The sequence below is a fragment of the Cricetulus griseus genome, assembly GCF_003668045.3.
Source record: "Cricetulus griseus strain 17A/GY chromosome 1 unlocalized genomic scaffold, alternate assembly CriGri-PICRH-1.0 chr1_0, whole genome shotgun sequence".
In the NCBI taxonomy this organism is placed as follows: Eukaryota; Metazoa; Chordata; class Mammalia; order Rodentia; family Cricetidae; genus Cricetulus; species Cricetulus griseus.
The window spans coordinates 202874775-203018953 of NW_023276806.1; the positions used below are offsets into that span (position 1 = coordinate 202874775).

Here is a 144179-nt window from a genome sequence, read left to right on the forward strand (position 1 = left end):
CAAGATACTGTCCTAATCTACCCTTTCACACTTGTTACCATTCTTTTTTTTTCCCCTTGGGATATATATATATATATATATATATATATATATATATATATATATATATATATATTTGAATTACAAACAAGATTGAATTACATGATGATCCCAGTTCCCTTCTCCCTTCCCCTACCACCTCCCCCCCCACCTAAAATCCTGCCTATCATATGTCCTCCTAATCTACACCTGACTCAAGCTTTCTGCTCCCTCATGACCTCTGCATCCTTCTTTTTCTTCCCTTCTCATTCTCGTAGCTCCCTCCCCGCTCTTCCCATGTTCTCAGTTTGCTCAGGGGGTGGTGACCATTTCCCCTTCTTCAGGGGACAAAGTTTGTCTCTTTTAGGGTCCTCCTTGTTTACTAGTTTCTCTGGCAGTGTGGATTGTAGGATGGTAATCCCTTACTCTATGTCTAAAATCCACATATCATGTTTGGTGAACACATATCATGTTTGTCTTTTTGTGATTGGGTTACCTCGCTCAGAATGGTTCCTTGAGTTCCATCCATTTTCCTGCAGATTTCAAGATTCCATTGTTTTTTCTGCTGAGTAGTACTCCATTGTGTAAATGGACCACATTTTCTCTATCCATTCTTCGGTTGATGGGAATCTAGGCTGCTTTGAGTTTCTGGCTATTACAAATAGTGCTGCTATGAACATCATTGAACAGATGTCCTTGTTGTATGAATGTGCTTATTTTGGGTATATGCCTAGGAGTGGAATTGCTGGATCTTGTGGTAGACTGATTCCCATTTTCTTGAGGAGTCGCCATACTGATTTCCAAAGTGGCTGTACAAGTTGGCACTCCCACCAGTAGTGGAGGAGTATTCCTCTTTCTCCACATCCTCTCCAGCATAAACTGTCATTGGTGTTTTTGATTTTAGCTATTCTGACAGGAGTAAGATGGTATCTCAAGAGTTATTTTGATTTGCATTTCCCTGATGGCTAAGGATGTTGAACACTTTCTTAGGTGTCTTTCAGCCATTTTAGATTCCTCTATTGAGAATTGTCTATTTAGTTCTGTACCCCATGTTTTAATTGGATTGTTTGGTGTTTTGGAGACTAGCTTCTTGAGTTCTTTGTATATTTTGGAGATCAGCCCTCTGTCAGATGTGGGATTGATGAATATCTTTTCCCAGTCTGTGGGCTGCCGTTTTGTCTTGCTGACTATGTCCTTTGCCTTACAGAAGCTTCTCAGTTTCAGGAAGTCCCATTTATTAATTGTCCATTTCAGTGTCTGTGCTACTGGTGTTATGTTCAGGAAGTGGTCTCCAGTATCAATTAATTCAAGGGTATTTCCCACTTTATCTTTTAATAGGTTCAGTTTGGCTAGATTCCTCTTAGCCCTGCTTTCAAAGTATCCTCTAGGTTTGGGTATGTTGTGTCCGAATTCTCATCGAATTCTAGGAAATCTTTAATTTCTTTTTTTATTTTTTCCTGGACCCATGAATTGTGCAATTGGGTTTTACTTAATTTCCATGAGTTTGTAGGTTTTCTGTAATTCATGTTGTTGAATTCTAATTTTAAACCGTGGTGGTCTGATAAGACGCAGGGGATTATTTCAAGTTTTTTTTACCTGTTGAGGTGTGCTATGTTGCCAAGTATGTGGTCGATTTTAGAGAAGGTTCCATGTGGTGCTGAGAAGAAGGTAAATTGTTTTGTATTTGGGTGGAATATTTTATAGATATCTGTTAAGTCAAATTGCGCCATAACTTCTATTAGATCTTTTGTTTCTTTGTTAAGTTTCTGTTCAGTGGTGAGAGTGGGGTGTTGAAATCTGCCACTATAAGTGTGTGCAGTTTTATGTGTGATTTGAGTTTTAGTAATGTTTCTTTTACAAACGTGGATGCCTTTTTATTTGGGGCATAAAAGTTCAGAATTGAGACTTCATCCTGATGGATTTCTCCTGTGATGAGTAGGAAGTGACCTTCTTCATCTCTTGACTGATTTTAGTTTAAAGTCCAATTTGTTGGATATTAGGATTGCTACCCCTGCTTGTTTCTTGGGTCCATTTGATTGGAAGATCTTTCCCCAACCTTTAATTCTTAGGTACCATCTGTCTTTAAAGTTGAGGTGTGTTTCTTGTATGTCTTGTTGTTGAATTCTAATTTTAAAGCATGGTGGTCTGATAAGACACGGGGTTATTTTAACTTTTTTGTACCTGTTGAGGTTTGCTATGTTGCCAAGTGTGTGGTCGATTTTAGAGAAGGTTCCATGTGGCGCTGAAAAAAAGGTAAATTGTTTTGTATTTGGATGGAATGTTTTATAGATATCTCTTAAGTCCAATTGCGCCATAACTTCTATTAGTTCTTTTGTTTCTTTGTTAAGTTTCTGTCTGGTGTTCCTGTCCAACGAGAATCCAATCAGATTTAGCTGTGCAGACAAGAAAATGGTCTTCAGTTTTGGTGCCTCCTGCCCTCGCTGCACTTACTGCCAAATATTCCCATTAATGGATAGTCTTTGTTTTGAAATGAAAGTGGCTTGACCTAGCATAACCAAAGATGTATATAGCTTAGAATGATTGTGAATGGGTGTAGAATGATTTCATAATGATAACAGCTATATAGTGGACTACCCTGGATGACTTTTGTATGTCACCCTACTAGACTAAGGCTTTGGGGGCTGCCACTTACTGGAGGCCACAATCTGTTGAGTGTGATGCCACCAAGATGCAGTTTTCATTGTGCCCTTTTAGTCTCATTTTCCTGTCACCTTTCACTAGATTTGCAGGTTGGAAGAAAAAGCTTGTCTTTTGACCCCTCCCTTTTCAAGGCGCCCAGAGAGTATGGGTATCTCTTCAAAATGACAAAATCTGTGGGACAATTCCACAATTCCACATCAGCTTCTTTTTCTTGGAGTCTCTGTGGTTACACAAGTTATGTCCCTATATAAGCATGTGCTGGGCCATAATGACAAATGCCAAATTGCTAAATACATGTTTTTGCTTATGTTCAATACATTCAATTTTCCATAAAAACTTGTTCAGTGAGATCCTAAATTGTACATTCAAATTGATAAGGGGCTTGAGCTAATTGCTAGGGACTACAGAAATGTATTTAAAAGTCTCTTTAGAGGTAGTCAACCTAAAGTAGTTAGTGAAATGAAGTAGTACAAAGAACTGACTTAGCACAGTCTCTGTGTGTGTGTGTGTGTGTATGTGTGTGTGTGTGTGCGCGTGCGCGCGTGCGCGCGCGCACGCGCGCGCATGCATGCTTACATGTGCTTGGGAGCCATATGACAACTTGAAGTGCGTTGTTCCCCAGTATCATTCAATATATATATTTTTAATTTTATTTCACTGATTTTTTGGGACAGATATCTCACTGACTTGGGAATGTTCCCCAGCAATGGGATTACAACAATGTGCCATCAGCCCTGACTTTTGTTTTGTAAACAAGGGTTCTGGGAATCTAATTTAAGTTCTTAAAAATCAAGCATTCTACAGACTGCTTTTCTCCCAGGTACCTAGTGCGAAGTCCTTGTTTATTCATAGTACATGTGTAAGGAGACTTGACAAAGGTTGCTCCAAAGAGTTCTACCAGGAAGCGACACAGGCTAAACTGCTGTTTCCAGAACATTCTTCCATGAACATGGCTGTGAGGAATTGGAACATAAAGTCTGTTTTGAAAGTGCCACCGAACTCACAAATTATGTTTGCACATTGCTAGTTAGTTTTCAAAGCAGTCTTTGTAGTTTTACAGTAGCATATAATCTTTTGGTGGCATACCTAAATGTAATTGATATATTAATTTCTGTATATGACTGTAAATTGCAAGATATGTTACTGGGTTTATTGATTCTCAGTTTTGTGTGTGTGTGTGTGTGTGTGTGTGTGTGTGTGTGTGTGTGTGTCTATCTTGTAGCTTTCTTAGAGATAAACACCACTACCTCTTACAGATATCATATTTTATTCTCTGAGCATGGATTCCTTTTCTTCGGGGTAAAACAGGCCCACAAATCTTTTAAGTTTTAAAATTCAATGGAATAGAATGTTTTCCCATAGCTCGTTTATAAGTAAACCAAACCTAAGTTGATACAAGACTGTTTTTGGTCCATATCCCATTTTAACTTGAATAAGCATTTTTTTGTCACAAAAATGCCAATGTATTTGATTCGGGATTGGAGATGTGACACTCAATACACACTATGTACCCACATTACCTCCCCAAATTCAGTGAAATCTTGAATATCAAACATATCTGACATACTTCAAACATTTCAGGAAAGTGATGATGGGTCTTCACAAGTTCACAAATGATGTAAATATCCAGAGATAATTTACCAAGCAATTTCCATGTCCTTAGTATTGTAAATACTTATTCTACTGTTTTTCCTACTTAGCCATTTTTATCAAGATGCACTTCCATATAGTAACTTTGAAATGTTGGATTTCATAAGGCCACTAGGTGGCATCTGTGTAAAAGTGGGAGCACATTAAAAGAAATAACTTATAAATGACTGAAGGTAAAGAAGTCATTTGAACAACAAAACCAAAGCAAGTGCACAGATTTAGGATGAAAAGTAAAAACCAAAAGTTTTAGTATGGCACTATTTTCATTTTGTAATTAATAGTATTTTCCTATCACTATTTTCATTCAGTGTGAGAGAGAAAGAGTATTCAAGCTACATAGACCACATAAGAAAAGAACACTAAGAAAGGCTGTTGTAAAGTTGAGCATATAGCGTTATGCTCATAATACTTATCAATACCCTATTGAGATGGATAGCGGATACCAGTGGAAAGAGCACGAACCTTTCTGCTGCTTGTTGTCTGCCCCATTTCCGACCTCTATTCCTAACCACAGTGTTTTCATACTGCCCCTAATGGGAGGACAATGAGTGATAAACCTGTGAAGTGAAGGGTGGGAAAGTGAATGTCAGTGGAATTGTAGCAACGAGGTGTAAAGCCTTGAAGGCAATGACTAGTGTGGATGAGGGGATGGACTGTATAACAAGTTTTTAGTCTTCTTAATCTCTTTAAACATCAAAGGATGTTAAACACAGTAGTACATATTATAATTTTGAAAAAATGGCGCCTGAAAGATGCCATGCAACAGCTTGGGAGGAGTGTTTTTTTATTGGGGGGAAAGTGAATGGGAAAAAGGGGGGGCAGGGAGAGGGGAGACCGGCCTCTGGGAACCTGAGCAGCAGAAGAGAAGAGGGAAGGGAGAGACAGAGCGATAGCAGAGAAACAGAGAGAGAGAGAGAGAGGAAGATGGGAGGTGGGCAGGGCCCTTTTAAAAGGGAACATAATGAATGTGCACAGGTGGTGTTCTTAGTGTCTGCAGCCGAGGCCATATTCTGTCAGAAACCCAAGGATAGGCCAGGATAGATGCCTGAGTATTAACATTAATAGGGGTTTAAAATCTGGACTGGGTTTAATCCTATCTCTCTCATTAAATCTTTGGGCATTTCATTTTCCCCAACAGTACAATAGTGCTAATAGCAGTCCTTCAATAGAATCATTGCATTGACTATTCAAAATACAGATACGACGCTTAATGACAGTACTTACTAAATGTTAACTGCTGTCATGAGATAACCACATGAAATTGGTGCAGTGAGCATAGTTGATCTTTTCTCCAAAATTGTGATTTTTTTAAAACTTTAAAGAATTTGAGGACAGAAAAGCAAAGCTTCTCCTGACTTATAAAGAGGAGTATTTAATAGTTCTCCTGTTCTCTCTGGCTGCCAGGAAGCTACATCAAGGGTTGAAATTGGACAACAGAAAGTAGACACTGTTGTAAACTTGTGTTCTTTTATCATCCCTGTCTCTCTGTGTTCATATTTGCATTTTTAAAGAAATTAATCTGTAAGTGTAAGAGCTCCCGGAGGAGAGAGGTTAGCTTTGAATCATGTTAAGGTCTAGGTTTCCTGGCATCTAACAATCTCCCCTTTTGTCTTCTCCGCTTTTGCTCTTGCTGGCTAGTTCCTTAGCAACTGCGTGGGGGCGGTGCCCTGGAGGAGGAAGCTGCTAGTTGCTAGGATACGGCCAGCAACAGACCATGTAAGCAGGAAGGGGCTGCTTCCCAGGACTGGAGAAACCTTTTGGTCTGTAATAGCTGTGTTTCTTGAGCAGGTAAGGGGACATATTCGGCGTCCCTCTTCTAGATGGCTGCTGCTTCTAAGTGGGGGTGACTCTGGTGTATGGACCTTACAGGGGTGCCAATCTTTCTTGGGCCCTAGGACCGTTTGGTCAGGAGATAATGCTCCTTAACTTTAGACCACAAACCTTACAAAGCATCACACCTCTTTTTGCCCTTCTCTAGCTACTCTCCACCTCCCCTTCCTGATTTGATACCGTCAATCAACAAGGTTAAGATGGGAGGTGTACAGCACCCTACCTCCCGGGTACTGATAATGGCAATGCTGGAAAAGGAAAGGACGGTGCCTGCATCTGGCTGTCTATGGAGACCGCTTCCAGTCTGCAAGGAATTCAGGGCCTTCAGACTTTCCTCACCAGGCACACTGCTTGCCTGCGCTCGTCCTTTCATCATCTCACCTACTAACAAAAACTTAAGTCGGCCTAAAACTTAAGGCAGGATCTCTGCCTTACTAGTATTCCAGATGCAGCAGGCTTTAAATGGGAAGACATGAAATCCTGCACTAGAGGTGAAAAAGGCACCTTAATAGCTATCGCGTTTTATTTTTAAACCATAAAACTAAAACCTTTTGAATAGATAATATATAAGAATGAGGAAAATTATTCACCCTTGGGGATGCATACCTCTTAGCACTGTAGAGCTGAGGCAGGAGGATGGCAAGTTGAAGACCAGCCTTGATTACACAGTGCTATGTTGTGTCAAGAGATGGGCACCTCCACCAAATAGCATGACAGTCTGTCTGTCTTATTCACTGTTCTATTGCTGTGAAGAGATAACACGACCAAGGTAACTCTTATAAAAGAAAGCATTTAACTGGGGGCTCACTTACAGTGTCTGATGTTAGTCTGTTCGCATGGTGGCAGGGAACATGGTGGCATACAGGCAGTTGCTGGAGCAGTAGCTGAGAGTCACCTCCTGATCCACACTCAGGGAGCCGGCAGGTCTGGATTGGGCTTTTGAAACCTCAAAGCCCACCTATCGTGACACACTTCTTCTAACAAGGCCACACTTCCAAATCCTTCTAATCCCACCAGAGTTCCACTCTCTGATGACCAAGCATTCAAATCTATGAGTCTATAGGGGCCATTCTTATTCAAACCACCACATGCTCTAACGATGAAACATTGACTGTGAAACATCTTTCGCCTGCCCACTGCCCTCCTCCCCACCCAGTCATCGTCAGAGGTGTTCAGAGTGTACACGTTGCGTAGGTGGAGTTGACACCAGTACTCACCGTTCTGTGTTAACACTGTATAGTCTATCTCAGAGTAGCTTCCTATAGGCATTTCCTGTCGCCTTATTTTTCATACATTTGTGTGGATACATGTAGGTAGTAAGGCTACATGGGAGGCAGTGTTTGTAAGGACACCGTGAAACTTGGAAACCCATAAGCAAAAAGATTCATAAATTTCACTACCAAAAAAATCCAAAACTACAGTCTAGTAAAAGACAATATAGCATCAAGTGTACAATTGGTTGACACATGTATAACACACAACAAAGGGTTATTTAAATGAAGATACTTAATGTCCCAGCACAAAGATGAAAAGAAATGTCAAGGGGCAGCAATATGATGTGGAATTTTAAGAAAACCATTTGATGGAATTTAATGGAGATCTGCATTGACATTTTCACCTAACTATAGAAAGTCTTTCATAGTGCGTTTTAACTTGTAAATAAAGACGATGTACATTGTTGCAGCCCTGCTTTTTACTTGTATGACATTGAAGACAGTTGAAATGTTCTTCACTAGAATGTAATGTAATGTGGCTTTCTCAGCTCTACAATGAAGATATTACACACTTGTTGAGAAAAATAAGGTAGAAATAAATGTTTAAAAATGTGAAGTATAGGTTGGGCAGTGGTGTTACATGCCTTTAATACCAGCACTTGGGAGGCAGAGGCAGTCAGATCTCTATGAGTTCAAGGCCAGCCTGGTCTATCTACAAAGAGAGTTTCAGGACAGCTAGGGCTGTTACACAGAGAAACCTTGTCTGAAAAAAAACAAAAAACAACCCCCCCAAAACCAAAATAAACTAGCCAAACAAATAAATGTTAAATAAAAACCAAGTAAAACTGCATCAATGTTTAAAATATGCAGAAAAGTTTATATAGTTAAAGACATATGGCTCCAATTATAAATTTATCCATGAACAATTTGTAGAACTATATTGCTCAAGACTGAGAAATAAAGAGGGTTCTTTTACTGTTTATTTCATCCCTTTCTGTTCTAGTAGCTTTATTTTTTTCTTTTAAGAATATCATGGCCTCTTGAAAATGAAATTCATTAATAGCATTGTTTAACATTAATTTAAAAACTTGCCAATAAATAAAAAAATCAGAAGCCCAATTAACCAGACCCAGAGTCTGTACAACTCAATGAACTTTTATACGGTTAGAACAGGCATTTGAAGTGAAAGATGTGGAACTTTACATTCAATTTACACTTTAAATATTAAATATATTTTATGTATTTATTCACCACCAAACCCCAAATTGTCCATGACAAAAATTAGAATTAGAAGACAGTTATCTTTATATCCTCTTTCATTGGTGGTGTTAGAAAATTATAACAACATTTAAAAGTTAAAAATTAATTTAAAATTCTTTCCAAATTGTGGCTGGGATGCCATAGGTACCTATTCAGGCTGGAGCTTCACAGCCCTTTCCAGCTCATCCTACAGTGTGCATGCCTGGTCATTTGCAAGTGAAACATGCTGCAGGGAGTGCTTATTTGTGTACATATTTGTGTACGAAGTGGAGTGTCTTAATAGACATATGGAGAGTGTTAGGGATAGATATTAGTTAGCAGCTTATCCTAGCTGAATTAGAGTAAAAATCGGCTGCATGTACTCTCTACTCCATTTTAAATCACTGGCATGTTTTGACTTGCAAATATAGGATAGTCTCTGATTGTGAAATTCCTGTTTAACCCCTGCAGCTGGTCAGTAACATACACTGGAGTGTTCCCCAAATCTTAGCTCGTTCCTATGGGAATTGGCAGTCCCAAGATCTTTCCTTCTACCCCGGTGCCGTCTGACATGAGGTGGTATGGCCAGAGGTTCCCTCGCCAGATTGGCGCCATGTTGCTTAGACTTTCATTCTTCAGGACTGTGAGTTAAATAACCCACTTTTCTTTCCAAAAATATGAATCTTGGGATCCCAAGATAACCACCCCATTGCCTTCTGAAGGGAGACCCTTTTGACCTCCCACTAGGTTCTGTCACATAAACTGAATCATGCAAGGCCAACCTTGCAACACAGGAACCCCTGGGGGATTACAAGCCCAAACTCTCGGTTACTGTAACTTTGACTCCATTTACCTTGTACCATGTCCTACATTTGATATGTATTGGTGGGTAAGAGGTCATTGGGGTCTCTGCTTCTGTTTGTGAGAGTAGAGATAATGCAGGTTGTGTGTGTGTGTGTGTGTGTGTTTGTCCAGTGTACATTATCTGGTTGGTTGGTTGAAAATTTTAATCCTTTCTATTGCCAGAAGCTGCCATACCACATTAGTTTTATATTAAAAAACAAAACAAAACAAAAAACCCAAACCTAAAAACAACCAGGTCTTGTTTTAAAGAGGTAAACTTTACTGAATAAAAATGAAATAAGGCCCGGTGTTAGTGGCACACACCTTTAATCCCAGCACTCGGGAGGCAGAGGCAGGCAGATCTCTGTGAGTTTGAGACCAGCCTCGTCTACAAGAGCTAGTTCCAGGACAGCCTCCAAAGCCACAGAAAAACCCTGTCTAGAAAAACAAAGCAACAACAACAAAAAATCATATTCCAAATTCTATTTTAAGGTTGTTATTTTTAATTTTCAGTATTTTTTTAAAAGTTAAAACTCCACCTGTGCTTTAACCTGATGCCTGTCACTAGTAAGAAAATAAACCTTAAAAAATAAAGAAGGGGGTGGGGTGGGGGTTGGTGGGGGGCATGGGAGGGTGGGAGGGAGAGGGAACTGGGTTTGATATGTAAAATAAGATTGTCTCTAAATAAAAAAAATCTAGGAAAGAAGAAAAAAAATAAGGATCAGTATATCAGGTGTCTGAGAGCTTTTTCTGCATGTATGTGTGTGAGCCACATGTGTGGCTGGTATTCCCGCATGCCAGAAGAAGGCCTCTGATCCCCGGAACTGAAGTTTCAGACCCTTGTGAGCCACCCCGTGGTGCTGGGGAACCAATGCCAGGTCGTGTGCAGCAAGGAGCTCTCACATGTGTTGTAACTCTATTTGTCTTAATTCAGAAAAATGTCCGACGCGGAGGAGCCTGTTGACCCTCAGACGACAACTGATTCCACAGCAGACGTGGACTCCACGTCAGTCAGCGAAGCGGCTGCGGATGTCATCAGTATCCCTCGGCCTTCAGAAGAAGCAGAAGGGTCAGATGTGACCCGCGGGCGAGAATCTGAAACGGGGGAATTCATCACCGAGAGCGAGGAAATGGCCGAGGCACCCAGTGAACGCAGCATTTCCTCAGCAAAATCGTATGATACCAAACACAGGGACGAGGGCGGCTCCACTGAGAAGTCTTCCCTGACTCAGGAAGACGAGCAAAAGGATGCCACCTATCAGAGACCAGAAGATGACTTGCGATTTCTGACTCAAATACAAGAAATAAAGGAGATTGTGCAGAGGACAATAAAAGAATCTTCAGCAACAGGTAGTAGCTGTAGGAGACCAGACATTGTATTTCTCTGTTTCAAAGGGTAATTTTTTTAGTCTAATTTAAAATGCAATGGAAATGTTTAAAAGTTCGTGTGTGTGTGTGTGTGTGTGTGTGTGTGTGTGTGTGTGTGTGTGTGTGTGTGCGCTTGCTTGCTTGCTTGCTTGTGTATTTCAAATAGATAGGGATTGAATGTGTTTAGGAACCTTGAAAATTGGCAACAGGTTCTGACTGAATTTATTTTATCTTTTTGGCTTGGAGATTTGGAGTTACTGTTTTGTTTTTTTTTTTTTTTTTTGCAAAATATTTATTTACTATGTTTACAATGTTCTGCCTACATGACAGAAGAGGGCACCAGATCTCATTATAGATGGTTTTGAGCCACCATGTCGTTGCTGGGAATTGAGCTCAGGACCTCTGGAAGAACAGTCTTAACCTCTGAACCATCTCTGTAGCCCTTGGAGTTAATTATTGCACATAGCTAGCAAGATATACTGTGTCAGTGGAATACAGATCCTCATTTGCATTGGGTATTGCCTTATATACCATGATGCTTTTACATGTTTGCTTGTTTGTTTTTGTCTGGCTGGTACAAACCTTATATACAGCTCTGGAGAATGCATTTTGGCTTTCATTGTAGGTCAGTTTTAATGACTTGTGTATAACAATGTGGATACCATGTAGGTGTTGTCAATACTTGATAACAGCAGCAACACAATGATTACATCACTGCTGACTGCTCAGTGCTCAGTGAATTTTGAGAATTTCCACCCATTCAAAAAGAACTTGGGATATGATCTAACAGCAGTGATAGTATCAGCAATGAGGGGATAGAGACAGCTCCCACTGTCACCGAAGAGCTCTTGTAATCCTTCAGGGGCCTCATTCAAACTAAGCCAAACCAGCATTCGTAACTCCAACACAGAAGGGAATCTCAGACAAGCCAAGATGGTGCAGAGTTGGAGAATTTTTTAAAGACATTTTACTATAGGCTTTAAGCATGACATTAGAAGAAAAAGAGGCTCCCAGGGGGAAAGTAAACTACACCCAAGAGCATGGGCATGGACTCTGCAAGAGTCCTAATTAACTGTCTTACCATTTACCATATATACTCTTGGTGGCTTTCGAGTTACCCTTCAAAAGGTTGCTAAGAAACTTTTCCTTTTCTCTCTCTTTTTAAGTGACATTATAGGATGGTTTCAGAGATAAATTGGATGGAATTATAATATGATAAAGCAGAACAAGGGACCAGTAGGAGTGCATAAAGGGGTTCATTCAGTATGTGCTCTTCCTCTATTTATGGGTTTTCTGGTGAGGTTCCCTGAGGTCTGCAGGCTTAGAGCTGGGCTAGGAGAAAGGCTATGAGCAGTTTCAACTGTGCTGGAATCCCTGCTTGTCACCCACCCAGTGGCAGCAATCTGATAGGCAAGGGGGTTCCTTTTCCTTCTCATGGCACTATAGCTTCCCTGTCTTTCTATCCTACCTGGAGAGCAGCAAGTGACTTTGGTGAAATGCAGCTCTAGAGCACAGAGGGGCAGCTCAGATGCTGGGGCACGCTGTGCCAAGAACGACAAGGAGCAGACTGAGAAGATAATCTCACCAGAGAGAACCCAGCAGCTCTCAAATCAGTTACTCCATGTGAAGTTTTTTTATGTCATTTTGGATATTCCAGTAATCCCTGTTAATGTAATTTATACCACACGCATAGTGATTAAAAACAAACAAATGGAAAAAAAAAAAAACCTGTGTCCTACTTTCCCGTTCTTTAGATACACGTTGCTGCTCCTTGCTGTATTTGCTGATGATCTTTCTTTCTCTCTTTCTTTCTTGTTTACAGTAAAAATTGTACTTATTCCTATAGCCCAGGAAATCATAATGCCTTTTAGAGTTGATGCTCCTTTTCGATTACTCAAGGAGCACTTTGCACGCCTATTACGCCTCCCGCATTATGTACTGCAGATATCACATTCAGGTAAGTTTGAAGGCTAAGAAATTTATCAAGACTGTCCTGGTTTTAACACGGAAATTACCAAAGACCTTAGTAGTTACTACTTCAGCATTGCACTGTCATACATCAGCTCATGTAACACACTTCTATAAACACATAGTTTGGTCTAGATCCTTTGGATGTAACTGAACATTCTCTGTAGGAGAACTATTCCTGCCCTCAGGCCATTTACAGACCAGCAGGGAAGGATTGCTTGGGGGGGAGGGTAGGTATCACATACTATGGAGGTGCTTTCATGGCAATGTGCACTCAAACTCGAATATTCCAGAGGAAGGAACCTAGGTGGCTATAGGACATTTCAGTCAATGAAAGCGATAATTCTGGGGCTAAATTCCAATGGGATGGAGAAACTTGATGTCTAAAGTGAGTGGAGGGGAAATGAAACTGAACAAAAATGGGTGCTGACAAAGACATAGAGCACCAAGAGAGTTCCCGAGTTGTCTAGACATTAAGGCAATGTTCACAATGTAAAATTTACTTACGTTTTGTGGACGTTGTTGAGAATCTCTGCTTAAGTTATTCAGCTTCGTGTGGTAATTAGATAAATTCTTTGTAACTTTGGTAGTATGCTAGGTTAGTATGGCTGATATGTTTATCTTGAACGTAAATGAACAAATCCTAATGTTTTCATTAAAATGGTTTTCTGTATTGATTTATAAATATGTTACAAGTAGTTTTCAGGGAATAAATTTAGTTCTAAATTAAATTTTAAAAGCCTAGGCATGGCATGAAAGCAGAGCAGGTCAAAGTACTTGATGCAAGCCTTAAAACCTGAGTTTCTATCCCAAATGGTGGATGGAGAGAACTGACTCCTTCAACTTGTCCTCTGACTGTCACTCCTGTGCCATGACATGCACACACATACATGCATGCAAACACACACACACACACACACACACACACACACACACACACACACACACAATGAATAAATAAGGGAATAAAATGCAATAAAAGTTTTAAGCCCTACAAGAGTGAATGAACGCCAAATGTTAAGATGTATTGATAACCAATTAAAGGTTGATTGGGAAGACCAAGATGAAGCATGGAGTGATTGTCAAAAAATGATAATGATAATCACAATGGTAGAATCATCAGCATGTGTTAATATTTCTATAAGATATTCTGCTTATTTAATCATTTAATTCACACAACACCCCTTTAAGGGAGATATATATCATTGTTAACTATTTGGAGAGTAAACTAAGGAAACTCCTTAAAGTCAATGTGCTGATAAGTGGCTGAGTTTGAAATGGATATCATTACAGAGGGAAGTTTAAATTGCAGGTTATTAACTCAAATGTGAAGTTTAGAATCGGAGGCTACAGAGAGCTTAGAGATCGTTTAAAGGTATCGACACTGGGGAGTTCTGTCCTTGGTGTTTTATGACTGACCATTCTTCTTTATAGTTACTGGTACAACGTCTGGGTGACAAGTTCATGTCAGCACCGAAGGGAGAAATGTGAGATTCCATGCCAATCAACCATCCTGCAAAACAGGTGCTTTCTCCCAGCACAAGAACTTTAGCTCAAGCTTAATGGGTCCGTGCTCACTCTAGAAAAGAACATAGGAACAAAGAGAGCTCAGGGAATGTGTATTAGTTTTCTATGGCTGCTATAATGACTAATACAGCTTAGAGGCACAAAGTAAACTTCCTTTTCAGTTCTGGAGGGTAGAGTTCCCATGCCATTTTCAGTGGGATCAAGGTAAGGTGTGAGTGGGGTAGCTAGAGGGAAAGCCACCTGCTTGCCATTCCTGCTTCTAGAGTTGCAGGTCTGGCATCCAGTGCTTCCTTGGTCATTTATCCATTCCCAGAGGCACACACATTTAGACATGTCTGACTTTTCTTCTGTCACATTGCCCTTTCCTCCAAGTCAAGTCTCTCTTTTTCCTTCTCTAACAAGGGCATGTGTAATGCAGGGTACAGCTAGATAATGAGGATTAGCTCTCCATTTCAAGTCCTTAACCAAATCTGCAGTCATGGTTGCTCTGTAAGATGAGGTCCTAAGGATCACGATGTGGGCTACTCTTGGTGCTGCTGTTCTGTCTGTCACAAGCAATTCACTCAACCAGATTCATTCAAACCTACTGATTTGACTAGATCAGCTACAGAAAAAGACCCAGAATCCTCCTCCCCATGGCTGGGCTTACAGATGTGTATTCTGGGGATCTGAATTCAAGTCCCCGTGCTTGTGAAGCAAGCACATTACCAATTTGGCCATTCTTAGCCCTTTATTATATTTGTATATCCCACAAAGCAGGAAAGTATTAGCTGCTTAGCTGAATGCAGTAGCAGTAGTGCAGAGCAGGAAGGAATGAATAGAAATTGAAGCAATGTAACAGAAACATGAGGTAATGTATCATGAATCCTGGCTCCACCTGTCATTCACCGTGTAAGACTCTGTTGGAAGAGAAAGGGGATGAGTGATTCCTTGGAATTCTGAATCAATGTTTTTCTACACTGGAGAGTGCAATGTCTAGTTGGGAGGTCTGCTTGCTTGCTATTCCAGCTTCTAGAGTGGCAGTCCATGCTTCGCCCATTTGGACATGGCCTGTGTTGTCTTTTGTATAAACGTTTAGTACATGATTCTGCTCATATCATAGAATGGTTTTATTTTCAAGTGTTTATAGAGTTTCATGGTTATTAGATATTTATATTCCTGAAGGACTGGTGCATAACTCTATACTGCTACATTGCTACATTATTAAACCCACTCACTAACTATTCCTATTATGGAGTTTTACTTCTTTTTATTTTATTTAGACCTATTTGTGGGACATAGGAAGATTATGTGATGAATCTACACTATGCAGAGTTAATCATATACCCAGCATGTCCATCTCCTTAGACGGAATCTCCCACTGTAACCCAGCCAAGAAGTCACTATATAGCTTAGGTTGTACTTGAACTCTTAGGTTGGTGAACATTCTGCCTCAGCCTCTCCTTTGCTAGCATTACAGCCATGAGCCACCATGACTGGATTTATTTACTTTTATTGATATGTAATCACATGCATATTTATGATGTATGGCATGCTTCAACAAGATTTAAAATATGAACCAATAAAGCAAGATAACCAAACTTTTCATCTCTTTATCTCTTTTCTAGCTATCTATACAATATATTAAATCATTTTGAATTATAGTTACTGTCTTGTGGACTTTTCTGTACTAACATCATAACATGAGGTAGAAATTACTAATACCACATCTAGTAATTTGCTGACATGTGTTCCTACAAGCATCTTTGATATTTTCCATTTCCTTAAAATAGGAATGCTTGGTTGATCATTGCATATAACTGTGATTGTACTTAACAGCATGTACTATATACTTGAAAACTACCAAGACAGTGAAATTTAAGTGTTCTCACCATAGAATTTTGTGTGAGGTATAGGATTTGTTAGCTTGATTTAACCATTTCACAGCCTGGGCATGTGCTGATTGTAACATCATTTGGTACAACTTAAACACACAATTTTCTCAATTTAAAGTAAGAATGAACAGAAACAGCCATTTCTTTGCCATAAACCATTTTAACACTTTCATTTTCTCAGGAATTATTGTTGGGAATAATGAGACTCTAATACAATATGGAGTTAAACCACATGAAATTGTCCAAGTGGAGATATTTTCCACACATCCCCAACAATATCCAGTCAGAAGAATAGAAGGCTTAAGTGAGGGCTCCCAGATCATAACAGCCACCATACAGACTGGTGAGTCCTATGACGTTTTTAAGATGGTGCTTCACAGTGCCCTTGTGTTGAACTTTCCTTCAGTCTTGGTTTTCATCATCTTAGACGCCGAGCACTTCGAGGAGGTAGCTGTTGAGATAATAAAATCTGACTTCCACAAGCCATTTCTCGGTGGATTTAAACATAAAATAACAGGAGTAGAATATCACAATGCTGGAACACAAACCGTACCGAAGAAGGCTCCTGAAAAACCCCATCAGTTTTGTAGGAACACCCAGGTAATTCTTTTATTGTCCTATTTATGTGTGTGGCGTTATAGGATCAGTAATTGCATACTCTATGACTCCCTTAAAATTTGCCACAAGCCAAGTAGCTTTGGGGTTGACCTTACTGCGGTGACAGGTAATGAAGGAAAGACAGACAGATAAGTGAGGATCTGGTGATGAGTGGTGTGCTCTGATGGAGATGCACCAGCTGCCTGGAAACTTGGTGCATTTATTATAAACCACTGAGTGTGGACTCTGCTGTGGAGGGAGGAGGTTTCTTTCTTTGTTTGTTTTTTTTAACACTGTATGCAGCTGAGAAGGAGTCAGTTAATCTTGTAGGGTCCCTTGGGAGCAGTGTCAGGCTGCAGTCATCTGGGAGGAGGAAGCTATGGTTGGTGTTTTCCACACACACTGTCCACATCATTACTTTGACCAAGGGAACGCCTTGCTATTGCCCTGGATCTGATCTGGGGAAGGCTTTGTCATTTCCATGGGTCTGAGGCTCTGGGTCCTTGACATGGCTATGCTCATGTCAATGATTCATACTCACTCAGCCTCTCCCCACATAATTAATGGTGTGATAAGAAATATAACAAAAGAAAGATGAATGTAAATATGAAGAAAAACAATTTTCACTTGCAGATGTTTTGTAAGATTGTCTTTGCAATAGGAATTATGTAAAAGATGCTTATTTTTAATGTTTTTATTTTAGACAGTTTCTCAGAGGAAAAAGATGCAACAAACTACAAACACAACATCTACTCAGATGACTAAAATTGGTGTGTATGTATCAAACATAACTGATAAGTTGCTCAAACCAGGAAGGTACTTTACAGCAGCAGAGTTCCACGCTAAAAGGTTGGAAGCGGTAAGATAGTGTTCGCTGGGGTTGAACACTGAAAATCAGATGTATTCTTCCCTGAATTTCCCTAACATGGCAGCTTGAGAAAGAATGATATGAAGAGCATTCGATTGCTACTAAAGGCAATCATCCTGAGTATCCCTCCATTTAAATAACCAGACTCCATATAAATAACAGAATTAAAAACATTTGCTAATTTTCTGTGTTCCCCAAGGAGTCTCCTCAGGTGTTTTTCTGTAGCCTTTGGCCATTACTAGAGTTCTCAACATTTCTGTCCCTTACTCATAACTTTTATGTCAGTACAGACAAATGGGGACCTCACCAACTAACTGAAGTCAAACACAACATGGCAGTTTGACTTCTCTGATACTTATGTAATTTCTCCATTATTTTAGTGTTTGGATGATTTATCTTTTTTTCACCATTTTATTTCCAACCTAATTGCTCTCTTATAGACAACTTACAATAGTATCTGTCATCTATTATCATTTGGGAGTGAATATATGAATATATATCCTGTAGCCTGAACTTCTCTCTTTCCATCTCTCTCTGTCTTCTCTCTCTCTCTCTCTCTCTCTCTCTCTATATATATATATATATATATATGTATATATATATATATATGTACACACACACACACACACACACACACACACACACACACACAAGTCAGGCTCTTTTTCTAGCTTAGCCTGACCAAGATCTTGAGCAATGAACATGTAATAAAAAATAAATAAATAAATAGATAGATAGATAAAGCCTATTAACTGTTTGCCCTTATGGAAACTCTACCAGGGCCATTTCTGGGCTAGCTTGTAACCTGGCTGTATCATCAAACTGATGAGTTTTTTACTTTTAGACTAAACCAGGGAAAGGATGGAATTACACAGAATATTGAGAAACTTAAGTTGTCCTGATATTGTTAATGCATACGAAGGCTGTATCTAAATGGCTCAGCACCAGCTGTGTCATGGACCAGGGTGCAGCTTCCTCCAGAGCAAAGTGACTACAGTTGTGAATCTGTCTACTCTGAAGCTCTCTGAAGACTAGCATCTCAGTTATAAATCAAGACTGTGTCTCTCTGTCAAAGAAACTTAGATCGTCTAGGCAGAGACAGATGGTTCATTCTCACTCATCTCCTGACAGTTTATGATTTTAGAGACCAAAGTTGCTGAGTGGGTAAGAGAACAGTCAGCATTCAAAGAAAGCGATTGCTATGACATCTTAGAGTTGCAGAGAGTCCTCAGAAGAAGCCCTGTTTCTGTCTACTCTGGAGCTGACTTCATTAGCACTGTTAGCTAGCCTGGCTTCTTTCTTTTTCAGTTTTATTTTATCTTTGAGATTACGATATAATTACATTTTCCCCTTCTTTTCATCCCTCCAAACCTTCTCATGTATCTCTCCCTACTCTCCTTCAAATCCATGGCCTCTTTTTTTCACTGTTACTGCAAAATCTGTATCTCTCTATATAGGCATAACAGATATACTGCAATAACCCTATACATACATATTTCCTGTGGAGTCCATGTAATGTTACTGGTATGTATATTTTCAAGGCTGACAATTTGGCACCAGACAATCAATTGGTGTGCTCTTTCCTGGGGAAGACAAGCTCTCTTGTTCCCAGCTTTCTTCAGTTGCCTATAGCTCTTTACATAGGACTGGGGCCTCTTGGACTTTCCCCTGTCTGTATAAACTGTGTGACTACTCCATGGTATGGTTATGGGAAAGGAAAGGTTTTTGTTGTAGATATAAGGAAGCAAACAACAGAGGCATCTGGAAGAGTCCAGAGCAGAGAGAGAAAGTAGTAGACTGAACCTGTCTTGTAGACAGGGCCTGGCCAAGAGATAAGCAGGAGCAGAGGTAGATGAGGTGGGGTGGGTGAGAGATGAAGACAGAGAGAGGATCAAAAGAGCTCATAGTCAAAATAGAGGTATTGTAAGAATGGGTAGCTGTGGGGAGGGAAGCCCATGAGCTGAAGAAATTTAGGGAAGTGAGGAGTTGAGAAGAGCTGAGGAGAGCCAGGATGCCAGCAAGGACTTGGAAATGTGTAATAAGTCCTTGTGACACTGAGGAGTCTGGAGGCCAGCACGTGCTTTGGTGTGCTAATAGGCACCACAGACAGCCATTTGTCCCTTTTGCCAATGATAATGGGAAAGGCTTCTTTTAGTAGAGGGGAACTGGCTTCACAAGTTTCTGAGAAATGCTGGTTTTTATCTAACCACCAGAATTTGGGGAAATGAGGTTCCTTCTGTATCTGATACCACCCCATTTGAATGTCACCTCACATTGGGGCAGTCATGTTGATGAGACTTTATGGGTCTTTCTGACATTACTAGGAGAGATAATCCCACACCAAGCTCCCCAATTCTCTGGCTGTTGCAATGTTTGTCCCATTTTCTGCAATGTTCCACAAGACTTAGGTAAAGGAGGGTTTTGGAGATGTAGATGTAGCTATTGGGACTGGGCTCCACAACTCTGCATTCTGATTGGTTGTGGTTTTCTGTAGTGGTCTCTGTTGCAAAGGGAAGTTTCCTTGATGAGGGATGAAGACTACACTTATCCATTGGTACAAAGACAAATGTTTATAGATAGTTGTTAGGGATTGTGCTGGTTTAGTAACTTAGTGGTTGAAGATTTTCCTCTAGTAACCATGATTTTAGTAGCACTGAGTAGTTGGCTAGGTTCCAGTACAAGGCATGGTCTCCCTCTTGCAAGTCTTACGTCCAATTAGAAGGGGATTGTTAACCACCAATTTATGTGTGCCATGGTTGCACCCTTGGGTTATCATTCCATGTTTCTCACTGATGTGCTTCATAGGCATCATATCTGGGTAGCTTCCCTCCTTTGGGAGCTTGTAGGATGCCTTCTGGTACCATAAAAGCTAGGCCGCAGGAAGGGGGCATTCATGTCAGTTCCGTCTCAGGGGTCTTTGGATCCCAATTCTGAAGTGTATAGTGTCTTCGGCAATCGGGACTTACTGTCCACCTCTGGGTGATAACCAAGGGCAACAGCAACTAGAAGAGATCATATTGAGTGAGGTGACTTAGACCCAGAAAGACAAACGTTATGTTCTCTTTCATTGGTGGCTCCTAGCTCCAAATCTTCAGGTGTGAGTACAGAGCTTGCCATATCTACAGAAACCAAGAGAGTAAAATGGGGCTGTTGCCAGGACCGTGGGAACGGAGAACAGTGGCGTGGGAAAATGCAGGGTACAGTTGATCTGATCAGGGAAATGGGAGGGGGTGGGAGATAAATACTGAAAGAAGCAGGAGGAGGCTAAAGAGGAATAAACAGATGCAAGTGATCTGATCTGATAGCGGAAGAGGGGAAAGAGGAGGCTCTCTAGGGAAGGTGGAGGGAGGTAACACAGGAGGAGGAAGGAGACGGCTGACATCGCATTATGAATGTCTGAAAAAGCCACAAGGGATCATCTTATTAACTGTTTGCCTTTAAAAAACCATAATGCATGCCATTTTGTGTATAAATATGCATATATGGTTTTAATGATTTTCTTCTCATTTGGACAGACAGTGCTCCCTCCAAGAGCCAAGATCCCTAAACTAAAACCCCAATAGCAGACACGAGAGGCCCTCTTTTGATTTGCTGTAGGCCAAGGCTATTCAAGACATTCCCAAAACATACAGCCTATTGATGTTGCCCTGATTTCTTATGTAAGAATAGAAACGTTTTTAATTACTTAAAAAGCCTTTTTTTAAAAATAAAAGAGCCTTAATAAATTAAACAAGTTCAAACCACCCCTTGTTAATGCATATACTACGTATTTACTTATTTTTAATTTTAAAATGTATTTTCTTTTAATATTGACTGTTTTATACTGGAAGTTTTCCCTTTACTCTAAAAACATCAACTGTGTCTAGTGTAGTCTTATTGTTGTTGTGTTTCACGTTGGTGAAAAGGTCCAGAAACTTTAGCTTATCATCCAGTGAAGGGCATGTTGCTAGGTTGGACCTCTGTTCCTCACCAGCTCAGGGGTGGCATGCTGGTGGAAATTTCCAGATACCATGAATGTTATTAGTTTGACCACCAATCTGTTAACTGCTTTTTACAAGTGATTCTCTCCACAAAGTACCTTGTTCTTGTTGCTCCACAAGGGGCCTTTTGTTTTGTTGGCTTTTTAAAAATGATCAATTTTTCTTTGATATAGACTCAAAGGTGATTCTGATGTGGCCAGAGGAATTAACAGAGAATAAGAGACTATTACCCTGCTTGCCCTCCAAGGTTAATTATCCCAGGGGATCCTGGGGCATCTTTCACAATGTCCTGTTAACCGTGGGGAATCACCTGTTCTCAAGTTCAAGGAGGCCACTGAGATTCCATTGGGTAGATTTTATCTAGTGTACATTGACACAGATGAAGATCTACACAGACAAAAATTTTTTTCTTCCATGCTTCCAAATACAATAATGGTCTAACCTTCCTAATGGTGTGACCTTTTAATACAGTTCCTCATGTTGTGGTGAAACCCCCCTGCCCCACACACATAAAATTATTTCATTGCCACTTCATACTGCAATTTTGATACTGTTATGAGTCATAATGTAAATATCTGGTATGTGACCCAAGGGCTCCCGATCCACAGGTTGAGAACCACTGGCTTTAACTTGTTTTTCATTATATGCATAAGCACCTCCTTGCCACATGTTTGAAAACACCATTTTGTTGTAAATGCCTGTTTAAACTGGTAGCCACTCTATAAGCTAGAGGCAGTAAGGGTTTATAACTGCTGTAATGTTTACTGAACTAGTCTTCAGCTAAGCACTTTCTATGCCTACTGCTATTGTATAGAGAATGGTTAGCTTACTTAAAGCCAGGTGGTGTGGAAATAGCAGAAGGAAGATTTACACCACTTCTTTTTTATTAATTATTATTCTATTCTTCTATTTTATTAATTAAGTAATTAATTAACTAATTGATTATACATCCTAACTGTAGCCTCCCCTTCCCCCCTTTCCTTCCTCTCTCTCCCATGGGCATCAGCAAAGCATGCCATATCAAGCTGCCACAAGACCAAGCAAAACTCCCCACCACACCCCCACCCCCGTATTTAGGTTGGGCAAGGCAATCCAGTGTGAAGAATAGGTTCCCAAGGTCAGGCAAAACACCAAGGACAGCCTTGCTCCCATTACCGAGAGTCCCACAAGTAAACCAAACTACACAACAGTCACATATATGCAGAGGGCCTACCTAGGTGGCTCCATTCAGGCTCTCTGGTTGTTGGTTCAGACTCTTGAGTTCCCATGAGTGAGGCTAGCCGTTTCTGTGGATTGTCCTCCATTGTCCCTGATGCCCCTGGATCCTATGATCCCTCCTCCCTATTCTCAGCAGGACTCCCTGTGCTCAACCCACTGTTGAGGGCTGGATCTCTGAATCTGCCACCATCAGTCACTGGATGAAGGCTCTCCAATGATGATTGGGGTAGTCACCAATCTGATCACAGGGGATGCCCAGTTCAGGGTATGGTTCCACTGTTGCTTAGCTTAGCTGGGGCCATCATTGTGGACTCTTGGAAGTTTCCCTTCCATCTGGCTTCTACCTGACTCCATAAATAAAGCCCCCCTTTCCAGGCATCTTTCTTAGCATTCTTCCTCTCCACCCACCCCCAACCTGATCCCGAAAGTTCCCATGCCCACCCATTCCCAATCCAACCAAGAGATCTCCTTTATTCCCCCTTCCTTGGGAGATCCATGCAACCCCTCCCCCACTACCACTTCCTTGGGCCTTCCTTGTTACCTAGCATCTTGGGATCTCTGGATTGTAGCCTGTTACTACCTACTTATGAGAGAGTACATACCATGTTTGTCTTTTGGGGGCTGGGTTGCCTCACTCAGGATGATTTTTTTTTAGTTCCATCCATTTGACTTCAAATTTCCTGATGCCATTGTTTTTAACAGATGAGTAATACTCCATCGTGTAAATGAACCACATTTTCTTTCTTCCTTACTCTTTTGAGGGACCTTTAGGTTGTTTCCAGGTTCTGGCTATTACAAATCAAGCTGCTGTGAATGCAGATGAGCAATTATCCTGGTGGTAAGGTTGAGCATTCTTCAAGTATATGCCCAGGAATGGCATACCTGGGTCTTGAGGTAGATGAATTCTCAATTTTCTGAGAAACTGTTATATCGCTTTCCAAAGTAGCTGTACAAGTTTGCAAAGCACAACCTCTTGTTCCACATCCTTGCCAGCAAGAGCTGTCACTTGTGGTTTTGATCTTAGCCATTCTGACAAGTCTAAGATGAAATCCCAGAGTATTTGATTTGCATTTTCCTGAGGGCTAAGAATGTTGAACATCTCTTTAAGTGTTTCTTGGCCATGAGATTCTTCTTTTGAGAATTCTCTGCTTAGGTCAGTATCCCATTTTTAAATTAGACTATTTGGTATTTTGATGTCTAGTTTTTTTGAGTTCTTTATATATTTTGTAGATCAGCTTTCTGTTAGATGTGGAGTTGGTGAAGGTATTTTCCCATTTTTGTAGGCTGCTGTTTTGTCCTATTGACAGTGTCCTTTGCTTTACAGAAGTATTTCAGTTTCATGAGATCCCGTTATTAATTTTCTATCTTAGTGTCTGTGATATTGGTGGAAGTTGTCTCCTGTGCCAATGTGTTCGAGGCTATTCCTTGCTTTCTCTTCTATTAGGTTCAGTGTAACCGGATTTATGTTGCAGTTTTGATCCACTTGGACTTGAGTTTTGTGAAGGGAATAGATATGTATCTATTTGCATTCTTCTACACGACTATATCCAGTTACGCCAGCACCATTTGTTGAAGATGTTTTCTTTTCTCCATTGTATAGTTTTGGCTTCTTTGCCAAAATAAAGTGTCCGTAGGAGTGTGGATTTATACCTGAGTCTTTGATTTAATTCCATTGGTCCATGTGTCTTATGCTAACATCATGCAGTTTTTATTACTATGGCTCTGTAGTAGAGTTTGAGATCCAGGATGGTGGTACTTCTAGAAGATCTTTTATTGTACAAGATTGTTTAATCTACCCTGGGTTTTTTGTTCTTCCATATGAAGTTGAAGTTCTTTCAAGGTCTGTAAAGGATTTTGTTGGAAATTTGATGGGGGTTGCATTGAATCTATAGATTGCTTTTGGTAAAATGGTCATTTTTACTATGTTAATCCTACTGAACCATGTGCACAAGATCTTTCCATTCTCTGGTATCTTCTCCAGTTTCTTTCTTCAAAGACTTGAAGTTCTTGTCTTACAGGTATTTCACTTGCTTGGTTAGAGTTACCTAAAGATATTTTATACTGTTTGTGGATATTGTGAAGGGTGCTGTTTCTCTGACTTCTTTCTCAGCCCTTTTATCATATGTATAAAATCGGGCTACTGATTTTTTTGAGCTAACCTTTTATCCAGCCACTTCACTAAAAGTGTTTATCAGCTATAGGACTTCCCTGGTAGAATTTTTGGAGTTGCTTATATATACTATCATGTCATCTACAAAAATGATACTTTGACTTCTTTTCCAATTTGTTTCCCTTGATCTCCTTTTGTTGTAATTGCTCTAGCTAGAACTTCTAGTACTGTATTGAATAGATATGGGGAGAGAGGAAAGCCTTGTCTTGCTCCTGATTTTAGTGGAATTGATTTGAGTTTCTCGCCATTTAATTTGATGTTGGCTGTCGGTTCGCCATATATTGTGTTTATTACATTAAGGTATGTTCCTTGCATCCCTGATCTCTCCAAGTCATTTATCATGAAGCCATGTTGGATTTTGTCAAAGGCTTTATCAGCATCTAATGATATGATCATGTGTTTTCTTCCTATCAGTTTGTTTATATGGTGGATTGCATTGACAGACTTTCATATATTGAACCATCCCTGCGTCTCTGGGATGAAGCCCACTTGATCATGGTGGATGATCTTTTTTAATGCATTCTTGGATTCAGTTTGCCAGCATTTTATCAAGTATTTTTGCATTAATGTTTGTGAGGGAAATTGGACTATAATTTTTGCATCAGTGTTCGTGAGGGAAATTGGTCTGTAATTTTCTTTCTTTGTTGAGGCTTTTTATGGTTTGGGTATCAGGGTAACTATATCCTCATAGAACAAATTTGGCAATGTTCCTTCTGTTTCTATTTTGTGGAGTACTTTGGACTAATTTGAAGAATAATTTGAGGTATTAGCTCTTATTTGAAAGTCTAATGGAATTCTGCACTGAAATCATCTAGGCTGTTTTTGGTTGGGGGTATTTTAATGACTGCTTCTGTTTCCTTCGTGGTTATAGGACTGTTAAATTGTTCATCTGATCTTGGTTTAATTTTGTTATGTGACATCTATCAAGAAATTTGTCCATTTCTTTTAAATTTTCCAATTTTGTGGAGTACAGGTTTTTGAAGTATGATCTAATGATTGTCTGGATTTCCTTAAAGTCTGTTGTTATGGCCCCCTTTTTATTTCTGCTTTTGTTAATTTGGATAATCTCTTTCTGTCTTTTAGTTTATTTGGATGAGGGTTTGTCTGTCTTGTTGAATTTCTCAAAGAACCAATTCTTTGTTTCACTGATTCTTTGTATTATTCCCTTTGTTTCTATTTTATTGATTTCAGCCTTCAGTTGGATTATTTCCTGACACCTACTCCTCTTGGCTGTGTTGGCTTATTTTTGTTCTGGAGCTTTTAAGTGTTCTGTTAAGTCACTAGTATGAAGTTTTTCCAAATTCTTTATGAAGACACTTAGTGTTATAAACTTTCCACTTAGTGCTGCTTTCATTGTGTCCCATAAGTTTGGGTGTGTTGTGCATTCATTTTCATTGAATTTCAGGAAGTCTTTATTTCTTCCTTGATCCAGTGGTAGCTCAGTTGAGAGCTGTTCAGTTCCCTTGAGTTTGTAGGCTTTCTGTAGTTTGTGTTGTTGTTGAACTCCAACTTTAATCCATTGCAGTCTGATAAGATACAGGGGGTTATTTCACTTTTTTGGTATCTGTTAAGACTTGCTTTGTGACCAAGTATATGGTCAATTTTGGAGAAGGTTCCATGAGGTGCAGAGAAGAAGGAATATTCTTTGGTATTTGGGTGAAATGTTCTGTAAATATCTATTAGGTCCGTTTGAGTTATAATTGTTAGTTCTATTATTTCTCTGTTTAGTTTAGATCTGGATGACCTGTCTGTTGATGTGAATAGGGTTTGAAGTCTCCCACAATTAATGTGTGGGTTTGATATGTGATTTTAGCTTTACAAATGCAGGTGCCCTTGTGTTTGGGTCCTAGATGTTCAGAACTGAGACATCATCTTGGTGGATTTTTCCTTTGATGAATATGAAATGTCCTTCTCCATTTCTTTTGATTAATTTTGGCTTGAAATCTATTTTGTTAGATGTTAGAATAGCTGCACTAGTTTGCTTCTTAGTTCTGTTTGATTGGAAAATCTTTTTTCAACCTTTTATTCTGAGGTAATGTCTGTGTTTGATGTTGAGATGTGTTTCTTTTATACAGCAGAGGGGTGGACCCTGATTTCATAAACATTCTGTTAGTCTGTGTCTTTTTATTGGCAAATTGAGTCCATTGATATTGAGAGATATTAATGCCTGGTAATTGTTAATTCCTGTTATTTTTGTTGTTGTTGTGTGTGTTTCCTTCTTGTGTGGGATTATCTATCTGTGTTTTGGTGGGTGCAGCTAACTTCTTTCTGTTGGAGTGTTTCCTTTTAGTACCTTCTGTAGAGCTGGGTTTGTGGATAGATATTACTTAAATTTGACTTGGTCACAAAATAACTTGTTTTCTCTGTCATTGGTGATTGAAGGTTTTGCTGGATATAGTAGTCTGGGCTGGCATCCAGGGTCTCTTAGAGTCTGCAAGACATCTGTCCAGGCTCTTCTAGACTTTAGAGTTTCCACTGGGAAGTCAGGTGTAATTCTGATAAGTATGTCTTTATATGTTATTTGGCCATTTTCCTTTGTAGCTTTTAATATTATTTCTTTGTTCTGTATGTTTAGTGTTTTGAGTCTTATGTGGTGAGGGGACTTTTTATTTCTGGTGCATCTATTTGGTGTTCTGTATGTTTCTTGTACCTTTATAGGTATGTCCTTCTTTAGGTTGGAAAAATTTTCTTCTATGATTTTGTTGAATATATTTTCTGACCTTTGAGCTGGACTTATTCTTCTTCATCTATTCCTATTATTCTTAGCTTTGATCTTTTCATGGTGTCCCAGATTTCCTGGATGTTTTGTTTTAGGATTTTTTTTTAGATTTAACATTTTTTTGACCAATGAATCTATTTCCTCTACTGTATCTTCAATACAATTATTTGGTGGTGTCTGCATCTGTAGCTCCTGTTTGCTTACTCAGGTTTTCCATTTCCAGAATTCTTTCAGTGTGTGTGTATGTGCATATTTTAACAGCGTCAATTTCCATTTCCAGGTCATAAATGGTTTTGTTTCTGTCAACTGTTTCTTCTTGGGTTTCTTTAAGAGATTTATTGATTTCCTCCAATTTTTTAGTTGTCTTTTTTTATTTCCTCTTTAAGGACCTCTATCATTTTCATGGAGTTATTTTTAAGGCCATTTTCTTGTGTTTCAGCTGCTTTGGAAAGTTCAGGTCTTCCTGTTGTAGGTTACCTGGGTTCTGATGGCGACATATTGCCCTTTCTGTTATCCACTGTATTCTTTCACTGGCATTTAGGCATCTAGATTTTGGGTGGTTATCAATCTATGTGTTGATTCCTGTGTTTGTCATTGTTGAATAGGTGTTCTGTTCCCTCTCTGGTCTTCTGAACGAAGTGGTCAAAGGTTTTGTTGACTGATGAGTCCTCAAGTCAAGTAGTGTGTCTCCACTGGGGTCTTGGGGGTCTTGGGTCTCTTGATCTCATCTGGCCTCTGTAAAGCCAAAGTCTTCTTGGGTCTCTAGATTCAGTCTGGTTTCTAGTAGAGCCTGAGTCTTCTTCTGGGGTAACCAGGACCAGCCTGGCTACCAGTAGAGCCTGAGTCTTATTCTCAGCTATGTAGGACCAGCCTGGCCTGGCCATTCTTTTGAATGGCAGGGACTGTATGTAGGCCTGTGGTGTCTGTTTTTCCGACTGGCATGGATTGTGTCTGGGCCTATGGAGTCTGCTGGAGATCTAGGGAAGGGCTGCTTGTGGATTGGTGAGGGAATTTGTGGTTGCTGTGGTCTCTGCCTCAGTGGCAGAAGTCCACTGAGGTTGGAGACAGCAGCAGTAGCAGGGCCAGGGATGAGCTGGGATGGCTTTGGCCTGGGGAAGGGTCATGGTGGATAGAATACAGGGAGAGGTACAGGTCTGCTGCTAGGTCGGTCACACAGACATTCTGGTTTGTGTAGCCAGGGCCTGCTTGTGGGAAATCTTCTGGCCTGGTTTGGGGCTTGGGAAATGGTCACAGTGGAAAAATCCAGGTGGGGGTTAATTCCACTGGTGGGTGGGTCACTCACCCTTTCTGACTGGTGTGTTCTGTGCCTCAGTGGTAGAGTCCAGGTGGGATTGGGGAGTGGGGACCCAGCAGTAGCAGGGCCAGGGACAAGCTGGGATGGTTGTGCCTGAGGAAGGGTTAGGGTGCACAGATTGGGGAGGAGCTGCAGTTCTGCTGCTAGGTGGGTCCCTTTAAGTCTGTGCTCTTCAGCATTTTACAAATGGCCTCTTGTAGGAAGTGTATTCCTAGATTTCAAAGCCAAAGTGGCACATAGTATAAATAGTGGCCCATTATTCATAGCTTTTACGTTATTGTGCATAATAATGTCTCAGAAAGATTAAAACTAGACCACCAGTATTGTTTTGTTGTCGAATTTGAATCCAAACACTCACTGTTGCCTTTTTCTTTACATTCTGATCAACCAGTCAGTGACACTATGTTCCTTTTGATGTAAATACAGGTGATTGTGATACAGACTTACTACAGGCAATGGCACGCTAAATGCTTTGTGGAGAGCTTAAGACAACAGAAGAAAAGGAGGCTGGAGTGGGAGAAAGAGCAAGAGCTCAAGAAGATGAGAGAAAAGGAAGAATGGCTGAAAATGGACTACTACCGGAGGCACAACCCTAAGACTCGTGAAGACTTTGAGCTCCTTTACAATGCTCTGGAGCGTAAGTGCACAAGGGCTTTGCAGGACACATAGGCTTGATAAGGAAAAAAGAAAGACACCCTGGTTGTAGGGGGTTGTCTTAGGAATCTAGGATAGGGTCTATATCTATATCTATATCTATATCTATATCTATATCTATATCTATATCATCTATATCTACCGCTGTGTGTGTATGCATGTGTGTATGCGCGCGCATGTGTGTGTGTGTGTGTGTGTGTGTGTGTGTGTGTGTACACACAAACATCCCTGGCTGCCTTATAACTCACTATGTGGACCAGACTGACTGGCCTCTGAGATCTGTCTGTCTCCCTGCTGGGATTAAATACACTCTCTTTTCTACTACACCCAGCAAATGTGTGATATTTGCAACAGGAATTAAGAATGACATAAAATTGCAAGTGTTTTAAATAACAACAAATGTGCAACAGGGCTGTGAGAACTATGGAGTTTTAGAATATCGTTGCACTGATGTTCAGCCACGTTAAGTTCAAATGATTGCTTACCTGACTGTGTGATGCTTTGAACGGCTTGTGGCTTGTGGCTTGTGGATTCATCGTTGCGCCAGGCCGTTCTTACATCCCACATCCCATCTGATTACACTCTAGCAATTCCCCTTTAGCCCCCAACAACAACAACAATTTTACCTTATGTCCTCTACAGGATGTGTGTTACTTAGAGATAAAGGCAAAGATTTCATTACTTCCAGTGTTGGGGTCCATGTCACCTACTCAAAGGCTTTTGTGACAGACAACATGATGGAAGATAGGGAATAAAGAAGGGGTTCCAAGGAGATAAATGTTGTATCTATTGCCCCAAGTAAAGAGTTCATGGCCTTTTCAAGTAATGAAATACATAAAACTTGAAAAGAAGGAAGACAAAGTCAATAGACAAGCCCAGTTGCTCCAGGCCCTTCTTAGAATATGGGTAATCAAACCAATGTTCTTCAGCTGTTGGCATTCATGGAAACCCAGGTTAATGAAGATCAGCTGTATCACACTGCTATTGTAATCTGATGGTCCTCACTGCTCCACCAAATTTTCATTGTCATCAGCATCGTGTATTTAGCATTTATTTTTATCAATGGAATATAAACACTGTGAGTGAATGATTTATTTATATTTGGGCAATGTTTATTTTTCTGTATTTAGCTCATATGCCTACCAGTAGCCACTAAAATGAATTAATGAAGGAAGGAAGGAAGAAACCCAGGAACAGGTAAATACAATGGTCTGAAGACAGGAGCCCTTTCTTACACTGCATATCTGAGAATGGAGAGATTGGGTTCTTGTAAGGATACAGATATTTTAACAATTAAAAGTATCCCCAGTTTCATTGTAGTTGAACAATGTCCTTCAAGCCAAGGGAATAAGTCTTTGTCTTCTCTTATTATTTATAACATTAAGCATTGTTATCTGTTTTTGTGGTCACCCCATGTGGTATAAGGATCATTTCTTAAATTGGTGGTTCATAGAAGGCATTGCTAGCCATGTTTCCTGGAAAAAAAAATCCTAGGATCAAAAAACTAACATTCTATGAGAATGATGTTTTAAATCATACATGATTTAGCCAAGGATGTCACTGTTAATTTGTCATGATGATGGCAACCGTGAAAAACATCAGAAAAGATCAAACTCTGCCTTCTCTGTTTGACAGGGTTAGGTCGTACAAATTGGCCTTTTGTTGTAAACCTGTCTGTCTCCCCAAATTCTGAAAAGGCTTCAACAGTTTCAGTTGCATCTTATTCAGAAGGCTCAATAGAGTGAAGAACACAAATATAAGATTTACCAAAATACATGTGGGATTACCTGCCCTATGGTGACTGGTCTTAACAGGGTTTCTATGTTAAAGTAGAATGTGAACTTTTATATATGACTATACAGAGATTGTATGGTCAAAATGAAAACAAATAGAAATGTCTTACATAGGAAATTTATTTCCATTTTTCCATTTCAAAACTATAAACTAAAAGATTTAGTATAATTTTAAAATAATTCTTGGAGGGAGTACTATTGAGGAGGTACTATCTGTTTACAAGATCGCTGTTTTATGCCACTCCTCTGTTTAATTCAAGTTTTTCAGTCCATCTTCCCAACTGTGCCTTGTAATTGCTGCCCTCTTGTGGCTCAGAGTGACAACTGTATGGCTTGAACTACAATTCATAACCCAAAACAGTTTCTTTTTTTTTTTTAAATTATGTCCTTAGAAATAGAAACAGAATGATACTTACTTAAGAAGATACACACTACCATCTAAGATACATCAGGCAAGATCGTCTCCAGCTGATACTTGATGCTGTGTTGTTCTTTTTATAGCAGTATGATGAGGCAGACATCCATTAACCAGAATTTTTTCAATGCCAGTAGCTGAAGACTGTTGGTTTGAGTACCTATATTCTAAGGAGCAATTGGGCTTGTCTTCCTTGTTTTCAGTTTTTATGTAAGTAGAATTATTCAGAATGATTTTTTATGCTTGTCTTTTAAATTTCAATATTACACAGTGAGTTCTGTCTATGTTATCATATGTAATTCAGCTTGTTCAATATCTCATTTCTGTAGACTATGGCAATACAGAAAAGGATCACAACTATTTTATCCACTTTACTGTGCATTTGTACCCAGGATATGTTACTCAAAATATAAGTAGTGTCCTTTGTTGAAGAACAGAAGTGTGCATTCCTTTAGGGTGTAAGACTTAGGAGTGCAGATCCTAGTTTGCAGCGCGTGCATTTTTCAGCTTTAGTGGGCCAACAGATAGCCTTGCAGAGATAAAACCAGTTTGTATCTTTTGAGGAAACTGTAAACTTTAATTACGCCATCATCCTATCTAACCTCAGGCACTTGTGTCTTTGTTTCGCTCTTTCTGGAGGATGTACAGCACTATCACCTCAATTCATTTTGGACTGAGGGCCCAAGAGGTTAGATATCAGGATATCAGAATTAGTGTAAGATGTTTTGTCCCCGTAGTAAAGCCTTTATAGAAGAAATAAATTGAGAACTTGCCTTGGCCCATGGACCACTCAGTAAGATCAAAGAAATAAAAAAAAAGAAGGAAAGTTATGAAGTAGCTAGTAAAAGTATCTATCTACCTACCTACCTACCTACCTATCTATTTATTAACTGAGCCACTATCTATCTATCTATCTATCTATCTATCTATCTATCTATCTATCTATCTATCTATCCATCCATTTATTTTTTAAGTGAGCCACTACTTTGGAGTAGTTTCCAAGAGGACTGTGAGAGGTATTTCAAGGGTGGTCTTTGAAACAAGCTCCTTTGGTTTGAGGGACACAGAGAACTCGTAGTAACCCTTGTCCTGGTAGATCAGTATCAGCCTGCAGCCCCGGATGCAAGAGATAGAGAAGACAACATTGTGATGTTCACCACTCACAGGATGCTTTGAGCAGAAACACACAGGAGTCTATACAGGAGAGAGTGAACAAACAAGCTAGGCCCTCCACTGTGTTGTTCAGCAGGTCAACTGAAGAAACGATGGAATTTTGTCAGTAAGAGGCTCCAAGTGAATAGCTGGCAGCCTTAAAGGGGAGGTTCAGCACAAATACCCAGGAGAATAAGTATGGATCACCAGTCAGGCTGGAAGAACAGAGGCTCTGCTCAGCTGAGTAAGAACAGACCTTCTCACCCTTGTTGTCTTTGCTAGAGTGACTGTCTTTACCTTTGATAAAGTTCAATTTATCATTTTTTTTTCCTGAGACAGGGTTTCTCTGTGTAGCTTTGGAGCCTATCCTGGCACTCGCTCTGGAGACCAGGCTGGCCTCGAACTCACAGACATCTGCCTGCCTCTGCCTCCCGAGTGCTGGGATTAAAGGCGTGCTCCACCAACGCCTGGCAATTTGTTTTTTATATAGATATAATCAGTGTCATGTCTAAAAATTTTTCAAATATAGACTCACATAGATTTTCTTCTAAAATTCTCTAGTCTTATATTTTAAATTTAGGTATATAATTCAGTTTGAAAAAAGTTATATGAGTTATGAAAGGGAAGTTGAAGTTAGTTTTTAAATGCTTCTGTTTTGAGCACCCAATTGTCCCATTTCCATTTGTTGGAGATACAGCCTCATGTCCATTGAATTATCCTCACCTCTTCATCAATTCCAGTCATTATATGTTCCATAACAAGGTAAGATAGGTGTGAAATTCAAGGGTTAGGGGCTTGCTTAGTCCTGTTTCAGAAGGCCTTGATCTAACTAGTGAGAGTCTCACTACCAGGACCTAATCATTTCCCTGGAAACCCAAGCTAAGGTCATTGCCTTGAAGATAAAAAGTCAATGTGAATTTGGGGGCAAACACACATTCAGACCACAGCAATAATCAGTCATGTGACTGTACATGTTTCTTGGCTGATTGATTACTCTTCTGTCTGTCTGTCTGTCTGTCTGTCTGTCTGTCTGTCTGTCTGTCTGTGTCATAGCTTCTGTTAGATCCTTTGTTTCTTTGTTAAGTTTCTATCTGGTGGTCCTGTCTAGTGGTGAAAGGGGGGTGTTGAAGTCTCCTACTATAAGCGTGTGTGGTTTTATGTGTGGTTTGAGCTTTAGTAATGTTTCTTTTATAAATGTGGCTGCCTTCGTATTTGGGGCATAGATGTTTAGGATTGAGACTTCATCTTGATGGACTTTTTCTGTGATTCGTATGAAATGCCCTTCTTTTCATCTCCTTTGATTGATTTTAGTTTAAAGTCTAACTTGTTAGATATTAGGATTGCTAAACCAGCTTGTTTCTTGGGTCCATTTGATTGGAAAATCTTTTCCCAACCCTTTGCTCTGAGGTAATGCCTGTCTCTGAAATTGAGGTGTGTTTCTTGTATACAGCAGAAGGATGGATTCGTGTTCATTCTGTTAACCTGTATCTTTTTATAGGCAGGTTAAGACCATTGACAGCCGGGCGTTGGTGGCGCACTCCTTTAATCCCAGCACTTGGGAGGCAGAGGCAGGTGGATCTCTGTGAGTTCGAGGCCAGCCTGGTCTCCAGAGAGAGTGCCAGGATAGGCTCCAAAGCTACACAGAGAAGCCCTGTCTTGAAAAACCAAAAAAAGACCATTGACATTGAGGGATATTAATGTCCATTGATTGTTGCTTCTTGTTTGTTTTCGATTTATTGTTGGTGGTGTCATTGTGTGTGGATTTTGCCCTCCTGCTTCTTTTTGTGTTTGGCAAAATTAGATTACCTATTACCTATGTTTTTGAGTGTAGTTGTCTTTGTTGGGTTGGAGTTTTCCCTGTAGGACTTTCTGTAGTGCCTGATTTGTGGATATGTATTGTTTAAATCTGGTTTTGCCATGGAATATCTTGTTTTCTCCATCCATAGTGATTGAAAGCTTTGCTAGGTACAGTAGTCTGGGTTGGCATCCATGTTCCCTTAGTGATTGTAGGACATCTATCCAGGACCTTCTGGCTTTCAAAGCTTCCATTGAGAAGTCAGGTGTAATTCTGATAGGTCTGCCTTTATATGTTACTTGACCTTTTTCCTTTGCTGCTCTTAATATTTTCTCTTTATTCTGTAAGTTTGGTGTTTTGATTATTATGTGGCGAGGGGACTTCTTTTTGTGGTTCAGTCTATTTATTGTCTGTAAGCTTCCTGTACTTTCACAGGCATATCCTTCTGTAGGTTGGGGAAGTTTTCTATGATTGTGTTGAATATGTTTTCTATACCTTTGAGCTGCATTTCTTTACCTTCTTCTATACCTATAATTCTTAGATTCGGTCTTTTCACAGTGTCCCATATTTCCTGGATATTTTGTGTTAGAGATTGGTTGCACTTGAGATTTTCTTTGGTCGGTGACTATATATCCTCTAGGGAGTCTTTAACAACTGAGATTCTCTCTTCCATCTCTTGTATTCTATTGGTTACAATCACATCCTTGGATCCTGATCGTTTATCTAGCCTTTGTATTTACAGCATCCCCTTCTTCTGTGTTTTCTCTATTGTTTCTATTTCAGCTTTCATGCCTTTATTTGTTTTCAGTGCTTCCTTCACTTGTTTGGTTTTTTTCTTTAGACTCTTTAAGAGAATTACTTAATTCTTGAATTTTTTTTGTTTGCTTTTTCTTCTATTTCTTTAAGAGATTTTCTTGTTTCCTCTTTAGGGGTCTCGAACATCTTCATAAAGTATATTTTTAGGTCTGTCTCTTCTTCTTCCTCTGTGTTGTGCTTTTCAGATCTTGCTGGTGTGGAGTCCCTAGATTCTGGTGCTGTCATATTGGTCTTTCTGTTGAGTGTGTTCTTATTCTGTCTTCTTCCCATCTCTTCTTCCAGTGGTTGCAGGTAGGGCCTCTCTATCTCCTCTTGTCACCTGGTGGTGTGTGTGTGGGCCAAGACTTCAATGTCTGCAGCTATGGATGGTCTTGCATCTCCTGGTAGTCTCCTCACTCAGGAGAGGTCAGGGCGGCAGAGGGGGAAGGAAGAGTGAGGTATTTCAAGACTCATGGAGGTCCTTCCTGTCTGGGCAGGTCCACTCTATGCAGGCGGGTTCGTTCTCTGCTGCCACAGGCCCAGAGAGATCCTGGGCTGATGGAGACCTTGGGGAGGAGTAGGACTCAGAGAGGTCAGGGAGGTGGAGGGGGAAGGGAGAGTGAGGTATTTCCAGACTCACGGAGGTCCTTCCTGTCTGGGCGGGTTGCAGCAGCAGGCTCAGAGAGATCTTGGGGTGATGGGGACCTTGGGCAGGAGTAGGGCTCAGGAGAGGTCTGGGCAGCAGAGGGGGAAGCCTTCTTTATGTTTTTAAACTTTGTTTAGAATTAGTATCTTGTTCTTAAAATGTTTCTAATTTACCAATAAGGTCATCATTGAGTTTTCTTTGTGGGAAAGCTTGAGATTCTAAATGCAATATCTTTGATAGATAAATCTTATTTATAGGATATGTTTCTTGTACTGAGCTTTGTTAATTTGCATCATTTAACTTGTTTATTTCTTGTATAATTTTGAGTATGTTAACATAACGATACTAACAGTGTTCTATTTTATCCTTTTGCTATCTGTAGGATCTGTAGTAATATCATCCCAAATTCCAAATCCTGGTAATTCTCTCGTTATTCTTCTGTTCCTGATGGATTTACATTATTACTGTTTCATTGATTTTTGTATCTCACATTTCTTTTGTTTTTTATTATTGTCTGCTCCTCCTTTTATCATCACTTCCTCAATTCTACTTACTTTTGATTCAGTTTTCTGTTCTTTTTTTTCCTGGTATGGTGAAAGGGAAGACCATTGTTCTGAGACCTGGATTCAACTACTGCTGTGTTAACTGCTTTCCAACTTTAGGATATGTTGAGTTTGATCTCCTTTCTTTTCAAAATACTGTCTGATTACCTTTATGATTTGTCTTTGACTGACAGATTGTTTCAAAGTATGTTGTTAAAAGATTTTTCATGGATCTTTGTTACTAATTTCCAATTTTGTTACAGAATGTACTTCTACATGACTTGAATCCTAAGTTTATCTCAGCTTGTTTTAAGTCATATTGGAAAAAGTTCTCTTGTACCTGAGAAAAGTTTGTGTTCTGTAGTAGTTGGAAGGGATGGTTGGTAAATATCAGTTATATAAGCTTGGTTGAGAGTATTATGCAAATCTATGTGTTTACTAATTTCTCACTTACCGGTTTATCAAATGTTAAGAGTAAGGTACTGCAATTCCAAACTGTCATTACAGTTTCTTCTGTTTTTCTTTGTAGTTCAATTATGTATTACTTGATGTAGTTGGAACCTCTCTTGTTAGGTGAGGAAATATTTAGAATTATGTGCTAATACATATACTAATGCTAGAAGGAAACCTTTATCATTACGTATCTCCTTATTTCTTGTAGCATTCTTTACTATGATAAACTTGGACCGACATCAATATATTTTTTTTCTCTTCCTCCTTTTCTCCCTATCCTTATCCCCCCTCCTCTGCTTCCCTTTCTTCTCTCTTTCTCCTCATCCCTCACTCTCTCTTTCTTCTATTCAGATAGTCTCACTTTGTAACCTAAGCTAGCCTAGAGCTTGCAATCCTCCTGCCTCTGTCGAGATTTCAAGTGTACATCTCTATGCCCAGACTCAGCTTTCTTTAGATCACCACTAATGTGATATACCTTTCAGTATTCTGTGACTTTTTGATCTCTGTGTTACCATATTCAGGATATGTAATTATATATTATCCTCAAAACCCAATCAGATGACCTGTGCCTTTTCATTGGAATGTTTAGATAATAATTTATATTTAATGTGGTTATTGAGACAATCAAGTATATATATATATATATATATATATATATATATATATATACTATCTGCTCTGTATTTGTGTTTTAAAATGTCAATTTAATTTAGATGTTCACCTGTTTACTGCTATGTATTTAAATTCGCCTACCTTTATCTACTACTTTTATCCCTTTTTCCTTTAAGCTTCTCATCTTGACAGTTTCATGAGGAGTATGTTGTCCCTTTCCAGGTTATTCGGCTTTCCAGTTTATGATGAGAACTTTACAATACAGATGCATTTAACTGTCATGGGAGACAAACTACTGTAGTTTCTTAGATTTTTTGCTTAGAGATAACAAGTTCAAATAAGATGTTTCAGAGTGAATATAGAATAGAGATAGTAGCCCTAATTTGTCTAAGAATAGAAGTTTAAGAGACAGTTAATTTTATTATTTCCAATTAACCAATATATTTGATATATTTTGCCTCAAAATTGTTTGCAGTTACTGGTTCTTTATTGGTTGAAATTGTGTTCCCCCCAAATTCTTATTTGACAACAATTCTTTGTACCTCAAGTGTGGTTGTATTTGGTGATATATTGTTTTAAAAAGAGGTAATAAAGAAAAATAAATAGGTATACAAGCATGCCTTAGCACCTCAAGGACTGGTGTCCCTATAAAAATATTTGATTAGTACCCAGGTAGAATATTGGGTAGAACACTAGGAGAAAATGACCCCCAGAAGAGAGGCCTCAGGAGCAACAACCCAGACAGCGTCTTAATCTTGGACTTATGGCCTCTAGAGCTGTCAGGAAACGGGATTCTGTTGCTCAGAGCATCAAGCTTTGCATGTACTTGGTTGCAGCAGTGCTAGAAAGCCAGCACAGCATCAGTGCGCCTGACTTTTCATTATCATCTCCAGGGAGCACATGCCACACAAGAGGGGAAGACTCCCTCCCTGTTCCCGCACATCACACCTCCTTGGAATAGTTCAGCTGCTCTGTGACCTTCTACTTCTCTTTGGTGGTTGGGACATTATCCTGATGTATTTTGTCCCTTAATACAGATATATTACTTTCATCTAATGGAAAGGGATTTTTTTAAAATTAAAATTAAGATTCATTGGTTTTTGTTTCTAGCGTCATAACAAGAATATGAAACTTGAGTCTACTTGTGTATTTGAATATACCTGTGTATCCTGAGATTTCAGCCCAGTATTGATATAGGAGAACAATATATCCCTCTGTGAAATTTCCAGACTGGTTTGGATAATAACTTCACACCTAAACTTACTTTAGCCACTGGATGTTTCTGATGTAAATCTGGGAAATAAAATAGTCTCACTAATATCAATCAGCTCTTATTTGCTTTTTGGAAGCAACTTTGTTATTCTTTGAGATAAATATTCTCAGTTATTATTCCTACAAGCAATAATAATAATAATGAATAAATTTCCCTTTATTCATCAACTGCCTTTTGGTATATGGGGTTTGTCATATTTCTTATTCTGGTTGGTAAAGCTACTTTTAAATAACAAACTCATCAATCATAGATTTCCTGGATTTCCATAATATAATTTAGCTCTCAAACTTCACAATCTTAGCTGAAATAATTTAGCTTTTGCATTTCAAAACCCTCTTGCTGGATAGATCAAGCTGGACAGTGTTTGAATAATGTATTCCCGATAAAGGACAGACAGGATCCTGAAAAAGAATGGGACTAGCAATCTTTGGTTGGTTGATCTGGATGGTTCCAATTTGAAATATGAGAGGACAAAGAAATATCCTGATAAAATTGCAAAACAAAGTATTATAAAAGGTAGTGGCTAGAAATGGAAGTCCAAAGCCCACACCCAGGCTTTAGATGTTTATTTTATAATTCCTAGTGACTATTAAGGTAAATCTGAAGTTTTAGCAGAAAGCAAACACTTTCTAACTCTATAAGGTCATATAAAAGAAATACATCTTGAAATGTTCCTGCAGCCCCATGAAGAAGTAACCATGTCTGTAACACAACATTTGGGGAGTAAATATGCCTGAATCATGTCTGTAGAACAAGATATAGACTCTCATGTCAAGACGCATCTATTCAAACAAAGTCTTAAAATCCAGTGGTGGAAAACGCTGGGCATTGAAGGATGATAAATTGAAAGAGAAGCAGAAACTCTGTTCTTTGGGATTTTTTTTAAAACCACCTATCCAATTAGATAGAGGCTAGGAAATGTGCTGGTTTCTAAGAAGAAAGTAAGGCAGTCTTACTTATGCACCCAGCATCTTATAGATGTCCTTTCACAGAATAACTACTGACACATTGATGAGTGGTTTGAATGAATAAGGAAGTGATGGGATATTGACAGGTACAATAGGCATACAAGAGAAAGGTTATTTATTTATTTATTTTGTTTTTTCCCAGACAGGGTCTCTCTGTCTAGTTTTGGAGCCTGTCCTGGCACTTGCTCTGTAGACCAGGCTGGCCTCAAACCCACATAGATCTGTCACCCTCTTCTGGCCTCTGAGGACACTTGTGGCATATACACAAGACAAACAGACACACATGCACATAAATAAAAATAATTATTAGAAATCTTCGAAGTTGCCTGGCAGTGGTGGTACACACGTTTAATCCCAATACTCAGGGAGGCAGAAGCAGGTGGATCTCTATGAGCTTGAGGCCAGCCTGGTCTACAGAGTGGGTTCTGGGACAGCCAGAGCTATATAGAGAAGCTTTCTCAAAAAAAGAAAGAAAGGAAGGAAGAAAGAAAGGAAGAAAGAAAGAAAGAAAGAAAGGAAAGAAATCTTCAAAGTTATTCTATTTAAACAGCAACAGATTAATATGTAAATTATTACTATGTAAAATATTATACATTAATATGTAAATATAATCTCATATTTTAAACATAACTTATTACCCATTGCTTTATTCCCCTTTCTTTATACTTTGTTTCAAAAATTTCTTTTTCTGTACATACCGACATAGTTACCAGTGTTTTCAGCTGTGATTTCAAACGTTAGACATTCTCTTTAGGCTTTTCAGAGACTTTCTTAAGGCATGGTAACGATCAACTGGCTTCAGAGTTCGCCCTTCTCTAGCTGCCAGTCAAGCTAGAGATTTACCACCTTCTTCCACGAGACCCACTTCCCGAGATATTGTGCCAGTTTGGGAAGCAGCGCTTGCATATTTTGGGGATGGTTAATTTTTAATTTATTCACCCAAATCTTCATTGTATTTCCTGGGAATTCTGCCTGCTATTGGTATAGCACATACTTTCCTCATGTCTATTGATGCGCTATATCTCTCTTCATATTTTTGTCATCTCAGTCAGGAGAGTGTGTGGCAGGTTGTGTGGAAGCCCCTATTTTGACAGAATTTGACAGCATATTTTGAGTGGTGTGTTAGGAAACAGGAAATGGTTGACCTGTATGTGAGAGGAAATTATGTCACACTGTGTACAATTTAAAAATGGAAGTGCTTGTGTCTTGAGAAGGGAAAATGTCAGACAGACATGAGATGCTACCTTCAGCTAGGCAAAGGGATGACACGTAGTTCAAGAAATTGGTTCTGTGGCAGGTAAATTATTCCTATCCAGGCCACTGAAAGGAGGCTATGTGATTGGATGTAGGATTGAGCAATTTAATTTCTAAGGTCATTTCCTATCCTATGCTCTGTGACTATAAGCTCAGCAGTTTTGAAATGTGAAGTGAAAAAGAATTTTATTCCTCAAATTAGTTTGCTTTAGGATTTGAATAGAACCATTATTAAAAACAGATCTGAGTCTAGAAACTTTGATTTAAGCTTGAGATATGATATAGAAATTCATATGTGATAATGTAGGTCTATATTTAGATAGAATGGGTTTACTAAATTATTGCTCTTTGGAGTCTTTTGGTACGATCTTGGACTATATTTATGAAACATCATCTTTATTTATACTGACCAGTGCTTTTAAAACACCTTTAGGATTATTATAACATAATGCAGTTAATCTAAAATTTGTATGATGTGATTTAGAGTTTTGTCAGAATAGAAAGTGATAAAATAAATGTGATAAGTAATGTAAACTATTGTGTATAAAACTACTAGTTTGGTCCTTGGGGAAGCAGGTTGTAAGATGGAGTAAGAAGTAAGAGAGAAAGAACAGAGGAAATCAAAGAAAGTCTTCAGACTTGCAGAAGCTGAAAGAATGAATGAAAGAGCATCGGTTGTGAAGGATCCCAAACTGTTAAGAACACTTAGTGCGTTTGAACTAAGAGCTGCACAAAATCATTTTATCTTTAGTGTTGGAGAGCTGGGGCCTGAGTTTGATTTCCAGCAATCACATAAGGTGGCTGTAGTCACCTGTAGCTCCAGCTCCAGAGAGATCCAACACCTCTGGCCTCCAAGAACATCTATACTAATGTACACCCCCCACACAGCAATAATTTCAAAATAATTAGGTAAATTAATATAATTAAAAAAATCTCTGTCTTTTAAAAAGCGGTGGAGTTTGATAACTCAAGAGTCTTTTGTGTTGTTCCTCTAGTTTGGCGGCAAGAAGAAGCTGAACAAATTAACCAACAATTAACTCAAGCTGAAAGGAAAGCTGCTCTGTTCGAACTTTTGGAAAAAGAGACTCAGATAATTGCTTCCATCGGGAGACATAGAGACTTTGCTCAAGCAGAGAGACAGGAATTAGCTATAAAACGTTTTCTGGATAAGGTTAGTAGACTTATTTAAACATGAGTGGGTCCTGAGTTTAGCAGTTTGAAATTATGATCTAAAGGAGAAATTGGTAACATAACTTCCGTAAAGTTTTAAAATTTTGATATTTCTTTAAATCCTATAAATTTACTCTTTTAATACAGCTTGAAATGTACCCTTGAATAGACTGACAGGGAACATGAGATTCTCATGTGCCTGACTGAGGGGATTTGCTCATGAGTGAAAAGGTGGATGGTTACTTGAGTTTGGAGAGTTGCCCACTCTGACGGTGTGCAAAGCGGTAAAGTCCCAGAATGTCTGGGTCTGTGGGACCCAGTGGTCACCAGCTTGGGAAGTTCACAGGAGACCTACCTATGTGTGTATGCTTTGGCTCACCACAGCCCTAGATGACTGGATATTTCTGACCAACAGGATATATACTTATTGAAACGTAAGAAATCATGAAATTAAGGGGAAAACTAAAGTAATTACCTTGTTGTGGTCAAACTGCCTGTTTGATATTGAAAGCCTGTTTCCATAGTAACAAATTTCCTTTTAGAAACCTGATCTTTCCAGACAATTAAAAGCTAATCCACGCAGAAGAAGAAAAGGATACACTTTTTAAAAGATACTTGCTTGTTGTGATTCTACTTCTCTGGTTCTTGTTATTTGAGAATGTTTTGTTTTTTCTTAAAAAAAAAAACAACCACTTTTTTATTATTTTAGATGCCCTTCTGTCTTCTCATTTGTGTACCCTTCTACTTGACTTCAGATTATCATTGGCTTTAATTTTAGTTCTGGTTCCAGACCAGATCCTTAGGAACTTCTAAACCATGTGTCCAATTGTCCAATTCCTGCTGTCTTCTGCCTTTTTTGGAGATCCCAAGAGTGTTCCTCAGGGTGATGCAATAGCCCTAAGTCACCCTCACTTCCATATGAATCCTGGTCTGTAGAGTTCATGTAACCTGTTTCTGTGTGTGTCTCACCCACTCACTTGCTCTAGATCAGCAATTCTCAGTCTGTGTGTCACAACACCTTTGGGAGCCAGACAACCCTTTCGCAGGAGTTGCCTAAGACCATTGGAAAACACAGATATTTATATTATGATTCATAAGAGTAACAAAATTACAGTTTATAAAATAGCAATGAAAATAATTTTATGGTTTGGGGGTCACCACAACATAGGGTACTGTATTAAAGGGCCACAGCATTAGGAAGGTTGAGAACTACGATCTTCCATAGAAACAGGAATGTTATTGCCGACTTCTCTACCTGCCTACCAAACTGCTTTTTGCTGTTGCTTTGTTTTCCCTTAATTACTTATGTGCTCATTTCCAAACCTGCCCTCATTGACTGTAGGGAAGTGGCTCTGTTCCGAACCTTGATGATGTTGCCCGTGTCAAATAGACCATGCAGGCAAAGACATAAGCCACAGATGTCTGAGTCTGATCCAAATGCTTTGTAATCATCCTGATATTAGGAGGATGGGAGGTCATAGGAGCTCCTATCTTCTCCTTCCCTGTCCCTCCAGGGAAATCACCACGAAGTGGGATTGCCTATCTTTGTCTCCTGTATGTTATAATGGATACCCATTTAAGTGAATATGGGTATGCTTCTCATCTGGATTATTTATCACCACGTAGGGCCATTCCTCCAGTCTAAATTCTCAGTGCTCTTTCCCATCATCTAGTTGACTATGGGGAAGACCTTAATGGGTACACCTAGATTCATCCCGTCCTGTACTTCTTTGTGGGATCAATGATTTTAATCACCTCCTGTGCACCCCTCATCCCATTGTTGTATTACCATCATCTTTGTGTGTGTGTGTGTGTGTGTGTGTGTGTGTGTGTGTGTGTGTGTGTGTGTGTGTGTGTGTGCACTACATCTGAACAGTTCTAGTCATGCTCAGTCACTTGCTTGTCTCCAGAAAGACCATGCACTCTTGATGCTTTTGCTCTGACTTGCTTCTGTGTGGTTTCTTTTCCCAGGTTTCTTAGTTGTCAGTTACTTTCCCTTTCACACAAGCAGGAATGCTTCCTTCTCGAGAAAAGAGAGGATTAGTACCCTCTTCATTTAGGTTGTGCTCATTGCTCTCTCGAGGCTCCGTCTCACCTCTGACTTTATACATGGTAACTATTTGTGTTGTATCTGATGTCTTTAACCCTTGACTGACTTTCAAGATTTTCCTTTTGAGACAGGGTCTTCCTATGCAGCATTGGTTGGCCTGCATCTCATTATGTAGACCAGGGTGATCTCAAAGTCATAGAGATCCAAGTGCCTCTCCTGTGGAGCACTAAGATTAATTATATGTGCCAGCATGCTCAACTGGCTTATTATGAAATTCTTATGGTAAGAGATACCTTTTATCTTGATGTCCTCATACCTTCACACATTCCTTACATGGATTATCAATACATGTTTATGGAAGAAGACAGGAAAATATGAGCAGAAAATTATAGTGGGAAATTACCAATACAGAGTCAGGTAGAAATATAAGGGTATTTAATAGGGAAAAGCCTTACTTACAGAGCGACCTAGCCAGCCGGCGTGGCAGCAGTCTGTACAGCAAGTACCAAAGTGAAACCGAAAGCACAAACACAGTCACACTACGTCACTCTGACCATGCCCTCACAAGCGTGGTCAGGAACACCTGTAGCCAGCCCCTAAGTAGGCATGGCTACAGCTTCCCATACAATTCCCCTTTTAGTCTAAAAGAGGATTAAAACTTAACAGTGTAAAGTATCCAAAATTAACAATCATAAAGGTAAAATATAAGAAGATACAACAATCTGCTTATGTCACATCCTAACTATCTATTTTAACTAAACCCTAAAGTCATCTGAAAGAGGGGTCCAAGCCTGAACACCTCCTTCCAATCCCAACCATAAACAATAGGAAGCTATCCCTAACTAGGTATATACACTATCTTAAGTGACAACAATGGGGAAAGGGGCGTAGCATCCTCCGAGTTACTTCCTGCTGAAATGGGACGATGATAGTCATGTGGGGTCCTGTAGGAAGAAAATGTTAGTATCCAGTCCATGTTAGGTGGGATTCACTTGATTGAAGATCTCTCTTGAAATCCTCAACTTGATTGAAGTCAGTACCTGAACCTCTGGCCAGAGTGTCAGTTGAAATGGAGCAAGTTGGATCCAGTGCAGTCGAGGAGGTGTGGCCCATTTTCTTTCCAGGGTGTCCAGGGATTGCTGTCAGGCAGCTCTTCATTGGCTGTGTGGAACTCAAACATAAACAGTTAGCAGAGAAATGTTTGCTTGTGTATGTACACATGCTGGGGAATGTAACCATGAGAGCATTACAATTATGAGAAGGTGTACACCTTGAGAGAAAGATCCAAGAAAAGACAAAGACAGTCCCCAAATTCTTCTTTTATTCTGTATTACATCAATTGGCTTCTTGATACAACACAGAAACACTAAAGTTTAGTTAAATAACGTGCTTGGATTTTAGAGGAGGAGAGCCAAATCCACCTCTAAACCCAGCATTGGTTTAATTGAATAGGGAATAGGAAATAAAGAGAAATAGAGTTTTTTTGAGAGACAGCTGTAAAGTTTACCATATGGCACGTTCCTTTTGTTTGATGGTTATACCTTTTCTTCTTAAGTATCTACCCATGCAGTGTTCGTTGCCTTCTGAAGATGAGTTTTCCTGTGAAGATAAAAGCAAAACACTTCCCTTTCCTTTGGGAGGTTTCTATTTAGTTTATGAGATATACCTTAGTAGAATACCTGTCATTTGTCCTCGTTGAGAGGTTTTTCCTTTTCCACTCGAATCTTGATCAACTTTGATGGTATCCCAAGTTTTTCTTCTCCTGTAGAAACCAATGCAAAATCCCTACCCCAACGTAACACATGTCCTGGTTTCCATACAGAGGTTAGTACATCTTTGAAGTATACCGGCTGATTGAGTTCAGCAGTTTTTTCCGTAGTCCAGTGTCTTTCTGCAGCTGTTTGTCCTTTTTCATTGGCATTAAGAAAGTTTAGTGTTAATAAAACATTACGCAACCTATGTTTGGGGGGTTTAGTCTTCCAAGCTTGTTTGTTGAGCATCTCCTTAAGTGTTCTATTAGATCTCTCAACCATTGCTTGTCCTGTAGGATTGTGTGGTGTGCTTTATGTTATAATATTTGAAAAATTGTTCCAATTTTGTAGAGACATATGCTGGAGCATTGTCAGTTTTTATTTGTGCAGGTACCCATAACTGCCATCACCTCTAGAAGGTGTGTAATAACAGAATCAGTATTTCAGAGTTATGAGCAGTAGCCCACTGGAACCCTGAGAATGTGTCTATAGTATGATGCACATATTTCAAGTTTCCAAACTCTGAAAAGTGAAAGACATCCATCTGCCAAACCTCATTTCTCCGAATGCCCTTAGGATTACAACCTGCTGGCAATGGAGTTTGACTATAAAAGGAACAAGTAGGACAGTTTTTCACTATCTCCTTGGCTTGTTGCCAAGTGATGGAGAAGTCCTTTTTCAAACCTTTGCTATTTACATGATGTTTCTTATGAAATTCTGAGGCTTCTAGCACACTTCCAATTAATAAACGATCAATCTCATCATTGCCTTGTGCTAGTGGGCCAGGCAGACCCGTATGGGATCTGATATGTGTAATATATATATAGGATTACTTCTGTTTCTGATAGTTTCCTGTAATTGTAAAAACAGAGAAGTTAATTCTGTATTATCAGGAACAAATTCTGCAGTCTCAATATGTAACACTACTCTCTCTGCATATTGAGAATCAGTAACTATATTAAGAGGTTCTGTAAAATCCATAAGTACCATGAGAATTGCATATAATTCTGCCTTCTGTACAGATGTATATGGACTTTGAACTACTTTACTTATCTCACCTGCTTTATAACCTGACTTACCTGATTTGTTGGCATCAGTGTAGAAGGTAAGAACTCCAGAAATAGGAGTTTGTCTTATAATACGTGGAAGAATCCAGACTGTCTTTTTTATGAATTTAATTCTGCCAGTTTTGGGATAATTGTTGCTAATTTTCCCCCAAAAGTCAGTAAGAGTTATTTGCCAATATTCATTATCTTTCCATAAGGAAAAAATTTCTTCATTAGTTAAAGGTACTATAATTTCTGCTGGATCTTTTCCAGTTAGCTGATGAAGTCTTAATTTAACCTTTAAAACCAAATCAGAAATCATTTCTATATATGTCTTTAATTTTTTATTCTGTTTATGTGGCAGAAATATCAATTCCAATATAGTGTCTTCCCTCTGCATCAGAATCCCAGAAGGGTATTCTCTGGATGGCAAGATGACCAGAATGCAGTCTAAATCAAGGTTTATCCGATCTACATGTGCATCCCATATTCTGTTTTCTACCCATTGTAACTCTTTTTCTGCCTCAGCAGATAATATTCTTGGACTGTTTAGGTCCTTATCACCTTTAAGGGCCATTTTTAAATGCTTTAAGTCATATCCTTCTACACCAATAATTGTCTGCAATTGAGAAATTTCCCCTAATAATTTCTGAAGAGAATTAAGAGTTTGATACCGATCTCTCCTAATTTGTACCTTTTGAGGTCTGATTCTCTGTAAGTCTATCTTGTAACCTAAATAGTTAATAGAATCTCCTCTTTGTATCTTTTCTGGGGCAATCTGTAATTCCCAACGAGGCAGAACTTCCTTCACCATTTCAAACATAAGTTCCAAAGTTTCCTTATTAGAATCTGATAAAAGAATATCATCCATGTAATGATAAAAAAGAGATTGTGAAAATTTCTTACGAATTATTTCCAAAGGTTGCTGTACAAAGTGTTAACACAAAGTAGGACTATTTAGCATTCCTTGTGGCAAAACCCTCCACTGATATCTCCTAACTGGCTGTGAATTATTAAGAGTTGGTACAGTAAATGCAAATTTTTCTCTATCATTTTCCTGTAATGGTATTGTGAAGAAACAGTCTTTTAGATCAATGACTATGATAGGCCATCCTTTAGGTATTAAGGAAGGTAATGGCATTCCAGGTTGCAGAGAGCCCATTGGTTGAATTACCTTATTTATAGCTCTCAGGTCTGTCAGCATTCTCCATTTACCTGACTTCTTTTTGATGACAAATACAGGAGAATTCCAAGGACTGGTAGATTCCTCTATATGTCCAGCGTCTAGCTGTTCCTGTACTAACTTTTCTAAAGCCTCTAGCTTCTCAGAGGTCATAGGCCATTGTCCTACCCAAACTGGTTCATCTGTAAGCCATTTCAATGTCAGAGCCTTTGGCTCCTCTGAAGATCTATCATTTGTACCTAGTTTCTGTACAGCATAGATGGTTGGTAACCGTTTTCCATAGCGTCTTACCAGATCTTTTCTACTATCTAAAAATTGTACATAATTTGTATCTGACACTGGAGGAATATTAATCTGAGTATTCCATTGCTGTAAGAGATCACGACCCCAGAGATTTATAGCTATATCTGCCACATATGGTTTCAGTATTCCTTTTTGTCCTTCCGGTCTAATGCAGACCACCGAGTTAACACTCTGTCGAACTCTAGATAGAGTTCCAATTCCTAAAAATTGTACATTTGCCTCTCTAAGAGGCCATTTCTGAGGCCAAGACTTTTGAGTAATAATAGTTACATCCGCCCCAGAAATAACTTTATTATTAATTTTCACTTTCAACTGAGGCCTTTTATCATTAATAGAAGCTTGCCAAAATATGCGTTTCTCATTTTGTCCATTCACACTTGATTCTTCATCACTATTCAAACTACCATCTAGAGCACTATCATTTTTCACAATAGGCAAAGAACTATCTATTGATCCTGTGAGAGATTGTCTCCCACTGCAACTGGGAATGACCCGACCTTTCTCAATGTGGGAGCCTTTTTGAGATCCCCCTCGGGGTTTCCCGACCTTAATGGGTTTCCTTGTATGTCCCTGGTTGATCTACATTCATTGGTCCAGTGTCTGCCCTTACCACATCTTCTACACAATCCAGAAGGCAGTGGCCTTCCGTATGAGGCATTGTTAGAATTCGTTTGTCTACAATTTCTCTTAGTATGTCCCATTTTACCACAGTTGAAACATCTAGGTTCCTGGAGCCTTTGTGGTCTCCAGTGGAAGGATCTTCCTACCCAAGGTTCTGGTTCATAGTAGTAGTAACCTCTAGCCTCTTGGTATCTATGTTGACCTCTGTAAGGTGCTTCTCCTTGCCAAGCCCTTACATCCTCACCTCTAGACCTTTTAATTTCCTGTTGCCGTTTTAAACCTTTGGAGATGGCTTCTCCTACCCAAGCTCCAGTATCTTGCATATTATAGTCAATGTTGGCTGCATATAAAACCCATTCTTCTAGCGGAGCTGATCTGATCTTTAAAGGCAAAAGTATTCTTTTGCATATTGGGTTTGCATTCTCATAAGCTATAGTATATATAATTGATTGTCTTGTTTCTGGATCTGTTACCTGTAATTCTACTGCCCTAGTTAACCTTTGTAAGAAGTCCTGGAACTGTTCTGTAGGTCCCTGTTCTATTCTGGTATAAGCTTCTAGGCGTTCTCCTGGCTCACGAACCTTATCCCAGGCATTTAATGCTGCTTTCCTGCATAGAGACAGTATATCGTCATCATATTCAGCCTGAACCTGTGGGTCAGCATAAATACCCTGACCAAGAAGCTTATCTAGAGGGGCTTCAAAACCTTCCTTTATGCCCTGATGCTCAAGGAGCTTTGCCTCTTCCCTTACTAATGCCTTCCACTGGATTTGGCATGAATTCTCAAGTACAGCTGCTACCAATCGTTCCCAATCTGTGGGTGTCACCCTGTTAAAGGTTGCCCATGAATGTAATAGCTGTTTTACATATGGGCTATGGAGACCATATGAGACAACTGATTCTTTAATATTCTTAAGATCCTTCAGCTGTATAGGTTGCCATTCATAAGCCATCCGTCCATGAGGGTGTTTCTTAGAAGCTGGCTTTTCTACCATGGTAGCTGGGTACACTAATGGTGTACGAGTAACAACCTTAGAAGAATAGTCACAATACCTGGGTGGAGTAGGTGCCTGGGATTGGAGTGATTCTGCTTCTGAGGCATCCCAATGATCTTTAAGCCTAGCAATGATATCCTTTTGAAAAGTTTCAATCTCCTTAATCATAAAAGATTCCAAGCACATTAGTGAATCTGTAAGTTGCTCTAACTGCTCATCTACATGTTTTTCTAGGTCTTTAATACGATCATCCTTAGGCAGCATCTGGATGGCATGGAAACTGCATGCTAGGTATTGGAGTCTAGATTCGAGGTCATGATTTGCTGATTTTGAGTCCTCAGCAATCGACCGTATGGACCTATGTAATCTGTCAGCCCTGTACTGTAAATTATCTTCCAAACATTCAAATCTAGACTCAAATTTCTGATCTGCTACCTTGGATGCTTCAATAACTGATTGAAAGGCATTGTCCAATTCTTCAACCCTATGCTGGGTATTTTGCACCGTTGCATCTAATTGATGAGTAACATTGCTTATCTGAGTTTCTAGCTGGGTACAGATATTCTTTAGCTGGATATTCTTTTATTCTTTAGGCTTCTGAAAGCCTAGCCTCTAAGGCCTCAGACATGGAGGATCTCTCTGTGTTTATCTTATCATAAATACGCTGCATCTCATCAGACAGCTCTGTCTTTAGTGTATTGGACACAGAGCCAAGCTTATCATCCAATTTCTGTTCCACTTGCTGCACAATTGTGGTCTGACCTAATCTGTTCTCCAAAACCTCACTTCGTAAAGCTGTTATTTCCTGTAAGTAGGTGGTGAGGTTATCCTTATCCCTATTCCTGAGTCCTCTGGCTAGTAATACTATTTGTACCAGCAAGCTAACTGCCATTATGGCATATAGGCCAGTAATTGGCACATTAATATCCTCCTCAAACAGTGAATTCACGTAGTAAGCAAAAATATAACCAATTTTAGCAAATGATAAATATTCCGCCATAATTTTACCTGATTTCTACTCCAGATGCAGTAACTATATTTGACCAGCACAGGCGTTCAGTTATTCCAAGGCGTTTGGCAGCAGTCAGTCAGCGGTGGAGAGAGGTCATAAAAGTGCTGTGCTTATCTTAGAGAGTATACGGTCTTGTGGCCGCAACCACTGAAACAGATGCGGCTTTACCGCAGCAGCGGCCAGGGGAAGCCTCTGCTGAAAGCCGAGGCCTACTCACCTCTAGGCAGCTAGAAACTGTCTCCGAGCTGGGTGGATGGTTCTGAGCAGCTCAGCTGCAGCGGGTCGGCTGCTAGCCAGGAGCACCTGGGGAGAGAGGGCGCTTTCCGGGGCCTAGGCCGTGAAAGCGCAAACGCAGTCACAATCACACTACGTCACTCTGACCACGCCCTCACAAGCGTGGTCAGGCACACCTGTAGCCAGCCCCTAAGTAGGCGTGGCTACAGCTCCCCCTACAGAAAATAATGGTTTGAATTTTATATTCCAAATAAAGAACAAGTCATGTAGACACCACCATTGTTAAAATTCTCAAATATCTTCCTTCTAGGAAAGACAATTGTGGGAAACTGTAATATCCCTATTTGTGGTGGTTTGGATAAGAATGGACCTCATAGGCTCATACATTTGAATGCTTAGTCACCAGGGAGTAGAACTCTTGAATAGGATTGGAAGGATTATGAAGTGTGGTCTTTTTGGAGAAAGTGTGTCATGGTGGAGGGGAGTGGGAATTGAACTTTCAAAATGCCCAAGCTAGGCCCAGTCTTTCTGCTTCTCTGCCTGAGGATCAGGATGTAGTTCTCAGCTATTTTTCTAGCATCATACTTCCATGCCTGCTGCCATGCTGTCTACCATGATAACAAAGGACTAAACCTCTGAAACTGTAAGATGCCAACAATGAAATGCTTGCTTTTTAAAGAGTTGCCTTAGTCACGGTGTCTCTCTATAGCAATAGATTACTGACTAGAACAATATTTCTCACAATCATACTTCAAATTAAATGTATTGTTTGAACAGGTTGCTTTATCTTGAACCTGCTTGATGACTAGGCACTGTGGTTTCACATGCCTTTTAACCTTACTAGAGGTGATGGCATGGACCTGGTGCAGCCTCAGTGTTTGCAAGAGATGGAGGCTTCTGGGTACCAATAATGAAAATGACAGGTAGCATTCATGCATCCTTATTTGAAACTTGTCTTCTTCAGGACTTTCCCTTTATGCTATTCTGGCTTCTTTCTATTTCTTGTAAGGCAATCTAAATTCTACTGTAAACCTTTATGCAATGTATCTTCTTATTTATGCATTAAGTACTTTGCTACCATACCTTTGGGCCCCATATCTAGCATTGTCTCTAAGAACTTTTTGAAATTGTAAGTGTGTATAAGTGGTACCATATATATATAATATATATATATATATATATATATATATATATATATGGTACAAATATGAAACTGATTCTAGAGTCAATTGATTCCCATCATCCTTTCTCATGAAGCATATATAGCATGCTAAGAAGATTTTTATATGAATTTCATCCAAAATAAAAATAAAATAGAGATATATTGTTCAAAAGAATTTCTAACAGGAAGATCTGGTTTTGACTTCTAAATACTTTGTAAAGAGTGGAGTCCAAAGTCTTGAAGGACTCTCAATATAGGAAGATCTGCCCTGTGACAGAGGCCTGCTGGGAAGTCTGAGGAGGTGGAGTTGGATTTTGATGTTGTCCTGGAAAGTAGACTGAGGAGACAGCTGGAAGGCAGTGAGGGGATTTTTGACATTATTATTAAGTAAATAAAATATTAAATCAAAGTGTGTGTGTGTGTGTGTGTGTGTGTGTGTGTGTGTGTGTTTGTGTGTGTGTGTGTTTGTGTATAAAATTGTAAGGGCCAAGAAAAGCAGAGAAATAACTGGCTTTGGGTCTAGAACCAGTCAAGCTGACAACCTTGACACCACTGTAATCCAAGACCATCTAAAATATGCTTTTGTATATGAAGTACTAAATATCTAGAAAAGAAGGTAAAAGATACAGACTTTAGTAGGAAATAGTTATGGTCTGTTACTGTCTTATAGAACTTTTTGATTGCTGATAAAACAGTTTTTAGTTATCCCAGAAGACAGTCAAGGTCACAGTTATTTTAGATATTAAAAGTAACAGGCAAGCAGGTTTACTGTAACATTTATTATCAAAACACTATGAAGTAGATATTTAAAGCAAAACTTTACTTTCTTATCACTTAGAAATAATTTCAAAGGATAAACATTTAATTTAGTTTCAGTTTAAATTTATTTAGCCAAAGACTGTGGGAACTACTGAAAAAATTTTATTATTTTATCTTATACTAAACATACTATTTCTCTGAATAATGACTGACGTGATTTCATTGGTTTAATTACAAAGTTGAATTAAAGATCCTTACAGTTCTCACTCTTTTTAAAGATTTTTAAAAATTTAGTTTAATTTCATGTACTTTGGTGTTTCTGCCTGTGTGTTTACTCAACGGTGTCTGAACTCCTGTAGTTGCAATTACAGTAGTGAGCTGCCATGTCAGTGCTAGGAATTGAACCCAGGTTCTCTGGAAGAGCAGTCAGTGCTCTTAACCTCTACGCCATCTCTCCAGTCCCCACTGTAAAGATCTTTAAAAGCATTAATTAACTTGTGATTTACCACATGGAACATTGACTTCAGGTTACTAGACATTAAGAACTAACAGGTTGACTGAGGTCAAGGAATCTAAATAAGATGTCACCAGTTGGTTTCTGGTTTTAATGTTTTGGGTGTGTTTTACCAAACTATGTGAAAAGATCATTTGCATTTCTGTAAGCCATTATCCCTAGAGTTGAGGTCATTTATTTCCCTGATTCATACATCAATTCTCACAGTCACAAGCTTAAAAAAACACTGCAATTTTTGTTAGCTGTGCCATGTAAATGCCTTTTCTCCATGCTCAGGTGGGCTAAAGCTAATGGGATAGAAAAATGCAGCTACCTCTCTCTGAGCTGTGCATTTCACAGGGGGTCACGGTGGATGAATAAAACCCCTTTGCTGTATAAAAGAAGAGTTGATCATAACCCAGTGGCTTTTGGGGGGCTTAACTTGATGCTTAATTTGTACCCTTGGGGACCTGAGAATTAATTCTGGAGAAAGAAAAGGGTTACTCTCTCAGTGCAGCCATTTTTTCTTCTCATGGGGAGGCCTGCTGCTCTCAAGGCTTTTGTCATCTCCCTGCCTCCCCTTCCTGTCCTGCTGTTCTTCTGTTGCTCTGCCCAAAGCCTCTGCTGTCTCATTTGTTGGCAGCTAAGTGGAATTTATTCTGCCTCTATTTCTGAAGCAATTTAAGAACATGATTGTTGTACATCTCTTATTATAGCCAAAGCATTCAAAGAAAAAAGGAACTAGGAGGGAGAAATAAGCAAAGTTGACATTTTCCCTCATCAGAGTAGAAAAAAAAAAAAAAGAAAAAAAAAACCTTAAGGACTGAAATCAAAGAAGCCTGTGCTTGAAGATGAAGTTATCAGTGCTGGCAGAAGGACAGCCAAAGATAAAACAGCTTTGCTGAACATATAATATATTATATATATATATATATATATAATATATATTGTTTGTGTCAGCTCTTGGGAATGGGCACTTCAGACATAGGATTATCTGATTATATCTTTAATCTGGCTAACTCCTGTTTATTCTCTTGGTCTCATTGTAGGTATGGCTTTCTTCTTAGGAGTAAGTGCTTTATAGACAGCCTATACTTGCCTGTTTATCTGCAGTTATCAGCCATGCCCATTATCTGCTTCAATTAATTATTTTCTTATCTTTATATCCCATGAGATCCGAGAGCTTTTGAAATGAGGACATCGTTTTATTTAGTCAGTGCCCAGTGCACTAACTAGTGTAGACACAATAAATATTTGCTAAGTGAATGAATGAGCACTATAGACCCTTGAAATATACAGAATTACCTGGGAAATTTACTTTTTATGACCTTTTAGTAAAATAAAATTAAAATCCTAAAATACTTACTGAACAATTGAGATCCAATTTCCCTTGCCATGAGTTACTGAAATAGAGATATCCTGTGTGTGTGTGTGTGTGTGTGTGTGTGTGTGTGTGTGTGTGTGTGTGTGTATAATTGTAAAAAGATTTCAAATGTAAGGGATGCTATGGGTTTCAGCTGTAGTACTAGAGAACATTTCTTGGAACATGTAAGGCTTGAAGGATTTGGATCTACATTTGAAAAAGCCCAAGACATTATTGTAGTATCTTGCATTCTCTAGAGCCATAAAGAGTCAGTAATTGTGATCAACACTCATTTGCAAGTAGAATTAAATAGTGTAGCAACAACTGCCAACATACAAAAAATTAGACAAAGTAGGCATTTCGGGAACATGTCGTTAGAAGGATTATTACAAACAAAACAAGTTACCAGCCTGCAGAGTAAAAGCCACCATCCTTACTAATGGTAAAAAAGAAATTACATTTTATAGAGTCAGGCTGAGGAAATTAGCATATGAAGATTACAATATTAGTTAGACTTGAGGATATTACAGATGAAATCTAGCATTATAATTATTCTTTAAAACTTAAAAATGAGCTTTGAAAGAGGCATTGTAATTGAGAAAAATACTCAGTGTAAGTCTCTTTCAGTTGTAAAATTGCATTATTTCTAATTGATGCCAATGACAGTATCTTAATATTAGCCCATTTTATTTTTGTGACTCTTCAGCCAGCTCAGCTCTAGCCTATCAGCTGTCTAACTAACATTACCTAATATTTTATCTCTGCTGTGACATGGTAAGCCAGGCATGGAGCTGCAGCTTGCTGCTCTGCAGGTACAGACTTGACCTAAGAATCTGAAATTTCTACTGGCGGTTACTAGCTCTAAGCAACTTTTATTTTACCTCTAACTGTAAGGATACTGTTGTTTTGAAAGCATATCAAACATAATTATAAGAGGTAACTCTGTATTTCTCAATCTAACATGCTACTGGTGGAGGCAAGTTGATACTATAACTAAAATTTTCATTGTAAATTGTCATTCTACATGCAGCCTAGTATCACTGTGAATTTCTAATGATTTTCTCCTACACATAGAGAGCACTGCTTAAATTAAAAGTCAAACCACATGTAAGATTTAAATGGTTGCAATTATGTTATAAATCTGGATACAAGGACCCCAAAGCAATGACTAGTTAGCCTACAAAAACATCCAATGTCTAAATAGCCAGCAATCGTGACCAACAGGCTTGCTTCTGAATGACTATAATCAGGCAAAGAAATAGAGCAGCTTTCTCCTCTAAAGTAAAAGAGAAAACAAATATCCACTGATTCCCAAGGGATATCTAGCTGAATCCTCTGCTCTTAAACTTTGGTAGGAGGAGACAGATCAGTGCTAAGTATAGTGCAGCATCCTTAAAAGCCATCTCAGTTCTAACATTCAGTAGACACTTCAGACCCCATGGTGTGTCTCTGACTTCGTAGCCTGGGAATCCTTAGTTGAAGGTTAGGGCAAGTGAACCTGATCACCCTCAATTCAGGAGGTACACTAGGCTGGGGTGCTCTATGCCATATTTATCAGTAGAAAGTGAGAATTTTTGCCAACACTTGGTTAGTAGTGATCATAGTACTGGTAAGACAGCTGTCCCTCATGTGTACAAAAGATTGGTTCCCAGATCTTGTGGATACCAAAATCCACAGTTACTCCAGTCCTGTATGAAAGGACACTGTGTTTTCTTGTAACATATGTACATCCCTGTGTAGTTTAAGTCATCCCAAGATTCCTTTTTTTAAGTGCTGGAGACTGCAATTAGGGCTATATGTTTGCTAGGTAAGCACTCTGCCACTGAGCTACAACCCCAGTTCCAGATGACTTTTAACATTTAATATAATGTAAATAATATTTTGTTGTACTGACTTGTTTATGGAGTAATGACAAGAAATAAGAGTGTCTATATATGTTCTGCATAAATTCTGGTTTTTTTATTTTTTTATTTATTTTTGAGGCAGTCTGTCCCGCGCGATATTCTCGCCGGCAAGAATCACACAGGACATTCGGATCCTTCTGCAGGAAAGCTTTAATGCATCTTGAGAGAGGAGAGCATAAGCTTACCAGAGCGGAGACCCCGAGCCAAGAATCCCGTCCCCTAATAAAGGCTAGCCGCCTGGGACGTGTCACCCTATGAATGGCTTCAGCTCCTCAGGCCATATGAGCCACGGGATAGGCAGAGATCAAAGAAATGGATAATTACCCAGCGCCTGCGAAATAATTTACATTCAGTGCCTGCAGGCACCATCATTGTAATGGAGAATGCAGGGACGGCTCCCTACAGATCCCCCTTTTTTTATTAATTAATGATAAGGCTTTATATTTTTACAAGCAAATAGGTCACCCATATGTTGAGGGATAGAGGCAGAGGTTGTACCTTCCCAATCAAACATTAAGACTGTGTACAAGAGTCGCCATCAGGCTGTTAGCTTGACCCGAAGCGCTCTCGACCTGTCCTCTGCCGTTTTTCTGGGAAAGGGAGACTCGGGCAGGCAACCCTTATGCAGGACAACATGCCTCCCAGAGAAGCCTGCATACTGGGCAACTCTCTGTGCGATGCCTTGCTCAACATCCCTCATGGGCTGCTCAAACCAGACACTCTACCCTGTGCAATGAGCCTAGGCTCCGGGTGTGCAAGAGCTGTCTGGCCGGCGGCCTATTGCTTAAGCATAGTTAGCCAAATATCAGTGGAAGCCCCTTGTTTTAAAGCTACAAGCGCTTGGGCGATAACCATCTTGTCTCTCTTAGTTTGAGCCCTGAGCCTACAGACCAGCCAGAGAAGTGACACCAATCCGCAGCAAACGGCTGCACCAAACAATCCCATCTCCACCCATTTCCTTAAAATAGGAGACAGCTGAAGCTATCTATGATGACAATCTCTCCGTCAAGGACAGGAGTTAATCTGGATAATAGCGGCTCTCAACTCCCGGGGAGAGGGTGGAGTTTCGACTTTTGAAGGTCCGAAGGGGCTCTTCGGGTGAGTCTTTCCGGGATCCACAGGGCATTCTCTTCATCCTGTGGGAAAACACATAGCTCCCCTGGATCTTATGAGAATAGGATCCAGGCCTCTCCAAAGACCAGTTAAGATATCTTTCCATTTTACCATTTCTTTTGGCCTTTTAGGTTCTGAGGTGTGACGCTTGGCCGTAGTATGGCCCCGAGCGTCAATGTTTATGAGGCTTTAAAGCCCCAGGCATTCCAGGCCTCTAAGAAGTGTTGAATAACATGCATGGCCTTTTCCCCTATCAAAGACTGGGAAAGCCATCTGTAATTTCCTCCGCTCCTCTAATGGTAAGGAGGAGTCAGTACCGGGTTGTGACCGGTTATCCCCTATTTTCTCTCCCTCCTTTTTTGTTTCTTTTTTACCTAGCTGAGCTGTTTCCTCTAAAACTTTATCTCTTGAGCTTTCAGAGTCATCAGAGCTATCAAGATTTAAAGCTTTAAACTTATTTACAGAATCATCTAACAAATTACTCACTCCCTTGTCATTAGACATCCCAGGAGGTCCTTTTTCCTTATTCGTTGCTGTTTCTCTTTTTATACATACTCCCTTGTCACTAGACATCCCGGGAGGTCCTTTTTCCTTATATTTTATTGTTGGGCGCGCCCCATCTCTCACTACATTCGGTTTCTGACATGTAATTCTGGACTTCTTTAAGATTGCTACAACAGTGAGAAAGGTCAAAATGGCTCCTAGTAAAAGCACAGAAGCCTCTACATTAACCTCCCAAAATAGCAACATTCCCAAGCCAAAGTCCAGAAAAGACATACCTCTCCGAATTTACCACCCTGCAGTTCTGAATCCGCCTTGTAGCCAAGGGGTCTCCGCGGTGCCGGTGATGTTAACAAATTCCCGGGTTTCGGCACCAGATGTCCCGCGCGATATTCTCGCCGGCAAGAATCACACAGGACATTCGGATCCTTCTGCAGGAAAGCTTTAATGCATCTTGAGAGAGGAGAGCATAAGCTTACCAGAGCGGAGACCCCGAGCCAAGAATCCCGTCCCCTAATAAAGGCTGGCAGCAGCCGCCTGGAACGTGTCGCCACGGGATAGGCAGAGATCAAAGAAATGGATAATTACCCAGCGCCTGCGAAATAATTTACATTCAGTGCCTGCAGGCACCATCATTGTAATGGAGAATGCAGGGACGGCTCCCTACAGCAGTCCTCATGTAGCCTCAGCTGGTCTACAACTAACTATATAGAAGCTGGTCTTGAACTCTTGTTCCTCATGCTGCCACTTCCCAAGTGCTGGGATTGTAGACATGTAGCACCATGTTTAGCTGGATACAATTCTTTTAGAAGTATTTTTGACCTGTGGTTAGTTTAATTTGAGGATGCAGAACACACAGATAGAGGGTCAACCGTAGAGCTGTTTCACTGTGGAAACCTGCTATGTGAAGAACTTTGAACTTACTACAGACTTATTCTCTGTAAGACACCAAGACATAACTCACACATCCCCTTTCTGAGATATCTGTAGGTCTTCAAATGTTAAAGATTACCACCACAACTGCCCTATGAAATTTATCTTCAATTGGCAAGGCACATGACCAATACACATGAATACATAGTCAATGTATAGCTAGGCAGATAATAGAAAAATACATGCTAAATGTATGCTGTCCTCCCTATTGAGTCAGTGAATAATTCTTAATATAGATAAAGCCATTCATCATGTCAAATAATATAAATCAGACCCCAACTTTCAGTCTTAGAGATGTGTGTGCCCTTCTGCAGACTGAACAAATGTCTGCTCACTCCCAATGTCTTTATACGATTGACAGGCTGCCTCCTGTACTGCAGAAGTACCTTTAATTGCTTTTAAAAGATACAATTTTCAGTATGTTTATGTGCCCCACTTGTGAGCCGGAGCCTGTGGAGACCTGAAGATTTGGATCTTCTGGAATTGGAATTACAGATAATTGTGAGCTACCATGTGGGTGCTGGGAGCTTATCTGAATTTGGGACCGCTGTAATAGCCACGAGCATGCCTAACCAGTGAGCTATCTTCCCAGGATTCATCAGACTTGGATTCATCAACCCCAAGAAGTCATCAGACTTGCTTATATGATATGCTCAGTGGAGTCCAACAATGTCTTGATCTGTCTTTTTTTCTCCTCCCTGACAATAGAGTGGTACATACTCTGTTCAGACCATAGTAAAATGTTCCAATCCAGAGCTCCGTGGGTTTAGACCTCAATGGTAGAGTTCTTACCTAGCATATAAGAAACCCTGTGTTTGGGCTGGTGAGATGGCTCTGTGGTTAAGAGTACTGGCTGCTCTTCCAAAGGTCCTGCTTTCAATTCCCAGCAACTACATGGTGGCTCACAACCATCTATCTGTAACAAGATCTGGTGCCCTCTTCTGGCCTGCAGGTGTGCATATGGACAGAATACTGTATACATAATAAATAAATCTTAAAAAATGAAACTCCAAATTCAATCTGTAGTTCATCCAAGATAAATAAATGGATAAATAAATATTCTACTTTTCCATGGTCTAGAAATTCTCCAATTATCTTTCTTAAATTTTTAGCAATGCTTTTAGTTATTACTTAAGACAGATTTCTAGTGGATGGAACAAACTTATTATTTTGGTCTTTAATTAACTATAATCTGCAATAATAATATTATTTTCAAGTGTTCAGCTCCAAAGATCTGGAGGAGACCTGATGGCCAGGACATTGAAATGGACACACAGTTCACTATAAGAGCCAGAGAATTGCAGAGCATCTACCAGTGTATCATGCTGAAAGACCTCTCTCAGGATGAGAGGCTGGATATACTCCTGACCCTGAAGCACACTGTGAAGGTATGTCCACTGTTTTTCTTAGGTTTCAGGTCAAGGTCACCATCAATAAAAAGATCAGCTGGATACTGGAATCACAACTTCCTTCCTTCCTTCCTTCCTTCCTTCCTTCCTTCCTTCCTTCCTTCCTTCCTTCCTTTCTCCTTTCTTTCTTCTCTCTCTCTCTATTTCTCTCTCTCTCTCTCTCTCTCTCTCTCTCTCTCTCTCTCTCTCTCTCTCTTTCAAGACAGGGTTTCTCTGTATAACAGCTCTGGCTGTCCTGGAAATAGCTTTGTAGATCAGGCTGGCCTCTAACTCATAGAGATCTGCTTGCTTCTTCCTCCCAAGTGCTGGAATTAAAGATGTGCATCACCACTGCCCGGCAAGTTCTTTTTCTTCACGTAATGATAAAATGTGGGAAGCTGTCTTTTTGGGGCTGCAGTTGGAGCCAGTCGACAAGCCCACAGTTCATACCTGAGAGGGGGAGTGTGGATAAAGAAAAAGCTAGCTAAAGACATTAAAGGAAAAAATGGAGACACAGAATAAAATCAGGAGGGCCACACCTTTAGGTTTTATGACTTACTAAGGGCAGTTTTGAACTCTCTGGCCTTTAGTCAGCAGTGGAGTCATCTTTATGGACCCCGGCATTAAAGTTATTAGTAAATGCTTGAATGCATACATGAAATTGTATAAACAGCTAAGTTATTTTGATAACTTGGGGATAGAAATGGCTTATGAATTAATCCTTAACTAAAACCTCTCAAAATCTGTCCTATGTCGGTGACAATCAGGCACAAAGCTGTGGATCTGATTTGCAGCCTTGAAAAATTATATATGTATTTTGTGATGACATAATACATGTAAACATAGTATATTCAAATGCAAATTCATCTTTATATAGCCATGTAAATATGTGGTTTTAAAAATACTATAAGCCATGTAAGCCATGATTTTAAAAATGGAATTAGAAAACAGCAATTGTTTTCTACATTTTGGACAGTTTTCAATGAAAAGCTGTCTGTAGTCATTACAAATTTTGTTTTATCTAGTGTTACTGATTTTGTGTGTTTGTGCATGTGTGTCACAGTGCATACGTAGAGGTCACAGATACTTTTCAGGATTGATTTTCTCCTTCCTCACTCTGAGATGGGTAGATGGAAGACAAGTCTTCAAGCTTGCAAGTGCTGTTACCACTGAGCCACCTAGATGCTCTTTTTTTTTTAAGCAGTTATAAAGCCATATAGATGTGTGTTTCTCTTTGCCCCCTCACGTACTATTAATTTTCTGTCTTCAAATGAAAGTTATACAGTGGATGTCATGAGTCAGGTTTACTCCAGAATAGACTCTGAGAAGGATTTGCTTTCAGAAGTTTCCCTGGGCATGCTTGAATATAGAAAGTAGATAGAAAGAAACGTTCATGTTCAGAAGGGGGAAGCTCCAGGATCATTGGGACACTCAGAGCGGGTGCAATCGTATCAGTTTCACCAGAACTTTGAAGTTGGGCATGCCGTGAGGGTTTGCCCAGTATCAGAGCAAGGAGCAGGACTGTTCACTTATTTCACTGAATTAAGGGTGTGAGTTTGCCCTAGCAAACTAAGTCAGTCGCTGAAAGCAGTAGCACTCAAAAATTAGACTGAGTTGAGGGTTGTCTTCCCACGACTCACCAGGAGGGGGCGAGTGAGAGTTTCCAGTCCGGCTACAGAACACAGACTGCTGCTTGGATTTATTTCCTTGGTGATCGGTTCCTCCGATTTGGATCGATTCTTTTCTTTTCCTGAATAAAATTATAGTAGTGAGGTTAATGAGCAAAGTACATACAGGCATCAAGGCCTCAACAGACTCCCCTGTTTTCCCTCTGCTATTCATTTTAATGTTTCCTCACCCCGGCTTCACAACGTTCCTATCCCCCCTGGGGCTCAAGAACTCCAGAATACAGGGCAACGTGCTCTTCTCTCAAAGCTACGCAAGTGTTTACCAGGGGCTGCCCAGACCTGAGTGCCAAGCACACGAGATCCTTATCCCCAGGGCGGTAATAGCACCTCCAGTGTCTTTTGGAAATCAGAGTCAGTCACATCTCTAAGGATGTGGACACTGTCTTCTCCAGATCTCCTGACCCGGGGAGAAGTAGAGCTCAAAGGGGTAGTGTATCCTCTGCCGGAGGAAGCTTTCTAACTTAGGGATTAGGACCTTTAAACTTGAATTGCCCCAAGTTTAAGTCACAGGAGGCAAAATATCTCCAAGAACTAAGTGGGACCCTCCCTGTCCCTGTTGCCGCTACCCCTAGGTGAGGGCAGTTTCTGAGGCTTTCCCTGTGGTCTTCCTGGTTACACTACCTCACAGCTCAAGGTAATCAGAGCAAAGGAGGCCATGCCAACTCCAGCATATTCCATTCCAAGTACACAATCGCAGGACAGATTCATAAACTCTCTCTCTCCCCCTCCCTCCCCCCGAACTTCCTGTATCTCTTTTGTGAGCTCGACCTAGGGCAGAAATCCATTTGCTTTTCATTCCCATTTACTACCGATTCACATGGAAATCCTGGGGCTTTTCCCCTCCTTAGTTGATTAGTTATTTGATTCAGAATGTTCCTGAGATGACTCTTGACACCATGCTTTGGGCAAGGCTGGATTTTCGACTAATATAGTAGTTATCTTCAGCCAAGATGGCTGTGTTTCACAAGTGTCAGTCTCAGAGGGGGGGGAGAGGGGGAGAGAGGAAGAGAGAGAGAGACAGAGAGAGAGAGAGAGAGAGAGAGAGAGAGAGAGAGAGAGAGAGAGAGAGAGAGAGAGAGAGGGAGAGAGGAGAGAGGAGAGAGGGAGAGGGGGAGAGGGAGAGGGGGAGAGGAGAGGGGAGAGAGAGGAGAGGGAGAGAGAGAGAGAGAGAGAGAAGAGAGAGAGAGAGAGAAGGGCAGGGGGCAGGGGGAGAGGGAGGAGAGGGGGAAAGAGGGAGGGGGGACAGCATTAGTAAAGAATTGTCTTCCACATCAATCCTCACATATGGTGGGGGGGGCGTGGTCTGGGAACCACACTCTGTTTGCTGAAGGTTGTATGCTTTCCATATTTCTAAGGGTAGAGGGGTGCATTCCAGTATCACTAGGACCAGTAGTACTCTTGCATTTGACAGCTCCAAATGAAAGTAATCTTGGGCATATATCATTGGAATTGCCGGGATATTAAATGAGGGAATTCAGGTACAGTGTTTTGTTTCTAAGTTGTGTTTTGAGTTCTTGAAGATAAGCTCTTAGCAGCTTCTCCTTTTGTGACATAATTTGACATCAATTGTCTATGAGTGATCATCTATATGAAAGAATTAAAGTCTGGACATAAATAAATGGATTAAATAACTGTGTGGTCAGTCAGTTTTGCCATCAGTGTGACCCACAGTTTCAAGCAATAAAAAACAGTATTTCACTAAAAATAACAACTGGAAAAATACTCGCTGTATTTAACTCCATCTAACCAATCTGTCTGTTGACAAGCCCAAGAATTTAACAATCGTAATTTGTAGATAGCCCCTTTCAGTTCTTTATCCCTTAACTACATAGAACTCTTCTGTTGAGAAAGTCAGAACCCCAATACACAAGAGGTCTTAAGACACACTACAGAGTTAGATAATTAGCTCATAGGTTTTATGCATCTCTGCCTGTCTGGGGAGGAGAGGCATGAGCTGCCTTTTCTCTGGGCTACTGCTGCAAAGATGCTGGTGTTGAAAACAGACTTGGCAGAAGCCTTCTCAGATAGCAAAGAAGCAAAGTTGAGAGGCAAGAAATAAGGATGTTTCTGGAGGGTCATGTAATGACAGGTTGGCAAAGAGAGAAAGAGAGCACATGTAGGGAATCCTCCTACCTGATAATTAGGGACAATCCCTAGTCAACTAAAAAGGCCAGGTATGATATCCAAAGATGACCATGTGTCTGAATTTGTTTAACATAAACTATTGGGATGAAATTAATTTAACAACAGTTTGAAGCAAGATAAAGGCATAAATATATCTCAAATTCTGACTCCATTGACCTAAAATAAGCTTAAATATCATCAAATAAGCTACTTAAAGATGCATGTATGTATCTGTCTACTAAATATATATCTGTCTACTTTATATATACTAATAAAGAGCAATGAATTTTAAACCTGAGTATACACTAGAATCACTTAGAGTTTCAGAGACAGACAGACAGACAGACAGACACACACACACACACACACACACACACAGAGGTGGGGAGAAGAGGGAGGGACTGAGACAGAGACAGAGAGACAGACGGACTATGAGTCTGGGACTATACAAGTAAGAATAAGGTCTAGACAACATGTCAGAGACACTAACTTACATCCTTAAGCATGGAAGCAGTATCAATGAAAATCTATTCATTTTCTTCAAGGCCCCTCTAAAAGGCTTCCAGGAGGAAGCACCACTGCGTTCAGGTTTTCAATTTGTTAATATTAGCAAATATCTAGGAAAAGTAGGAACAAACATTGTTTTACAGTCACTGTCTTTGCCCTTCATCTTCCTCCACAGAAACTGTATACCATCTGTTTTTCCCCAGACAGTGGGATGCACTTACCTCTGTTTCACTGCTTATGAATAGAGTTCGAAGTCCTTAACTCCTAGCTGAACTTTTCTTGTTCAAACTACTGAATTTCAGTTCTTTACTAAACAGTGCTGGATGATAAAATAGACGTGTGGAACACAGATAAATAGTCTAGCAGTGTTGAACAGGGTATTCCAACATTGCTAAAGTACGATTTAAAGCCCTTTGCACCCCTCTGCCCCTTTCTTTCCTCCTTTTAGACTTCCTTCTGTGTCCTTGAAGTAATCACCAGTGGACAGTAACTTTCATGGGTGTCTTTTCCTTGATTTTTCTTAATGGTTTTGCTTCTTCTGTACAAGCCTATAAATAATTTGGTTCAGTGTTTTTACTTTTGACCTTTCTTGAAATTACACTGTGTGTAACAATTTGTGTCTGGTTCACTTTGCTGACTCCATAAGACTTCAGCATTAAGATTTATAGCAATCATATAGTTTACTCATTTCCATAAAGCCCATTCATTATATTGGTAAACTATGATTTATTTATATATCAATTTGCTTATGAATAATTAGTTATTTCTAACCTTTGGCTACTGTGAACAATAGCTTTTTTTTTTTTTAGATACACTAGGTTTTTTAGATTCTCTAAAGCACCTATGCAAAGAATTGCTGGGTTATAACTTACACATTATCAAGCCAACTATTTAATGATAATTTGATACCCAATCAGTTGTACCAAATTTTACTCCTGTCAGCCTTTAAAATGTTTTAGAACAGGGATTCTTGTTTGTTTGGTATTTTCAAAAAATAGAGATTTAAAATAATTATACTTACTGAGTACCTCTGTGTTTTGTATAGGAACATGAATGTAAACTGACCCAAGAAATCCTAGAATTGATTGACAGAGAAGTTGACCTTATGATGAGAGGAGTCAAAACTAATAATCTTGAAGGACTCAGGAAAAGGATCACGACACTCCTTTTTCACTACATCAAAACACCTCTGTTTAATCCTGAAGTTGCAAGACACCTTAAGGTACTCGCCTTACTGTACTTATTTTCAAAGTCCCAAGATTTTATATCGTTAATTGAAAGATATTCAGTGTCTGCTTCTATACTTTACTACAGATCTAAGTAAGACCATCACTCGGTGAGCCCTCTGGATTTAGTAATGCTGCTAAACTCCACTTTCCCATTAACCTCTTCTGTGTATGAAATTTCTGCCTTGAGGTCGTCTCTGAGAGCTGAATTGACTTTCCAGTTGTTGCATAGAGTTGAAGACACAGTGATCTCTCACACCCCCAGATTTTGCCCCCATCTGCAGGGCTGTGCTCTGTTTGCTCCAGCCAACTCCTACTCATTTTCAAAAATGAATACCCCATTATTTTCTTACAAAGCTATTTAACACACTTTAGTGAATTGGGAAGTTTCATTGAAGAGTCATAGCTGTAGGATTTTTTTCTTTTTAGAATTATAATACAGGGCATTGCCTATCTTTAGATTTTTGGCAAAAAACCCCTCAAAATGTAGACAAAAATCTAGAAAAACAAAACATCCTTATTATTCATATTCTATTTAATTAAAAAGACTCGAGGAAAGGTTTCCCATTGTATCACTTCAGTAATAACCAGCCTAGCCTAGGATATGGACCCTGTAATTACAATTATCCCCAGGTATCTAAGAGCTACCCCATGCAGCAGCCAAGGTGCCTCCATCCTATCCTCCTACCAGCTACTCCTCTCCATACTGGACTATTATGATCAGAGCAGGTACTCTCAGCAGAACCGCTATGGGCAGCTGGGTAGCTATGCACAGCAGAGTAGCTACGGTCAACAAAGCAGCTATGGGCAGCAGCCTATCACTAGTTACCTCCCTCAGACTGGATCCTACAGCCAGGTTCTAAGTCAATATGGCCAACAGAGCAGCAGCTATGGGCAGCAGAGTTCCTTGAGATGGAACAGATGGGAGGAAGAAGAGGTGGACCTGGGGGACTGGGGAAATGGATAAAGGCGAGCACCATCAGGAATGTAGAGACCAGCCCTACTAGAGAGACCTGCAGAACTGCACTGACAACCAGATTTAGCTTTTAAACCAGAAAATGGTTTAAATTTAAAATTCCAAATTTATGTAATTTATATAATGCTGACCGCAACATTATGATTATTCCTTGTCTGTAGTTTAGTTACTTTAGTATTTTCACTGTTTCTGAAGAAACATGAAAGCAAGTTAAATGGTTAAAAAAAAAGAAAGGAGCATGATCCTTCTTTTGTACTTAACAAACCAGCTTTACTTCAGGCAGCAAAAGTTGCCTTCTGTCTTATCCTAGAATTTTGTCACTCTAAGTTTTATAATTGGGGCTTTGAAACATTTGTGTTATTTTTCTTACACTACAAAGGTTAGTCAAGGTCATTTTCTTGTTTAGTTCTGTTAACTATTTTTCATACTTAGAAAAAAAGACAAATCTTCACTGAATTGTCATGACTCCTTTGTCACATATAATTTCAGTCTTTTTTTTTTTTTTTTTTTTTTTTTTTTTTGTATTTCTGGCCAACACTGGCTAGCTCGGAGTTGCCCACTGACTTGGAGTAAAGAAAGGTAAACAATGTTTTTCAAGACACTAGCCATAAGGCAATGGGAGATTGTGATTTCTGGAAGAAGAACAAACAGATTAAGTCTATACTGATCTCATTGGCTCTGAAAGACTGCCTGTGCGCAAGGGTAAAGAACCTGCTGCAGAGTCCTCAAGCTGAATTGAAAGAATGAGACTTTGTCTGTCCCAAGACCTCTGTGACTAAACCCTGAAGGACACAGGGCTAAAGTGAGGGGATTGCACAGAGAAAGAACTCCACATGACTTCACAATCCCTTTTACATATTCAACTGAATTCTGCTCAGCCCGAATGTGGGGATAAGGCCCAAGGTTGAGGAAAGATGCCCATAAGAGCAAATTGTAACAACATTCAACACCTAACACGAGGCTGGTTGTATCTTGCCTGTTCCCGTGATAGAATGGAACACCCTAGTTCATCTGGTAATTGGCAGGTAAAGGAAGATACTCCCAAGTGGAGAACTGCTTTATTCTTGCTTAAAAAAATACAAACTTAAAACCAAGATATTAATGGATCAAACTTTTATAAGCAATTCAACTGTGCCCCAGAAAAAAGAATAAGGCTATTGATAGGAATAAAGATATTCACAATTAAAGAAAAGTTCATCACATCTAGCATCCAAAAACTTCTGAGACATAGAAACAAAATGTGATAAATAAAACAAGTAGCTAAATCATTATTCAGAGTTGACCTAACAGTGACAAATGTTGGAGTTAGTAGAACAAGACAGTAGATCAGTTCCTAAGAACTTTTAGATGTTCAAAAATGAAGAGAAGATAGTGAAGACATAGTGTGAAATTCCTGAAGAAGAAAGCCACCTCACCTAAGCTGAAAAAAATGACACTGGAGATTGGTTATATCAATAAAGAAGAGTAGTCACTGAACTAGAAGACAATAAAAACTATGCACAATGACACATATGGAGAAAGAATGAAAACCAATGCTAGCATCATTGAACTGTGGGAAAAGCTCAAGTACTGTCTTAGTGTATGTCACAATCTCAAATCAGAAGAGAGAGAAGGCTAGAGGAAACACACTGTTAAAATTACAGCCAGCATTATTCCGAATTTGATGAATAAAAAGGAATCCTGTAGACAAGTCAGGGAAGCATGAAGTACAAGAAACAAAGGAAAGGACACCAAGCCCCAACCAATGGCCAGGGAGAAAGAGCAGCCTGCACACAGTAGGACAAAAATAAGGACCTCAGCAGATTTCTCACTAAAACCATCACAGAGGAAAAGACCGGCAGACAGCCTCTGCAAAGCTCTCAGGTCAACAGCACTGAGATGAACGTTACCCGCTGCCTCTTCCAATTGACTCAACTTCCTTCCCTTCTGCATCACTCAGGAAACAACTTCCAGTATAATATTGAATGAGATCGCCGAGTGCAGATTGCCACCCCTCATTCCCAGTAATAGACAAAAAGAATATATTTTTTTAAGAATATATTTTATACTAAGAGTCAGAACCTCGATTTTCTAAATACTCTGCCATTGTCTATCCAGGGGTTGGAGAGTAACACAGGTTTTTAATGCTTTGACCAGGAAAATGAATCTTCCTCAGAATTTAAATCTTGTACAGACAGAATAGGCAGTTAAAAAGCAAACTAGGACTTTTTTTTAAAAAAACGATTTATTTACTTATTATGTATACAATGTTGTGCCTGCATGTATGCTTGTACACCAAAAGAGAGCACCAGATCTTGTTACAGATGGTTGAGAGCCACCATGTGGTTGCTAGGAATTGAACTCAGTACCTTTGGAAGAGCAGGCAGTGTTCTTACTGCTGAGCCATCTCTCCAGCCCCCAGAATAGGACTCTTTAAGTAATTAGTTTTAGAATTAATTCTAAGAAGTTCAGTGTTTAAAGTATGTGGCTTGGATTTTCATCATTTTTTTATTTTTTCCTATTTAGGTCCCTCAAGACCCACTGAAGTTTTATGATAAGATTTATTTTTGCCACAGTTGCCAGTTGTATTTGCCGTCTGTGGAATTTTCTGTGTCACCCACCTTACGTCGTATGTACCGCTGCCGCCACTGTGTGAACCTTGAGAATGAGATTGAAAAACGGGAATCGTTTTTGAAGTACAAGTGTTTACTTCAGCGGCTCTATTTCTCAGAAGCTGACTTTGCGGATGACTCTCAGATTGCTTACCTCATGCAGGTACGATCTGTAAAGGATGCCAGTCTTGAAATACATCAGTCAGAGAGCCTGTCTCCTAAGGGGCTGTATTGACATGAAGTTCAGTACATTGGAGCACAGTTTTGTCTGGGAAATATTACGTAGGATTTCCTAAAGTAGACAGTTGTAGCATTCCTGAGTTTCATGCACAGATGTGCTCTTGGTGTTTAAGTTCTATACTATGCTCTTAATTTGCTGGTAAATCAGACATTGCATCCTAGAACAGAGGGCAGATGTTTAAAAAAACTGAGAGCAAGTATGATGGAGTATGCTAGCTATAGGAGATGGGCCGTCATAGTCAGAGAATGAGATAGCAGATGTCATGTGGGCGACTGGAAGATGGCAAAGTTTGGGCTGTGGCTTAAGAAAGAAAAGTCTTTTGAATGATGTTCCCCTTTGAAAAGTCATTCAGCACGATTTAATTGTTTTCCCAATTAATAAGTTGATATTTAAGCTGTTTATTTAGAAGGAAACAAAATGACTGTTCAACCTTATTTTGGCATGCAGCTCCAAGATATTAAGTACTTGACAGAGAACATCTGGGCCTCCCAGTCCGTCCTCAGTGCCTGGGATGATCTCAATGACCTGGTCATGGTCAGGTGGGATAAGAGCATGGAGTGGTCTCCTTGGAACTGTATTCTTCTCACCAAGGATGAAGGGGCAGCTCACCTCAAGCTAGAGAGTATTGAGGAGGTAAGATGCTGCACTATGAACTTTGAACTTAGCCAATGGGATTATAACAGGCATGCTGAGTACCCTTTAATATTCCAATGCCTGTCTGAAAGGTTTCTGTTGAATCAAGAGACCCATATATGGGGCGAAAATAGCAATATAATGTGGATGTTGTGTATTGCAGGTGTGAAAATGAAAAGGTAAGGTAAGGTATATTGGGGTAAGGATGAAAGATTTGAATATATAAGCATCTAATATTATCATACCCTCTTCTAACAAGTTTGGGCACATTCATTTCACAGTGAGTTCTGTGAAGGACTTTGTTTCACTTCTGTGTTTCTATCCCTTTAGTACCTATAATAATAATGCCTGTTGAAGACCAGGAGTTTGACAAGTATTTGTTGAATACTTGACCAGCATGGGGGGTGGTGGCGGGGAGGGGGGCACAGCTATCAGAATGTCAACTGGTACATCCACTATCGAAATCTTCAACATCTGAGTTCTAGAACTACCATGTGATTCAGCTATGCTATCTCCTGAGTATATGCCTGATAGAATATAGGTCTGAATGCCACAGAAAGGCCTGCACACAATTTTTCTGTGGCACTCTTCACCACAGACAAGATATGGAATTAACCTAGGTCCAGTCAACTGATGAATGGATATGCATATGTTATGCTATGTATGTATTTGCATTATAGTCAGAACATAGTGTTAAAGTAAGTCAGAGCTGAACAGACAAATGGCATGCTTTCTTCTACATATAATATATAAAATTTGAAAATAAAAAGCTACATAAAAGTAGAAGAGGGACAATTTGGGGGGAGGGAAGGAGTCAACAGTGGCTGGGGAAAAGGAGAAGAAAAGAGATGGGATGAACATTAGCCAAATATATGACATTCTTGTCGGATGATGCCATGATGAAATTATTTTGCATGTTAATTTAAAACATAAGGCCCCAAATAAGTGTCTGTATAATGAATAATGCTTGTTATTAATATATAAATATTATGAAACCCAGAGTTTTCCCTTTGATTTATCAGCAGGAGCTTGCCTTAAAAAGTACTCAATTGTCAAATAAATTCTGTTCATAACTTTGGGATTTAAACAGCATTCACACTGGTGAGATTCCCATTCTTCCACCTAACTAGGAATGGAGAAAGCACTGCAAAACTTAACTGCTACTTAATTTCAGTAATTTACAAGATGAAATTTGTAATGCATTCTGATGAATAAACTTGAGGGGCCCTTAAAGCCTTCCTAGAGGGCTCCATTTACACTCAGCAAGTGCAATCCCAAGAGCTGGCTCAGTTCCCTCTCAATTTATTATATTACTGTATCTTTAACTCTAGGCACAAGATGCAGTGAAAGGAGAATAAAACAATGACATCAAATGCAGCCATTCTGAACAATGCTGTCCCAAGCAGGATGCTACTTTTTAAAGGGAGGTTGAGGAAATTATATATAGAGGAAACTAGTTACAATTTTAGCCTTTCCCCAAAATTTTTGAGTTCTAAGAAGCCAGGCTATGAGAAAATTCACTCTAGGGATTGAAAGAAAGGGCAGCAAGAAATTGAAGCTATGTTAAATGTTATATTTAGTAAACTAAGCTGCTTCATAAATATTTAATCACTTGAAGCACAGCCAGTACTAGGGATATCATTTCATCTAGGACCTTCGATGAAACTGAAATTCATTCCCAAAGCTGACATTCCAGTTCTTCTTCAATTAATCCACACAACTCTTTTGTGTACCTAATCAAATCACTGAAGTCTCAAATTAAATGTTCCATTCGGGAGCATTTCTAATCTCAGGATGCCAGTCGTTCTGAACTCTGTGAGTGGAACAGAGGCTCTTGCTCTAACGCCAAGCATTTCCCTCTCTCTACAGCCTTCAGTGTGCCACCCTGCAAGCCTTAATACTCATTCCTTTTTGAACAGTTCAAGTTTTTGCAGCAAATCAAAGCCTTTCCAGAATGCTCTTTAAAGACATAGACACCTGTTTTCCCCGAATGAACAACAAACAGAGCAAACAAACAAACACAACCATGAAACAGAAACAGCAATCACCACCATAAAAACCACCATCACCATAACCACCACCATCACCACCACCATGACAACTGCCATCACCACCACCACCACCACCATCACCATGACAACCACCACCACCTCCACCACCATAACAACCACCACTGCAACAACCACCATCACCACAGAGTATAAAGTGATCTCCATTCCTTGCAGCAAGGCAGAGGCAAAGGACTTCTGTTGAGGGAGCAGAGTGAGGACTACTCTCTCTCTCACAGTATGTAAATTGGCTAAAGCTGAGCCAGTAGTTCCCTAAAAATCTTCTCCCATGTCCCAGTATCTTCCCTGTCTTTGTCACTATCGAGCTGTGCACATGAAGACTGTCTTTGCATTACAAAAATTGAGAAGACTGGCTAAAAATGTGGTGTTAACAAAAAGAATGAAAGTTGCAGTGAGCTCATGAAGTAGGATGGGACTCATTTGTTGATGCTTTAATGCTAGCATTTTTTCATCTATAGCAAGGAGATGATGCCATCTCATCTTAGTGAAGTTTTGGAAACAAATAGACCATTAAATGATCTCCATTTAGTGTCTGGCATTATTTACTTTGGGTGATAACTCTGTCAATGAAAGTACTCTGAGCCAGGCTATTTCTACTGCACACTTTCTTGTTCTCAGGGCTTTCTTTGACTTTCCTCTTTGGCCTTATAAAGGCTCTGCAGTGCAGAATGTCTTACTCTCAGAAAATAAAACTTAAGGGAGACATAGGTAGCATTGTGATCAGGTGAATAGACACCTGATTGAGAACACTGAAGAGAATAGCTGATATTTATTAATTTTGTCAGAACTTATTTTGGATGTCGTGAATACTGTGTAAAGTGCTGTGAAGGAAAAAATCAGCAACAACAAAAAATGGAATGAACACAATTTTTCATTGTTTTGGTTGCATTTGGGCTCAAACATAATAAGAGAGTGAGCAAATATATCATGACTTAATCAAATTGGGGTTACTTAAGCAATAAAGAGGCCAGGGGTGGCAGTTCCTAGCTAGGATGGTGTTTCCACAATGGTTTCAGAAACTCAGCTCTTCCAGCCTTTCCCTCAGCTTCCTCTAACTTCTGGCTTCCCCCCTCATGCATATGGATCTAGAGTGAAAGATGGTAACTTCATTAGAGTCATATCTACTGCCCAGGTATGGCAAAAAGTATAAAGCTGCTTGAGGCGTGAATCTTTCTAAGAAGCCACCTTAAAATGTAAGCTTTGTCCCCATGTATGTATGTGTAAGCAAAGAAATTTGTCACTTGTTACATGCCACTGGGATCAAACATACAAACCTGGGTACATCCTGTCTCACATCATATATATGGGAAAAGACTCAAGAATTAATAACAATAGTTTGGACTTAAGAGAGGTGAGGGAGTGAGAGAGAGACAGATAGAGAAAGACAGAAAGACACACAGGGGGGGAGAGAGAGAGAAGAGACAGAGAGGAATGAGAGATAGAGGAAAGAGTGTATCTTGGTAGACTTTAAATTGAAGCATCACAAGAACTAAGCCCCCAAAGATAAGAGACATAGTGAGAAGAAAATGTACCCTAGTTTGAGTAAACTGATAAATATAGTCAAACAAATAAGCAAACAAATAAAGCATACTAAGATGTGGTTCTGTTTCATATGGCAAAATATACATGTAAGGATTTCCATAGAATTTTATTTTCTTTTGTTTGCAGGGGTATGAACGTCTTTTTATTCACAAGATCAAGCACAAACATATCCTGGCTAAAAACTATTTTTCACAGGTTCCAGTGCTGGCTTCAATTCTACTTGCAGATAGTGAATTAGAAGATATCAGAAGTAAACACTGCACAGATAAGCCACCTAAAATTATAGAAGCCCGTGGGAGTCATACTTAGGGAGCTCAGGGATACCATTCTGAAGATGAGCATTTTTGTTCTCTACTAAGTAATAATACGAAGGTCATTTAATATGGAAACCACTTTTATATTTCCATTGGTATTTGTTTTATTCATAGTATTTTAAGTTATATGAACAGAAAAAAATTCTGTATACATGAGCCATTGTTGGGTGGTTAGTACTAAATTAATCTGTAATTTTGTTTCTAAGATTAATAATTAAAGAGAACATTTTTATCTATCTTCATGTTCAGTTAAAATCTAAATGCTTTATAGTCAAAATACAACAAAACAAAACCTTGTCTTAACTTTCAAAGAAAATAATTTAACATATATTTTATGAGTATAATTATTCTATATACATAGCTGTATTTTGATATAAGTATTTGGAATTTTTTACTTTTATTTTCTTTCATCTTTTAATCACATAATCAAAGAAAAGAAACTGTAAACAAATGAATATGCATTGCATGCTATGAAACAAGAAAAACAATGGAAATGTTATTTATGGAAGAGACTCCCTGTTGGGAAATGTTGAGATTGTGTAAGTAGTGTGAACTTGATCAAATCAACTGTCAGCTTACTTCTCAATAAACTCAACAGTAACCTTGACTCTATATCTGTCTGGACTCTGTGATGAATGTCGATGTATCCAGAGACGGCACACCAAAATTAGCATGATTCAAGAAGAGTTTATTTAAAAAGAACCTGTTCTAAGATATACGTGATGCAGGGAAACAGAAGGAACCATACAGGAGTCCAGAGCTAGATCCAGACACAATGAATCTATCCCACAGTCCCCAGTACTTGGGAAAGGAGACCTGACAGAGCAGAAAGGAGATAAGCAGATCCATGAAAGGACTAGCAACAAACCCAAGATGACCTCAAGAACCAGAAAAATAACACTTCTGCTTATTCCCTTCTCCAATGGGAAGATCTCAAAAGGAAGGAAGCAGAGAATCAAAGTTCACATGGCTTCAGAGTAAAGGACAGAGTAGAGAATGGTTGAACAGATCTGGAGGACTAAATAGAAAACACTGGGCAAGAAAACAGCTGAAAGTGGGATAGAATCAAATAGTGATATTTTACTTATATCACAGATTGTAGAGAAACATGTATTTTATCCTAATATTTTATAAATGATGCTCTTTCAAGTTTAGAGATCAATAACTTCACTATAAATATTTGTTCCATATAAGCATTTGATATCTTGGCATATATGTATCTAGCATATCTACAATTTTACCTCACACAGCAAGAGCATGCCACTTGTCAATTGTCATTAAGGAACCAAGCATTTAGAAGAAAACTCTATAGCACTGTTTCCTTTTTTGATTAATAGTCCAGACAGCCTGAGAACTTTCTTAGCAAACAAATTCCAGTTGAGACTAGAATAGAACCAGACTGATCATTTGTTTAACGGGAATAATTTATCATGGACACATTCAGGTTTACACAGGAATGGGAATAATCAGATTTTTGCAACATAGTTCAGAAGAATTTGTCAGTTCTGAGAAGAATTGAGAAGGTGGTGAGGGAGAAATAGCCAGATAGGATCAAGGGAAGGATTTTATGAGCTTGACTTACTGATGAAACAATTGACTAGAACATTGATTGCCTCCTAGGAATGGAAGACAAGGAGTAAACAGAGAAAAGGAAATAGACGCTCAAAGCCTGATAGTTAGATGTTAGGATATCCATTTCCCTAGGTCATCCTGTTGTTTTCTTGGTCTGTTGGAAGTGGCTGCATTTCTCTAAGACCATGGCTTTGATTGGCTCTATCTCCAGCATGGCACAACTCTCCTTTAATTTCCTTGATCTCCAGCCTGCTTTCTGTCTTTCACTTGAAAGTCTGCTTCTGGTTTTGTTTGTTTGTTTGTTTTTTCGAGACAGAGTTTCTCTGTGTAGCTTTGGAGCCTATCCTGGTACTCGCTCTGGAGACCAGGCTGGCCTCGAACTCACAGAGATCCACCTTCCTCTGCCTCCGGAGTGCTGGGATTAAAGGCATGCGCCACCAATGCCCGGCTCTGCTTCTGGTTTTGTAAGAAATTGAAAGATGCTTTGCTTTTGTTGATTTCTTTAGTGTCCTCTCTGTTTGGACAACCCTTTTATTAAATGCTTCTCAAATTAAACCATTTAGATATGTATATTAGTTGCTTTTCTGTTGCTGGAATAAAATGTTTGGATGAAAAGCAAGTTAGGGAAGAGAGAGTTGATTTTGATTTCCCATTCTAGGGGAGGATTCAGTTCATCATGGTGGGGACAGCCTGGTAGCAAGAGTCTGAAGCCAGTCTAGTAGTCAAGAAAGCTGGCTGATCTCATTTCATTCCTATGTAGAAACCAGAGAAAGAGAATAGGATGTGAGGCCAGGCTGTAAAACTTCGAAGTGCTCTCAGTGATACCTCCTCTAGCAAGGCTCTTTCTCTTAAAGGTCTGAAACTTTCCCAAACAAAGCCAGCAGCTGAGAACCAAATGTGGAAACATGCATCTGTGGGGGACATTTTTATTCAAACCACTAACAGTGTACCAAAATGTTCTTTCTGGGCCCTAACCACAGTAGTAATTGGCCCCTATGAGTAGTCTCAAGAAGATAAACTGAAAACGCAGCCTTAAGCTTGGATTGTTCGTGTATTTGACTTCCTGTGTAAGGAGGAACAGGACGGAGGTGATATGCAGCATAGGGTAACATGACAATTGTTCAGACTGTCACCAGCTGGAACAGTATGTAGTGTGGATGGAGAATAAAACAGAGACAGATAGAAGAGGTGAGACAATTAGTGACTACGTTAGTTAGCTTCCCACCATTGAGACAAATACATCAGATCAGAAAGTATTTATTTGGGATCCTGTGTTCAGAAGTGTCAGCACCTGTTTGAGGGACACTGTTACTATAGGCCCATAGTGAGCATAGATAGCATCATAGAAGAGGAAATGTATTATTATTATTTTTTATTTAGAGAATACTCTATTAGTTTTTGTAATCGAATTCACATAGATAAGACCTTACATATTTAATACAGTGCATTACCCCCATACAAATGGAAAAAATTAAGTTCAACATTTCTAGACCAATATTAATTTCTGTACAATGCCAACTCAACATGGTAAACTGGGATACTTTTTTCCAAAGTTGACAGCACAGCTAAAGTTTCCAAAAATTCAAATTATATATGTATATATATATATATATTTATACTTATATAAAAAGACCAATAATAGCAGTATGTTATGCATCAATAGCAGCAACAGCTTTTCCAGGTTCTGCAGTCATTTGAACAAAATTGTAGAGACATCCAGCACACTCCATTAAAAAAAAAGTAAAGAACAAAATCCCAGAAAACAGCACAGTTCTGTTACCCTTGTGGTACCTGGCACCATTTTTTTTTAAATTAGCTTCTCAATCATTATCTGGAAGGAAACCATTCTGAGCAACATCATTAAAAACAGCTCTGATAAAGCATGGTCACTACTATGTATCATAAAGCAAGTCAACATATGAGTGAGTACATATCATGTTTGTCTTTTTGTGATTGGGTTACCTCGCTCAGAATGGTTTCTTCGAGTTCCATCCATTTTCCTGCAAATTTCAAGATTCCATTGTTTTTTCTGCTGAGTAGTACTCCATTGTGTAAATGTACCACATTTTTCTCTATCCATTCTTCGGTTGAGGGGCATCTAGGCTGTTTCAAGTTTCTGGCTATTATAAATAATGCTGCTATGAACATGGTTGAACAGATGTCTTTGTTATATGAATGTGCTTTGGGTATATGCCTAGGAGTGGAATTGCTGGAACTTATGGTAGAATCATTCCCATTTTCTTGAGGAGTCGCCATACTGATTTCCAAAGTGGCTGTACAGAGGAAATGTGTTTTAATGCTGCTGCTTAACTCAGTCCCCCCCCCCTCGTGTGTGTGTGTGTGTGGTGTGTGTGTGTGTGTGAGAGAGAGAGAGAGAGAGAGAGAGAGAGAGAGAGAGAGAGACAGACAGACAGACAGACAGACAGACAGACAGACAGACAGACAGACAGAGACAGTAAGAACTACTTTCTCCAGCCAGGTCCCACTTCCTAGATTCCTCCTGATAATGCCATCGCATTGATTATTGCACTGACTGTTAGAATACACATACAATTCAATTAATGTCTATTGACTAGTTCCAAAGGCATTTCAATTAAACCATATTAGTCCCTTTTATGATAAAGATTTACATAGCATGAGTATCTCTCTTTTAAATTTATTTATTTATTTATTTATTTATTTATTTATTTATACAGTGTTTGGCCTGCATGTATGCCTACAGGCCAGAAGAGGGCACCAAATCTCATTACAGATGGTTTGAGCCACCATGTGGTTGCTGGGAATTGAACTCAGGGCCTTTGGAAGAGCAGGCAGTGCTCTTAACCGCTGAGCCATCTCTCCAGCCCCACATGAGTATCTCTTATGTTAGAGAGGATTCATAGAAAAAAAAAAGGTAACTTGAAAGTGTTTAATGGCTAGCTTAATGCCCTGTCAAAAATTTAGAAATCAACTGAAAAGAAATTCCTCATCTTCTGTCTATACAGGAAAGATGTAACTAAAGATTAAGCCAGGAGTGTTACTGAAAAGTTTACAAAATGGTATGTTAATTAAATGTGGACACATGTTAGAAGTGATACTAAGGTAAGGATCTTGGGTAGGAAAATCAAGATGTGATCTTGTAAGAAGTAGCTTGTATACTGGAGTTGTAGAATCATGACTTTTTTTAAATCAAGTGTGAGAAGAGTGTGCATAAGAGTACATTTTATAAGGATTTTATAATTGTAAAATATACAGTTAAAGATAAATAAAGCCCAATTTATGTTCTTGCCTAGGATTCATGATTTGATGTATTATATTGAGACTGTGAATATTACCAGATATATTTAACTGAATCCTATACTAAAAATGGCCTCTAGCAATGATGGGTAGATTGGAGTGGATCTATATATGTGTTTCAGTTAGGATTTCTATTGCTGCGAAGAGCCACCATGACCACAGCAACTCTTATAAAAGGAAACATTTAAGTGGGATGGCTTTCATTTTTAAAGGTTTAGTCCATTATCATCATGGCAGGAAGCAAGACAGCAGACAGATATGGTGCTAGAGCTGAGAGTCCTGCATCCTGATCCAAAGACTAAAGGATGTGAACTGAGATGCTGGGTGTGGCCTGAGCATATAGGAGACCTCAGAGTCCACCTCCACACACATTTCCTCCAATAAGATCACCCCTCCTAATAGTGCCACTCCCTATGAGAGCTTATGGGGGCAACTACATTCTAACTATCACAATGTGTAGACTTTAGACATTGTCTCCAATGGTTTCTTGAGACAATTGTTATCTTAACATCAAGGTACAGAGCCTGGGGCATGACAAGCTTGATGTCAGTATGGGCTACAGATGTTCCAAGTTATGGTGGGCTTCATAGCGAATCCCTGCCAAAAAAGAAAGGAGGGAAGAAGGAAGGAAGGGTTTGGTTAGTAGATTTTTGTTGTCATAGAAAATCTCTAGGATTGCAGGTCCTTATGTTCTTGAGGTAATAATAGGAAGAGAATCTGATAATGTGGCTTGATGGGAATAATATGATGCTTTATGCTAGAGTACAGGGTGGATAAACTTAAATAGCAGAGAGAGAGTCTTGGGAACTGTGAGAAGACTGAAGGATAAAACTGAACATGCAAATAAATAAAAAGCCAATATTGATGAAAGTTAAATAGAAACTGGAGCCTTGAACTTTTGTAGTGAGAATGCAAAATGGTACAACTTCTATAATAAATGATATGAAACTTCCTCAGGAATTGGAAATAGTCAGTATAGTGGCTCACACCTGCAATCCCAGCAATCAGTCTTAAGCCAAAGGGATTACACTGAATTTGAGGTCAGCCTGGGCTGCTCAGTGAGTTCCAGGGCATTTTAGACTATAGAGTGAGAACTTTCCTCAGAAATTGAGGGAAAATTGATTTAGAGATCCCATTTCTGGATAATTAGGATCTCAAAGAAATATTGGTTCTTCCTGGCTCAGAAATGCTATACTCAATAGATAAAATTAGGGAGAAAATTTCAATAGACAATTACTCAGCCTTTTAAAAAGTTTTTGCAATGTTCAATTATATTAATGAACCTTTAGGACATTTTGTTAAGTGAAAAAAGTCATCCATAAATGACAAAAATTGTGTAATTCAGGGCTGGAGAATTGGCTCAGTGGTTAAGAGCACACTGGCTGCTCTTCCAGAGGTCCTGAGTTCAATTCTTAGCAACCACATGGTGGGCCACAACAATCTGTAGTGAGATCTGGTGCCCTCTTCTGGCCCACAGGAATACATGCAGGCAGAACTCTGTATATACAATAAATAAATATATCTTTAAAAAATTACAAAACCCCAACCATATTAGGTATCTAAAAAGAACTACATTCAAGCAAAGAATTGCTGTTGTCATGAGTTAGAGGAAGGAGGGGGAAACCAAGCCTGCTAATCAATGAGTATAGAACTTCATTGGTGAAAGATAAATAAGTTGTAAATATCAGCTATACCACACTGATCCTGTAGTTATCAATATAATATTATATAGATAAAATTATGTTAAGATCTGATGTTACCAAAATAAAATGAAAAGAGATGCCCCAGAAGCAAAGTGTTTTGGCTCTGTTGAGACTTGTAACAAAGATGATGGATTACTTACAAGATTGATAATCAGAACCACATGGATTCACTAAGTAGCTGTATTGGTTTCCTGGGGTTATCATTGTAAACTGACACGTATTTGGAAGCTTAAAACAACAGAAACATACTTTCTTTCACTTTAAAGTCCAGAGGTCTTAAGGTGTTTGCAGAATTGCACTGTCTCTGGAATCTTATTTTACTTTTGAGTTGTTAGGAATAAAGTTTGGGGATCTGTGGATCTAAGTGAGCTCTCCACCACTTCCCTCAATGTCAGGCCTCCTGAGGGATACATATGGGACATCAAACCTTACCTCTTGGCAGTCTCTGGTGGCTTTCAACACCCCTTTCTTTACTGGCTGTATTTCCTAGATGGCCTTCCTCTTATGTGCTCAAAGTGCTTCTTTTTACATGCATATGCCTTAATTTGATTTGGGGCCTACCCCAAATCTAGAATGATCTCATATCTAAAAATTTATTATTTCTTGTAACATGACAAATAAAAACCCAGACACAGATATTGGGGTTCAACCTTCAAGCTGAAGATCAGAGAAGCAAAGCAGCCAAACCAGTAGATCTTACCTTTACCCAGCTGAATCCTGTCTCCACCAATCCTCAGAGGCAAAAGCTTTTCATTCCTGTCTCCTCTTGCCTTTTATTCCCTTCTCTGCCCAGCCATATCTCTCCTGTCTCCACCTCCCTAGAGCTGGGATTAAAGGTGTGCGATCCCAGGTGCTGAGATCACCTTTGTGTGAGCTGTTTCTTTTAGAATTGGATCAATTTTGTGTAGTCAGTATGGCCTTGAACTAATAGAGATTTGTCTACATCTTAATCCTGAGTCCTAGGATTAAAGGTGTGTACCACCATCACCTATCTTCTATGGCTAACTAGTGTGGCTGCTTTGCTGTTTTGATCTCCAGTGGCTTTAATAAATCATAAACAATATATCACCACAATTTCTGTTTTATGTGAATAAATGTTTCTAAGCACATATTTATGTGCAGCACAAACATGCGTGGTGTCCCAGGAAGCTAGGGAAGGTCATCTGATCCCATGAAACCAAAGTTATAGGCAGTATTGAGCTGCTACATAGGTTCTGGGAACTGAACCTTGGTCCTCTGCAAGAGCAGCAGCAAGTGCTCTTAACTGTTGACGCATTTTTCCAGCTCCAGATAACCTATCTGGATATTCAACTTAGCTTTACTTATAAAGAGCCTTTATCCGAAACAAGATTGCATTCAGGATGTATGATTGCTGAAACATGAAAATATCTTGGTAGAAGCTACCATTCAGCTCATAGTCACAACCTGCCATAGCTGTGTTTAATGTATCTGAGCAGGAAATATTTTAGTCCTGAAGGGCCAAATAACATGTTCAAGGTACCAGAGTGGAGAATCACAATCGTGCACAATGTTCTCAGGTGGAAGCCTCTTCACAGACAGATGGAGTGGCACTGAAGGATGTTTATAGTGACTGCTCATCCAGGTCTCCAGCAGCAGCTATGCTCTTTACCAAGAGGGAGTCCTTTGGGAAGAGATAAATGCCCAGAACTACTGCAGATTCATAGAAATTGGCTTTCAAATGATGGCGATCCCTAGATTTGAAGTATTATGGTCCACTGGTCAGAGTATCGGTCAAGGGTAGATAGTTGATACATTGATTGACCTAATGCCTTCATTAATGAAATGGTAGACTCATCCCGTTTTCAGCTTCTAATTCCTAGAATACAAAGCAGAAATACATATAGTTAGTTACTGGCAATATTCCTGTATATATTTTCTCTCCCCTGTGGTGAACATTCCAACTGTTATAGTGGTAGAGGCCAGTGAAATCCCTAGAGAGTACCCCTGCATCTGCTTCTGGAGAAAGATCCAAAACAGTACCACATCCATGGGGTAACTGATACCGTAAGTGACAGGATAGGTGGCGATCCTCACCATATTTCCATCTACCTATTGTTGAGGGATATTTGTACATTGTGTGAATATGTATTGCTGTGATTGGTATAATAAAAACCTAGCTGACCAATAGCTAGGCAGGCAGTATAGGCAGGACTTCTGTGCAGAGAAAGAACTCTGGGGAGAATAAGGTGGAGTCACCAGCCAGATATGGGAGAAGCAGCATGGGCTAACGAGCCACATGACAGAACATAGATTAAAATAAATAGGTTAATTTAAGTTATATGAGGTAGTGGGACATGCCTAAGCTAGAGCCAAGCTTCTTTAATTAATAATAAGCCTCTGTGTTATTATTTGGAAGCTGGCTGGTAGGACAGAGGAAAACTTATAACATAGGACATTCAATGTGGAGGCTCAAATATCCAAACACAGGGCTTGAGAAAGATAAGAAGTGTTCTGGACGAAGAGATGGATATGAATTCCTAGTCCTTCAGTGTCTCTGACAAGCTATTTGCTCAGTGGTGTCCAGACACGGCTCCCTGCTACTGCTTGTGGGTGGAGCCGGATGCCAGTACAATGTGCCAGTGCCACCTGCTAAGCTGAGCCACACACAGTAGCTGACATGGCAGCTTAAGGTTTGTCTCATTCAGTTGGAGAATGCTTTAGGTGCTTAGTAAAGCCAGATCCAGATATAAAACAAAAACAAAACAAAACAAACAAAAAACCTCTAAATAGGTATGGTATGTTAAAAAAAATGTACTTAGATGCTACAGAAAGAAAAGAAAATGGGCATAGCAGTTATAGAAAAATAGTTTAAAATAATAAAGTCTTAAAGAAAGAATAAGTAATTTGGAAATAAAAATGAGCCACATAAGGATAGGAAATATACAGGGCATCTGGGTTCTGTATGGTACTTTGTTGACTTTACAGTTTTTAAATGCTAATCTACAAAAACAATAGCTGCTCAGAGACATTGGATTATGGAAACTGCTAAGTTGAACCAATCTATATGAATCTAAAACATCTTAGTTTCAAAATGGAACTTACAAAATATGTTGCTTTGGGGTAGAGGTTGTGCCTTTGTTTCTACAGGAATCAAAAAGTATGGTTCTCTTCAAAATTAATGAAGATCAGATTTGACTGGGGGAGATGTCCTGAGTATCTAGGCTACATACATAAAAAAGAAACGAAGAAAGACTACAGGACAGTTGACATATATGCTTATCCCTCTACATGGTAACAGATTTGACAGTGGATGAGACATGATAAATCTTGTTGTCTACAGAGTCCTCATGACTGGTTATACAGTTCAGTGGATTATAAAGTTGACAGATGCCTTTTACCTGCTCAAACAGAAAACAGAAAATCATCTTTAGCTAACTTGAACACACTGCACATTCCACACTTGTGTTAATGCAGATATATATGTTATCTTTGAAAGTTTGTGTGTTTTCAGAATAAACAGACCAGAGACCAATAAATTCAAGACAATACCCAGGTGATCCAGCTTCTCAGAATGGCTCTGTTGCAGTTTCCTCAAAAAATTTACATCTAGAACAACTTCAAAGCTGCTAGCTGAGATGGTCCAGTCTCACAAACTACTTGAGCCAAGAATTTAGATGAGCTCTATGCTTTCCCATCACACAGAGACTATACAAAAAGTAATTCATCTAGCTCTCCCAGGACTTGATCATTACCTCACTTTCCTCAGGATCCCTGAAGGATGCTGTCACCTTCAGACAACAGGAAGCAGTCTAAAGAACACAACAAACACAACACCTGCATTCCCAAGAGTTGGGTGGCTGGGTGGTTTGTGGTCATTTGGTGGATTATGGATGTTTATCATTGTTTAGGGTGGTTGGTTTCAAATTATTACCGGTTGTGGTCAGGGAGAAAACTAAGCAAAGGTTAGATTCAGGGATCCCTTTCTAAAATGATAAAAAAGGGGAGATAGTAGAAATGATAAAAGGGGTAGATTGTTGAGTCTACTTTAAAAAAACCACTAGTGTCAAATGTTTTACATTGGTATGGATTTTTTGTATTAATTTTATGTTAATTTAAGGTTACTTTGTTAGAAAATACTCTATATGTTTCTACTCTTGTTTAAGTTATTTTTGTATATTGATACTAATTTAAGGTTATTTTTGTCATATGCACACACATTTATATGTATATGTTTATACTTTTATTTAAGGTATTGTACCTATACAGCTCACTTTACAGTGTAATGTAAATTTCTAGGCCTTGCAAAATCTCCTGAGCAAAGTGGGAGCATGGGGGAAGGGAGAGGGAGCTAGGAGAATGAAAAGGGGAGAAGAGAAGGGGTGAGGAGGACATGAGGGAGCAGGAAGGTTGAGTTGGGGGAAGAATAGAGGAGAACAAGATAAGAGATACCAAAATAGAGGGAGACATAATAGGTTTAAAGAGAAATCAGGCACTAGGGAAATGTCTGGAGATCTACAAAGATGACACCAACTAACAATCTAAGCAACAGAGAGAGGAGAGGCTACCTTAAATGCCCTCCCCTGATAATGAGATTGATGACTAATTCATATGCCATCGTTTAGCCTTCATCCAGCAGCTGGTGGAACTAGAAGCAGACACCCACAGCTAAACATTGAACTGAACTGGAATCCAGTTGCAGAGAAGGATGAGCAAAGGGTCCACACCAGGCTGGTAAAACCCACAGAAACAGCTGACCTAAACAAGGGAGAGCTCTTGGTCCCCAGACTGATAACTGGGAAACCAGCATGGGACTGATCCAGATCCCATGAATGTGGGTGTCAGTAAGGAGACCTTGGAAATCTATGGGGCCTCTTGTAGTACTTATCCATAGCATAGGTATGGAATTTGGGAGCCCATTCCACATAGAGGGATACTCCATGAGCCAAGACACATCGGGGTGGACCTAGGTCCTATGCCAAAGGATATGACAGACTCTGAAGACCCCCTACAGAAGGCCTCATCCTCCCTGAGGAGCAGAAAAGGTATGTGATAGGTAGGGTTTTAGTTGGGGGGGAGGTAGGGGAGGAGGGGAGGGAGAGGGAACTGGGATTGGCATGTAAAGCAATCTTGTTTCTAATTCAGATAAAAAAATGGAGAAAAAATTTCTAGTCCTTGGAAGTTATAATTACAAACTATTTGTAATAATTAAAAATATAGGTCAGTAGTTAGTCCTCTAACAATCAACTTTGTGACAATGTTAGGTATGCTTTCAAGGTCTAACAGATATATTTTAGATAGACAAATGGTCTTCCAATGCTTCAGAGAATATGGCATTTAAGATATTTTAATAGCCTAAGGTTTTTCATTACAGTGAGACATGTATGTTCCTGGCAGCACTAATTTACTTCAATAAAGAATGTTGGACATCCAAAAACCTCCATATGGAGTTTGCTTCTTTTGTGGCAAAGTTAATCACTGGGCTAAAACCTTCCCTTGCCTTGACTGCTGACTGCTGACAGGCTGTCCAAATTGGACAGCAGGACACAAAAGAAGATGACTGTCAAACATTGCCAAGACAAGGTAGGACAGTCCTTCAAAAATTTTCTGCATCACAGAAAAGTCTGTCAGATATTCTAGACCTGCATGCTGAAGATGGGTGACCCAGTGTTACAGAGAAACCTTGGGTGACTGTCCAAGCAGTCAGCTGTCTCTATAATTTCTATAGTTTTGAAAGTTGCTTGCTCTGCTCTTACTTTTCTCAGGTAATAATATATCTTTCTTGGTTTTCTGATGGGGACTGAAGACTAGACAGTATACAGTTTTCCTTGTTACCGAATTCAGAAAAAACTCCATGTAAGAGATATAGAAAGATAAAATCTTGCATTATTTATCTAAAATGGTTTTAGGTCTAAAAATATATTTTTGCAATGTTAATACAAGTTATTATAGAAAAGGGTTTAGGTATGAAATTTTGGACTCTGTATGATAGAATAGATAATATAGTACTTTTTCAGAATTTGCCAAATACATATGAACTGAACATTGTGAATGTAATTCTTACTTGACAGTTGTTCTTTTTGTATATAGGTTTACTATGTTAGAGTTAAGACCTTTCTTTCTTTCTTTCTTTCTTTCTTTCTTTCTTTCTTTCTTTCTTTCTTTCCTTCTTTTTTTCTTTTTGGGTTTTCAAGACAGGGTTTCTCTGTATTGCTTTGGAGCCTGTCCTGGAACTCGCTCTGTAGACAAGGCTGGCCTCAAACTCACAGAGATCCTCTTGCCTTTGCCTCCCAAGTGCTGGGGTTAAAAGCATGTACCACCACTGCCTGGCTTAAAAACTTTCTTTTTTATTTAGACAAAAGGTAGAAATGTTGTGGAATATTTGTACACTGTGAAAATGTGTTGCTATGGTTCATGTAATAAAAAGATGAACAGCCAATAGCTAGGCAGCATGTGTAGGTGAGACTTCTGGGTAGAGAGAGTGCTCTGGGAAGAAGAAGATGGAGTTATCAGCAAGACTTGGAGGAAACATCATGAACAGTACAGAGAGATATGATAATGAGCCATGAGACAGAATGTAGATTATAATAAATGGATTAATTTAAGTTATAGAAGCTACATGAAGAGACTGGTCATATGGATACTTTCAATATCTCCAGGACACGGCATACCCTAGAAGAGCTCTGGTGAAGATCCAGTGAGGATGGTGTACCAAAAATCAGAGGCCTTTGTAGCATGATAAATAAAAGACCCAGAGACAGAAATTGGGGTTCAAGATGCAAGTTGAAGATTAGAGAAGCAAAGCAGCTAAGCCAGTATATCTTACCTCTGTCCAGCTAAATGGCAATCCTGTCTCCACTACTCTTCAAGGCAAAAAGCTCTGAATTCTTCTTTCTTTTATTCCTTTCTCCACCCAGCCATATCACTCCTGTTCTGCCTCCCTAGTGCTGGAATTAAAGATGTGTGATCCCAGGTGCTGAGATCACTTTTGTGTGAGCTCTTTCTTTTAGGACTGGATCAATTTCATGTAGTTAGTGTGGCCTTGAACTAACAGAGATCAGTCTACCTCTTAATCCCGAGTCCTTGGATTAAAGATGTGTACCACCACCACCTAGTTTCTATAGCTAACTGGAGTGGCTGTTTGCTCTTTTTATCTCCAGTAGCTTTATTAAACCATGAACAATATATCACCACAGGCCTTGAACCAGATCAATGACTCATTGCAATGGACAATTGCCAGTCAAGCTGATGAGACAAAAAGATATACTATGTGCCACACTGAAGTCTGCAATGCCATCAGGATGGATGAAGAGGTGATGGAGAGGCAGGAGAGAAAGAGAAGCAGAGATTTTGTTGTTTAGGGTGTGTTTTGTTGTTGTTATGTTTTGGTTTATTGGGATTTTCTTTTTTTCTTGCTTTTGTTTGCTTGCTTGGTTTTGTTTTCTTTCATGGGGGTGCAAGAAGGATGAGGGGGAAACATGGGAGAACTGGGAGGTGAACAGAATTGGGGTGCCTGATATGAATTCCCAAAGATTCAATAAAGAAGTTTTTAAAAATAGCTATAAGAGCTAGTGGGACAGCCTAATGTAAGGCTGAGCTTTTATAATTAATAATAAGTCTCCATGTCATTATTTGGGAGCAGGCTGGTGGGACAGAGAAAGACTTGTTACAGCTCATGCTTTCTGTTGATGTATGTCCTGTCTAGGTCTCAAAGGAGAGTTAGAGTATCATAGAGGCAATCATATCCCACAGAATATAATGCTGGTCTGTTACATTACCTTCTGTATTGGCCTTAGTAATCCTGAAACAGCAAGCACCCTTCATGTCTTAGTAAGATTCTGGATGCTTGGGTGAGAAGTTAATATCATAGGAGTTCAGTCTACAGACTGGAGTGATTAAAACCAGTTTCTAGGTAGAAACAATGTAGATGTTTCACAGTGAGACATGGCAAGCAGAGTAATATTTCCCCTTCAAAGCAAAGGTAAATTGGAAATTTCAGCAGCCAAATAAAGCAAGATTATTGGGAACCCAATTCTTCATAAATGAAGATTTTTTACTACTACTACCATGTAAAGGCTTCTAACTGTTGTGGATAGATAGGAACAAAGACACATGGAATAGTTTGTGGAAATAGGAAATTGTAAGGTATCAATTAGGCATGTGCTACTGTATTCAGCTAAGGCTGGCACCTGAGCAAAGAAAATGCACTGTTGCAATACATTTTTTTTTTATAACTTGGAACATGTGGCTGAGCAGATGAAATAGTTTTGGCCATGTCTGCAGAAGAAAGAGATGCTGAGTGGAGCTTCTGACAAATTCCACTCAGGACAATACCATCCAAGAGTATGGGAGTAATTCCTTGCTTTCTGCTGCCACCAAACATTCTTATTCCTCTGGTCTTCTTTGGGGTCATGATAGAAACTGAATACCTACTCAAGATTCACTCAGTGACTATACTACGCATAACACCCATAAGAGACTGTGTGTTGTCAGATTATCTAATCATCCTTCAGATAATCATAGTATCTTTCCATATAATCTGGAAATTGTTTATTGGAAGGCATATTGTAGATAGACAGATAGATGATACATTAGATATTATAGATATAGATTTATTGATACCCTGATAGGTCTGAAAGTTACAGGTAAATTGCATAAAGCAAGTAGTTCAGAGTCCCATGGCATAATGCTCTTTTCTGTTTTCATTTATTTCTCAACAAGTAGCTATGGTTTCCTATAGCCCCTTAATGAGATTTTGAAAATGAACTGCTTTGCAGAAGATCTGCTTACTCTGTCAAGAAAAGGTCTGGTTTAGGGTTGGGTCTACACAGCTTCTAGCTGTCGTCTTCATCCACACATGAGGTGACCATGGAAGACAGAAGTAACGATTTAAGGAAAATCTTCTCATGAGATGACAAAACTCCAGTCTCTGTCTCCCATATTTTCGTGGAATGGAAAAATGGTTATCTGTATAGATCCAAAGGGATCTATAATAGGGACCGACAGTGGATCAACAGGCTACAATTGTAGAAAGAATACCAGAAAATTGGGGGTAAGAAGTTCAGGAATGAGATAGACATGCCTTATGTAAATGCATTTCATAGACCATTTCCTGCAGAGGGAGCTGCACTGTACTAGAAAGCAGTGTTGTTCACCAGTCCTTCTGGTGCTTGTTCTCTTGGACCATTTGCAAAGTCCATCTACCTTTACCTTTACCTTTACCTCCATTACCTTTAACAAAGAACTCCTAACACAGAGAAGGAAGTGAGACAGTTGACTTCTTGCACAGAATTGCTGATCTTACAACTGAGCAGTGTGTGTCTTGACAAACGAAGTGAAATATCCCACCAAAGAGCCCATTATGGCACCACCTAGTTGTCAACACCCCTGAATTGGAGGTCTATTTTACAGAAGGCCATGCATGGTTGAAACCATGAGTCAATACATAGTGTATGATGGGTAAAACTCTCCACTTCATGTTGTTTTCTAACCTGTCTTCAGAACATACAAGCCGTGTCTTGGTTACTTTTTCTGTTGCTGTGATAAAAATACCCTGACAAAAGTAAGATAATGTGTCTTAGGGTATCTATTTCTGTGAAGAGACACCATGACCAAAGCACTTCTTATAGAGGAAAACATTTAATTGTGACGTCCTGCTTACAGTTCAGAGGTTCAGTCTATTATCACCATCGTGGGACATGGCAGTGTGCAGCAGACATGGTGCTGGATCAGGAGCCGAGACTTAGTACATCTTGACTTGCAGGCAATAGGAAGTAGTCTGTCTCACTGGGCATGGCTTGAGCATATATGTGACCTCAAAGCCTGCCTCCACAGTGACACGTTTCCCCTAACAACACCACATCCACTCCAACAAGGACACACCTCCCATTAGTGCTACCCCATTTGGGGACCACCACTTACTTTCAAACCACCAAGTAAGGGAAAAGGGTTTATTTTGGCTCCCAGTTCGAACTTGTATTCCCGTTATTGTTGGGAAGTCAAAGAAGCAGAAGTTTAAGGACATTGGTCACTTTGTATCCACTGTCAAGGGGCAGAGATAAATACTTGTAGCTCCCTTTCAATCTCTCTCTGTCTCTCTGTCTCTGTCTCTGTCTCTGTCTCTGTCTCTCTCTCTCTCTCTCTCTCCTTGCCACCCTCCCTCCTCCCTCTCTCTCAGTGTATTATCTCAGCCCTGGGATGGTACCACCCATAGTGTGTAGGTCTTCACATCTCAATCAAGATAACCCCATCAGGCAAGCCCAGAGGCCCATCTCCTGATTGAAATTTACCATTAAGAGTTGGAGTAAGAGTCAAACTGAGATTGGCCTCTTCCTCTATCATGCCACACATTCCATGTGAAGAGTTAGTATTTCCCAGTCCATCAGCCTTGGAACCAGTTGTTCAGGGAAGAACTTCATTAAAATGACACAACAATATTTCCATTGAATTAGGATTTGGGACTCCAACATAATTCTTCAGAGACCTGGTTAAGTAGCTGTTTTCTAAGAATAGATTATAATCTCTGTGTTCAACAAGTTGAGACTTGTAACATCTAGTTGAAAAAAGAAGACATTTTCAAATTTTTCTTGCTGCAGCTTATTTTATTCTCATCACTTTATAAGTCAGAGTTCATGGGAAAGCAAAATGATATCTCACATGGTGTGCTATATAGGTACTGTGACAGTATTACAGTACATTGATTTACTGGTTCCAAGAGCAGTATATAGGGGAAATAATACATCAGTATATCACAGGCATGTTAAGCCATCATTTTAGACTTCAAAATATTATAGTTTGCAGAAGAGTAACATACATTTAAATATGTTACTGTTTCAGAAGGAGGTGTTTAAAAGAGTTCGGCCAAGAAGATAGTATATTGAATGATCTTGGCTTAGAGAAAATTCTATTTTTTTTACCATCTTAAATGTAATTCACTGAAGTTACAAAATGTAATTTGCTATATTGTGTGCATGTAAGACACTAAAAATATTATCAATTAGTGACATATGTGGATGCTCAAATTTTAGTCTTAATGATTCAGAAGGAAAATTTTCATGTGTTATACATTTTTTTTGTAGTCAGGAAAGGAACACATATACAACTGTGAACCGATTCTTTCCGATATGACCAGTTCATGACAAGAACAGAATCACTGTCTTCCACAGCATCATGAGGATAGCTGTTCTAGGATGTTTAAGAAACAAAGGCTGAATTTGAATTTCTTCACTTCCATGTTCAGAGCAGAATTAAAATACTAGGATTGCCTAGTATGCACATGGCGACATTGATTGTTCTAAGATTCTAGAGAGCCGACATGCCTATATTGTATCAAAACAAGTTAGCAGTGTATCAAAATTGAATTCAGAAATGTTTAGTCATTGATGACTTGACTGACTTGGTGTGAATCAGAGTATGAGGGTTGTGGAAACATCAGACAAGTGCTGCAAGAAAGTCTTGTGAAACTCCGGAGTTTCTACTTTTCAGGCTCTGCATGAAACAGTTTGTTGGGATTTGGTGTTCCATGTCAATATTTGACTTGTGAATTGATTCAGACACAGTCCCAACTAATGAGAGGAAACTGGAGTTTGACACTGCTATTCATAGTCTGGTTATCATAGGCATTCTGGATTATCCTTTTGTTGTTTCTATTTTTTAATTTCCCCCTTTTTTATTTAGAAACAATCATTTTACATATCAACCCCCATGCCCTCTCCCTTCCATCCTTCCATACCTGTTGGGAGCCAAATCTCAGGGCTTGGCATGAGATCCTAGGCCATGCTTGGCAGGCCACATAGTTAACCTTTACATAGCAGCTCCTTAGAACCTCAACTCAAGAAAAGAAACAACTTGACCCAGTCCTCCACCCACAGGCTCAGTCACCTAGGCAACCCATCTTGGACCTCTTACTCATAAACTCTTTACCCTACCAAACAGCCTCTTTGTGGCTTCCTAATATCCTGCCTACACTAACACCTGGCTCACAAACAACCCATTCTACCCCTCCCCATATTCTGCTCTGCCGACTATATAAGCTAGCCTGAGAAAAAAGTAAAAAGTTTGCCACTTGATCAGAATCCTGTCTTGTTGTCATTCTTTCTGTGTCTCTTGTCCCCATTCCCTATTCCTGACTCTCTTGCCCCAGGTTGATGTCCTGCAGGATGGGACACATACCCCTTACCAACTCCCCCAACCCACCTCCTACCTGCTCCCCAAGGATAGTGGGGTCTTCTATGGGGGGATCATCAAAGTCTGTCACATCATTTGGGGGAGGGCCTAGGCCCTACTCCATGTATCTGGGCTGCAATAGTATCCCTCCATAGGGAATGGGCTTCCAAAGTCCATTTGTGCACTAGGGATAAAGACTGGTTCCACTGTTAGAGGTCACATAGACTGCCCAGGCCTCCTAACTGGCACCCGCATTCAGAGGATTTGGTTCAGTCTGATGCTGGTTCCCAGATTTACGACTGGGGTCCCTGTGCTCTCACTATGTCTTGTCAGCTGTTTCTGTGGGTTTCTCCAGCATGGTCTTGACTCCTTTGCTCATCCCTCCTCCCTCTCTACAACTGGTTTCCACGAGTATGGCTCAGTGCTCAGCTGTGGGTACCTGATCCTGCTTCCATCAGCTACTGGATGAAGGCTCCAGGATGGCAATTAAGGTAGTCATCAATCTCATTACAGGGGAAGGGTATCAAAGGCAGCCTCTCACTATTGCTTAGATTCTTAGTTGGGGTCATTCTTGTGTATCTCTGGACATTTCCCTAGTGGCAGATTTCTCTTTAAACCTATACTGGCTCCCTCTATTAAGGTATCTCTTTTCTTGCTCTCCTCTATTCCTGTCCTGATTCAGTCTTCCTGATCCCTCTTGTTCTCCTTCTACCTCCTCTTCTTCCTTTCTCTTTTTTCTACCTCCCTCCCCCACCCCCATGCTCCCAGTTTCTCAGGAGTTCTTGTCCCTTTCCCCTTCTCAGAGGGATCATGTATGTCTCTCTTAGGGTTCTCCTTGTTTCCTAGTTTCTCTGGTGGTGTGGATTGTAGGCTCGTAGTCCTTTGCTGATATCCACATGTGAGTACATATCATGTTTGTCTTTTTGTGACTGGGTTACCTCCCTCAGAATGTTTTCTTCCAGTTCCATCATTTGAAATCTTTCAAATTTCAAGATCCATAGTTTTTTTTTTTTTTCCCCCACTGAGTAGTACTCCTATCCATTCTTCAGTTGGGGGAGGGCATCTAGGTTGCTTCCAGGTTCTGGCTATTGCAAACAATGCTGCTATGAACATAGCTGAACAGATGTCCTTGTTGTATGAATGTGCATCTTTTGGGTATATGCTCAAGTGTGGAATTGCTGGATCTTGAGGTAGAATGATAGCAATTTTCCTGAGAAACCTCCATACTGATTTACAAAGTGGCCTCCCAAGTTTTCATTCCCACCAGCAGTGGAGGAGTGTTTTTCTTTCTCCACATCCTCTCCAGCACAGACTGTCATTGGGGTTTTTGATTTTAACCATTCTGGCTGGTGTAAGATGGCATCTCAGAGTTGTTTTGATTTGCATTTCCCTAATGGCTAAGGATGTTGAGTACTTTCTTAAGTGTCTTTCAGCCATTTTAGATTCCTCTATTGAGAATTCTCTATTTAGTTCTGAACTCCACTTTTTAATTGGATTGTTTGGTGTTTTGGTGACTAGCTCCTTGAGTTCTGTGTTTTGGGTACCAAGGTAATTGTAGACCTATTGTTACTTACACACACACACACACACACACACACACACACACACACACACACACACACACAAACACACCACACTCGGTGTGTGTGAGACTGAAAAGAGACAGTATGATGTTCTGTAGAAGTGAAGTTTACGGAACCAGCTATGAGCAGCTGCTCATATTCTAAAGTTAGGATAGTGTAGGTACACATACTAAAGTGGTTTTTATAAATCTCCACAGCACTTCCTCAGCAAAAACTTCTTCAGCTTCTCAAGAACTTTATCTACAAATGGATTGTTGAGTCTCTCCTCCCCCTCAGCTTGGCTCCCCGCTAATGCTTCTGTTTGGCAGCCTCCAATGGTCTTCCTAACCTGCATTTATCTTTCCCTAATTAGAGGCAGCTGGGCAATTTTAGAAGACAATTCACTAATCTCTCTTCGAGAATTTGCAAAGCCAGTAATTCTTTCAAACTTCAGAAGACTGATTTCCTTTCAAAACAAAGAGCTACAGTCTTAAACTTTCTTAGATTTTACTGTTTTACAAATATTCTGTAACAATGTATACATTTTAAAATATCAATGATCAGAATAAATAAACATTATATACACACTCCTATTTTTATGTGGTTGTTTCTAAGAGAAGTGATGAGAATCCACCCACCAGAGCTCTCTCATTGTTGTATGAAACTTTTTACTTTCTATTATGCATAACAAATTCTGAGGAATTGATTCATATATTGAAAAAAGCCTTTTTAGTTTGCTTTAGAATAAAGAATACAGAATTCCCGCTTGTTAAAGAAACTCTTATTCATTTTATATTAACAATACATTGTTGCAATTATCTTTAATGGACAAAATTCTTGAGCTATTAACAATCTCTTCAATAAATCTAATGTGTCAAATTTGTTTTCATCTTTTAAGTTACATCATTTGACTCATTTCCTCTAGATCTGCCTTTTGTATGTAGGGTGCATGCGTGTACATGCATGCTTACTGGGTGTCTGTTTATGAGTGTGTGGGTACATATTCCCATGTGCTTGAATGAGGAGGCTAGAGCAAGACCCCATCTTCTGCCTTGAGTGTTGCCTTGAGACAGAGGACCTCACAGAACCTAAAGCCCCTGCCTACCCAGGCAATTCTTGGGATCTGAATGCCTCCATCCTGTAGTGCTGCCTTATACACTATGACCATTTTTTGTTTGTTTGTTTGTTTTATTTTATTTTGGTTTGGTTTTTTCCTGTGGGTGCTGGGAATTGGAACTCAAGCACTGATTATTGCAGAACAAGCACCCTTATCCTCTGAGCCACCTTCCCAGCCCCCTTGATTTGCCTTTCTAACCATCCTTTGTGTTTTAATCTTGAGTGATTCTTAGGCAAAATTCATGAAGTAAGCTAAAATGTCAGGCTGGGTAGGCTTTCTCCAGCAGCTACATCAAGATGGAGAAGGAGAGGCAGCTTTAAGTATCTGACACATCATAAAAACACTTTCTTAAACAATGTTAATATAGTACATATACTATGAACAATACACGTGAAATAATGTCAACTGGAAGGAAAAGGATGCAACTCGGAGATCATTATGTTAAGTGAAATAAGCAGACTTGGTGCATTTGTATATGTGTGTCTTTGTGTGACTATATGTGTGGATGTGTGAGTATATATGTGTGTGTATTACTGTGTGTGTGTGTGTGTATGTTGTGTGAGTGTGTGTATGTGTGCGTGAGTGTATGTGTATGTTGTATGAGTGTGTTTATATGTGTGTGAATGTGTGTGTATGTGTATTTGTGTGTGTCTCAGTATGTGTGAGTGCATTTGTGTGTATATGTATGTGTGTGAATGAGTGTATATGAAAGTGTGTATGTGAGTGTGCATCTATGAGTGTGTGTGTTTGTGTATATGCTTGTGTATTATGAGTGTATGTTTTAGTGTGTGTGAGTATGCATGTGTGAGTATGTGTATGTGTGTGAATGAGTGTGCATGTGTGTGAGTGTGTGTCTATAAGTGTGTATATTTGTATGTATGCTTGTATGTGTATGAGTGTATGTTTTAGTGTCTGCATGTGTGTGTGAGTGTGTGTGAGTGTGTGTGAGTGAGTGTGTGACTCCATGAGAGGGAGGGAGAAGATCTTAAAGGAAAGAGAAAGGGGTTATGAATATATGTGACTTACATGTGACTAGAGCAGATGTGGCAACTCTTGGTAGGAAGAAGCAGGCCAGCAAGACAGGGACAAAGGTGGTGGCAGAGAGAATTAGGATAAAAGGACAAAGTGTAATGACATAAATATGTGAAATTTCCAGGGGGAAAGGCACAGTAACTCAAAATTTAAAAATGATTAATTACACTTCTTTAATTGCTTGACTTGAGTCCTCAGATGCACTCTGTGCACATTATGGTCACCAGATTCATATATGAATTAAAGCCATATTTCTGGGAAGGAAAATTTGAGGCAGATTTTTATTCACATGCAATTACATGTGTAATGCATAATTTAATTTTTGGCTTAAAATGACTTCCTCTGAAATAATTTATAAGACAATCTATCATTGAGTGAATTTATTAGATTTTAAAACTACTTAACTAAAAATGTTAACTCAAAGTAGATTTATTTTAGAAGTTTAATCAACTATAAATCCAGATGAGGGATGTTTTAAAATCATATCAATATGCTCAGACTGCTGTCACTCCCCTTCCCACTGCCTGTTCTCTCTGCTCTCTAGCTTGTCTTATATTGCTTTGTGGGAGAGGCTAAATACGCCTCAATAAAATTCAGACCCGTTGGAAAGATCACTTATATCCATGAGAAGGCAATTCCAGTCAGAAACAAAGTCATAGACTGTGAGAGATCTGGATTTCCATTTTCTAATATTCTGCAGGAAGGCAAATGCAGCCCCATCTCACCCATCCTGAGAAAGTCTACTGGTTGGCATGCTTGGTGTTAATGTTTCTATCTCCCTTTGTGAATGTGAGCTCTTGGAGATTTGCTATTTGGGAATGCTTGTTTTAACTATTGCTTCTGTTTGGCACCCTCTCCCCCTCTTTCTCCTCTAACATAGAGATATAATTGTATAGAAGTTATGTTTTGGTTTTATTTCTCTGGAAAAACCTTGACAAATATAGAGTTTGGCACCAAGAATGAGAAATCTATCGTGAGAAATAAAGGTGTGGAAGTGGCTTTGAAACTGGCTGGTGGGTAAAGGCTGGAGGGGTTTTGAGCTACATGGGCATGAAGGGGCTGTTAGTGGGAACAGGAACACTAAACATGGGGCCACTGTCTCAGTGGGTTAGGGAAGTAGGGCATTGAACCAACAGTATTATTACTTGTAAGATTCAGCAATGTTTGTCTTGCTAGGTTTGTCGTAGGGAAGTGTAATGGATATTCTTGATGGTCAACTTGACTACATCTGGAATTAACTAAAACCACCAAATGGTGAGCACATCTGTGAGGGATTTTTGCTTAATTTGAAGTAGGAAGATCCACTTCTAATCTGAATCTTTGAGGTATGAAATATGCCTTTAATCCAGATCATTTGATGTGGGAAAAGTCACCTCTAATCTGGGTCACCCCTTCTGCTGTAAGCCTATATAAAGGCATGGAAGAATGAAGTTTTGTTCTTTGCCCGCTTACTCTTGGCTTTCTAGCAAGTCCACTCCACCATTGGCATTTAGACCCTACTTCTTTGGGAGGCCAGTATGTACTGGAGACTAGCTGAGACATACACTGGGACTGAGAAACTACTGATTCTTGGACTTTCTGTTCAATTGTTGGATTAGATGAACCACAATCTGTAAATCATTCTAATGTGTATACATACAAACACACACACACACACACACACACACACACACACACACACACACACACACACACACACACACGTGTGTGTGTGTGTGTGTGTGTGTGTGTGTGTTCAGTCTATAAGTAATGTTATTCTAGAGATCCCTGACTAATACAGGAAGGTTGCTTGAGAAAGTCTGTCCAGGTTCTTAGTTTCATCATAAAACTATGTGTTGGGCTAGCTGGCCAACAGATGCTTTACTTAGAAGAGGAAGCAAATGTACACACACTGAAGAGCAGTGACTGTTACTTTGAGTGACTGATACCATAAGGATAGGATAATACTGTGGAAAGCAGAGGTGAACATTTTATGTTAGGAAGGTTCATTGAGTGGTATTTTCCTGGTAAAGTTACTTGACTATCTCTTCTTTTGATATAATTTAAATCTTAAGATTCTATCAAGGTTACATTAACCCAAGTCATGGGTTCTGGTAATTGACACCGTCAATGGAAAGCCATATATTTGTCATCTGGTGGGAATCTGAGGAACCCAACATACTCTGTGATTTTGTGGCTGGTAGTGATTTCAAAGATCCAGGGAGATGAAAACCTTTTGTTTAGTCAAGGAGGGGATAGCTTAATTGGGGTGGGTGGTCAGTGCCCCAGTTCTTTGTCTTCTCTCCTAGTACCCTTCTAGTAACCCCGGGCTTTTGGACTTCCTTGTGACCTTTTCCTTCCTTCCTTTGGAAAAGGATGTAGCTCTCACGCTTTATTAAGGGAAATGGTTTCTGCAATGGAGACCATTACAGGAAACTACAACCAATCAAATGCAGAGAACAAGTGATTGTGTGGTACCCAGACCTGACAGATAGATCTACCACACAATTACTACACATAGGGATCAAGAAACGTTTCAGATGAGGATATGGAAAGAGTCTAAGAGTCAGGGGAAAAGGAAATCCACTGTGAGATTGTGTCCCCAAGAATTGTCAGGGAAGTTATAGCCACGAATTCTCAAAAACTGTATCTACCTAAATAATATCCAAATAATGACACCAACGATAGATGTTTTATTTACATGTTATAATATGTAAAATATTACATAGACATGTTGTAAAAGACTCTTTTCAAAATTTAAAACTATATGCTATAGATTTAACTTAGTTTACAATGGTTATGGAACATACCTCTAGGAGATAGTAATGGAATGTTCCTGTCACCAGCCACAGGGTTTCCACTTAGGCTGCCCTACACTTGGGTTGCTCCCAACCAATGATGAGATTAGTAATGCCGGCCCCAAACAATATATATGAAGTGCTTTAGCCAAAACTTTCTGTCTGCTGCTTGAGACTGCTTTTCAGTTCCTCTCTTTTATCCTTTCACATGTCAAAATTGTGTTGTGGTACACTAACTGTGCTGATATTGCCTGGTCCTCTCTCATTAGTCTCCACAGGATTTATCCCCAGTCAATCTCTTAGGTATCATCTAGTCTTGTCACATGTTCATTGGAGAACCCTAACTAACGCACATTTTTACACATCCCCATTATCTAGTATGATTTTTAAGAATATTTTTAATTTCTTATTTTTTGAGATTATAATATATAGTTTTTCCCCCAACCTCCCCTTCCTCTAAATATTTCTACGTAAGTTCTCCTTTATCTCTTCCAAAGTCATGGCTTTCTCTTTTTCATTAGTTGTTGTTAAATGAATGTTCACATAACATGATTTTTTAAAAGTCAGTGTTCATATTCAACTTAGTCAGCCAAATTGGGAATTATTTGTCAGAAAAGTGTAGCTCACCATTTAAATGAAATTGTTAATGTAAATCTGAAATATAATAAAAATATCTAACATAAATTACAGGCTATATTTTATAAGACAATACAAAGACAGAAAACAGAGCTTACATGATAGAGAAACTAATAAAAATGAACACTTCTGTCACCTTCCACAATTCATGTTTTGAAGAGACTATTATGAAAATAACACTGATAAATATGTTACTATTTATTACCTAACTTTCAATAATGCATTGTATAAGCAATTAAAATAATCATTTATTTACAACACAAAAATCATGATAAAAGGCACTCTCTCAACTAAATCAGTGCACTTGCATATATCAGGGTGATGTTCAGCTGTAGGGAATAGTTAAAGAGAATTATGCATGAAAAGTCAGAAAGAATTGCATTAACTTCAAAAGATGTTATAATTAACTTCTCTGCATATTCAAAAGTAAAAAAGCATGCACTCCAAAATGTTCATTCAGTAGCTACTAGTATTTTTATGTATTGTTACTAGGGCATGGTAAAGTGTAAATAATTTATAAAATGAAATAAAAATAATTATAATTGGAATAATGAGTTTGAAACATGAATAGTGTTTTACATATGTTAATACATATTTTGTTATACAGTTTTCTGATATATTAACATGTTTTAATTTTATCAATTTTATATTTTCACATTACATTTGCCCCTGCATGTTTTTTGTGTTATTAGAATGATAGGCATGTGTCTCTTTCCTTCACTCTTTAGAGGTTCTCCCCTTCTGGCTAACATGCTTTCTGAAGATGAATATTGAGAAAAGTAGAAGAGAAATACATTACTTTTAAAAGTTTATTTTTTAATTAATTAAAATTAATTAGTTTACTTGTTGTACATCTGGACCACAGTTCCTCTTCCTCCTTTCTTCCCAGTCCTCTGTTTCTGTTCAGAAAAGGACAGGTGTCACAGGAGTATCAACAAAGCATGACATATCAAATTTCAGTAAGACTAAGCACCTCCCCTTGTATTAAGACTGGGCAAGGCAACACAATGAAAGAATAGGGTCTCAAAGGCCAGCAAGAGAATTAAATAGAGCTCCTGGTCTCACTGTTAGGAGTCCCACAAGAAGACCAATCTACATAATTGTTGCATACATATTCAGAGGGCCTAGGTCAGTCTCGTGCAGGCTCCCTTGCTGTAGGTCCAGTCTCTTTGACCTCCTATAAGCCCAAGTTAGTTGATTCTGTGGATTTTTCTGTTATTTTCTTGATCACTCTGGCTCCTATAATCCTTCCTCCCTCTCTTCAGCAGGATTTCCTGAGTTCCTCCTAATGTTTGGCTAGGGTCTCTGCATTTATTTCCATCAATTGCTGGATGAAGTCTCTCTGATGACAATTGGGCTAGGCCCCAACCTATGAGTATAGCAGATGTGTCTCAACCTAAGAATGGATAAAGAAAATGTGGTACATTTACACAATAGAGTATTACTCAACTCTTAAAAAAACAATGTCGGTGAAATTTGAAGGCAAATGGATGGAAAAAGAAAAAAGCCATCCTGCATGAAGTACTCCAGACCTGGAAAGACAAACATGGTATGTATTTACTTATAAAAGGATATTATATCCTGTAAAGGATAGACTGATGCTGGCATGTAGAAAACTGCAGATAGACTCATATATATTTTGTGCCATACACAAAACTTAAGTCCAAATGGATCAAAGACCTCAACATAAACTCAGTCACACTGAACCTCTTAGAAGAGAAAGTGGGAAGTACCCTTGAATGAATTGGTACAGGAGACCACTTACTGAACATAACACCAGTAGTACAGACACTGGGATTGACGATTGACAATTAATAAATGGAACCTCCTGAAACTGAGAAGCTTCTGTAAGGCAAAGGACACAGTCAACAAGACAAAACAGCAGCCCACAGAATGGGGAAATATCTTCACCAACCCCACATCTGACAGAGGGCTCATCTCCAAAATATACAAAGAACTCAAGAAGCTAGTCACCAAAACAACAAATAATCCAATTAAAAAGTGGGATACAGAACTAAATAGACAATTCTCAATACAGGAATCTAAAATGGCTGAAAGACACATAAGAAAGTGTTCAACATCTGTAGTCATCAGGGAAATGCAAATCAAAACAACTCTGAGATACCATCTTACATCTACACCCGTTAGAATGGCTAAAATCAAAAACACCGATGACAGTTTATACTGGAGAGGATGTGGAGAAAGTGGATCACTCCTCTACTGCTGGTGGGAGTGCCAACTCATGCAGCCACTTTGGAAATCAGTTTGGCGGTTCCTCAGGAAAATGGGAATCAATCTACCACAAGATCCAGCAATTCCTCTCTTGGACATATACCCAAAAGAAGCACATTCATACAACAAGGACATCAGCTCAACTATATTCATAGCAGCATTATGTGTAATAGCCAGAACCTAGAAGCAACTTAGATGCCCCTCACCTGAAGAATGGATACAGATAAAGTGGCACATTTACACAATGGAGTACTACTCAGTGGACAAAAAAGATGGAATCTTGAAATTCACAGGCAAATGGATGGAACTAGAAGAAACCATCCTGAGTGAGGTAACCCAGTCATAAAAAGACAAACATGGTATATACTCACTCATATATGGATTTTAGACATAGAGCAAAGGATTACCAGCCTACAATTCACACCTCCAGAGAAGCTAGGAAACAAGGAGGACACTAAGAGAGACATACATGGTCCCCCAGAGAAGGGACAATGTCTCCTGAACAAATTGGGAGCATAAAGGGAGGGGAGAGGGAGCTAGGAGAAAGAGAAAGGGAGATGAGGAAGGGAGAGGAGACTGAGGGAGCAGGAGTTGAGTAGGGGGAAGAAGAGAGGAAAGCAAGATAAGAGATACCTTAATAGAGGGAGCCATTATAGGTTTAAAGAGAAATCTGGCACCAGGGAAATGTCCGGAGATCTACAAGGATGACACCAACTAGTAATCTAAGCAATAGTGTAGAGGCTGCCTTAAATGCCCTTCTCCCATAATGAGATTGATGACTACCTTATATGCCATCCTAGAGCCTTCATCCAGTAGCTGATGGAAGCAGAAGCAGAGATCCACAGCTAAATACTGAACTGAATGCCTGGAATCCAGTTGCAGAGAGGGAGGAGTGATGAGCAAAGGGGTCAAGACCAGGGTGACCTGAACACAGAAACAGCTAAACTGAACAAGGGGGAGCTCATGGACCCCAGACTGATAGCTGATCCAGACCCCCTGAATGTGGGTGTCAGTGAGGTGTCTAGGCAATCTATGGAGTCTCTTGTAGTAGATCAGTATTTATCTTTAACATATGAATGGACGTTGGGAGCCCATTTCACAAAGAGGGATACTCTCTCAGCCTAGACACACGGGGGAGGGCCTAGGTTTTGCTTCAAATGATATGACAGAATTTGAAGATCCCCCATGGAAGGCCTCACCGTCCCTGAGGAGCAGAAAGGGGATGGGATAGGAGCTTAGTGGGAGGCAGGGGAGGTGGGGAGGGAGAGGGACCTGGGATTGATATGTAAAACAAGCTTGTTTCTTATTTAAATAGAAAAATAGAAAAAGAAAACAAATGGATAGCAGTGCTACAGTCCACAGGACCAGAGAGTCTAGGTAAAAAGGCAGGCTGGAGGTGGTGGTGGTGGTGGTGGGGAGGGTTGCAAGGTCTCCCTGGGAAGAGGAAGTAGAAGAAATTTTGTGGAGTGGGGGTGGGTGGTGATGGGAACATGAGAGATAAGGTGGGGGAGAGTACTGAAAGAGACCACTTTTGGAAAGGGAGGCATTTGGAGGTGAGATAGAAACCTGGTACAAGAGAAATTCCCAGAAATCTGTAAGAATGACACCAGCTAACACTTCTAACAGTAGGGGATACATAGCCTGAACTCGCCATCTCCTGTGACCAGGCAAGGCTTCCAGTGGAGGGATTAGGACACCAACCCAGCCACATAATGCTTGACCTACAATCTGTCCTGCCTATGGAATGTGCTGTGGTATAAAGGTGGTGAAGAGATTGTGGGAGTGGCCAACTAATAAGAGAGTCTACCCACCCCTGGCACTATCTGGCTTTGTTTCTACTTCCCTGAACAATTATTTGCTGGTAGTATGATTGGAATTAAACTATGAAGAGAAAAACAATAATCTACAATATGTGTAATGTTAGATCACCATAATAAGCTCTGGAAATACCCACTTTTATCATTCTTGGAGAATGTTCACATAAGACAGAGGAAAACAATATTATTTACAGTCGCATGAAACAGCTTGTATTACTCTTCAGAGGGGCTTCCTCAATAACAATGTTTCCAATTTACATTTAGACAGTTAATAACATTTATCTATGCATTTTTTTAAATTGTGAAAGTTGTTACACTTGGAAAAATGTCCTCCAGTGAGATTCCTAATGGCTAATGGTATCTTAGAATATGTAATGTTATAAAAGAAAGAAATAGATTGACTTTATGCTAGGAGAAAATACAAGAGTACTTCAGGATTATGGGAAGTTAATTCATTTTAAACCACTGCCTTCTTGCATCTCTTGAAAGTCTTCCTGTGTTCCCTTTCTCCCATCTCTGGGCCATGCATTCCAGGGCAGAAGATTTCTTATTGTTTTTTCCCATATTGTTGCTGGCCCTTAGTTACTTTTGTGTAAAGAAGAAATTTAAGCTTGTAAATCCAAAATGCAGTCAGGGGAGGCATGGAAAAATGAAACAGACAGAAAAAACAAAAGAATAAGGATGCAGATATCAATTTATTTATTGAGAGAGAAAATAACACCCATAACACACATAGGATAAAAAAATGATGACAACCAGCCAACAATAAGAAAATCCACTCAGCTTTTAAAATGCTTGGTTGAGATAACTTTTTGTTTTGGTGTATCTATTATGATGAGTTATAACTTTGAGGTATCCATTGATCTAGTTGTTCCCAAGTAAGGTGTCCATTAGAATCACCAAAGGGACTTTAAAAACTGTGAGCCTGACCTCGTTTTTAACCCTACTGATTGCCCTGATTAGGAGTAGAATTCCAGAATATTTGAAGTTACACAGACAACCCCCATTTTGGTGTATGTGAGTGAATGCCCCCACATAAGTAACTTAAGGTTCTGGAAACTGCAAGCCCTATGTGGAGACACTAGAGTGACAGGGAAAGGAAGAAACCAAAAATTTCTAGGAATTAACCAATGAATAAATAATGATAGGTTAGCTTTTCCTGAGCATATTTAAGAAAAGAAGCGAGAAGAGACCCGTAAACTTGCAGATCACCTTCTACCTGTGCGTTTTGAAGGCTAGACACGAGGGATGTGGCAGAGGGCTCAGAGTCAAGGGTAAATAGGTTCCAGGGGTAGAGATGAAAAGGCTGGCCAGGAGGGTTAGAACTTCGGTCAGAAGGCAGAGAGAGGGAGAAGACTGGGAAGTACATCGTGCTGCCGGTACAATGTGTTCCCTCTTAAGCATTTCTAGAGCTGCACCTTCCAATACACTGTACCTCTCCTCTCTTCCAACAGGAGGAGCAGGCGGGTACCCACCTGGGCCCATCCCTCCCCTCACCCCCTCCAAGCTGCCTTTCCCAGGGCCTCTCTCTCTTCTGTGCCTTGCTCCTGATAGCATAGCTCTCTCCTCATTGTTCACCGTTACCTTTTTCATACGGCGTGTTACCCTCATTTCTATAGACATGATCATGATTCATAGATATGATTTATAGATTCTATAGATATGATCATGCCTTCTTGACACCGACACAGGATTTTTGTCCCTCCCACCCCCAATCCAGCTTTATCACCTTAAAGACGCCACAGGGCTGTGCCCCATCTCCAGGGGCAAAACAGGCTGGTGGCGTGTTTGCTGCCTTGTGCCTCGTGTTCTTCTGGGAGTACCGAGTCAGAGTCAGCTCCTTGGTTAATCTCCCTCTCCGAGGCTGATTGTTCAGGAAGAATATCTAATGTGACACGAGGCAAAGTCTTTCCAGCACAAGTAATTTCTCAAACCTCCGTTTCACTATTCTTCATTCCAGCTATTAAAATTCACCGCAGCGACTCTGTGGACACTGCATCTATGTGGGCTGGAGGTAAATTTGGGCCGTAATGGAGGATGCCACTCACAAGGCAAGATAATTTAAGGATGGTCTCTTTGCATTTGAATTTTAAAAACTCTGCAGCAGGAAGAAAGAAATGTTGCAGTGTAAATTTATGTACCAGTATGGCTTTTGAGAAATATCTTTAGAATCAACATATGGATCACAGAGTGCCTATAATAAGCTTGGATAATGGAAAATTCGCTTATTTTTATTTCAGTTTTTTTATGAAGATGAATTTATAAATTTTAATTCCCCAAGGAGACAAAATTTCATTTCCATGGAAGGAGGGCATGTGTGATAAAACAAGGCTAGAAGCCAATTTGCCATTTTTTTTTTTTTTTTTGCTACAAAGTTTAAAGTTATAGGACAGTCTTTTTGACCTTTTGGGAAAATAATATTGAACAAATAAATTCTGAACAATGGCTACAATCTGGAAGATAATTGTTTTGCTCTAATTGTGTGTTGTGTCCTAGGTAGTTTGGCAATAATAATACAGAGTTAATCTTGGCATATACAGGCCCTGAAATAGCTTAGTAAGTGTGGAAAATGTTAAGATTATCTCCAAGTGATGTAGCCAAGACTTATTTTTCTCCCTTTCTTTATATAGATAAGATTCTTTGTCATCATAGCCCTTTCCCTTATGAGCGTGCTGTAGGCTGGACCCAAGGAATTTTTAATTACTTGTCAGTGAATAATGATATTATATTATTCAAATTAATATTACTTAAAGCACAACTAGAATAACAGTTATAGTTAGATTCAGCTACAACTAAACAAAAACCTAAACAAAATGAAGTATAGTATCTCATATAAGATACAGTTTTTTTTTTCAACTAAAGGCTTAGAAATAGTAGAGGATAAAAATGCAAAATGGTGGATTAGCTCTAAGACATCATGGTGATTTGGAAGAAAATGGCCTCCATAGGATCACAGGGAGTAGCATTATTTGGAAGTGTGGCCTTGTTGCAGTGGTTGTGGGATTGTTGAAGGAAATGTGTTACTGGGGGTAGGCTTTTAGGTCTCAGATGCTCAAACTAGACTTACTTTGGCTCCCTTGCTCTTCCTGATGCCCGCGGATCTAGATGTAGAGCTCTCAGTTGCCTCTCCAGTGCCATATCTGCCTGCATGCCGTCACACTTCCTGCCATGAAAAGAATGGGCTAAACTGCTGAACTGTAAGTCAGCCTCAGTGAAATGTTTTCCTTTATAAGAGTGGTTGTGGTTGTGGTGTCTGTTCACAGCAATAGAAACCCTAGCTAAGACAGATATTCTTTCGAACATGGATTCTATACAGTGTGACTCTCGCTCCAGTGGCCCAAGATAGCAGCTGGAGAGGCAACAGCAGTTTCATGGCAAAGATTCAGTTGGGACGATAGAGGGATCAAAGAAGAAGGTATAACTTCTACCTTGTAAATGAGATCTCTTTATGGAGTTAGACATCACTTCTACTTTCTCTCTTGGACTAGAGCTTAGCAGCATGGAAAAGCCCAGATTCAAAGTGGCATGCAAAGTGTAAACTTCATTCTGAAGGTTGGAGTGTTCCACTAAAATTGGCAGTTCTCTACCATAGGAGAGGGGACAAATGCCTATGAGATGATAATTGATAGTTTGCCATAGTTTTTCCTGGGCCTTCTCCTGTCCCCTCTCCCCATCATTGGATGTCCTTGACCGGGGCATGTAGCCCTGTATGACCATTGAATCCCCAGAGACCTGGGGGCAGCCCAAATCATCCAGTACTGCATTGGCTGCCATCAAAGCCTTGGCCCCACACCCACCGGCAGAGGCCCCAATTGTACCTACTGGGAAGAGATGGAAGGATGACAGTATAAGAACACACTCAACAACAGAAAGAGTAATATCACACCACCCGAGTCCAGGGGGTTCTACACCAGCAAGACCTGAATATCCCAACGCAGATGAAGCAGAAGGAAAAGACCTTAAAAAACAACTTTATGAAGATGATAGAAGCCCTTAAAGAGGAAATGAGAGACTCCCTTAAAGAAACGAAAGAAAAGACAAACAAAAAATGGAAAAAATGGAGGAAAAGACAAACCAAAAAATGCAAGAAATCAACAAATTGCTTAAAGAAAACAAGGAGGGCCAAACAAAACAAAACAAAACAAAACAAAAACAACAACAACAACAAAAACCCCAATCAAATAGGTGAAGGAAACAATTCAAACAATTCAAGACATGAAAACTGAAATAGAGGCAATAAAGAAAACACAAATTAAGGGACTTCTGGAAATAGAAAATCTAGGTAAACTATCAGGAACTACAGATGCAAGCATACCCAACAGAATACAAGAGATGGAAAGAGATTCTTAGGTGTTGAAGATGCACTAGAGGAAATAGATTCATTGACCAAAGGAAGTCTTATATCCAACAAATCATTAACAGAAAATATCCAGGAAATCTGGGACACCATGAAAAGACCAAACCTAAGAATAATAGCTATAGAAGAAGGTAAAGAAGCCTAGCAGAAAACATATTCAACAGAATCATAGAAGAAAAACTTTCCCAACCTAAAGAAAGACATGGCCAATGAAAGTACAAGAAGCCTACAGAACACCAAATAGAGTGGACCACAAAAAAGTTCTGTCATCAATTCATGACTAACTTATATGCCATCCTTTAGCCTTCATCCAGCGTTGGTGGAAGTAGAAGCAGAGAACCACAGCTAAACATTGAACTGAACTGGAATCCAGCTACAGAGAAGGAAGACTGATGAGCAAAGGGGTCCAGACCAGGCTGGTGAAACCCACAGAAACAACTGACCTGAACAAGGGAGAGCTCTTGGTCCCCAGACTGATAGTTGGGATACCAGCATGGGACTGATCCAGACCCCACGAACGTGGGTATCATTAAGGAGACCTCCAAAATCTAGGGGGACCCTGGTAGTGGATCAGTATTTATCCCTAGCATAGGAATGGACATTGGGAGCCCATCCCACATGGAGGGTTACTCCCTGAGCCTAGACACAAGGGGGTGGGCCTAGGCCCTATCCCAAAGGATATGACAAACTCTGAAGACCTCCCCCCCACGGAAGGCCTCACCCTCCCTGGGTAGCAGAAAGGGTATGGATAGGTAGAGTGTTAGTTGGGGGGGGGGCAGGGGAGGAGGGGAGGGAGAGGGAACTGGGATTGACATGTAAAATGATCTTTCAAATTCAAATAAAAAAATATATAAAAAGTCCTCTCATCACATAATAATTAAAACACCATACATACAGAATAAAGAAAGAATATTAAGAGCAGCAAAGGAAAAAGGCCAAGTAAAATATGAAGACAAACCTATCAGATTTACACCCTTCTCAATGGAAACTGTGAAAGCCAGAAGATCATGGATAGATATTCTACAAACACTAAGAGACCATGGATGCCAGCACAGACTACTATACCCAGAAAAACTTTCAATCACTATAGATGGAGAAAATAAGATATTTCATGACAAAACCAGATTTAAACAATACGTAGCCACTAATCTCTCTCTACCAAAAGTACTGGAAGGAAAACTCCAATCCTTTCTGCTCCCCCTGGAGGGTGAGGCCTTCCATAAGATGTCATCAGAGTCTATGGTGTCCTTTGGGATAGGGCCTAGCGCCCTCCCCCCTCCCCCATGTGTCTTGGCTCAGGGAGTATCCCTCTATGTGGAATGGGCTCCCAAAGTCCATACCTATGCTAGGGATAAATACTGAACTACAGGAGGTCCTGTAGATTTCTGAGGTTTTCTCACTGAAACCCACATTCCTAGGGTCTGTATCAGTCCCATGCTGGTATACCCAGCTATCAGTCTGGGGAGCAAGAGCTCCCCGATGTTCAGGTCAGCTGTTTCTGTGGGTTTCACCAGCCTGGTCTGGACCCCTTTGCTCATCACTCATCCTTCTCTGCAATTAGATTCCAGTTCAGTGCAGTGAGTATTTGTGGGTGTCTGCTTCTACTTCCACCAGCTGGGCAGCATTATTTGTAATAGCCAGAACCTGGAAGCAACCTAGAAGCCTCTCAACTGAAGAATGTATAAAGAAAAGTGGTACATTTACACAATGGAGTACTACTCAATAAAACACAATGAATAAAACACAATGAAATCTTGAAATTCACAAGAAAATGGAAGGAACTAGAAGAAACCATCCTGAGTGAGGTAACCCAGACACAGAAAGAAAAAAATGGTATGTATCCACTCATAAGTGGATATTAGACATAGAGAAAAGGATTACCACCTTATAATCCACACCTCCAGTAAAGCTAAGAAACAAGGAAGACACTAAGAGAGACATACATGTACCCTGAGAAGGGGAAATGATAAGATCTTCTGAGTAAATTGGGAGCACGGGGGTGGGGGAGTGTGGAGGAAGGTAGAAGAAAGAGGAGGGGAGAAGGGGATGGAAGAGGAAAACATGAGGGTCAGGAAGTTAGAGTTGGGTGAAGAATAGAGGCGAGCAAGGAAAGTGGTACCTTAATAGAGGGCACCATTAATGAGAAATCTGGCACTAGGGAAAATGCCAGGGACACACAAGGATGACCCCAACCAAGAATCTAAGTAATAGTATAGAAGCCACCTCAAATGCCTTTCCTGTATAATGAAATTGATGACTACCTTAAGTGCCATCATTCAGTAGCTGATGGAAGAAGAAATAGATTTTCACACTCCTGGAAACCAGTTGTAGAGAGGGAGGAGTGTTGACTAAAGGGGTCAAAACCATGCTGGGGAAATCACATAAATAGCTGTACTGAGCAAGTGGGAGCTCACAGATCTCAGTCTGACATCTGGGGAACCAGCATAAGACTGAACCAGGCCCTCTGAATGTGAGTGTCAGTTGGGAGGCCTGGGCAGTCTATGGGGCCTCTGGCAGTGGAACCAGTACTTATCCCTAGTGCACAAATGGGCTTTAGGTGCTCATTCCCTGTGGAAGGATCCTCTCTCAGCCTAGATACACAGGGGACAGCCCCAAATGATGTAACAGAACTTGATGGTCCCCGAGTGGATAGGGGTTGGATGGGGGGTTAGTGGGGAGAATGGAAGGAAGGGAGAGAGAGGGAACTGGGGTTCCTATGTAGAATAAGATTGTTCTTAATTTAAATACAAATTAATAAAATATATAATTAGATTTCCATATAATAATGTTAAGCAGAACAAAGTTCTCAACATTCCTTTAGGGTCATTTAAAGGATTTGGTGCAAAAGTCTCTGCGTCTCCAAACCCATGATTTCTTTATTCAGTTGCATTTTGATTTGTGTGGCTTGGAGTTGTGGATGGAGACTATTTTCAGGATAAGAGCAATTCTAAACCACACAGGGACTGTACCATTGTACCAGGCAGATGAAGTATAAAAATAGCAACAGTGTATGAGCATTGATCAATGTGACCAGACTCACCAAAGGTGCCAGGGAACACTGGAGCCAGCATGAACCTCAGGAGGCACTGCTATTGACAGTTTGGGAGTGGTGGAGCAAACTTGTAATTAGTTCACAGTAGCCAAAATAGCATACATTTACTTACATTTTTTCCAGGTTTGAATGTTGGAAAATAATCCCCTTTCAAATGCCATGTATGCCAAACAAATCTCATCTTTTTCATTTTTCTTAGTTTTATTTTTTCCATTAAGTGTTCCTTTTAATTATTTTTTTAAATTAAAATCCTTTCCATAAATATATTTTGATCATATGCTTTTCCTAACTCCTCTCAAATCCTTCTCACCTCTCATCCCTCCAAACTTCATATTCTCACAACAAAAACAAAATGAAAAACAAAAGCAAATCAACCAGCCAACCACAAAAAACACACACAGACACACAGACACACAGACACACACACACACAGACAGACAGACAGACAGACAGACAGACAGACAGACAGACAGACAGATAGACAGACAGGTAGACACACACACACACACACACACACACACACACACACACACACACACACACACACACACACAATCCCCTCCCTGACAAACACCTACAACAAACTTGGGTTCTATTTTGTGTTGGACAGTTACTCCTGGGCATGAGGCTTGCCTTGGAGTGTGGTTGATATACCCAGTGACATGCATGCCATGGGAGGAAGTTGATTTTCCCCTTTCCAGCAGGTATCAATCGAAAATAGCATCTTGGTTAGGAGTGAGATTTAGTGTACACCTTCCCTTTCCAGCTATGGTACTTTTCTGTGTTGAACTCATAAATGTGTTATGTGGGCTGTCACAGTCTCCCTGAGTTCATATGTGTCAGTCCTGTGGTGTGTGTGGGAAACTCTATTTACCTGGCATTATCCATCACTTCTAGCTATTACAATCTTTCTGCTTCCTCTTCTACATGGGTCCATGAGTGAGTGTTGAGGTGAGGGTATGATAAAGACATCCCATTTATGGTTGAGTGCTTCACAGTCTAGCTTCTATTATGAAGACTGAACAGTGCACTGACCGGAGCCCCAGGCTAGTGTATCCATGGGGGATCACTGGTAGAGTGTGGTTCTGCTGTTAGGCAGGAGTCAGAAAAAAATGGAAATAGGCTAGAAGAAAAGACTGAAAGGCTGACAGACTGACAGGCTGACAGTTAAGAATCCGAAGGTCCTCACTAAGGTAGAGTCCCTAGGGGAAGGAGGTATTCTGGGAGGAGGGCTACTATTAATTTTCTTTACCTGTTCCCTCCTAGGTAACCAATATAGAAATGAGGTATAGATATTTTTGTTATTTGTGTAATATTTACACATGCAACATTGTTTTTTTATTTGAATTAGAAACAAGATTGTTTTACATGTCAATCCCAGTTTCCTCTCCCTCTCCTCTTCCCCTACCATCCCTCCCCCCCAACTATAACCCTACCTATCACATATCCTTTCTGCTTCCCAGGGAAGGTAAGGCCTTCCATAGGAGGTCATCTGAGTCTGTCATATCCTTTGGGATAGGGCCTAGGCCCAGCCCCATATGTCTTGGCTCAGGGAGTATTCCTCTATGTGGAATGGGCTCCCAAAGTCTACACCTGTGCTAGGGATAAGTACTGAACAGGAGGTCCTGTAGATTCCCAAGGTTTCCTCATTGAAACCCATGTTCCTGGGGTCTGGATCAGTCCCATGCTGGTATCCCAGCTATCAGTCTGGGGACTACATCTACATCTTTGTAGATCTCCAGACATTTCCCTAGTGCCTGATTTATCTTCTTAAAGTTAAAAACAAACTTTACTTATGAACCAAATAAAATCAGTGAAATTTGGTTGTATTCTATTTTCAAATAATTAATAGATTCATGTGTTGATTCAAAAATTCATCATGTTTTATTATATTCTTCTCTCATATATTGCATCCTGATTGCTGCATACCCCTCACCTCTCCCCCAGTCTCTCTTCCCAACCTGCCCTCTCTCCAGGATTTACCCACCTTCTGTCTCCCTTCAGAAAAGAGCAGGCCTCCCAGGGACATCAACCAAATGGCATAACAAGCTACAATAAGACCATGCACATACCATCACATCAAGGCTGGGAATGGCAACCCAGTAGGAGGAAAAGAGTCTCACAAATAGGCAAAACAATTAGAGACAGTTCCCCCACCCTCACCCAACTGTTAGGAATCCCACAAGAACACAAGCTACTCATCCATAACATGTATGCAGAGGACCTAGGTCAGACCCCAACAGTCTCCCCTGTCTCTGGGATCCCTCATGAATCCCTGCCTGTTGATTATGTGGGCTGTGTTCTCCTGGTGACTAGGTCCCTGGTGTTCCTCAGATCCTTCCCCACTCCTCCCCAGGACTCCAGAGCACCACCTAATGCTTGGCTGTGTACTCTGCATCTGCTCTCATCCGGGATGAATTCTCTCTGGTCTATCTGATGATTATCTTTTACTTTGCAGCTAATATCCACTTATAAGTGAATACCTACCATGCTTGTCTTTCTGGATCTGGGTTACTTCACTCAGAATGATTTTTCTAGTTCTATCCATTTTCCTTCAAATTTAACGAGGTAATTGCTTTTTACAACTAATACTCCGTTGTGTTAATGTAACACATTTCCTTCATCCAGTTTCTGGCTATTCTAAATAAAGCTGCTATGAGCATAGTTGGACAAGTGTCCTGATAATAGTATGGAGCATCCTTTGGAGATATGCCCAGGAGTGGTATAACTTGGCCATGAAGTAAATTCATTGATTCCAAGATTTGTGAGAAACTGCCATATTGATTTCCAAAGTGGCTGTGTAAGTTTGCACTCCCACCAACAATGAAGGAATGCTCCCCCTGCTCCACATCCTATCCAGAATGAACTGTGCCATTTGTGTTTTTGATCTTAGCCATTCTGACAGGTGTTAAAATGGAATTTCAAAGTTGCTTTGATTTGCATTTCCCTGATAGCTAAGGATGATGAATATCTCTTTAAAATGTTTCTTGGCCCTTTCAGCTTCCTTTGCTGAGAATTCTGCTTAGATCTGTATCCCATTTTTGTATTGGATTATTTGGTTTGTTGATGTCTAGTTTGTTAGTCCTCTGTCAGATGTGAAGTTGATGAAAATCTTTTCCCATTCTGTGGATTGCTGTTTTGTCCTATTGACCGTGTTCTTTGCCTTGCAGAAGCCTTTCAGTTTCATGAAGTTCCATTTATTAATTGTCGATTTTAGTGCCCGTTCTTTCCAGGAAGTTGTCTCCTGGGCCAATGCATTTGAGGCTATTCCCTAATTTTTCTTTTATCAGGTTCAGTGTATCTGAGTTTACATGTGTTTGATCCATTTGGACTTTGAACAGGGTGATAGATATGGATTAAATGGCATTTTTCTATATGCTGACATTCCATTAGACCAACAGCATTCAAGATGCTCTATTTTTCATTGTATAATTTTGGCTTCTTTGTAAAACTCAAGTACCCATAGGTGTGTGGATTTCCTTCTGGGTCTTAGATTTGATTCCATTGATCAACATATCTGTTTTTATGCCAACACCATGTGGCTTTTATTACTATTGCTCTGTAGTAAGATTCAAGGTGATACCCGCAAAAGTTCTTTTATTGTTCAGGATTGATTTAGGTATCCTGGTGTTTTATTTTTCCATATGAAGTTGAGTACTGTTATTTCAAGGTCTGTAAAGAATTGTGTTGGAATCTGTATGGGGATTATGTTGAATCTGTTAATTGCTTTTGGTAGGATGGCCGCTTTTACTATGTTAGTTACTATCCATGAACATCAGAGTCTTTCCATCTTCTGATAACTTCTTCAAAGATATGGTTTTATTATACAAGTCTTTCATTTGCTTGGTTAGAGTTACCCCAAGATATTTTATATTATTTTTGGCTATTGTGAAGGTTGTTTCCCTGATTTCTTTCTCAGCCTGTTTGTCATTTTTATGTAGGAGAGCAACTGAGTTTTAAAAAATTACTTTTGTAACTAGACATATCACTGAAGGTGTTTATCAGCTGTAGGAGTTCCCTGGTAGAATTTTTGGGGTCACTTATGTATGCTGTCATATCATCTGCAAATAAAGATACTTTGACTTCTTCCTTTCCAATTTATATTCCTTGATTTCCTTTAGTTGTCTTATTGCTCTAGCTGGAACTTCAAGTAGTATATTCAATAGATGTGGAGAGAGTGGAGAACGTTGTCTTGTTCTTGATTTTAGTGGAATTGCTTTGAGTTTCCATTCAAACTCCATTTGATATTCACTTTTGGCTTGCAGGAAATTGTGTTTATAATGATTATGTATGCCCCTTGTGTCCCTAATCTTTCCATTTTTTTTTATCATGAAGGGGTGTTGGATTTTCTCCAAGGCTTTTTTTTAGCATCTAGTGAGATTATCATGCATTTTAATTTTCTTTCAGTTTGTTTATACAATAGATTACAAATGTGGTGCCCCTGTTTTGGGGCATAAATGTTAAGAATTGAAATGTCATCTTGGTGGATATTTCCTTTGATGAGCGTGAAATGTTCTTCCTCAGTTCTTTTGATTAATTTTGGTTTGAAGTCTATTTTGCTAGATATCAGAATAGCTACACCAGCTTGCTTCTTGGGTCTGCTTGCTTGGGAAATCTTTTTCCAACCCTTTACTCTAAGGTAATGTCTATCTTTAATGTTGAGGTGTATTTCTTGTATTCAGTAGAAGGATGGATCCTATTTTAGTATCTGTTAGGTTAGCCTGTATCTTTTTATTGGGGAGTTGAGTCTTTCATATTGAGAAATATTAATAACCAATGACTGTTAGTTCCTGTTATTTTGTTGTTCTTGTTGGTATTTTCTCTCTCTCTCTCTGTGTATTTGCTTGTTTCCAGTCTTTTAGTTTTACTGGTGTGAGATCATCTATTTCCTGTGTTTTGGGGGGTGTAGTTAACCTCCTTTGGTTGAAGTTTTCCTTCTAGTACCTTCTTTAGGGTAAGATTTATAGATAGATATTGTTTAAATTTGATTTTGTCATGAAGTATTTTGTTTTCTCCAAAATGGTGATTGAAAGTTTTGTTGGATATAGTAGTCTGGGATGCCATTAGGTCTCATAGAGTCTACAGAGCATCTGTCTAGGCCCTTCTTGTTTTTGAGTCTACATTGAGAAGTCAGGTATAATTCTAATAGATAGGTCTACCTTTATATGTTACTTGACCTTTATCCCTTGTAGCTTTTAACATTTTTTCTTTTTTTTTCTGTATATTTAGTGTTTTGATTATTATGTGGCAAAGGGACTGTCTTTTCTGGCCCAAATTATTTGCTGTTCTACACACCACGTCTTGTACCTTTATAGGCATGTTCTTTTTTGGGGGTGAGGAAAAGTTTCTTCTATGAGTTTGAGCTGGTATTCTTCTCTTTTTATTCCTATTATTCTTTTTTCCTGTGTTTTTTTTTAATTAGCAACAATCTTATTTTACATATAAATCCCAGTTCCCTCTCCCTCCTATCCTCCCATGTCCCCCAAAGACAGCTCCTCCCCCCAGTCCTACTCCCTATCCCCTTGGCTGGGAGAGTGAGGCCTTCCATGGGGGAATCATCAAAATCTTTCACAATATTTGGGGCAGGGCCTAGGCCCTCCCCCATGTATTTAGGCTGAGAGAGTATCCCTCTATAGAGAAATGGGCTCCCAAAGTCCATTTGTGAACTAAGAATTAATACTGGTTCCAGTGCAAGAGTTGGATATAGTAGTCTATATAGTATATATAGTCTATATAGATATATATATCTATATAGTATATATATATATATATATATATATATAATATATTATATATATAGATATATATATAGTCTCCTGTTACCCAAGTTCACAAGGCCTGGTTTAGTCCTATGCTGGTTTCCCAGCTGTCTGGCTGGGGTCTAGAAGCTCCCACTTGCTCAAGCAAGCTGTGTCTGTGAGTTTTTCCAGCATGGTCTTGACCCCTTTGCTCATTACTCCTCCATCTCTACAACTGAATTCCAGGAGTTTGGCTCAGTGCTTAGTTGTGAATCTCTGCTTCTGCTTCCATCAGCTACTGGATGAAGGCTCTATGATAGTATTTCAGGTGGTCATTAATCTCATTATAGAGATGGGCATTTAAGGTAGCTTCTCTGCTATTGCTTAGATTCTTAGGCGGGATCATCCTTGTGGATTTCTGGACATTTCCTTAGTGCCTGATTTCTCTTTAATCCTATAATGGGTCCCTGTATTAAGGTATCTCTTTTCTTGGTCTCCTCTATTCATGCCCCAACTCCCAGACTTAATCTTCCTGATCCCTCATGTTCTCCTCTCCCCTCCTCTTTCTCCTACCTTCCTCTACCCCCTCCTGCCTCCAATTTGTTTAGAACTCTTGTTGCTTTCCCCTTCTCTGGGGGACTATGTATGTCTCTTGTAGGGTCCTCCTTGTTTCCTAGCTTCTCTGGCAGTATGGGCTGTAGGATGGTAATCCTCTGCCCTATGTCTAATACCATAATGAGTGAGTACATACCATGTTTTCTTGGGCCTAAAAAGGCCCAGATCCAAACCTCTTGGAATTTCTTGTGCCTGGCTAGAGTTTGAAGACCTGTCCTTGAGCTATCACTTCCACATAGGAGTGACTCAGCAAAATTGACTCTACCCAGCTACTGCTGGCTTGGTGAGATATTATTGGCCCTTACAGCTCACCCCGTCCTGAGGTACTTAGCCACTTTCTCAACTCTATATGAGCACATGCCTGTTACAATAAAGCAAGACTCTGCTTCTACAGGTCTCCTGACTCAGTTTATGGTTCTCTCAGGTGACTAGGAATGGGGTCTGGATCATAGACACCATCCCATTCAGCCATGGGAAGTGACTGGCCAGACCTGCCCTTCCCACAGACCTGACTACCAGAGGACCGAATGTTTGTCTTTCTGTGCTGGGTTATCTCACTCAGGATGGTTTCTCCTAGTTCCATCAATTTGCCTACAAATTTCAAGATTCCATTGTTTTTTCCCCCTCTGAGTAGTACTCCATTTTGTAAATATAACACATTTTCTTTATCCATTCTTCAGTTGATGGGCATCTAAGGTTGTTTTCAGGTTCTGGCTATTAAAAATAATGCTGCTATGAACATAGTTGAACAGATGTCCTTGTGTGAATATGCATCCTTTGCATATATGCCTAAGAGCAGAATTGCTGGACTTTGAGGTAGACTGATTGCCATTTTCCTGAGGAATCTACATACTGATTTCCAAAGTGGCTATATGAGTTGGCACTCCCACCAGCAGTGGAGGAGTGTTCCCATTTCTCCACATCCTCTCCAGCATAAACTCTCATCAGTGCTTTTGATTTTAGCCATTCTAACAGGAGTGAGATGGTATCTAAGAGTTGCTTTGATTTGCATTTCTCTGATGGATAAGGATGTTGAACACTTTCTTATGTGTCTTTCAGCCATTTCAGATTCCTCTATTGAGTATTCTCTATTTAGTCCTGCAACCCACTTTTTAATTGGATTGTTTGTTGTTTTGGTGACTAGCTTCTTGATTTCTTTGTATATTTTGGAAATCAGCCCTCTGTCAGATGTGAGGTTGGTGAAGATGTTTTCTCATTCTGTGGGCTGTATTGTTCTTTCAAGGTCTATGAAGACTTCTGCTGGGATTTTGATGGGATTGCACTGAATCTGTAGATTGCTTTTGGTAAGATTGACATTTTTACCATGTTGATCCTACCTATCCAGGAGCATGGGAGATCCTTCCATTTTCTGGTATCTTCTCTAATTTCTTTCTTTAAAGAGTCAAAGTTTTTGTCATACAGGTCTTTCACTTGTTTGGTTAGTGTTACCCCAAGATATTTTGTGTTGTTTGTGGCTATTGGTTTTTTTTTCCCAAAATAGGGTGTCTCTGTATTGTTTTGGAGCCTGTCCTGGAACTCTCTCTGTAAACCAGGTTGGCCTTGAACTCCCAGAGATCCGCCTGCCTCTGCTTCCCGAGTGCTGGGATTAAAAGTGTGCTCCACCAACGCCTGACTGTGGCTATTGTAAAGAGTGGTGTTTCTCTAATTTCTTTCTCAGCCCATATATATCTATATATAGTAAGGCTACTGATTTTTTTTTTGAGTTAATCTTGTATCCTGCTACTTTGCTGAAGGTGTTTATCAGCTGTAGGAATTCCCTAGTAGAATTTTTCAGGTCACTTATGTAAATTATCATATCATCTGCAAAAAGAGAATGTTTGACTTCTTCCTTTCCTGTTTGTATCCTTTGGATCTCCTTTTGTTGTCTTATTGCTCTAGCTAGAACTTCAAGAGGATATATGGAGAGAGTGGATATCCTTGTCTTGTTCTGATTTTAGAGGAATTACATGGAGTTTCTCTCTATTTAGTTTGATGTTGGCTATTGGCTTGCTGTATATTGCCTTTATTATGTTGAGGTATGTTCCTGTTATCCCTGATCTCTCCAAGACCTTTAACATGAAGGGGTGTTAGATTTTGTCAAAGACTTTTTCAGCATCTAATGAGATGATCATGTGGTTGTTCTTTTTCAGTCTGTTTACATGGTGTATTATATTGATGGATTTTTGTATGTTGAACCATCCCTCATTTCTGGGATGAAGCCTACTTGATCATGGTGGATCATTTTTCTAATGTGTTCTTGAATTTGATTTGCCAGTGTTTTATTGAGTATTTTTGCATCAATGCTCATGAAAGAGATTGGTCTGTAGTTCTCTTTGTTAGTTGTGTCTTTGTATGTTTTGGGTGCCAATGTAATTGTAACCTTGTAAAAAGAGTTTGGCAATGACCCTTCTGCTTGTATTGTGTGGAACACTTTGAGGAGTATTGGTATTACCTGTTTGTTGAATTTCTGGTAGAATTCTGCATTGAAGCCATCTGGCCCTGAGCTTTTTTTAGTTGGGAGACTTTTGATTACTGTTTCTATTGCATTAGGGGTTATATAGGTCTATTTAAATTGCTTATCTATTCTTGATTTAATTTTGGTAGGTAATGTCTATCCAGAAAATTGTCCCATTTCCCATAAATTTTCGAATTTTGTGGAGTACAGGTTTTCAAAGTATGACATGATGATTCTCTGGATTTCCCCAGTGTCTATTGTTATGTCCCCCCTTTCATTTCTGATTTTGTTAATTTGCATGTTCTCTCTCTGCCATTTGGTTAGTTTGAATAAGAGTTTACCTTTTTGATTTTCTTGAAGAACCAACTCTTTTTCATTGATTCTTTATTGCTTTTGTTGTTTCTACTTTATTGATTTCAGCCACCAATTTGATTACTTCCTGGCATCTACTCCTTCAAGGTGAGTTTGCTTCTTTTTGTTCTAGAGCTTTCAGGTGTGCTGTTAATTCTCTAGTGTGACTATTCTTCAGCTTCTTCATATGGACACTTACTGTGATGAACTTTTCTCTTAGCACTGCTTTCAAAGTGTTCCATAAGTTTGGGTATGTTGTGTCTTAATTTTCTTTGAATTCTAGGAAGTCTTTAATTTCTTTCTTTATTTTTTCCTTGACCCAAGAAGGATACAACTGAACATTGTTCAATTTCCCTGAGTTTGTAGGGTTTCTGCAATTGTTTTGTTGTTGAACTCTAACTTTAAATCTTGGTGGTCTATTGGGGCTATTCCAATTATTTTGCATATGCTGAGGTTTGCTTTATTGCTGTGTATGTGGTCGACTTTAGAGAAGTTTCCATGTGGCACTGAGAAGAAGGTGTATTCATTTGTTTTTGGATGGAATGTTCTATAGATGTCTGTGAAATACAATTGGGTCATACGTGTTAGTTCCTTTGTTTCTTTGTTACGTTTCTATCTGGTAGTCCTGTCCAGTGGTGAGAGTGGGGTGTTGAAGTCTCCCACTATAAGTGTGTGGGGTTTAATGTGGGTTGGAGATTGGTAATGTTTCTTTTATGAATGTGGGTGCCTTAGTATTTGCAGCATAGATGTTCAGAGTTGAGACTTCATCTCGATGGATTTTTTCTATGAGGAATATCAAATGACCTTCTTCATCTGTTTTGATTGATTTTAGTTTGACGTCTAATTTGTTAGATATTAGAATAGCTACACCAGCTTTTTTCTTCGGATCATTTGATTGGAGAAACTTCTCCCATCCCTTTACTCTGAGGTACCATCTGTCTTTGAAGTTGAGGTGTGTTTCTTGTATGCAGCAGAAAGATGGATTCTGTCTTCGTATCCATTTTGTTAGCCTGTGTCTTTTTATAGGAGGGTTAAGACCATTGGTATTGAGGGATATTAATGACCCTTGATTGTTGATTCTTGTTTCTTTTTTATTTGTTTTTGGTGGTAGTGTTGTGTGTAGATTCACCTCCCCCTCCCCTTTTTTTTTTGGCTTTTGGTAATGTGGGACAATCTATTGCCTATGTTTTTGTGGGTATAGTTAATTTCCTTGAGTTGGAGTTTTCCTTCCAGTACTTTCTGTAGTGTTGGATTTATGGATATGTATTGTTTAAATCTGGTTTTGTCATGGAATATCTTGTTTTCTCTATCTATAGTGATTGAAATCTTTGCTGGGCTTAGTAGTCTGGACTGACATCTGTGGTCTCTTAGTGTTTGTGGAACATCTATGCAGGACCTTCTGGCTTTCAGAGTTTCCATTGAGAAGTCAGGTGCAATTCTGATAGGTCTGTGGGTGTAGGTGGGGGTCTCTCCCTCTTTTGGTGGGTATGGGTCCAAGGCTCTTTCTAGGTGGGTGCAGGTGGGTCCAAGACTCCAATGGCAGAAGATGCTAAATGGATTTCTGGGGGATTTGCTGGCAGAACAGAACTGGGGTCCTCGGTCCAGGGGGATCAAACAGGAAAAGCGGGGCAGGAAACTGCCTGACATTCACCTCTTCCTGTGTGTGTTGGTCCAAGACTGGGATGGAGGCAGATGCTGTTTGGCTGGGTCAGCCTCCAGGTCTCTGTGGGAGATTCGGTGGTGGGATGTGACTCTATTCCCATTATTCTTAGGTTTGGTCTTTTCATAGTGTCCCAGATTTCCTGGATGTTTCATGCCAAGAATTTTTTAGGGTTCACATTTTTTCACTGTCAAATCTATATCTTCTATGGTATCTTCAATGCCTGAGATTCTCTCTTCCTTCCTTGTATATTGTTAGTGATGCCTGTGTCTATAGTTCCTGTTTGAGTACATAGATTTTCCATATTCAGATTTCCTTCATTTTGTGTTTTCTTTATTGCTTCTATTTCCATTAACAGGTCTTGAACAGTTTCCTTCACCTGTCCACCTCCTTGGCTTTCTTAGCATGCTTTAATCAATTTATTGATTTCCTGCAATTTTTTGCTTGTCTTTTCCTTGATATCTATCATCTTCATAAAGTTGGTTTTAAGGTTCTTTTTTTGTGTTTCAGCTGTGCTGGAATATTCAGGAATTAATGTAGTGAGATGGCTAGGCTCTCACTAGCCTGGTGACATATTGCTCTGGCTGTTGTTGATGGTGTTTTTACACTGGCATTTGGGCATCTGTGTTTAGGATGATTATAGGTCTATTATAGGTGCTGATTTCTGAATTTGTCTTTTTTGGATGATGTAAGGATTCAGGCATTATGCTGGGCTGCCTCTGTCACCTAGTCAAATGCACTCACACAGCACCCTGGTCAGCCCAGGTGCAAAGGACCTCTTTAAAAGAAAGACCTCTGCCCACATATACTATCTTTCCACTTTTCTCTTTTCTGCTCTCTCTTTTTCCCCTCTCTCTTTCCTGTTGTTCCCCTGGGGCAGACAGGACCTTTCCCATCTCCTTCTCTTCTGTCCTCTCTCTGTCTCTGTCTCTTTACCTCTTTTCTCTTTCTTTCCCCCTTCCCTCGATTTTCTAATAAAACTTCTCACTAAGCTCTGTCTGCCTGGCATGTTTGTCCCTCTGCCTTGGTCACCCTCACCTGCCATGGAATCTGCCAAGGTTCCTCTAGCACTTTATCATAACAGATGGGTGTTTTGTTCTTTGGTTTCCGTCTCCTCTTTGGTTTTCTAGTCTTTGTGGCCTGGATTTCTGGTGACCAGCATGACCTCTGATTTAGTAGGGAGGTTCTAAGTTGGGGTCTGGACTTGTGGTAGTTTGCTTGGTCTTTGGTGAAGCAGTGCATCTCTACCTGGATTAGGGCTTAGTTTCAGTGATGAAGAAATCAATGGTGACTGGCGGCAGCAGGGGAGGGGAGGAGGGCCCCTGGTGGACCACTTATCTGTGGCTCTGGCACTGCGGCTGTCTGTGGTCAGGCAGGGAGTCTCTGCTTGAGTTTGCCTATCTGTTTTTCTGGCTTCTTGGCCAGGACCAGTTCTTCTTACTGGTGTGTCCTACATCTGGGCAGCTGTTGTTCATCACGGCCTTCACCTGTTCTTCTGATTGGTGTTGTGTGCTCCTGGACAGCAGAAGTCCTTCTGAATTGGGGCTGGAGGCCCAGCAGCAGTAGGAGACAGCACTGGGGAGGGGTGGGGAGCAGTGGATTGGATCTTTGGGGACAGAATCTAGGGAGTGGGGCCGTTCCACAGACAGGTGGGCCGTTCACCTGTTCTTCTGACTGGTGTGGCCTGAACCTGAGCAGTGGATGACCATCTTTTAAACAGCAGTAACATTTTCTAGATGGGAAACACCATTATGTTCTATGTTAAATAAAAGGAATTATTTAATTACCAAAGCAATTGCATGGAGTGTGTGCCACTGCCAGCTGATTATACAAAGAAACAGGCTTTAAAAAGGCTGTATCACTTACTAAGCTTACAAAGTTATTTTTCTTTGAAGTCATGTTCATTCCTCACCATGACATTAAACACAAGCATCTATGGGACAGAGTTGTACACACACACACACACACACACACACACACACACACACACTCATAATGACAAGCTATATTTGAATATTTATATATTGTACTTTTTTTTTTTTGTTAAACCCGGCAACTGCTTCACAGAACTTGTCTTGTCCGATTTATTTGGCCATGGGTAGAAAATTGAATCGAGCGAGCTTTTACTAGCCTTGAGCCAGAAAGACTATCCGATTACTATGTTCTATCACGCTCTTCCTCCCCCACCACATGCCTGTCATTCTGAAAAGCTTTAAAGCACAGCAGAACAAAGACCAGGCAGTACAGGGTGAAACTCATTAACGGTGTTTTCATTTCGCTGTTGTCTGTGCTTATCCACAGTAATAATTTATGCCGCTTTTGTGATTGTGGCAAGGCAAGCTGCTTGTGTTACGCTCCAACCGACCGGCAAAGCCTTGCCCGAGCAACGGCAGAAGGTGCGCTGCTTCCTGATCTAGTGCCCTCCGTTAAGTGTACTAAATGTCAATATGTTGAGGACATCTATATGCTAGTCGTGTTGAGTACCCAGGAAAGCCAACTGCTCACATGGGCTCATTGTGGAGGAGGATGTTGCATTTGTGTGCTCCGTTGCATTTATGTGGAATCTGCAATATTTATTTATTTATTTATTTATTTATTGCTGGCAAGGTGCCCAGGAAAGCAAGCCCAGGTCAAGAATGCAGTGGGAGGGGCTGGAAGAGCATGGGCTGATGGGTGGGCGCGATAGTGGAGAGCTGCAGGTGGCCATCTGGAAGTTCTCGGGAAAGGAAAAGGGCTATGCCTGCCTTCTCCTGTCTCCTCAGCAGCCAAGGAACAGCTGTCGCTGCCTCTGCTGCTTATGTACACTTAGATCCCAGCTCTTTTCTCTTTCTGATGTTAATTTTATTTGCCATGTCATAATTCTTATTTTATCTCCCTCGCCCCCTTTGCCACCCCCCTGCTTGGAACTGACACCCTGTTCACCACATACGTCTCCAGGAGATTTCCCTGCAGTTATCTGTGGGTGACTGTGATTGCAAAGGGGAGTTGGCTTGGGGATTTCACAAGTCAGTCATTCAGCCAGAGTTCTGGGATATATTTATCTTTGGCATAATTTATTCTGGCCGTGGTCTTTAGGAGAAAGTATCAGCCTCCATTTTTTTTTTCCTTTTAGCTCAATATCGATTGATCCTACGTCAGATTTCTTCCCTGCAAACCTCATGACCAAAAAGGCTTCTTACTGAACATAAAAGCCAAAGTCAGTTGTCAGAAGGCGAGTTTCCAGGCAAAATTCACAACCTTTTCCTTTCGTGGTTCATCTTCTGTGCTGGAACTTCTTTAATTTCAAACACCAGAGCCAGATATCTTAATATTACTATCTCTTTTTCTACAAGGGCTTCTGATTTAGCTTGCATCTTCCTATCCCTCCTGCCCCGCCCCGCCTCAAACAAGGCTGCCATGCCTATCTGGGCCTCTGGCACCCTCCATTCTAGTCTGTGAAAAACATTGCTGAACAGTGTCTTTTGACAATACTGAACTCCTCCTCTATTTGTTCTTTCACTTGTCCATCCAGCCACTTAGTTTGTTTCCCAAGTACCCACTGAATTAGTGGATGGAGTGTGACATGTCTCCTGTGGAACAAAGTAGAGGAAGTCATCTTCTGATGTCCGGAAGCTTCCCGGTTTCCCTGCACAGAAGCTGCTGTGTCGAATTAGCACCAGGATGTCCAGCACGAGGCCGTGAGGACAGCTCCTTAGAGTCAGTGGAGAGCCTCGGGCCCCTGGCTCTGCTTAGCAGTGGTAGCCATTCATTGGGAATCTTTTTCTTACCAACCTTTATAATACATCTATTACCAAACTCCAAGATTGAGTTGGTTTCTTAGTAATATCTAGAGTAGTTTGTGGTCCCCTCTTTTCATACTGACTGACGGGGCATGGAGCAGATCATGTTTCTGGACTGACAAATCTTCACTAAAATCTAAGTTATACCCTATGTATCCCGTCATTCAAGGTGAACAACCCCCTGTTGATTGCAGAGTTGTTGGGTATGTTGAGTTGTGAGCAGGCTACAGTAAAAGGAACAATTAACTACAGACACTAGTAACATGGATGAATGACCTGAAGTATGTCCTCATAGCTTACTTAAAAAAATGAAGGGCCTAGACTCCTTTGCTCATAATATCACTCCTCCCTCTATTTGACTGGACTCCGGGAGCTTGACTTAGTGGTTAGCTATGGGTCTCTGCATCTGCTTCCATCAGTTACTGGAGGAAGGTCTGTGATGACAATTGCTGTAGTCCTCAATCTGATTACGGGGGAAGGCCAGTGCAATCCCTCTCTCCATTATTGCTTAGAGTTTTATCTTGGCTCATCTTTGTGTATTCTCCACAGGACAATTAACCTGAACTAGTTAGAGCTCACCAACTCCAGGATGAGAGCTGTGGAACCTGCATAGGACCGAACTAGACCCTATGAATGCAGGTGACAGTGGGTGGATTGGGCAGGTTATGAGGCCACTGGCAGTAGGTTCAGGATCTTCCTCTAGTACACGAACTGACTTTTGGAAACCATTTCCTATAGAGAGTTACCTTGCTCAGCCTAGACACAGCGGGGAGGGCCTTGGTCAGGCCTCATCTTGATGATAGGATGGACTTTGTTGACTCACCAATGGGAGGCCATACCCTCTCTGAGGAGCAATGGCAGGTGGGATGAGGGGAAGGTGAGGGAGAGAGGGATGAGAGGAGGGAGGGAGAGCTGGGACTGATATGTAAAACTAAAAAATAAAATAAATAAATTAAAAGCAATAAAGGGCCTAAAAATACAGGAGGCAATTTTGACTGTCTTTGTTTCAGCACTATCTGGTATCTGGGGACAGAAGTGAAATGATGTATAAGTTTTTCTTCTCTCCTTCATGTAGATGATGGAAGTTAGTAGATGAGGGAGTAGTTTAGCTTCATGGCCATGGAGTCTGACTGAGCCATCCCTTCTTCAGAGCACAGTTCTGATGACAGAATTATTCGTAGCTGATAATAATAATAATAGCAGGTGGGTGACCAAAGGCGGGGTCAAAGTGTGGAGAGATGCGGTTCAATTTCCTTGGTGATGCACAAATGCTTATTCCCTTATTACTGTGATGATGAAACAGGAATCAGTGAAACGAGCACACTTCCAAGCTAACACTGGATACAGCTGAGAGGGAGTTTAAATATATTATTCCTTGATTTGGCCCACTTGGTATCTTTCTTTTGTTTTCTCCTTCCCTTCCTCCATTCTTTTTATATAAATAATCCAAGTGTGTAGCATGTAGCTACCAGAAAGATAAATAACAGAAGTTGAGGAATTTGATGTAAATATAAAAGTCTATTTACATGTCTCCTCAAGTGGAAACTGCTTTGGAAGTAGTTGGGGAGAAGAATTATAAATTTCTGCCAACATTTTCAGGTCAAAAGAAACATGTTTGTATGTCCAATTTCCTTTGCTTTTCTCTTTCTCTGTCTCTATCTCTCTCTGTCTGTCTCTATGTCTCTGTCTGTTTGTCTATCTGTCTCTGTGTATATGTCTACTGTGCAGTTTGCAAATAGGAAAACAAACAGTTAAGACAGCAACATTTCTTTTTTTTCATTTTTTTATTTTAATTAGAAACACAATTGTTTTACATGTCAATCCCAGTTCCCTCTCCCTCCCCTTCTCCCCTACCCCCCACAACTAAAACCCTACCTATCACATACCTTTTCTGCTTCCCAGGGAGGGTGAGGCATTGCATAGGGGGGTCTTAAGAGTCTGTCATATCCTTTGGGATAGGCCCACTGCCATGCGTCTTGGCTCAGGGAGTATCCCTCTATGTGGAATGGGCTCCCCAAGTCCACACCTATGCTAGGGATGAGTACCGATCTACTACAGAAGACCCCGTGATTTCCAAGGCCTCCTCACTGACACCCATGTTCCTGGGGTCTGGATCAGTCCCATGCTGGTTCCCCAGCTATCAGTCTAGGGTCCATGAGCTCCCCTTTGTTCATGTCAGCTGTTTCTGTGGGTTTCACCAGCCTGGTCTGGACCCCTTTGCTCATCACTCCTCCTTCTCTGCAACTGGATTCCAGTCCAGTTCAGTGATTAGCTGTGTGTGTCTGCTTCTACTTCCACCAGCCAGCAATGTTTCTTATAACTTCAGCTGGAGCCAACTTAGAAGACACTTGAAGAAACTAAGAGAGGCACAAGCCCAGAATGGGGTTAGCAAAGTGCTAAAAAGAGGTCTAGATATGAGCATAGAATGATAAAAGAATAAGAAAGTCCAGTCAATCTGTGTTGAGGGAGTGAGGAAGACGGAGTGAGGAAGAACCAGAGATGAGCTTCAAGCAGGGTGCCTGCATTTATTAGAACAGGGAGGATGTACAGAGCAGGCAAGGTGTGAGGAGGAGGAGCCAGGGTATCTTAAATGCCTTCTGTTAACAATTCTCCTTTCTAATAATGGAAGAATCTGCTACTGAATTGGTTAGCTATGATTCCTATGCCATATGCAAGTTCATTCATCTTCACTCCCTCTCAGGAGCCCATTGCACAAAGTTTTAGAAGGTTTCTCACCTGCAAAAGCTTGAAGAAAGGACAAAAGACTTTATGAAATTCAGGGAGGCATAATAAAGAAGATTTACTTCAAAAGCATCTAAAAGTCTATAGACATGCCAACGGATTTTCTCCTACTGTGGGAATTGTCTATAACTGCTAATTTCCACATTTAGCAATTCTAATGCTCACAAATTACAGTTCTAGGTAGGGAGGCTTGTATTAGAATGGAAAATCTGCTTGCAAGATGAGGGTATTATGAGTAGTGATGGGTGATCATTGAAAGATTTAAGCATAAATCTTTTTGAGGTTTGTGTGGAAAATTATTCAAAATACCAACAAACAAACCAATGTCTGCTTTTTGTATCTTTCTGATGATTATATTATGTGTAGACTCAGTTATTGTAGATCTGTGGGAAAGGGTGTCTCATTTCTTTCACATTTTTGGGGTAGTTCCAAAGCTTGAGATTATGGAGGATTTTATTTGAATTTCTTATCCCCTGAAAGCTCCTTTAGGACACAAGCCAATAACTGTCTCTAACATGTTTGAATTAATTTGAGGCTTTGTTTAAATCATAGAGAAGTTATTATTAAAACCCAAGAGTTATAACCTGCTACCGTAGCACATTCTTATAATCCTATAATGGGGGGGGGGTGTTGAGGCAGAAAGTTCTCAAGTTCAAAGCCAACCTATAGTACACAGTTTATCCCAAAACAGAGTAACAGACTAAAAGATGTCATTTACTTTGAGTAGTACAAAATTTACAAAATATCAATGATAATGTTTCTTAGCTTTAACCGCGAACTTGATCAACCTATACTCATCTAAGAGTACTCTGTCATGTCAACGCATCTATAAGGGATTGTCCTGTTAGCTCACATAGCAGGCCCGGCTCACAGTGGGTAGCACCATCCCTACCGGGAGGTCTTGAGCAGCCTGATAGAGGTTTCTGAATATAAACCAGAACCAGCCACAATGACAGTTTGTGCTAGCAAGGACATGGAATAAGGGGAACACTCACCTATTGCTGGTGGGAGTGCAAATTTGTACAACTACTATGCTTCAAAGTTGTTTATTGGCAATGGTTTATAAATTATACATAAACAATTTGTTATAAAGATGTTGTGGTAGTTGATAAATATTAATGTTGTATTTTATTTGCTTGACTAATTTTCTCATCAAACCAGTTGTTAGTGAAGTCTGGAAATATAGATTTGTACCATAGATGTACACTGTACATTAGAATAGCTATTCATGCTTAGCCATTTGCATGTTAGCATGGTACAATATAAATTATGGATTCAATATTACAGTTATAGTAAATTATGTTAGGATTGCTGATCATGCTTAGATATATGACCTATTTCCCTTTATCTTGGTATAGTGTAAATAATGGATTCAGTAATTTTTCCCTAGTAATTTGGTTGTTGTATACTTACTAAAACTCATCTTTGCTTTGATTTCATGTGATATTCTACCCAGGTGCAAGAATTCATATCTGTTGAGCTATAGCAGGCATACTAACTCAATAATCTGTAGATACCACTGAGTTCTTTGCAGATATTTTTAACATGTTTGAATTCAGTCTGTTTATCCTTTTTCTTATTTTTCTAAGTTTTTCCTTTCTTTATTTTTTACATTGTGTGTGTGTGTGCATGTGTGTGTGTGTGTGTGTGTGTGTGTGTGTGTGTGTGTGTACGCACACATGCACGCGTACTGCATACATAGAAGGCATATGTATGAAAGTCAGAACAACTGGAGTAGTTGGTTCTGTCTTTCTTGCATGTGGTTTCTGGGGATTGAACATAGGTCATGAGACTTGGTGATAAGCACCCTTGCCAGCTGAGCCATTTCACCAACTGTTTATTTCTTTTTGATGTTAAGACTTTTATGACCATATAAGTAAGTTACATGTAAATTCCAGGCTCAACGTGAGCCTGTCTATAGTTCAAACATTTCTAAAACTGCCAATTAAAACATAATTTTTGTTGTTTTTTTATTTTTTCCATTGTGAGTTTTTGTCTCATGCATGCAGACTTTCTTCAGCCTCTACTTTCACGGAAGGGCCCTTCTGTGGAGTCTGGATCCTTTCCCTTTCTTCTCACTTTGTAGAAATCCGAGGCCCAAATCACTGGCTCACACACAGAGGAATGTTAAAATCTCTAACTCTAGGCTCCTCATAAATTCTCATTGGCTGAATTTAGACTTTAATGTCCTAAAGTGAAATGCTCTTCATAGAGAAATTACTTTTTATACTGCCATGTACTGGAGGAACAGCCAATTAAGAGTGCTGTAAGCTGATTTTCAACTTGGGAGGCAGTGGCCGCACACAAAAGTGGTCTCAGCCAAAAGTCACCAGCAACTGCTTCTTAGAGGCACTGGCTGTGAACTCCCAGAAGGTAGTCCCTTTCTTTTGTGTCAGCATTCTGCAAGACACATCTTCTTTCCAGACTCTTTTATTGCCCTTGCTTGGCTACTACTGTTATCTGTAGAAGATGTTGACTCCGACATACTGTGTCTACCTGGAGCTTTGGTCAACTTTCCAATCATGAGACTTCCTGGTTTTATATTTGTTTCATTAAATCAAAGCATCCAAGGATAGATTGATCTAAGTCCCATGAGAAATTGTTGGTTTCAGAACAGATTAACCCTCTAGATCTCTAAGGTTTTACACTACATGGGTTTTGGATTTCCTTTGATTTTTCATTTTCTCAGGGGTGGGGCTTTGCAGGAAAACAGTATTTTTCTGGGTACTGTGAGTTGATTTGAACTGAAGGCCAATGACAGCTGCTACTGCTGCTTCCTCTTCCTCTCCTCCTCCTTTCTTGGTTATCCCATCCTCCCTACTAGGTAGAAGAAAAGATTAGTTTTGAGCTATACTAGGCTGTGTCATTATTTCAGAAAATAAGGCAACAGAGGGAGTACCTTCTATAAGATATGATCGATATTTGAAAATATCGATCCTCTAATATCCTCTCTGTTACTAGAAAATATGTGTCTGGACAGCTATGCCAAAGGACATTCAAGAATAAAAGTTTTGGCCTTTATCCAAGACAATAGTTCTGCAGATGTCTTTTGGAAGGAGAAAAAAAGGATACATTTTTAGAGGAGATACTATTAATCACTGACCACCCTGTGATGCTGTGCATATTTGGGGCTTTCTTCCCTGCCATTTATGATCCTATTATGCCAATAAAGGTGAGTGGAGAAAGGTAAGTGTCAGATTAGAAGAGAGCTGATTAATAAAGGCAATCATTCCTTCAGATTATAAATCTGTATCTCATAAAGACAAGTTCATCCAGCACTCCTTCCTCCATGCCTTTACAACAGTAGTCCCTATGTTTTGAAATAGAACTTATTACCATGAAAGGTCCATTGAGAGCTAAATGCATTTAAATCATGGTGGTGTCAGGGTAGAGATGGTGCCATGTGCTCAGTGACGAGTGCTTTGTTTGTGCTGTGTGGTTCTCTTTTATGTTTAAACACAGATATGGCAACAGTTGGAGAGAGTCTACTTCAAGAGTTTTGTGTTTCCTCTGTTTTGCAAACTTCCTTGCTCCTATGACTCCAACCCAGGGGAACTCTGGGTTAACTGATGAGAACTGATCTTGGCTCTGTTCTTTCTTCTCTTCGCCAATGATCTTCTTCTGCTCACGGCTCTACCCATATGTCTCAGCAAATGTTGCAAAGGGATTGATGGGCGATGTGTGTGCGAGATCTTGCCGAAAACGAAAAGTCTAAAATACATTGTGAGAAAAGCAACAGTAACCACATTTTGGGCATAAGCAAAGGTGACAGATGTTAGGAGGGGGACTGCGTTTTTCATGCCTACAGAGTACCTTTCTCTGGGGCCAACATTATGTTCCTTCCTAACACACCATGTGTCAATGACTCCAAATACCCTTTCTGTGACACAATAACAAAAGCTCTGATCCTCGAGGCTGCAATTGCCCTGGCTGTAACTGCTCTTATTATATATACTCTGCTCCATTTGAAGTGCTTGCCTTCCTGGTTGGTCTGCACTTCTGTGGTCCGAGAAAGGCTCTGCTCTGTGCTGCTTCCAGAGTCTTATGCATACACATCAAGTTGCTGCTCTTCCATTCTGAGGTGGCTGGATCGAAAAATATCTGTGAAATGTTGGTACTGATCAGGCCCCAACACAAAACTCTCTGTATCAGGTCAATACCCGGCACAAATAAAATACTCTCCAGACTGAGTGAACATCAATTATTGCTGCCTTTCTTTAAGGAAGAGAAGATATGCTAAGTTACTTCTTTTTAACATAAGTTTTATTGAAAGTATTTAAATTCCTTCTGATTTTTTTCTATTCATTTCCCATATATTTTTATTTTAATGGAATCTGACCCATATTGTTTTTAGAAGCTTGGTCTGATAACACTTATCAAATTCCTCTTTGCAATGTTTTCTGGAAAGATCTACCCACCAGGCAAGGTGTGTTGTCTTTAAAACCTGCTCCCTCTTTTCTTGCTGGCAGAATAGAAACTGGGCTTGCCAAGAGAGGGGGGTGTCTCCAAGTCCCACAGAGAAATAGAATTTGTATAATAGACCCTTCTAGTTACCTGCTCCACTGTGTCTTTAATCCCCTCCAGCCCTTTGCTAGTGCAGATCTTGTATTGTGTTCTTTTGCTAGGAGCTAACACCACCCCTGTTCCTACAAGACTTCTCAGAGGGGCATCCTGGTTCTTGCCAGGACATGCGATTCTGTCTCACAGGAATATGCCTCTGGTGTAATCCATTGCCCCATGCAGTTCTGCTTCTGCAACCTGCTCCAAGACTCTAGCTCACTTCCAGGTACCAGAAACTTATCCTTGACTCTATCCCATTCATCATGGCTGCTGACACTTCGTAGAAAAATCTAATTGAGGAATACAGTAGAGAAAAAGAGATCGAGAAGTTGTAGGAGAATGTGGTTTTAGGACAATCTAAGGCCAGCATGAAGCAATGAGAAATGAGAGTTGTTCTATAGACACTACCTGACCCTAAGAAAAGGGGGGGGCTTCTGTACCCCATGCAATTAATGACTGGCCCTTGTTAGTGTGGCAACTGAGTTCAAGACGGGTGCAACCATCAACATCCATGATACTCTTCAAGAGGATGGTTATGTTAACTATTTTCTGATGCACTAAACCTTCTAAGGCATGTCAACAAAGCATAAGAGATGGAGTGGCAGAGATCAGGGCTAGCCAACAAAATTGTCTGTCATATAATTTGTCTAATACTCCTACTGATAGTCTAAACATCAGTCTAAAGCACAGTTCCTGGGCTGTCAATAATATTTCAATCAGAATGCATAATTCATTTCATGTTTACGAGATGACACTTATACCCCTATTTAAAATTGATTTACAATTTTAGAACTCTAGTTGTCTATTATGTAGCTCTATCTTATGCTAAACTTTCTGGTAGCAGTCAGTCATTCTGTATAGGACCTTGCAGAGGGAAACATGTATAAATAGTTTTAAAAAGGTGTTTGGTGGCATGCAATATAATTGGTGGGACACATTGTATAGCAATCTTTTTAATTTTTATAAAGCAAAACCGATCTATCTTTTAAACAAATCTGAACTTCTATATGTCATATTTGTATAGTGACTGTATGTCAGCAAAGGGCTTCAGCACAAGATGGTTATGTATATGCAACCTCAGCAAATCTGAAATTGTGTCATGTTCCCGAGAGACAAAAAAAGATCATAGCAAAAGCTGAGGTCATGTCCTCAATGGAATCCTTAAAGAAAAATTAATTATAACAATCATAATGGTCAAGGTTACTTAGGCAAAATCTACAGATGCCTACAGAGAAATGAAATGTGCCTAGTGAATTGTCCATTCTAGAATGGAATAAAAGAATCATCTGCCCCCAAATAAGAGAAGTGCAATAGGAAACAAACAATGAGGAACAAGGGTTATATTTTGCAATGAAAATATAAAAAAAAACTGAAAGAAGTCTTTTCAGTCATTGACAGATGGGATAACAAGTGAATTAATATATTGTCTTAATGATATGCCTTTTTTGTTTTTTAATTTTAAATTCTTTACTTACTACTCATATTTACATATCCATGTCCCCACATTCCTTCGACCTCCCATCCTCCCATGTTCCCCCCCACCCCCAACCCATCCCCCAAATCCTCCCCAGGGATAGTGAGGCCCTCCACCAGGGACCTTCAAAGTCTTGTCATATCGTTTGGGGAAGGGCCTAGTCCCTCCTTGCTGTATCTAGGCTTCAATAGTATCCCTCCATATGGAATGGGCTCCCAAGGTCCATTTGTACTCTAGGGTTAAAGACTGGCTCCACTGTAAGAGCTCCCATAGACTGCTCTGGCCTCCTAGCTGGCACCCGCATTCGGAGGGCTTGGTTCAGTCCAATGCTATTTCCCCAGCCTTATGACTCCATGCTCTCACTAGGTCAGGTCAACAGCTTCTGTGGGTTTCTGCAGCACTGTCTTGGCTCCCTTGCTCATCCCTCCTCCCTCTCCACAACTGAATTCCAGTAGTATGGTTCAGTGCCTAGCTATGGGTGCCTGTTTCTGCTTCAAACAGCATCTGGATGAAGGCTCTAGGAATGGTAACCAAGGTAGACACCGATCTCATTATAGGGGAAGGGCATCAATGGCATTTTCTTCACCACTGCTTTTTTTTTAAAGAAGAAACACTTTGATTAGCTAATTTTTTTCATGATTGCTTCTTTTTTCAACTTAATTTAAGATTGTTTTTCATATCTTTTTCCTAGATCTTCTGTTCAATCTGTTTAACTGTCAGACAAAACACTGAAGTCTATGGTTTGTAGGTAACTCCCCAAACAATTGACAGAGTAGCCCTAGCTTCTCATTCTTTGACAGCTCTTGTAGAATGACTCCTCTTCAATAAGACCCAATAATCAGTGCCAATTCTCCAATCATATTTGAGTTTTGAGAAAATTTGGTTTGAAATAAATCTTAACCTTCATTTTCAAAAGAAAGCTAAAGGGAATGTCCGAGTGTGGTATCTCCAGTGGCAAAACCATGTTCTTACTAGGCATGCCAGAATCAGTCACTGATTGGACAAACAAAAGTGCTTTCAGTAAATTTATACATTGTTGTGTGATATTTTGTTTGTTTTCTGACAAATAAAGCTTGCCTGGAGAGCAGGGGGTGAAGCTAGCCACCAGTTAACCATAGAGGTCCGGAGGTCTGTACAAGAGAGGAGACAGGAAGTGACAACAAAGAGCAGAGACAGGAAGTAATAAGGTGAGAGGATTTGGAGGGGTAAGGAATGACTATGACTGCTCCTTTGCTTTTCTGATCTTTCAGTATATATCTCGATATCTGACTCTGGGTTTTTATTGATAAGACTAATTAGGATCATGGTTCAATGCATAACTCTATTGATGCATACTTAATACTACTACAAGTTGTATGACCATGTTCCCGAGAAAATATGAAAATATTTTTCACTCTAGATATGTTAGTGAGGCAAATTTTCCACATGTCTCTTTTCTTGCCCTAGGATTAAATAGCAGCATAACCACTTCCATATCACTCTGTCTTCATTTTAATGTTTAGGACTGCCTTGTCTTCCAGCTTACACTGGAAGCCTTCTGTGGGTTAGCAATTACCCCGTTAATATAAATTGTAGCAGTACACAACTGAAATCAAAATAAAAAACCACCACCAACAAAAACAAAACAAAACAACTGACATTGGCAGAAGGTCAAGGAGACAGATAAGATAACTGAAGGCCTTCAAGACTCCCCTTCCCCAACTCCAACATGAAAGGTGGCAAACTTCTTACTGTACTGTATGCAACAGGGTGAAGTGTGCATCTTATTGGCTTCTCAGTTGGTCTGAGCCTCTTGCCTGCAGCTCAGCTGGTCTCTGCCTTTCCAGGTGGCTTTCATGGTTTTAGCCTCTTCTAAGCAGCTTGTCTTATCTGAGATCATCTCTCAGCAGTTATTGCTGTTTATATTAAATGTGGTGTCTGAATGAAAACTGCCCCCATAGGCTCGCAGGGACTGGCACTATTAGGAGGTGTGTTCTTGTTGGAATAGGTGTGGCCTTGTTGGAGGAAGTGTGTCACTGGGGTTGGGCTTTGAGGTTCCAAATGCTCAAGTCAGTCCCAGTGTCACTCTCTTCCTGCTGCCTGATGATCCAGAAATAGAACTGTCAGCTACTTTTCCAGAACTCCAGCTATCTCTACCATGCCTGCCTGCATACAACCATGCTTCCTGCCATGATGATAATGGACTAGACCTCTGAGCCTGTAAGCCAGTCCCAATTAAGTGTTTTCATTATAAGAGTTGCCACGTCATGGTGTTTATTCGCAGCAATAAAACCCAAACTAACACATTAATCTAGGGAGGGAGGAACCTAGTGAATCTAGTCAGTTTCAGGGATGTCCAGAAGCTTCCGATTTGTTTACTTCCTTGCTCTTAATGAGCTCTCCTGTAGGGTGGGATGTTCCTCCTCTCTTGAGAGCATATTGCTTATTAAGCAGCTTCCCATGGTGTGGAAGGTTTTAACTCAGAAGGAATTATACTAAACACCATGTTATTTAAAATATTCTTCCCTTCCTCATCATCTTCCTACTTGTTCTCCTCTTCCTTCTTCTTTGTAAATTTTGGCTTAGGGTCTCACCAAGTTGCCTAGGCTAATCTAGAATTCATTATGTAGAATGGAACTCCTGGCAATCTTTCTGCACTAGCCTCCTGAATTATGTGGTTACAGGCACATGGCTCACCCCAGCAGACATTTCTAATTTAAATTACTTAAAATGAACAAATATTAGGACATGGAGATTATTACATTTTAGAATAGATGATTAAATATACATCCATTTAACTGAGCATATTTGAAAAGGCCTTAAAAGCTCATGAATATTTTTTCAATGAAAACTAAATTAGGAATACCTGTTAATAAGTATTAGGCAGACGAAAAACTGACTTTGTTGCCAACATTCATAGTTTCTCATACTTTGGTTTTCGGGTGAGGCTAGGTATATTCAAACCTGCTGTCAATCTTTCAAAACTCTTGATGGTTATCTCTCCAGTATGGTGAACTCTCCACTTTCCCACTTTCACAGATGATCTATACTCAATTATACGACACTAATACTTACATGTGCTGTGAGTAGCTGTAGGAAACAAATCATATGTTAGTGAGGCAAATTTTCCACATGTCTCTTTTCTTGCCCTAGGATTAAATAGCAGCATAACCACTTCCATATCACTCTGTCTTCATTTTAATGTTTAGGACTGCCTTGTCTTCCAGCTTACACTGGAAGCCTTCTGTGGGTTAGCAATTACCCCGTTAATATAAATTGTAGCAGTACACAACTGAAATCAAAATAAAAAACCACCACCAACAAAAACAAAACAAAACAACTGACATTGGCAGAAGGTCAAGGAGACAGATAAGATAACTGAAGGCCTTCAAGACTCCCCTTCCCCAAACCCAAGTCCCCAGCCTCATCCCTAGCTCTGCAACAGAATACTTGCTGCTGCCTCCCTTTCCTCCCTACCTCCACCTATATCTCCACAGACCTTCCCCTCCTAAGTTGCTTTATCCCAGCAACCAACTCCAGCAGATACCCCTGCTAACCCACAGGCCACTCCTGCCAGGGAAGCACATAGGCTGACTGTAGATAATCCTCTCTCCTGTGTTTCCCGATCCAACCCCCTGGTTTTATCCCTCGCCCATAGCAGACCTTCCCGGGTGAACGCTCTTCTCCGTTTACTCCCATTACAAGGAGACTAACTAAGCAAACCCTGGTGGAATACACTATTCTCCTCCCTGCTGCCCCCCTTCCCATGACCCTCTTCAGACTGAGTTCCTAAGTACTGTTCCCAATACTCAGAAACACATTTATTTGGAACCCCCAGTGGCCACATCTATAAGGTCCACAACAAAAATTATTCAAAATCTGAAAATGGAGTTAGAATAAAAAAAAAAAAGAAAGCCCAAAGTGAGGGAATTCTGGAAATGAAAAATTTAGGAATTCTTAAAGGAACTACAAGGGCAAGTTTCACCAACAGAATACAAGATATGGAAAAAAAAAACTCTCAGGCATGACAGAAGATATGAATATATCAGTCAAAGAAAATGTTAAAACTAAAATTCCTGACACAAAACATCCAAGAAATCTAGGACACCATGATTGAGACTAATCTAAGAATAATAAGAATATAAGAAGGAGAAGAAACCCAGGTCAAAGGACTAGAAATTTTTCAACAAACTCATAGAAGAAAAATTTCTAACCTAATAAAGGAGATGCTATAAAGGTGAAAGAAGCATACAGAACATCAAATAGATTAGACCAGAAAAGAAAATCCCTTCAGCACAAATAATACAAACACTAAATGTGTAGAACAAAGAAAGAATATTAAAAGCAGCAAGAGAAGAAGACCAAGTAACGTATAAGGGTAGACTTATCAGAATTACACCTTCATTCTCAGTGTAGACTCTAAGATCCAGAAGGGCCTGCAAAGATGTATTGTAGACTCTAAGAGATTACAGATGCCAGCAGACTACTACCTAGCAAAACTTTCAATCACCATTGATGGATAAAATAAGACATCCCAAAATGTAAACAATATCTAGCTACAAATCCAGCCCCACAAAACCAGCTGGAAGGAAAACTCCAACACATTGAATAAATAATCTCAGACCAGCAAAATCAAAAGAAGGGAAGCCCACATACACCACCACCACCACCACCAATATTAGGAATCAACAATCATTGGTCCTTGATATCTTCCAATATCAATGATCTCAATTCTCCAATAACAGGGCACAAACTCACAGAATGGATGTGAAAACAGGATCTATCCTTCTGCATCCAAGAAACATACCCCAACCAAACTTTCAAAGAAGAGTTAACACCAATAATCTTAAAATTACTTCACAAAATGAAACAGAAAGAACATTGCCCAATTCATTTTATGAGGCTGCAGTCACACTGATACCCCAAAGTGACCCTTAAAAATCCACTGGGGATTTGTAAAGTTTATACATACTTTACCCAAAGTAAATGAATACAAAATTAACTCATAAAAACTCAGTAGCTTTACTATACACAAATGACAGACTAAGAAAGAAATCAGGGAAATAACATTTTTCACAATGCCTCAAATAATATGAAATATCTTCAGGTAACTCTATCCAAGCAAGTGAAAGACTTGCATGACAAAAACATGAAGTATTTGCAAAAAGAAATTGAAAAAGATATCAGAAGATGGAAAGATCCCCAATGCTCATAGGTCAGTGTGATCAGGATAGTAAAATGGCCACCTTACCAAAAGTAAGCTCCAGATCCAATGCAATCCTCATAAAAAATCCAATACAATTCTTTATAGATCTGGAAAAGGCAATTCTATTTGAAAAAAATGGATAGGTAAAGCAATTTTGAACAGTAACAGAACTGCTGGAAGTCTTACCATTCCCCCAATTTTAAATACTGCTACAAAATATTCTTATAGTAATAAGAACACCATGATATTGACATAAAAACAGACATGTTGATTAGTGGAATCAAGTTGAAGACTCAGACATAAATTAACATAAATGTGGACATCTAATTTTTGATAAAGAAGCCAGAAATACACACTGGAGAAAGACAGCATTTTCAACATATGGTGTTGGTCAAGCTGGGTGGCTGCATACAGAAGAATGGAAATATATCCATGCTATCACCCTGCACAAAATTCAACTCCAAATGGATCAAAGACCTCAACATAGAAACAGATTCACTGAACCTGATAGGAGAGAAAGTGGAAAATGGCCTTGAACTCATTGGCACAGGAGAATACTTTCTGAACAGAGCACAATTATAGACACTAAGACCAACCATTAATAAGTGGGACCTCATGAAACTGAGACGCTTCTGTGAGGCAAAGGGCACCATCATTTGTACAATGTGGCAGCCTATATCATGGGAAAGATTTTAACCAACTCCACATCTGATAGAGAACTAATATCCAAAATATATAAAGAACTCAAGAAACTAAATAATCAAAAAAACCCCACTAAAAGCAAAAACTCAAATAATCCAGTTTAATGTGGGGCAGATGTAAGCAGAGAAGTCTTAATAGAGGAAACTCAAATGGATGAAAAACGCTTTAAGAAATGTTCAACATCCTTAGTCATCAGGGAGATGCAAATCAAAACTACTTTGAAATTTCATCTTACACCTGTCAGAATAGCTAGGATCAATAATACAAGTGACAGCTCATGCTGCTGAGGATGTGACTGAAATTTATGTCTGTGTGAATTTATGTCTGGAGAACACTCATCCATTGCTGGTGGGAGTGCAAACTTATACAGCCATTATGGAAATCAGTGTGGGTGTTCCTTAGAAAGTTGGGAATTGATCCCCCCTCAAGATCCAGATACACCAATCTTAGGCAGATACCCAAAGGATGCTTCATCCTACCATAAGGATACCCACTCAATCGCATTCATTGTAATCTTATTCATAATAGCCAGAAATTGGAAGCAATGTAGATGTCTCTCAACAGAATAGTGGATAAAGAATGGGGCTGGAGAGAAGGCTCAGCAGTTAAGAACACTGGCTGCTCTTCTGGAAGACCTGGGTCCAAATGGTGTTTCGTCTGCATGTATGCCTGTGTGAGAGTATTAGAAATCCTGGAACTGGATTTCAGACAGATATGAGTTGCCATGTGGTGCTGAGAATTGAACCTAGACCCAAAAGGATAAATAAGGCATGTATTCATTTAAATGCGAAATTAGCCATTAAATAAATGCAAACAGTAGAGGTAGAAATGAAGGTACTAGTGGGGACACATGGGTCGCCCTGTGATGGGAAAATAGAATATATTTTGAGTGGACTGGGGATGGAATGGTCAGGTGGAGCTGTGTGGGGGCTCCTTTTTTCTCATGGTCGGTTGACCACCAGACCATGAGGACAAAAGGAGCAGAGGTGGCTAGCAGGGCTTTGAATGGACTGTGTGAACAATGGAAATAGCCTTCCAGGAGACAATTTCAGTGTTAAAGCTCAGTTTTATTCTAGAGTGAGGGAAAGATATAGGATGGGAATAGCAGCTGGGGAATTACCTAATTTGTGTTTGGCATCATGGGAAGATCCTAGCACAATGTCTAATTACTATATTTGACAGCAAAAGGGAGAGCATTTGTAGGGAACTGTGTCCAAGATCACACCTAAGATAAGTCAGGTGTCCAGGTTAAGGGACAGTCTCCAAATAAGGCCAAGCAGAGAGCAGGAGGCCCCCATTGTGTGTGTGTGTTGGGGTGTGGTCTTCCATCTTGTATTGAGCTTGTAAAGAGCTGTGTGGACATGGTGGACTGTAATGTTTAACCAGCAGGGCCTCCCATTGGGGGGGGGAGGGAGATGAAGTTCAGGGAGACAATGCAGGAAGAAACAGCTAGAATTGAAGGGCATTTGAGGGGTGCTGTGAAAATCTAAAGCAGTGGAAAACTTTATAATATTATGAAGGCAATCCTAATGAAGTGTCCAAATAATGACACAGAGTCCCATCTGTCCATTTCTTGTCATCACATGAAACTTCTAGTACTAGGACTGAGCTATATCAAATTGAGTTGTTGGCCAAAGGGGTCCCATGAAATTCCTCAAACTTCCAAGGCGAAGGCAAGAGGATGCTCTGCACAAATAAACAGCAGCATCCTATTGCAGAAGACAACACCCATATAACTCATCGAACATGGTGAAGTCAAGCTGGTGCCTATATAGAACCTTAATCCCTACATTCCAGTGTGTTTGTATTGGAACATACTCTGTGAGTTACCAAAAGAGAAATGTAAACACCAACCTAGCCACTAAACTTTGGATCTACAATCTGTCCTTCCTGCAAAATATGCTAGGGCAATGGTGGCACAAAGCTTGTCGGTATAACCAACCAATGTCTCATTTGACTTAAGGCCCACTCCATAAGATGGAAACCAAACCTGACACTGCTTGGGTGATCAAGAACTAGAGATTAAATAGCCCAGAGACATAGGGTAGAACCAAATATTACTGATATATATATATATATATATATATATATATATAAATCATATAAAATGATTCCTAATGATAAGTCAGTGCCTTATTCAGCCCTCATATGAGATACAGAAAGTGAATGAATCTGTATTTGAGGAGAGTTGGGGAGAAACTTTGAGGAGTAGAGGGAGGGGACTGTAACCAGGATACATTGTATGAGAAAAGAATCCATTTTTAATAAAAGAGGATAGACCCCCAACCTTCTCAATATCTTGGCAAATGGGATATTAGTACCTCATTTATAGATAGAAAAAATGGGATTTTTATAAGTT

The 144179-nt window shown here is 39.8% G+C and overlaps 1 protein-coding gene across 1 annotated transcript; it reads left to right on the forward strand.

Annotated features, from left to right (window-relative positions):
* Positions 1-10393: 10393 nt before the first annotated feature.
* Iqub (IQ motif and ubiquitin domain containing) lies at positions 10394-75356 on the forward strand. Its single transcript, XM_035451395.1, has 12 exons — positions 10394-10805; positions 12646-12780; positions 16374-16535; positions 16620-16792; positions 17493-17648; positions 29486-29696; positions 42407-42582; positions 61222-61392; positions 66757-66933; positions 70419-70667; positions 71193-71378; positions 75116-75356. The coding sequence occupies exons 1-12, from the start codon at positions 10394-10396 to the stop codon at positions 75296-75298; spliced, it is 2391 nt and encodes a 796-aa protein (XP_035307286.1). The 3' UTR covers positions 75299-75356.
* Positions 75357-144179: the final 68823 nt, after the last annotated feature.

Excerpts from the sequence above, each read along its gene's own strand:
- Iqub (XM_035451395.1), top strand. The coding sequence starts at position 10,394 with ATGTCCGACGCGGAGGAGCCTGTTGACCCTCAGACGACAACTGATTCC. Across the intron at positions 66,934-70,418 it reads AAGTTGCAAGACACCTTAAG|GTCCCTCAAGACCCACTGAA; the intron begins GTACTCGCCTTA and ends TTTCCTATTTAG. Across the intron at positions 70,668-71,192 it reads AGATTGCTTACCTCATGCAG|CTCCAAGATATTAAGTACTT; the intron begins GTACGATCTGTA and ends TTTGGCATGCAG.